Source organism: Carlito syrichta, unplaced genomic scaffold (genome assembly GCF_000164805.1).
Source record: "Carlito syrichta isolate Samal-C Ts95f unplaced genomic scaffold, Tarsius_syrichta-2.0.1 Scaffold152793, whole genome shotgun sequence".
NCBI lineage: Eukaryota > Metazoa > Chordata > Mammalia > Primates > Tarsiidae > Carlito > Carlito syrichta.
Window position 1 is genome coordinate 121600 of NW_007096889.1, and position 126792 is coordinate 248391.

At 36.4% G+C, this 126792-nt stretch overlaps 3 protein-coding genes and 1 pseudogene across 6 annotated transcripts in view; 3 read left to right on the forward strand and 1 right to left on the reverse strand.

Moving 5' to 3' along the window:
- The window catches only part of NADK2 (NAD kinase 2, mitochondrial), a 49509-nt gene extending 29821 nt beyond the window's left edge, over window positions 1–19688 (forward strand). For 2 of the 4 annotated variants that reach the window (XM_021708858.1, XM_008050580.1), the window contains exons 8-13: window positions 627–692; window positions 2004–2099; window positions 10930–10985; window positions 11213–11266; window positions 13573–13696; window positions 17579–18058. In XM_021708858.1, the coding sequence (XP_021564533.1) occupies window positions 627–692; window positions 2004–2099; window positions 10930–10985; window positions 11213–11266; window positions 13573–13696; window positions 17579–17717 (535 nt within the window). In that variant the 3' untranslated portion in view covers window positions 17718–18058. Of the gene's footprint in view, window positions 1–626; window positions 693–2003; window positions 2100–10929; window positions 10986–11212; window positions 11267–13572; window positions 13697–17578 lie in introns of all 4 variants that reach the window. The other 2 variants (XM_021708859.1, XM_008050581.2) reach the window with 2 other exon arrangements.
- Window positions 19689–24786: 5098 nt separating this feature from the next.
- On the reverse strand, window positions 24787–58169 carry SKP2 (S-phase kinase associated protein 2). The gene is made up of 10 exons (XM_008050582.2): window positions 57885–58169; window positions 57100–57371; window positions 44375–44486; window positions 41137–41280; window positions 39696–39830; window positions 37727–37825; window positions 36538–36668; window positions 30800–30851; window positions 30528–30635; window positions 24787–25620 (listed from the first exon to the last, which is right to left on the reverse strand). The coding sequence occupies exons 1-10, from the start codon at window positions 57926–57928 to the stop codon at window positions 25407–25409; spliced, it is 1311 nt and encodes a 436-aa protein (XP_008048773.1). The 5' UTR covers window positions 57929–58169; the 3' UTR covers window positions 24787–25406.
- A 17-nt stretch (window positions 58170–58186) lies between these two features.
- Window positions 58187–107184, forward strand: LMBRD2 (LMBR1 domain containing 2). The gene is made up of 18 exons (XM_021708852.1): window positions 58187–58608; window positions 66667–66896; window positions 67257–67354; window positions 68915–69010; window positions 71624–71791; window positions 72795–73005; window positions 79735–79809; window positions 80993–81106; window positions 81491–81674; window positions 86059–86240; window positions 86809–86942; window positions 88651–88756; window positions 90099–90196; window positions 94292–94395; window positions 95535–95581; window positions 97214–97319; window positions 103097–103223; window positions 104454–107184. The coding sequence occupies exons 2-18, from the start codon at window positions 66723–66725 to the stop codon at window positions 104512–104514; spliced, it is 2085 nt and encodes a 694-aa protein (XP_021564527.1). The 5' UTR covers window positions 58187–58608; window positions 66667–66722; the 3' UTR covers window positions 104515–107184.
- On the forward strand, window positions 99339–100564 carry LOC103251988 (annotated as a pseudogene).
- Window positions 107185–126792: the final 19608 nt, after the last annotated feature.

Here is a 126792-nt window from a genome sequence, read left to right on the forward strand (position 1 = left end):
CAGTGAAGTCTCACGAGAGGATTTTTAGATTGAATGCTTTTATTTCCTGTGGCAGTAGTGACCTAGTTGGTTTATCTCCTAAATAAGATTTAAAGCTGCTTCTTTTTGTGCTCTTTGATGTCTCACCTGGTATCTATACTAAGATAAGGACTGCAGTGGATTTGCTTTTGATGCTATTGAAAATGATTTGACTACTAGAGGTAGTCGAACTTTTTTTTTTAAAGGATAATTAGATATAGACACTTAGGTAGAAAGGAAATTCACATTTATTGGATGCCTGCAATGTGTCACGCACAGTGTATGTTGTATATGTTATCTCATTTAATGCTCATAGCCATCCTATGAGAAAGGTAGTTATATGGATTAGTGAAAACATGGGATTTGGAGAGTTCAAATAACTTGACCCACATCCTATAATTAGTTAGCATCAGTACTATAATACAAACCCAGTATTTCTGATTCTAGATCCTGTATTGAGGCTTTACTATGCTAGCTCTGAAAACTTAAGTGCTTTACTTGGAAAATATGGAGTGCAGCAATATTATTCCTGCCTCGTTTATAATGTTCTTAGATTTAAGAACATTTTAAAAGCCCAATTTTCTTTTCTTCTATTTGTTCTAACCTAGAATATCTTATTCTTGGGCTGTAGCAGTGGACAATTTAAGAAGAAGTATACCCACTCTAAAGGGACTGTGAGTTTTATTGCTGCCTTAAAAAAAATAATTTCCCTGAGGCAAACATTCTATGAATTGACTAATCTTGATAAACTTGCATGTGAGAATGACACTAAATTTGCTTATTATTTTGGGCTCAGTATCTCTCATCTGACTATACTTGTCTTCCTCTTTACTTCTGCTTCTCTTCTACCCAACCCCGCTTGCTTACCTCTAATCTCTTGTTTTTACTCGATTCTGGCGTAGTTAGCAGCCATATCTATGAATTGGGTTGGCTTGTCTGTACATAATAGACTCCTAATGTGCATTTTCTAGGAAGACATAACAGAGCTATGAAACAGATTAAATGTGAATATTAGGCCTGCTATCTCTTTTATTTTTGTAAAGAACGTGAACTGTGGGGAAAAAAACGAAAAGGAGGAGTTGAATCATGTAAAACCTTTGCAAATTAAGAGCTTGCAGGAAAAATGGAAAGGGTTAGAATGACAGATAAATTATCCATAGAGTGTTAGTGTTTGCAAGCATGTCTAATAATTGTCATTATTTTGGAAAGCTACATTATTTGCTGGAGAAAAAAATCCAGTGTTGATCAGTGACACTATTATTTTAAGATAGAGTTTATAAAGTAGCTTTTTACATTTCAAAAGGTATCTGAATAGTTACAAGTTACACATTCAGGGAATTAAAGAATAGTGTCATTTTTGCTGGTGTCAGAAAACCCATTTGATTTCATATTTATGAAATAGTCTAAGAAATGTAAATACAGTTCTAGTTTTATTTTTGTCCACTAATTCAGTATTGGTTGAGAATTTTCTTTACAGCTTTGTTTTCTAATCTCTTAGTTTACTATCAATTCAAAGGTATATTAGCATAGAGTTATATGCTAAGAAATTAGAGTTCAGAAGTATTGGTAACTTGAATAATTAGATAGATTTAGATATATCAAGAACTAGCTACCAAGAATGAAACTAACTTAAAAATGGTATTTTATTTTTTTGAATTCTGAAATGAGGCTCTGTATGTGTTAGATTTCATAAGAGCAATAGCAGCAGTGCTAGCTAATAATTTGCAACAAGTCCTTGTTTGAAATATTAAAGTATTGAAATAGAAAGGAGCATATAGAAAGGCATGGAGACATGTAGAATTTTTTTTTCTTCTTTTTTCCCACTTAGTTTTGGAATTAGTATCATGATGTGTGTGCCTACTAAATCAGATATCTCTTGGTCAAGCTGACTTACTTAGATTTCATTAGTTCTAAAGAAGACTGTGTTTGTCTTATTTACCGTGAATCATCAGCTTAGCAAACAGTTTTATATTCTTAATTCACAGGGCCTCCTACTATGAGATTTCAGTTGATGATGGTCCATGGGAAAAACAGAAGAGTTCAGGGCTCAATTTGTGTACTGGAACAGGATCAAAGGCCTGGTGAGTAACTTGGAATGTTGCTTCTCAACTTTTGTGAAATATTTTAAGTAATGTAATTTCCTTAGTATCTCATATTGGCACATCTAAGGCCTCTACAACACGACAGGTAGCCTGGTGTTACGTAGCTCAGCCTAGTTTCTGTGTCACTCATCGATTGGGTGCAGTAGCCCTTCCTTGACTTCAGGATTACAGCTGCAGCCTGAGTTTGGTCATTATTTGGTCATTATTGAGCACTAGGTTTGTCAAGAAATAAAATGAGAAGTGGCTTTGGGACTATAAGTTTCTTAAAAGTGAAAAATATTTTAAATAATAATTAAAAATAAATGAATACAAAGTACAATACAAAAAATAGACTTGAGTGTGTGGTGGCTTATACGTATAAACCCAGCACTTTGGGAGGCCCAAGAGTTTAAGACCAGCTTAGGCAAAATAGCAAGATCTTGTCTCTGCAAAAAATTTAAAATTAGCCAGATGTGGTGGCATGTGCCTGTAGTCCCAGCTACTTGGGAGGCTGAGGTGGAAGGATCGCTTGAGCCCAGGAATTTGAGGCTGGGGTGAGCCAGGATTGTGCCACTGGACTCCACCCTGAGTGACAGAGTGAGACCCTGATGTAAAGAAAAAAAAAAGGCATTAAAAAATATGCATTGAAGGCCTAACAGAATATAACCTGGGGCATTTTGTACTTTTTAGTACGTACAGATGCCTCTCAAACATACCTTCTCTCTTGAGTACAAACTTACATTCTATAATTTCCTACTAGATTGGATGTTAGTAGCATTTCAAATTCAGCACATTTAAAACTGAATTGTCTTCAGTTTTTCTTGCTGTGTTCTCTCTGTTGCTTACAACCATCACTATTTGCCTATACTCCGTACTTTAAAGGGAAAAAAAAAACATTGTTTCTTAAAACCTTGCTCTTACATTTGGAGTTTTCATTCTTCATTCTCCCTTGTTTGTATACATCCCAGTCTCTAAATCTTGTTAATTGTACCTCTAAGTCTTTGCCTATTTTTCAGTTTCTACTGCTGCTTATTTGGTCCAACTCTGCATCTTTTTGAATAGTCTTTGTGCTTTACTTTTTATTCTTCAGGCTGCCATGCACACTATACCAACAGAGTAATATTTTGAAAATGTAGATAAATCTGACTGTATTTCTTCTCTGCTTTAAACTTTCCTTTAAACTTTCCCCTCTGTTCAGTTTGCTTAGTTTGTCATTTAAAGACCTTTAAAATATGACCTTAGTTACCTTGTTGGCTTTATTCTTACTTTACCCTTTCTACTACCCATCAGCATACTAGAAGCACCATAGCTACTTGTAATTCTCAGCACACTCCTTGTTCTTGCTTGGTTTTTTGTTTTTGCTCAATGCAACTTCTTCCTGCGTTAGAATGCCTGAACATGTTCTACTTTTTATCCACTAGCTGAAAAATCGAGTCTTCAAATGTTATTCTCTTTAGCAAATCTTTATTAACACTCACTTCCTCTCATGAGTACAATGAATTCATCTCTTTTGTGTCCATTCTCAGCACTTTTTCTCATGGAACAATTATAGCACTTACCACATTATTAGTTATCTAATATGCTAATACCCAGATAGTTTGTGCATCTTTAGGGATTTGGGATGGTAACTAGAAGTTGTTTTTTTTTTTCCTGCTTAATTTTTTGTGTGCATAGCAAAGTACCTAATACATATTCACTCAAATATTTCTTGAGAAATTACTACACGCTCACAAATATAGTGCTTATCAAACTGTAATTTTAAATTTGGATAGTTTAAAGTTTTATTTCCTCCCTGTCCATGGATTTTTAAACTTTTTATGGTGAAAAAATTTAAATATGTACAAGATTAGACAAATAGCATAATAAATCCTCACATCTCCATTAGCCAGTTTCAGTAGTTATCAGCTCATGCCCATTCTTGTTACCTCTGCACCACCATGTATCTACTTTTGTCCTTTTTGTCCTATGTTATTCTGAAAAAATTTTCAGGCGTCGTATGTATCATATCATTTGTAAGTATTCAATAACTATACTTTTGTTTTATATTTTATTTTAAAGATGTGGGCTACAATTCAGGATTAGGTATATAAGTGGTCATTCTACAGATAAGGTTTGGGCCTCCCTTTGGGTCCCCACTTTGCCTAGTTTGAGATCAGATACCCTTATTGATGTTGTGTTCACCCCAAACCCCAGCAGTATCCTGCTACTGCCAATCCTTTTTTATAGTATTATGGTAAATGTTCAGGGTCTGCTTATGAGTGAGAATATGTGTTACTCTGTTGTTTGTTTCTGTGATAGATGACTGAGTATTATAGACTTTAAATCCATCCAAGTTGCTGCAAAGTCCATATGTTTGTCCTTCTTTATAGCTGTATAATAATGTATATGTACCACATTTTTTGGCTATGTAATAATGTATATGTACCACATTTTTTTAATACTGTCCAGTTTCGATGGGCAGCAAGATTGGTTCCATGTTTATGCTATTGTAACTAGTGCTGCAATAAACATGTGTGTGCAGGTATCTTTTTTGTAGGATGATTTGAATTCCTCTGGGTATATTACCAGTAGGGGAGTTGCTGGGTTATATGAAAGATCAATTTCTTGTTCTTTTAGAAATCGCCACTCTGTTTTCCATAGAAGTTGAACTAGTTTTCATTCTCACCAGCAGTGTAGAAGTGTTCCCTTTTCTCTACATCCTTGCCAGCGTCTGTTATTGTTTGTTTTATTACTCATGGCCATCTTACTGGGGTTAGGTGGTGTCTCAGTGTGGTTTTGATTTGCATTTCTCTGCTGAGCCCTTTTTCATGTGTCTTTTGGCGGCCTGTGTATCTTCTTTAGAGAGTCTCTGTTCATGTTTTTGCCCACTTTTTAATGGGGCTGTTTGTTTTTTTCTTTCAGCATGTTTGAGTTCCTTGTAGATCCTGGATGTTAGACCTTTATTAGATATACAGTTGGCAAATATTTTTTCCTATTCTGTGGGCTGTCTTCCTGCACTCTTGATGGCTTCTTTCACTTTGCAGAGGCTTTTCAGTTTAATGAGGTCCCACTTGTCTATCTTATTATGGACATCTGGGATTTTGATCAGGAATTGGTTGCCTACTCCGATTTCTATAAGAGTGTCTCCTATGTTTTCTAAGGTTCTTATAGTTTGAGGTTTTATGTTTAGGTCTTTGATCCATTTAGAGTTGATTTTTGTGTGTGGTGATAGGTGGGGATCCAGTTTCAATCTTCTGTATGTGGTCAGCCAGTTTTCCCAGAACCGTTTACTGAATAGGTTCTCCTCTCCCCAGTGGTTGATGGTAGAGGCTTTGTCGAAGATGAGTTGGTTGAGAAATTGAGGTTTTGCTTCTGGAATCTCTGTACTGTTCCATTGGTCCATATGCCTGTTCTTGTAACAATACCGGGCTGATTTGATCATAAGTAAAGTTTAAAGTCTGGAAGTGTGATACCTCCTGCTTTTTTTTGCTAAGGATTATTTTGGCTATTTGTGGTCGTTTTGTTTCCATATGAATTTCTGTATTGTCATTTTCAGGTCTGAGAATCATGATATTGGTAATTTAATGGGTATTGCATTGAATCTGTAGATTGCCTTTGGTAGGATGGACATCTGAACAATGTTGAGTCTTTCTGTCCATGAACGTGGAATATTTTTCCATTTGTTTGTGTCTTCTTGGATTTCTTTGAGCAGTGTTTTGTAGTTCTCATTGTAAAGGTTCACTTCTCTGGTTAGGAAGATGCCAAGGTATTTTATTTTTCTGTGGCTGTTGTGAATGAGATAGTACTTTTTATTTGATCCTTTGTTGATTTGTTGTTGGTGTATAAGAATGCAACTGTCTTTTGCACATTTATTTTGTACCCTGAGACTTTGCTAACATCTTTTATCAGTGCAAAGAGGTTTTTGACAGATTCTCTTAGATTTTCGAGGTATAGGATCATATCGTCAGCAAAGGGAGGGATAACTTTCTCTTTTCCTATTTGGATACCCCTGATTTCATTCTCTTGTCTAATTGCTGTAGCTAGGACTTCCAACACAACGTTGAACAGGAGGGGTAAGAATGGGCAGCCTTGTCTTATTCTAGTTTTCAGGGAAAATGCTTCCAGTTTCTGTCCATTAAGTCCATTTAGAAATTTGCTGACTGAGGGTTTATCATAGAACTATATCTGTTTTTTTTTTGAGTTGGAGTCTCACTCCTTCGCCCAGGCTGGAGTACAGTGGCACGCATGCTCACGGCCACTCCAGCATCGACCTGCTGGGCTCTGGTGATCCTTCCACCTCAGCCTTCTGAGCAGCCGGAACTACAGACGTGCGCTACCACTCCCGACTATTTTTTATTCTAGTGTAGAGACGAGGTCTCGCCAAGTTGTCCGGGCTGGTCTCAAACCATCGGGTTCAGGCAATCCACTTACCTCGGCCTCCCAAAGTGCTAGGATTACAGGCTGAGCCACCGAGCCCGGCCAGAACTATATCTTTTAAAAAAATTGTAATCTTAGCCAAATAAATAATCTTCTACAAAAAATGAGCAAAGTTTAAAAGATAGGTTAATATCTTATTTTCCTAAAGGCCAGAGAGAGAGAGAGGGACTACCTTTCTAAGAAGACTTTTCCAATAATTATTTGAAAAAATAAATTTAATTATAATATACTATAAAATTATTTTGTAACCATCTCATAGATTAAGTTGGAAACATTACAGCTAACAGCTTCCATTTATCATGATAGCATCTTTCCTACTGAACATAGCATGCTACTTGTTGAAAACTGGAGCGAGAATTAGAAAAAGAATAACTTCCCAGATTCTTTTCCTTTTCTTTAGCTAGTATTCTCATCCATAAAAATGGCCAAACTGGCATAACTGAAAAGATTATTGACCTGGGAGTTAAGAGACCTAGCTAACCACTAACTAGCTTTGCAGCTATGTACAGGTTTCCTTACCTGCAAAATGAAGAAAATGGAACTAATAAAATAATGAGATTACTTTATCTTCTGACTTTCTCTTTCTCTGTAATTGTATTTTATGCATTATAATACTTGCTTCAGCTAGTTATTTAGCCCTGCTACTTTGTGCTGTGCTAGGTATTTTTTATACATTAACTCTAATCCTTATAGAAATCCTGAAAGTAGTAGTATTCTCATTTCACAAAGAAAGAAGTTGAAGGTTAGTAAGGATAAATATTTAGGCCAAGGTCACATAAGGTCACATAAGGGTCAGAACTAGGATATAAGCACAAATGTGCTTGACTCCAAAACCAGTGTCCTTTTCACTGTCGTTACTACTTGTACTTCTACATAAGGAAGGTTAATTTTAAATGGAGAGGGAGAGTGGTTCAGATCTGTCTATAGAGGTCATACAATTGAAAGACAGAGTCACTAGGTTGTATTGATGAAATATCATGATAAACTCGCTAATTTTAGTGAACTAGTGCTTGTGCTAAAGGCTCCTGTCTTGAAGGGATATAATTTTGATAGTTTGATATTTAAGTTTCATAAAGAATAGCAGTTACTGTAATGCTTTTAAAGCATTCACTGCCTCCCACATGCATCCTACAGGTGAATTCTGTGTTAATGTTGCCTTTGAATGAGTATAGCTTGGGTCATACTCTATGTCAGCCTTCTCTGTTTTGCTTATTAAAGTCTCCTACTATTGCCTATGCTCTAGTATGGAATGTTCTCTCATCCACTGTATCCTATCCCTGCCATCTTGGTTACTCAGTCTCTTCTTTTACTCAACCCTATGCAACTTGCTTGCCTCTTACATGTTCTGTCCTTCCCTCTCTGATTATTGATGCTTCTTTTGCAATGATTGCTTTTCCTTTTTTCTTCAAAAAATGCTGGGAGAGAAGAGAAGCCTAGGAGCCAGAGGGCCTGGGAGAAAGCTATACATTTCTATACATGAACAATTTTCCTTTTGTCACCCTACCATCTCTGAACTTTTTTTTGTTCCAAGCTAATTATCTTGCTTAGATTCTCACAAATACTCTGGAGATAGGTGATTTTATTTTCATTAGTAGCATATAAGAAGTCTTTAAGGTAACCAGCTTGCCCAAAGCCATGTGACTAATAACTGACAGTCAGAATTTACATTCTAGACTTAACTTTAAACTGTAGACGTCTGAGGAATCACCAGGATGGAAAAATTATGATAGCATATTTCTTTTTCTCTTCTTTTAATTCTTGATACAGAGGAGAGAAAAGTTTTGTAGTTTTGTATGACATTCTCAGTCTTGTTGTTGAATATGAAATGTAGAAGTGTATGACTTAGAGTAAGCTAGTTGTTATAACAGGTAAATCCCCAGTTTAAGTGTCTTAAACACAATATAAGTTTATTTCTTGTTCTTGTAAAGTCTCAAGTAGGTGCTCCTAATTGGCAGGTGGCTCTCCTCCAAGTGGTTAGTCGGGGAGCCAGGATCCTCCATCATGTGGCTCTATCATCCTCTAAACATAGTTTCTAGGGTTGCTGTGCCACAGAACAAGGAAGGGCATGGGGGTCCCCATGGGAGGGTGTGATCCAGCCTTGGAATTGTTGTCCATCGTGTGCCTTGCAAGTGTTGTCCATCGTGTCCACTCTGATTCGTTTAGTTAGAACTCAGTCATATGGCTACCTGACAAGAGGGGCTAGAAGATACAATCTGTGTGTTCAAGGGAAAAAAAATCAGTTTGCGGAATAGCTATCTCATCTTTGTATTTTCAAAAATTCTTCTACAGGAGATAGGATATAGGGGTTGTATTACATGGCAAGTGCCTCTGGATTGTCCCATTATTTTATCTCAGTTCTCTGTCCAGTGGGGAATGTGATTTACTCCACACACTAGAAGAAGCACTATAAAGTGGAATCACCGTATGTTTCAACTGTTTTTTTCTTAGAAATGTTCCCAGTCCTCCTCCTCAATACATTCTGCCCTATGAGACTGAATTAAAGATTAGGAAGTGTTTTTAGGAGATAGTTTTAGTAGCTGATGAAGATATGATATCAGTTAAACTTCCAATTTGGTTGTCTTTAGTAGAGGTTATGTCTGATTTCAAATGGGAACTCTTGAAATAGTGAAGGTTGTAGACCTAAGAAAAAAGGTGCTAGCTAACTCCTGCTTGGGCATATTGTTGTAGAATGTAAACTACTTCTAACGGTAGAGTGACTTGGTTGAGATCTAGGTTATAACTACAGAAAATTAACCTTAATCTAACCCCAATTCAGAGGACTTCATTTGGGTTGATTTGTGGTTTCTTTAATAAGTCATAGTTCTAGGAATATTAGAGCAAGTTCTGTTATCGTAGGTTGTCTTTACTGTAAGGATATATTAATCACTAAAATCTTTTGCCCTTTAACTACATATTTTAATTCAGTAAAGTTCAAATAAGCATAGTTCATTTCGTATGATTTTTATATTTAAAATAAGGAGAATTACAAACCAATCCATGGCGGATATTGTGAATGTTCAGAGGAATCAGAATATAACTGACATATGTGCCTTGCTCTTGACATTCAATGTTGAGTTCTTGCTGTGAGCCGGTAGTTTCCTGAGTGCCTTATGTTTTATAGTGTATGACAGTAATACTAATGAGACAGGTATTGCAAACCTCATACTATACAATAAGAAAGTCAGGAAAAATAAAGTCTTTTACTTTATACCACATAGTAAGTATGAACAAAGGTTAGAGGTAGGAATGAGATTGATGTGGTTGGAATATGAACTCAGGGCAGATAATAGTGAAAAATGGAGTAGGCAAGGGCCAGGTTTTAGATTTTTTAGCAAAGGGGTTTGGTTTGTGAATGAGCTTAACATTTTAATGTAAAGTTTTATGTATCTGTATTGTCTTAAAATAATGTTCAAATTGTTTTTGCATTTCTTCAGATATGAAGGGTACAGGTATAGAAGGTTTAGGGAGCATCTTTTACTCTCCTCTCTTAGAAAGTTAAGAGCCAAGGATTTAGGTTTAGAGTTGTGTTGACTCCTTATGTTATTCCTACTTACTGGGATTATCTATTGAGGTTCATGTATGAAGAGTTAGGAGGTAGTAGAAGAATTCTAAATTACCTGAAAGAATTAAAAAAACCGGCCAAAAAAACCTTTTCTTAGTGACCTTTATAGATTCCAGGGCTGAGCTATTTTAAAATTATACATGCTTGTATTAATGTTTGTTTTTAATTGGTTAAGCAAGGTATCATACGTGTAAAATATTTCTCACTTTCAAATAAATTGTTCTATAATTTAAAGAAATACTTATATATGGTAAAAAGTAAAAGGTTATACAGTGAAAAGCTAGTCTCCCTTTATGTCATATCTCTAGTACTAGTCCCTGGACTCACCTGCTGTGTATAGTTTTGCTTTTGTTTTTAATAAAACAGGGAAATAATATTTGCATTATATAATGCCATTTTGTGTTTTAACTTAATATTTTGGCTATCCTTTCCTATCAGCAGATACAGTTCTGTTATTTTTCATATGATGAATAGCTCTAATATTTACTTAGCCAGCTTCCCATAGATATATATTTGAGTTGTTTTGCTATTTTAAACAATGCTTCAGTAAATATTTTTGTATATATCTGCATTATATATGAAAGTATATTTTAGGATAAATTACTAGATTGAAGTATATGTTCATTTTAATTTGGTAGTACATAATTGTTCTCCAACTGCATATTCCCATCAGTGAATGAGAACATTTCTTCACATCCATACCAATATATTATCAGTTTTAAACTATGTTCATGTATAACCTTTTACAATAATTTCTAAGAGTTCTTTATATATTAAGTACATTGTTCCTTTTTCATTTTTAGCATTTTTTGAAATTAAAACAAGAAAGGATTATGTGGTTTTTGTTTTTAGGTCCTTCAATATTAACAGGGTTGCAACTCAGGCTGTGGAAGATGTTTTAAATATTGGTGAGTACCAAAACAGTTATTACAGTAGTCCCCCCTTATCCACAGGGCTTATGTTCCCAGACCCCCCCCCAGTGGTACCTGCAACCTTGGATATTACCAAACCCTATGGAAAGTGAAATGGTAGATACGGGGACACTATTGTTTATAATATGATATATAATGTTTGTTATTTTATATTAGGTATTATATAAAATATTTAATCAAGATACTTTTTCCTCTTTCAATAGCAAAACGACAAGGAAATTTGAATCTTCCACTGGACAAAGAGTTGGTAGAGAAAGGTTAGTGACAAATTATATTAATCACAGTTTAATTTAATTCTGTATCTGTTTTGAGAATTATATTATGAAGTATAGTTGTTTAATTAGCAAAGCAAAATACATTATTTTACTTAAACATGCACTTAATATAATATCTCTTTAAATGTATTTAAACAGTATAAAGTTTAAAGTTGGATTTTTATATTGTGATTTTTGTCACCCATGAAATATAACTCTTACGTCAAAGGATAGCTATATACATGTCCTGGAGGATAGGAAAATATAGAAAAATCCTTATCTTGCAAATGGGAAATGCACACCTAAATGTAGTGTGCCATTAATGTTCTCTGAAAGAGATGGAATTTGCTATGTGCTTATCTTCCCATTCACTCAAACATTCCCTTTAACATTCTCCTCTCTAGTTTTGTTGGGTTATCTCGGGATTCCTTTAAGAGAAATAACACTGTTGGAGAAATGTGAAGAACTGGGTTCCATTCCCAGATCAGCCAGATAGCTTTACAACTGTGGGCAAGACTATGATCCTCTACTCTTCTACTTCTGCAGTTATGAAAAGAGGGAGTTGAAGTACATCATTTAGCTGATACTTAAGGAGTTCTTCAAATGTGTTCTTTAAATTTTTTTTTTTAATTTAAATTCTTAAACTGAAAAACACTTCATTCAATTTGCATATCAAATTGTAACACACTAAAGTCTATTCATATTCATCTACCTGGATCATTTTTGTACAGACCTCAAGCCTTTCTTGCTATATCTAATTGTACTAAATTTCAAGGTAAATTGTTTAGAAACAAACAAACAAACATGTTTATAGTTGCATCTACCTACCTATGTAAGGATTTTCTCACTATATACAACCAAAACAAAGTATAGCCACAACACAAAGTGGATGTTGATACATAAAGACTACACAAACACTTGAATTTGAGTTATCAGAACAGCCTCATTCTTATTGGTTGCCTTTAAAATGAGTTATCAATACATTTGAACCTGATAAAGTAGGTTAAGTGTCAGTTTATTTTATCTTTATTGTATATTGGGTTGCCACATAAGACTTTCTGTGTTGAGAGATTGCCTCTAAAATAGTTTGAAAATAGGACTAAAATCTCTGAACTCTGTTTCACCTTTCTGAAATGATTCTGTTCTCCTCTCAGTTTGAGACCTAAAAGATTGTTTTTAATCATGGTTTATAAGTGAACATCAGTATTAAATCTGAATCAAAAAATAATTAGGCACATGTAGTAATTGAATCTTAATTATGTAATTTAACTTAAAATATATATAAAACAACTGAAATTGATGTCAGATATATAAGGGTATATATAAACTATAGTGATTGATTTTTCTCTTAGTAAACACACCAGAGCTTTACTGAATAAACATTATTTCTTTGAAGATTTTCTTATCTTCAGTAGTAATAGTGAATGCCAGTGGTGCAATCACTGTTACAGATATTTCTGAAACTGTCCTTTTGAAGTTTCCTTCAGCTAGAATGTTTTTTGTGATATTTTCCCACAATGACAAATATTTATTTTTGTGGGTAAAATGAGATTTTTTAAAAGAACCAATAATTCAAATGAAACTTTCATAAATAAGGTAGATTATTTGGTAGTCTCATTATTTTTTAAAAAGTGGTACTCAATTAAACTTTCTTTCACATCTGATTTCTTCGTACAGTTTTCTTTTACCAATTTGTACTTTGTGTGCCAACTCTCATGTGCCTGTTGATTAAAGAGAAAGTGTCAGAGATTTCTAAAAATGTCTTGAGTAATGGTAGTTTTCAAGCATATTGCCTGTTATTGTTCGAGACTGCATTTTATATCAAGACTGTTAATTTATAATTATAGTATGAACTTTTTGACATGGTATTTTAGAAATTATTTGGCAGGGGAATACGGCAGCTCAAGTTGTTTTCTTGAGTGCATCTAACTAGTTTCTCTCTTTTAATTACTAGCTTTGTACTTAGTGTGTTTTTTTTTTTCTTTTTTTCCCAACTGTGTACCTATTTCTATTATATTGCAGGTGATGTATCTTTTTTGGGGGGGAGAGGTGGCTAATCATGGACTCTGATTCTTATTTGAAAGGTTTTTTTTTTTTTTTTTTTTTGCTCCCAAACAGACCTTTGGAACAGAATTGCTTTTCAACTGGAGACAATATCCATTTCTCACTTCTCAAAAGTGACCATCTTTTATTGAATGAGCTAATGCTGGTTTTTTCTTTATAGTAACAAGATAGTATCTATTTTTGTTTCTCACTTCTCAAAAGTGGCCATCTTTTATAATGAACTAATACTAGTTTTTTCTTTATAGTAACAAATGAATATAATGAGTCACTACTCTACAGTCCAGAAGAACCAAAAATACTTTTCAGTATTCGAGAACCAATAGCAAACAGAGTTTTCTCAAGCAGTCGTCAGCGTTGTTTCTCCTCAAAGTAAGCATCTTAGATCTGGTTTGTGACTTTTTTCATCCCTTTCATTATAACACATACTTGGTGTTAAGAGTATTTTATTTTGAGACAGACACAGACAAATACCTCATGATCTCACTCACGTGCAATCTAAAAAAGTTGACCTCATGGAAGTAGAGAGTCGGACACTGGTTACCCGAAGCTGGGGAGAGTAGGAGGTCTGGAGAAATGAAGAAAGGTTGGCCAATGGGTACTGGGTACAAAGTTACAGTTAGGAGAAATCAATTCTGGTATACTGTTGCACAGTAGGGTGACTGTCTTAACAATAACTGTTGTATATTTCAAAATAGCTAGAAGAGAGGATTTTGAATATTCTCACCACAAACAAACATTTGCAGTGATGGATTTGCTAATTATCCTGCTTGGTCATTATACAATGTATACATGTATCAAAACATCACATTGAACTCCATAAATATGTACAAATATATCAATTTAAAATAAAACAAAAAAGAAAAGTATTTCATTTCATTAAATTTGATCACTCATACTTAATCTAGCAGGAAAAGTAGATCTGTGCAACAATGTATCATGCTAACCTTTCTTAAATGATATTTGCTTTAACTGTATTGTGCCAATTTAGGGAAGTAAAACTTAAGTGAATAGTAGGGGTATAGTTATTTAATTAGGTGAGGTTGATTTGTTGATTTTAAAAAATGTATCAAGACACAATAAGATCAAATTTATCATTTTACAATAAGCTGACTGAATAGAAAGCACCTTGTTTTTTCATAAGCTGTGGAATGTAAGCAGAATAAACAATCATATAAAATTTAACTTATACAGCAATAAACCTTTAGAGTAAGATTCATTTCTTACAGCTTTTCCCTAAAAATGACCCCCCTCAACACACACATCTGTTGAATTTGCTTCATTTTTTTTTGAGGGGATATACAGCAATGAATATAATTTCTTATTTTGTAAAGATTGCCCAGTTTTCCAAACTGACAAAAACACCTACTATAATTGTGAGAAAATGTCATCTTATCTTATGATAAGCAAAAAATAGTTTAATGACAAATTGCTGCCTATAATGTATATATTTTCTTTTCATGAATATATAGTTGATTTTATTTTTTTAGTTAAGACACTAGTAAGGAAACTCATCTTAAAATTCACTTTTATCATTTGAGTTAATTTTGACTAATTAGAAAATCTTTACTCAGTTTGGGTGAGATTACAAAAACTCCTTGAAAGATATATACTTTTTATATTTAAATTTTTGTAATATTAGTAGAATAGCTTAGTGGCTTTGGCAGTTGGAAAAGATTTCTTAAAAATGTCATAAAAGCACTTTAATAACAAAAGATTGATAAACTAAACTACACTAGAATTAAGAACTGTTAATAATCAAAAGACATTATTATGAAAACAAGGCAGAGTGAGAGAGATTTGCAGGACTTTTATCTAGCTGTGGATTCATAGCCAGAATATACTATAGTATATAAAAATTCCTACAAATCATTAAGAAAAAGGCAGGCAATCCAATAGAAAAATGGCCAAAAGTCTTAGATATTTCACGAGAGAGGATATCAGATGACCAACAAGCGTATGAAAAATGGTCTCAATCTTACTGTTCATCTGGGAAATGTAAATTCATACTCTATAATATGATCTGGATACTCCCACAAGAATGCCTGAAATATCAATTGTTGGAAAGGAGGAGGCATAACTGCAACTGTCATACAGTACTGTTAGGAATAAATAACTTGGAAAATTGTTTGATAATTACCTACCAAGTCTGAACATAGAATATACAGTTACCCCTAATTCTCCCAGGTATATCGCCAACAGAAATGCATATACCAATAGAAATGTGTACACCAATGTTCTCATTCATAAGTGGGACCTGAACATTAATCACATTAATACAAAGGAGAGATTGGCAGTCCCTGGGCACTGCTTTGAGGGGAGGGGAAGGCACTTAACAACACAAAGGGTACCTGGTCCTATACCAGGGGAAGTAAAGGCCAGTTGGAGGTCCCAACTTCACCTACCTGCAGACTACTTGTGTGGTTAATCCTTACTTGTGCCTCACATCTTTATAATAAAATAAAATTTAATTTAAAAAGTGTGTGTACCAAAAGACATATTCAAGAATATTCATAGTAGCACTACTCCCCATAGCCAGTAACCCAAATGTCCTGAACAGTAGAAGAGATAAGTACATTTTGGTGTTTACATACCGTGGAAGTGTTTTCATACAATGGAAGTGTTTTTATACAGCTTTGAAAATGAACACAATAATACTGCTGCTGCTACTACATGTAATAGTATGAATGAATTTCACAAACATATCATTGAGCAAAGGAAGCTGGCCACCAATGAACATACTGTATTCTTCCATTTATATAAAGTTCAAGAACAGACAAAGCTATTACTACTATGTTGATAGAAATTAGGATGGTGGGTATGCTTGAGAAAGGAGTAGGGATGGATAACAACTGGGAGAGGGCAGTGAAGGAGTGTCTCACAAGCCAGGTAACAATTGATTCCTGATTTGGGTGATAATTACACAAGTACATTTGTTAAGCTATACCTTAGTAATTTGTGTCGCTTCTGTATATGTGTTATACTAAAGTAAGAATTTTACCTGAATAGTTGACACTTTTGCTCAATACTTAAAATAGCTGTAATATTAATAACAACATTCAGTCATATCAGAACAGCCTAGGAATTCCATCAGGTCTGCACTTGTTTACTGTTAAATGCTTGAGTGATTGGTGCTATCTAGAACATTTAAATTTTGAGACCTTGATAATGTATCCATATACAAGGGGGCCCCAAAAAACCTGGAATTTATTTATCAAACATTGTATATTCTTACATATTTAGACTTCAGTCACCTTCAAATTACTCTCCGTTTGATGCAATCGAGATGCTTTTTCCATTGCTCAAAGTTTTTGAACTTGTCAGTTTTGATGCCTTTCAATGGTACTGCCGTTTTTTGTTTCAGCTCTTTCACATTGGCAAAACCTTTCCATCTGAGGACTTCGGATAAACAAGAAAAAAAGTCAGTTGGGGCAAGATAGGGTGAATAGGGACGGTGGGGCACAAAGTCGTGCCATTTTTGGTCAAAAACTGCTGAATACTCAGCGCAGTGTGGATAGGTACGTTGTCATGGTAGAACCACCGGTCACCTGTTTGCCACAACTTGGGATGTTTCTTCTGCAAATTGTGATACAACCTTCTCAAAACTGGTTGATGATTTGATCCAGAGGAACAAAATCTGAGTATATTGAAAGGGGCCTGTCCTCCAAAAGATAATTCTGGTTCTTTTTGGATCCCCCCTGGTATTTACATAGTCATTCATTCACTCATACTGAAGAATAACTTGATTTTTTTTTTTTTTTGAGTCAGCGTCTCACTCTGTCGCCCAGGCTGGAGTGTTAGTGGCATGCTCATGGCCATCGCAGCCTTGACCTGCTGGACTCGGGTGATCCTTCCACCTCAGCCTTCCAAGTAGCTGGAACTACAGGCATATACCACCAAGCCCAGCTAATTTTTTGATTTATTGTAGAGACGAAGTCTTGCCAAGTTACCTGGGCTGGTCTTGAACCCCTGGGCAACCCCCTCACCTTGGCTTCCCAGAGTGCTGGGATTATAGATGTGAGCCACAACACCCGACAATAACTTGAGTTTTAAAATCAAGGCCAAATGATCTGTTAGTTTAGATAAAAATTTAGGTTTTTAAAAAATTAGTCTGCCATTAGGAAGGAAATTGCAATCATAGTGGGTATGCTTGAGAAAGGAGTAGGGATGGATAACAACTGGGAGAGGGCAGTTGTTATCCATTTAGGGTTAAGAAAATGATTAATATTTAACAAGATATTTCCTTCTGCTTAGGGTTTGTGTTCGTTCACGTTGTTGGGATGCCTGTATGGTTGTTGATGGAGGAACTTCTTTTGAGTTTAATGATGGTGCAATTGCTTCAATGATGATCAATAAAGAAGATGAGCTTCGAACTGTACTTCTAGAACAATGAAGGATTTCCTCAGATGACAAATGTTGATTACTGGGAAAAATATTTTTACTGCAGGAAACAGACTACCCAGTCATAAAGCTACATTTTTTGGTTATTGTTGAGACTGGTTGCCCCTGGCTTAAAGATGACAACAAAGAAAGTGAGATTTGTATTATTCTTCTGTTGGATTCTGATAGAAAAAAAGTTTACTGTGTAAGAAAATGGATGAACTAAATTGATAAGGATTGATACAGTGAAATTTCAGTATTGCTTAAAATTGGTAACCAAGCGTGCTGATGCCTTTTTAAATTTAAAAATCGAAGCCTAAATAAAGGATTAAATATTTAGGATTTGAAATTTAACTGTACAAGTGTTTTTTCCTTCCCTTTCTTCCTAATGTTGTGGAATTATCAGATCAAATACATATCATTTGATGAGTACATATTTTTTATAGTACTTAAAAATCAAGATTTTAAAAAAGTTTTGTGATGTTGGAAAATTTTTGATAAATTCTGACACTAACCTAATTAAAATAGGTAAATGTGTTTTTATATGTGCTAAGAATTTTCTAATTTTAGAACCTAATGTTTTGACTATTGATTTTAAAATGTCAAAACAATCATTTAAAAATTATAGATGTTTTCATTTGACTCATTTTGGTTAATTTCAAAATTCTGGGCAAAATGTATATATCAGAACAAAATCATGTTATAAATGCATTAATTTTCAAATAATTTTTCAGGTCAATTTTTAAAAAATGATTTGAGTCTAATAGGTTTCTTTCATCTTTAAAGGCTCTAATATGGATTCGAGGACTAAAAGAATGAACTGATTAGACATTTTCTATTAGGAGTTTGGTAAAACCTTATAAAAATTTTTTTAGTAGTAGTATTATCAGAAAGAAAATGGATTATTTAGTAAATTTATAAAACACAATAGCTTTGGAATTGCCTTACTTAGTGTTGTGGTGGTTTTCACTGCTTATATACCAATGTTTACATGATAGCTTTGTGGGATGTTATGGCTTTTCTTTTTCCCCATTATGAGAATTCCTTTATTTTTGGAGGAAATTATTTTTATCTAATTCTTGATCTACTTATACTAAGTAATCCTGGAATTTTTGCAAAAGCTCCTGTTGTTGCAAAATGAAACAGTTGGTATTCTCATGACATTTATTTAAAATCGTGTTTTTTTCACTTGCTGGTGAAAATATTTGTTCAATCATTGACAAATATTTATTGAACACTGAACTCAGTGCCATGTATTACTATGTCAGGTGCTGGATATATGTTGATGAATGAAACAGATTATTCTTACAGAATTTGAGTCATGAGTGTAGTAGTAAATTCTGTGAAAGCTAGGATAGTCAAATTGAAGGCTTTTAGTTTTGCCAATATTTAACATGCTGCTCTTATAAAATTTTTAGAATGTTAGTATAAAAAAAGGTAATCTAGGTTTTGATGTATATACAGAAGAATCTGTTTTTCTTAGGAGAGTCTGCATAGACACTCATAGCAAAGAATGTATATGATGCATCAGATAGAAATAAAGTATGTTTTTTCCCAGAGCTGGATCCAGTTTCTGGTTTGATTTTTTAAAAATGACATATGTAAGGTATCACTTTATAAAGAAACAAAATTTTACACCATAGAGACTACTCTAACAGGTTTAAAATACCTTTTTGAGAAAAAAATGCCAACTACATCTTTAATCTCAAGAAAATCTAATTGCCCAAATAGGTATGTTAATATGTAATATATTAATAGATAACCTGCTTGCAAAATTATTTATAAGCCATATTTTAAAAGGTTTTGAGAATAATGTGCTCCATTTGCGATGTAACTTCTAGTATTTCTGCTCTGTGGTAGGGATTTATTTGTAAGAAATGAGAGGCAAAGGATGTTAGAATAGCAAAAATGTTTTTAATGAATGAGTTAACCTTTAACGACAGCTATATGTGAATAAAGTTAAATCATTTTTATCTCTTTTAAACTTCATTTCTTATTTCCTTAACTCTCATGAAGTATTTGAAAACCAGGTTTTTCTAAAATGTTATGTTTTAAAAGTCTTTCTCAACTCTACTGTGTATTATTCTGTGCCCTGCTGACTTCATTTACTGCTACATTTGACACATAATTTGTTACTTAGTCAGAGGTGCTTACCTGGTAAGTATAGATTCTTCAGATAATTTTGACTTAATGTTTTCGATGTTCTGTATTTCTGTATATAGCACCAGTACATAAAATCATATTACATGTTTTACTAAATGAATAGCTTTCATGTACAAAAAATATGCACTGATTTCACTTTCTAAGAAAGCAGATAGAGACAGTGAACACAAATTTTTTATTGCAAAGTATTCACTTGAGTTGAAAAACTTGTCAGATGTAAGTTTAGGGATATATATTGCTCAAATGTGAGAATAATATAAATTTAGAGCTTAAATCACTTAAAAATTAATTCCATTGTACCAATATAATGTGCATCCTTATACTTAAGGGTAGATAGTCTCTACCAAGATAGCTGTGCAAAAAAGATCCCAGGGATAATGTAATACCTAAGTAATAAAATGAAAACGTGTGTGTGTGTGTGTGTGTGTGTGTAGTGGTGGCAGTGGCAGGGACTAAGAATAAAATGCATTTGCTGAGCTATTGACCTAACGAATAATAGTTCAATTTTATTTTTTCAAATGCAGCTTATTCTTGACTCTAACATTAAAAATATTCATGAAGATATCAATGACTTGTGGGCCAATATAAGTGGTAACTGAAGTTCCAAAAGAAGAGGACAAAGAAGGGATGACAGAAGAAATTTTGGAAAATGTGTTGAAATTCGAATGTGATGAAAACTGTAAACCCACAGAATCAAGGAGCTCAACAAACCCCAAGCAGAATAACCAGAAACAAAAATAAATGTTAAAACATATCATAATCAAGTTGCTGAAAACCAGTACTATAGGGAAAAAAAAATGTACAAGAATAGCCAGAAGAAAAATACATTATTTAGAATAACAAAGATAAGAAGTTAGCAGACATCTAACCAGAAAGTATGTAAGCCAGAAGACTGGCAACAACTTTGAAGTACAGAAAGAAGGAAGGGAGGGACAAGGGAGGAAGAGAGAGAGAGAGAGAGACCCAAATCCTGGTATCCTAAACCCAGCAAAAATATATTTTTTTTAGAATAAAAAGTTAAAGAGTTTCAGACAAACAAAAATATTCATGAAGGATTAGGGTATAAGTGAGAAGGCTTACTAAATTTTCTACATTAAGAAAGGTATGAAGAGTTTTTGTGTTTTTTTCCACCTATGGATTTTAAAACACATTAAAAAAAAAATCACTAAGGAGGAGCCAAAGAGATAAAAACAAATATTTTAAGTGTTAATTTGAATGCTTTAAATAGTGGTTTTAATGCTCAAAATTGCAATTTATATTTTTGGTATTTGAGAAATAGAAAAATATCAGCATCTTAATATTTAGAGTCACTAAAACATAAAAATAACTCAAGCATTGAAGCAAAAAATAAAATCCATAACGTGAGTTTAGTACAGACTTTTAGGAATTTGATTTGTATCTTGAAGTGTTGGTCTTTTGGTAGAGAGACTTTTTGACTTCTGGGATATTTGCTAGCTGGGAAAGAAGAGTGGTAAGAACGAGAAGTTGCCTTTGTGGTTGCTCCAGGGACAGGGTACTCAGTTGACCAAGGGGTTTCCTTCTAGGTTGCGCAGACCCTTGACTACTTGCCTTTCTTTATATGCCCTGCATTTTCCCCTGGGCTGTTCACTCACAGAACCCTCCACATTGTAGATGGCTAACAAATGTTGACTTGCAATTGTGTTCACCAGGATAGAAGGCACACAAGCATTTTATCCAGAAATAAAGTTTTGCCCTTGGCCAGTGTCCCTCCTGTCTCTGGAACTTGGGGACAAAAGTGTAGGAAGAGGAATCAAGGGCCTGAGAGAGTGATAGCAGTGAAAGTGAAAATGAAAGAGGAGACAATGTTATGTCTCTTAATGGTAGAACATAATACTACTTGTCAATTATCTCCTTGCTAAAAAAAAAGCTTGATGACATAATCCCCGAGAACAGTTTCTCAATGCTAGCACCAGTGACATATTAGACCAGAAAATTATTTGTTGTGTGGGGATGTCCTCTGAGAATGGCTAGCAGCATCCTTAACCTCCATTGGCTACATGTCAGTAGCCTCTCTTGACAACCCCAAATATCCTCAGATGTTACCAAATGTCTCCTGAGGGATAAAAGTCACACTTTGTCTAGAGCTTTTTGCTGCTAGATCTAACTACTACTTTATGGAAATAGGGAACATATTAACCTGTTAAGCATCACCCCAGGGATGACATCAGCAAAATCTAGAATGTAGAACACAGGACAAATGACCTACTTTTTTCATTAAGTAAATGGCAAAGAAAAAAGGAGAGACCTAAAGATTAAGATTTAGAGACCAGGTGTGTGGTGGTGGCAGCGGCTCATGCTTGTAATCCCAGGACTTTGAGAGGCTGAGGCAGGAAGATCACTTAAGCCTAGGAGTTCGAGACTAGCTTAGGCAACACAGATAACCCTCACCTCTACAAAAAACCAAATTAGTTGGGCACGGTGGCATGTGCCTATAGTCCCAGCTTCTTGGGAGGCTGAGGGAGAAGGATCGCTTGAGCCCAGGAGGTTGAGGCTGCGGTAAGCTGTGATTGTGCCACTACACTTCAGCCTGGTTGACACTGAGACCCTCATTCAAAAATAAAAATAAAGAATTAGAGAGTGTCAACCAAATGCAATGTGTGGACCATGTTTTGAACCTGGATCAACACAAACCCATGTAAGAAAATACTTGAGATGACAGGGATTTTTCAACACTATCCTGACATTTAATAATTCAGGATTAATTCAGGAGAAACCCTATTTTTTTTTAAGTGTACACTAAAATATGAAATTATAGGTCTGGCCTTTGCTTCAAAGTAGGTAGCACGGGAGAGGGGGGTAATGGTTGAATTCATGGATAAAGTGAAATTGGCCAGAAGTTAGTGATTGTTGTAACTGATGATGGGTATGTCATATTCTCTACTTTTTTGCATATATGACATTTTTTATCATTAAAAACCAAAAAGGAAGCATAGTAGTGAAACTGTAAAATGGCAGTACCCAACCTTTTTGGCATCAGGGTCCATCGGTTTGGTAGAAGACAATTTTTCCACTGACCAGAGGCTGGGGATGGTTTCAGGATGACTCAAGTGCATTACATTTATTGTGCAGATCACCAGACATTAGATTCTTATAAGAAGCACACAACCTAGATCCCTTGCCTGCACAGCTCACAATAGAGCACGCACTCCCATGAGAATTTAATGTTGCTGCTGATCTGATAGGAGGCAGAGTTCAGGCAGTAATGTGAACGAAGGAGAGCAGTCTGTAGATAGATGAAGCTTTAATATGGGCTTGCCTGCCACTCCCCTCCTGTTGTACCTCCCAGTTCCTAACAGGCAATGGACCCCAGGAGTTGATGACCCCTGATGTAAAAGAATAACAAAACTAGATGATATTCAGGAATCATTACACTACCATTTGAATGGATGGTTCAAAAGGAATTGAACTACTCAAAGACCTCTGGGGATAAGGCGAACTATTCAAATAGTTTCTGAATAACAGTAAAATACACAGTGTAGGCTAATCAAGTCTGTATTTTAAAAGTCCTATACTAGTTGGCTTTTGATAGTGCTTGAATTTAAGTGGTTTATAAATGTTATTACTTTTAGAAGCGCTCTAAAGTTAATAAGCCTGTACTTAGCACCTTTTCAAAAAGCATTATAAGCTATCATTTTTAAAAAATTGAGAACAAGCATTTGAAGTGCATGAGTCAAAAAGGACCACTTTAGGGCTCTGTTTTGAAGGGTCTTATTCTGAGGCCTCCAGGCCAAATGGCATACCATACTAAATGCTAATTTTAACTACAATTCTTGAGACAAAAGGAATACAACTTAGCTTAAGTACTCATTTTTATAAAAATGTGTTTTATTTTGAAACAAGTCTATAAAAGTAGAAATCACATACAAAAATACAGATTACTTTGACATGTTGGCAAAATAGCTTATGGCTGGACATGAGTTTCGAAATTCTATATGTTTGAGGGCATCTGGAAGTCAGAGTCCAACCAGATTCTAACACCAGCCCTTGTCACTAATCTGTAAACAATAATTTCAAGTAGTATTTAGCACTAGGTAACTGAAGCATAATCATTTTCTCTGTAACACTACTTCAAAATGTTCCGCCTTAGGTCTGAGCAGAGAAGGGCACACTTCATAGGATTGTTTCTAATGTGGAACATTTTTTCATTAAAAACAGCTAATGTTAAAGAAACTGAGTTTTGGCTTTTTTCTGGTTGCATTTTGAATATATAAAGATATCATCCATTTAAACTAGATTTTTTGTGATTTTTAAAACCCAGAATTAATATTTTTGCTTCTATGACCCAGTTTTTGTTTAAAAAAAAAAATCACTGATGCTATCAAAGGTTCAACAGCTGAATCTTAACTCTTACATAGGTGCAAGTAGTGCTTACTGTTGAAACTGCATGAACACATACCTGATTCCTGTGTGTATTTCTGATTTAAGGAAACATGCAGTTCCTCTTGAGAAACTTTAGGTCCCATAACTTAATATAATAGATAGTTTCAAACAATTATTGTGAGAGACCATTACAAAAAAAGACAATTTAAAATACTTGATTCCAGAGTAACATAAAAATAATCTCAAGAACCTCAGCACTAAAGGAAAACAGCAGGCAACCTCAGTTCAGAATTCTTCCATCCAACTTTTCAAGAATAAAGACTGGGTTAATGCCATCTTTCTAAAACAAAGAAGTAATTTTAAAAGCTAAAGAATCCATGTTAACATAATTTGATTATAAAGTTAGAAAACCACGATTATATTTCCTCAACTAATTTAGAATTCTGGAAATATAGTACCTTAATGAACATTAAAGGATACTTCAAGTTAGCCTGTCAGAAAATTGTCTCTTGAGCCTTCAAATCCTATACCAGCTCTATACCTCTGGCTTTAAAAGAACCGTTTTTAAAAAATTTAGGTTTTAAGGTGAATTACATGGAACAATTTGTTTCTATCATCCTAATTTCAAATCTAAAGACAAAATTAAAATGCAGGGTTTTATTCTTTTCCTACCCCAGAAGAGATTGCCTCAAATGCTACTACCTTATGATTCTCCTCCTGTTCAGCTCAAATACAAATAGCTTATTGTTCTTCCAAGCTATGTCTTATTAAGTAATACTATAAAATTAAATAGATAAAAGTTAACTACATAGGCTATAAAGATTGTTTGCTGGTGGTAATTTTTAAGCTTGATTCTGAATAGACTTCATAAGAAGGGCACTTGGAAGAAGTGGCTCAAACTTTGCTCTTTAAGGTATTTGAAATTATAGTCTCATTCTCCTAGAATTTCAAAAGGCCTACAACTTTGGCTCGTATCGGCACAGCAGTGAAAAAAGCTTTTATAGTCATTTTAAACAAATCAACACTTCATAGTTTTCCCTCTCAAATGGTTCCCTAATATACTTGTGGAATGAAGGCAAAGGGAAAAACAGGAATAAAACTAGTCAAGTGCTCCGGCAATTGGGCTTCTTGCCTATTTTCCCTGTTCCAAAAAAAAAAAAAAAAAAAAAAGAGGAAACACCATCCTGCAATAAATACTTCATAGACAACTGGGCTTTTGCAGTGTCAGTCGGCATTTGATGCCCCATATTTCCTGGTTCTGTTTGTTGCCAATAGTTGGCCTGGCAATGGTGGTGAAATGGGAGCAATTAATCTGAAGATGAGGAAGGGCTTCCTTTAACAGTTCAAGGGTACCATCTGGCACAATTCCAAAAACTTGTAGTGTTTTTAGTGTTGGAATTTCTCCAAGTTCACTGGAAAGGAAGAAAGAGACTTTCAGAGTAGTAGCATCTATGGAATCATTTGACTAGAATTATAACCCAATTTTTACAATTTGCATCATATTCTATAAAATGCAATCTGAAAACATAATTTGTAGTAAATTACTTGATAAAATAGCAAGTTAAACTGGAAACATAGACCATATAGCTTGAGTACCATGGCCTTAAGAAACATACCAGTGCTTTTTATTGAATAAGGCTCCTAATAACCTGAGAAACCCTGAGGTTTATTTAAAATCCAACCATATTTGCTTCTGTTCTCCATTCTTAATTTATACAGTGATCTGAAAGAGGTTTTTGTGTTGTGAGAAGAAACTAGCAAGTCAGTGATGGTAAAAGTAAATGTTTTACTGGAGCATCCATTGGCATCACCACAGGTTACGTGCAGTTTAAGGATATGGACTTGACCTTTATTTGAACCAGGCTCCACCTCTCACAAGGAGATATCAGCAGGGTTGATGAATTTCTTAATAATGGTTCATAGTCAACAGGTTCATTATATGTGACTTCCCTAAGATATTTTAGATAAGGTTATGTAGTTGGTTACAAATGGAGAAAATGGGTGATCAATTACACCTTTATAAAAGGTAATAGCCATCTTACTTCTCTACATGCTACCTTTTTTTTTTTTTTCCATAGATAAGCCTTTTATTCCTTTTAGGAAATTCAAATTTTGTGAAATACAAGTCTTTCAACAGTGAAAAAAGGGAGTCTATTTCTCCAAAGTAAACACTATTTCATGTTGGTAATACATCTTTCTTCTTAACCCAGATCTATGTACCTAAAAATTCAACTCTCTGATCTGTATTTACTCCAGGTTGGGACACACAGTACAAAGTCTCAGGAAAAAGAACATTTATTTTGGAATTTCAACAAAATCCTACTACAGATCAATGAACACACATCAATGACCTAGAGTTAGAACCATCCTTTATATTTATATTTTCACATTGTCAATAATTACTTAAACTTGTCTTATAATAACTGTCACCTGGCCTCCGACCTTTCTTCCTTCTAGCATATTTTATATACCAATATCCAAGGCAGCCTCCTAAAGCCTAGCTCAGATCATGTCATTCATCTCCAAAACCTCTGATGTTTCCCTTGTATTTATAGAAGTCGGGCAGTTCAGCTAGCCTTAAGACCGTCCATGCTTAATCTGCTCTTCCAGTCTTCCCACCACCTCTCTCAATGTATTTGTTCTACATTCCACAAGGTGTCTGAAACACCACAGATGTTTAATATATGTTAGATGTTAATACAAGGTGAAATGTAACTTAGAAAATAAAAGCACTATCCAAATAAAATAAATACGCTTGTTCATAAGAAGACAGTAAGATCTGGAGATATAACAGATCAAAAGAAAATCAGGAAGAACAAATTGCTGTCATTTTTAAAGAAGAATGGTTTCTGAAATGTAGAAACTGGGGTATAAAAGAAAGGTCACAATACATAGATGTTTATACTTATCACTTAAGATGAAGCAATTTTGCTCCAACTTTGAATCCCTCTTATGTGAAATTTGAGAAACGTTGTCATAACTGAGAATTCTGGTTCTGGTATATCCAAATTAGCCAAATTGTGAGCCATTCTGCAGTGGATAATATTTAAAAGAAGAAACTGTAGGTGGGAGTAAGAAAAGGAATGGCAGATGGCACAGGAGGAAATGTTTTTGTGACAGCATTGGGAAAGCTATTTGGTGAGGAGAGAAATTAAGACCAGACTCTCAGAACACACTTGGGTGTTATCTGTGAGAAGGGAGTTGTGTAAGAGGGGAGGATGGATGAAGGACCACCTCCCAAGTCAAAAAACTAGGAAGCCTCTAAAAATCTGAGGAGATAAAAATGTCTCTTGGCTGAGCCGGGCTCGGTGGCTCAGCCTGTAATCCCGCGTCTTGGGAGGCTGAGGTGAGTGGATTGCCTGAGCCCGCGGGTTCAAGACCCACCTGGGCAACTTGGCGAGACCTCATCTCTACAATAAATCAAAAATTAGCCGGGCTGGTAGCACGTGCCTGTAGTTCCAGCTACTTGGAAGGCTGAGGCGGAAGGATCGCCGCAGCCCAGCAGGTCAAGGCTGTGGTGGCCGGGAGCGGCCACTGCACTCCAGTCTGGGCGACAGAGTGAGACTCCAACTCAAAAAAACAAAAACAAAAACAAAAAAATGTCTCTTGGTATGTGTTATTACCAACAACACAGAACAAAGAATTTGTAAGCATATTTTAAAAACTACAATGGGAGACACTGAAGAGCCAATTAAGGGATAGTAATGAATAGTTTAAGAGTCATTATTTCTAATTTAAGAATTGTAAAATGACATCAATAACGTCTTGTGACTCTTTGTTTTAGTAAAGAAAATATAAACTTTCACAGGTTTACTCCTTACCTTATCTGCATAACCCTGTTTTCCTTATAAAATCTTAAATGCCTCAACTACAAATTCTCCTACCACAGGAGTTTTTAGTCTTACCTAATCTCAGATCAGTTTACTGTCTCCAGCTTGGGTTTCTTACTTGAATGAGAAATAGGGAATAATTAGAATAAAGTTTAGATATAGGGAACAAGACCAATTAGAGAGAATAAATACAACAGGAATAGGTCCTGAGGAAGAAAAATCTAGTTTTCCAGTATTTTAAAAACATTATCATAGAAAAAAGATATTCAAATTTTATTTTTCCACTTCTAAGATAAGAATGAAATTATCTTAAATTCTTTAGCGTTAAATGCTCTCTGGAAATTATTATTGAAGTATTCTGAAATTTTTGACTCTCAAATACATCAACTGCTAGAATGAATGGAATTAGAGTCATTCTAAATCTCATGTTATCTTGAGAAACTTTTAAGGATAGGGTACAAAAAACTCAAAGGATTCACAATATAAACCAGTGTCCTATTTACATAATGCCTAAAGAAACATACCCTTTTACCTTAAAGTTCAAGGACAGTATCTCTCTTCTTGTTCTCACTCTATTCTGGTGGTCTAACTTAGCTCCTGATGCCCCCATTTCTCTTATTTCATGATAAGATTTAGACAAGAAACAATAGTGCATGCAGAGAAGGTTCATACCTAGGTCTTTAACTTCAGGGTCCATGTTCTTAATTATCAATTCACACTGCCTGCAGGTATTACTATGCAATTATTATTATCCCACTGGATAAAAATATTAAAATGTAAGGGCTCACAGCCTTCCCCTATTCCTCTACTTGAGAAAAAGTATTTGGGTTATTACCTGCTTAGCTTCTTTCTGCAGAGAAGGAACAAAAGCAAGACACATGGATAGATTCTCTTGAGAAAAGCAGGCAGAAAAGAATTATCACCACATTCCCCAGGGGGATGCACAAGCAAAGAATCAGGACCCCAAATCGCAAGGACAGGAAAGAATGGATGACAGAGAAACCTTTTTGGGTAGATGCCAGAGGCTCCTAGGAGTTCTGGATGCTAGAAAATAGAGAGGGCAGGAATTTTAATGAGTTCCATGTATATGAATTTAAACCCCAACATTTGAAAGCCATGGAAGTAAACAATGGCATCCTATTTTAGTGGTGCTTTTCCAAATAAGTCCTAGCTCAGGCTCTGAGCCCCAAGATTAATGGAATGATTAATTAAAACACATAATTAACAGACTTCCTAATTCTTCTAGTTAACCTTGTGTAGCTGAAGTATGTGATTTACTTATTAATTCTTGAAACTAACATACAAAATCCCAACCATTATTTTGAGGACTAAAATTCTTTATTCAAATTTACCACCCTTCTTGGTAGGAACCTGAAGTTGAACTACCTTTATTTGTATTAATGAGCTAAGTAAATGAGTTCAGTTGCCATATTCAAGGCATGCTGACTATAGTAAGAAAGAGCACCTGACCAACTCTAAGATACTGACCTCTTGTGGTTTTTAATAAAATTGCTACACATTTACATTTGACATTAGGAAGACTTTTCTGGGCCTTTGGGATGAAATAAAGGAAACCTTTTAAAAATAAAGAGATGATATTATTACCAGGATGAGTTGGGTATAGCGCTTCCTAGAAGAAAGATGAACTAGATTGCTTTATTCTTTGCACTCCCTTGATCCTGTGGAAGTTGCTGAGCAGGTAAAATTAGCCCTCGTAGGAACCACCAGATTAGATACAGACGATTTTGCATCTGTCCAGGAGACCTAGGATCTAGACTCGCCATTAGGTTGAGTGAGTTACTTCATTTTTTTGAATGTTACTCTCCCCCATGTCCAAAAAGCATATCATACTCTTACAATATATATCACCTCCATGCTTTTATTCTTCCTATTCCTTGACCATCCAGGACATATATTACTAGAAGACAGAACTTTTCCTCTAAGCCCAGATGAAGGCTTTTGGAATCAACTGGAATGGATTTGAAAAATTAGGGGGAAAAAAAAAGACACCAACCCATATTTGGTCTGCCTTCTCAATTATACTGAGTTCCCTAGAGGAAAAGGCTATCATCTACTTCTTTTCCAAGTCCTCCACAGATATGAATATGGTATGCTAGTAATTAAAACTGCTTACAGCTGGGCAACCCCTTCGGGTCCCCTTCCACTGTGGAAGCTTTTCTGTCCTGTCAATAAATCCTGCTTTCTCACCAAAAAAAAAAAAAAAAATTGCTTACAGCTAAGTAATGAATGTTTAGTGAATGATTCCAGTCATTCACTGGACCAGACATTGTCACTTTACCAATGTCACTTTACCAGACATTTTAAAGTAAAACACTCTCTCTGCCTTGGCTTTTCTATCTTGCTAGTCTTTCCTAGCCAGTCTGTGGTATATTAATATTAATGTTTCAGTTTCAAATGGATTTTTAACACCAAGTGGCATCTTGTTTGGTCTCTGCCCTCTATTAGCTTTAAAAATAAAACATACTTACAGTAAGGTTTCAGGTATTATATCATAGCATCGACTGAGTGATAGGTGTTGGAGGTAGTTGAGCTGGTAAAATTCTGGAAAGCAGTCATTCTTTAGCATGACACTATCACTGTAATAGAGCAGAAGAAAAGTTATTCAAAACCACCCATCGCGCCTAGACAAGGGAGACAGAAATCGCCTACTGCCTTCAACATTAAGATCCTTTAACTATTCCAGGAGAAATAAAGATTTCTCAAATTTTTATCGAAAATAAGCAAAAAAAAAAAAAAATACCTTAAGTCTAGGTGGACAAGATTGGGGCATCTTCTAACTAAGGTAGAGACATCTAGAAAAAACAAAAAAGCAAACATGATGGTCACTATTCAATGAGGAAGAAGACAAGGATATTTGCTATCACTATCATTTAACATTGCGCTGGAAGTTTGGGAAATGCAATTAGAGTCACATACTGCTAGAAAGAAAAAAAAAGATCATCTTGGCATATAAAATCGTCTACTCCCAAAGCCCAAGTATCACCTGAAAAACTACTGAAAATGTTAAGAGAACTTTGTAAAATTATTGGTTAACATCAATCCTTAGCTTATCTATGTACTAGCAATAACTGGATGGCTAAATAATGGGAAAAAAATCCTATTCACAATAGCGAAAAGCAAAACCAAACACCAGCGTATATAAACAATCAATATATTATAAAGAAGGGGAGGCTGAGGTGAGTGGATTGCCTGAGCCCGCGGGTTCGAGACCCACCTGGGCAGCGAGACCTCATCTTTACAATAAATCAAAAATCAGCCGGGCATGGTAGCGCATGCTTGTAATTCCGGCTACTTGGAAGGCTGAGGTGGAAGGATTGCTGGAGCCCAGCAGTTTGAGGCTGCAGTGGCCGGGAGTGGCCACTGCACTCCAGTCTGGGCGACCGAGTGAGACTCCAACTCAAAAAAAAAAGATGTTACTTCCAATCAATGAAGAAAATCAAAGATTATTAAAAAGAAATATTGCTACCACAACTGGAAAAAATTATTTCTCCAATTCAAATAATATATCCAAATAAATTCCACATAATATGTTTCAAATTAAAAAATATTACTTAATTGAATCTTAGGATAAATAAGGTATTTCTAAATCTAAAAAAAAAAAACATAGAGGGAACACATTTACTTAAATTTATACTACAAAAAATGTATAAAACTCTACCATGTTAAAACAAAACAGTTTAAAAAGTATCAAAAAACTGGTAATACATGTTTTCAACATACATTAAGCAGTTAATAGTCTTACTATATAAAAAGATAATAGAAAATAGGCAAAGAGCCAGGCTTGGTGGCTCAGCCTGTAATCCCATACCTTTGGGAGGCTGAGGTGAGTGGATTGCCTGAGCCCGCGGGTTCGAGACCCGCCTGGGCAGCGAGACCTCATCTCTACAATAAATCAAAAAATCAGCGGGGCATGGTAGCGCATGCCTGTAATTCCGGCTACTTGGAAGGCTGAGGCGGTAGGATCGCTGGAGCCCAGCAGGTCGAGGCTGCAGTGGCCGGGAGCAGCCACTGCACTCCAGTCTGGGCAACACAGTAAGACTCCAACTCAAAAAAAAAAAAAAAGAAAAGAAAATAGGCAAAGAACATGAACAGATCTAATTTGCAAAATACAGAGATAATAAAATGGAACCAGAAATATTAATACCAAATATAATTAGAAATTTTGCTTTTTAGCCATCAAATGAAAAATACATATATTTTAAAGTAGGTCCCCCTTACACAATAAGTGGATATGAGTTATATGCACAGACTTTCAAGAGGCTAAACAGGACTTTTTGATTATGAATCGATTTTTAAAAAAAAATTCAGAAAATTACATGCTTTGCTCTTTGGTCCAGTAATCCAACTTTCAGAAAAATAGAGATGTGCTCATATTAAGGCAGCAATAGTTATAATAGCTCCTCCAATTGGTTTATAATATATTAGCCTCATCCATTCCTTGGAAAACAATGTTGGTCATTGTTACTAAAGACCTTTTCGGATAACATTTCAAGACATGAAAAAAATCCTAGGAGATACTGTATAGTAAACAAAAATTATAGACCATGCATTATAATTTCAACTTAGTAAAACACAAACACATGCATTCACATTTACACACAATAGCATATACAGGAAAAAAAAGAAAAAGGTTGGAAAAAGTACACCAAAACGTTAACTGCAGTTATTAAGAGCAGTGGGATTAAGTATAACTTTTCGAAATTTGAAAAGAAATCTCACGAGCTACTTTGTAATCAGAAAATGAATAAACGTTATTTATTTAAAACGACAGGCAAATTTCATTGACATTTGGGATTTCTTCCTTCTCACAGCTATCTTTGGCTGCTCTTCTCCTCTAAATTCTGGACTTGCATTTTCAACTGCCTCCTCAACATACCCACTTGGATATGTGATAGGCATCCAAATTTATGTCTAAAACCAAATACTCAATATCTCCCCTAAATTTGCTCCTTCTCTAAAGCCTTTCCCACCTCAGCAAGTGATAACTTCACGAACCAGTTCCTTTGGCCAAAACCCTTGCAATCATACTTGACTGTTTTTCTCACATCCCACACCCAATCTGTTACCAAATTCTGTGATGTTGGCTTCCAAAATGTGCCCCAAATCTGATAACTTCTTACCACCCTTAAATGTTACCACCCTAGTCTGCTAACTGGTATCCCTGCTTCATTATACCCATTCCCCCCTTAGTCTTTTCTCAACAAAGCACTAGGATGAGTCTTTTAAAATTACATGAGATCATATCATTGCTCTACTCAAAATACTCCAATAACTTCCCGTCTCAGAAAAATTCCAATGCTTTTGCCTTGGCTTAGAGAGCCTTTGGCTGTATCATCTCTTCTCATGTCCTCCTTGTTTCCTCTCACACACAGGTTCCCTTATCAAGGCCTCTGCACTTGCTGATCCTTATATGGGTTCCTTCCTCACGCCAACTGTCTCTGCCCAAGTTTTACCTCCTCAGAGAGGAACCTCTCTGTCTAACACTAGTCCCTTTCTGCTACATTCTACATACTTACTCTGCTTTATTTCACTTCCTTTCAATAACTTAGGAATTTTGTTGATCTGGCTCCCCGACTAGAGAGTAAGCTTCACAAGGGTGACTTTCTCTGTTTTGCTCAAAGCTACATCTCCTGAATATGGAACAGAGTCTCATGCATTGTAGGTGCTCAATAAACATCTGTTTAATGGACGACCAAAAAATGAAGAAAGCACACAACAAAATTTTGATTGGTCAATCATTTAGTCAGCCAACTAGCCACAACAAAATCTGAGACAACTTTATTTTGACACCATTAGAAAAAGAACTGCATGTTGGGGAATAAAATTGGTTAGTCTTCTTCTCTGGCCCTCATTGAAGCCCCATCCTCCATTGGTGAGAGGGGTTAGTTAACAGTAGTCACTGCCAAGATTCCCTCTTCACTGCCCCCGTCGTTTCACCACAAACAGCAGATATGCCTGAGCTAGAAGGGATCTTAGAAACTATGTAATACCACCTGTCACTTCAGAGGAGAAGTGATTTCAGCTTTAGAAATCGAGGTCAAATCCAGACCAAAAAACTAGGTCTTCTAGGAACTCATTCAGTGCCTTGTCCATTATCCCCCAAGGATAGTAATGGGTGGGGGCAGTAATAATAACAGTCAATAGTAACTAAACTCTCACTATGTGCCAAGAAGTGTTTCATGTGCCGTGCATATATCAACTCATTTATTATTTACTATAACTCTAACACATAGGTTCTACTTTTTTATATTCTATTGATTAGAGAGTTGAGGAAAGAGAACTTAAGAAACTTGCTCAAGGCTACCCAGTAAATGGCAGAATGGTATTAGAACACAGGCAGTCTGGCATCAGTATACGAGTTAAAAACAAATCTGTATTATCTTATATGTAATGAAATAATATGTACTATTATGAATGACATAAAAACCTTTTGATTCTTATTGTATAATTTAAAAAACTAACATTCCAATTTATACAGTCTCTTTGCCCTTGCCCTGAATGTGTCTAGCGAGCAAGATTTTATTACCTACTATTTCTGCCAGAACTCAGTAGACAGGTTATCTGTTCTCCTTCTCAGAGGGACAAAGAGAACAGTCTTAAGCCAAACTGGGACAAAATTAGTAGCAGTTTGCCTACAGCAGTTTTTCAACCTTGTACCCAGAGCCTCCATTCATTTCAGAAAAACTTTCAACAAAGTTGTGGGAGATCCAGATTTGGGAAAAAATGTAAACAGGGCACTGCCTTTCCTTCCCTTGCAGATCAAGAGTGGTGGGGTCCAAGAGTGATGGAAGTTGACAAAGAGTATGCTCATGAGTAGAAGTTTAAACTCCTCAGAAGGCAATTTGGCAAAAACTATACAAAGCTTGAGAATGGCACTCAATCCTTGATTCCACAACTCCACTTTTTAGAATCCATCCTTAGAAATCACTGAAAGATGTGTCTCTTTAGAAAACGAAAAAACTGAAAATATTCTAACTGTCCATTAGAAGGAAATAAACGATATCAATTATTATTGATTTAATGTAAATTATTCCATATCTATTTGATGGACTATCACATAGCCACTAGTGATGTAGACACTGAAAATGGGGTTATCTAGAAAAAAGAAAGTATTTACGAAGTATTCAAAGTATTTAATACACTATGTTCCACACTACAAAACATTTTAGAACAGGAAAAAGATGTTAGATTACTGGTGAGTTGTGCCCCTTTGTGTTTCTCTATATTTTACATATTCTTGAGAATGACTATTCAAAACTATACTCAGATTAAAGGGGAAAAATGTCAAACAGAAATACTGGGAGGGGAGAGTGCTAAGAAATAAAGATATGATGGGTACTTTCACAGATTTCTAAAGAAAATGTTCTTCTTGTCTGAAAATGCAAGCATTTGGAATAGCAGCATTCCAAATTTGAGTCCTTGCACAGGCAAAAGACGCTTATACCGACTCACTCATGAAAGTCTAGCTATTATTTTTCTATTTTGATATAACACACTTACCAGAAAATACTTCATGTTGTGAAGTAGTTTTTAAAGATGTATTCTGTAAATGTTTGATTCAAATCTTTTTCAGCATAACAAAAACTATAATAAACAAAATTCACTCAAATGAGCTAGTCCAGTTGTGATGATATTGAGATATGGTTGGTGTGCATTTCTAATTTAACTAGGTTTTATGCAGCTCAGAAACTGAATGATAGCCTGAGACGGCAAGGTGAAGCCATTAAAAAACCTTGCCATTTGCAATTACTTATCTTGCAAACCAAGACTTTTCTCAATATTAAACAAACAAAATAAAGCATGACTGAATGTTAAGGTTTATAAAGACTGCAACTGTTACCTACTGCTCCTGACTTCAAATGCCTGTGTTCATCTAAACAACCTCACTGCCCTCTTAGAATTAAAAAGTAAATATAAATATGATCTTATTGACAGTGTATTTACAACAGAGTTTTTCAACCTTGGTGCTACTAAACTTTGGATGAGATTACTTTCTGTGTGCTATTCTGCTGTCCTATACATTGTCTAGCAGCATTCCTGGTTTCTGCCCACTGGAGGCCAGAAGCACCCTTGCACCTGTAACAATCAAAAATGTCTCCAGACATTGTCTAATATCCTGTTGTGGGCAAAATTCCCTCCAACTGAGAAATACTACTTAGTCAAATATTGCATTTATCTATTTTTATGCTGGGGTTTTACCTAATAATTTAGTTGAATAAAAGAAGTTCTTCTGGTTAAAAATAAATTGTTTTCAAGTAAAAGGGTTTCTACTGCTAGATCCTGGATTCAGATGTTAACTCTAGCTCACCAGCTGTTTACTTAACCCTTCTAATCAGTAGCTACCTCATCTGAAAAAGAATAACACATGCACTGGATTAAATGAGACAACTTATGTAGAAGAGTATTCAGAAGAAGTTCTACACATCCAATCCATTATTGTTGTTAAAGCCTCAGTGTCTCAGGCTCAGAAGTTCTAACCTGATTTCTGGAGATTCTTCCGGTAGCCACTAAGATTCAGCTGGGTAATGGTCTCTGATATATGTGCGACAGCCACTTGCACATGCTTTTCAGTGAAGTCAAAACACCAAGAGAGGTTCAGCTCATCCAGTCTGCAAAAATGAGAGGTAATAAAAAGGTACAAAACCGTCACACAGGAATGAGTTTGCTCCAAGCTGCAAATAAAGAAAACACAAACCCCTTTATTCCTTACCATTTTTTGCACAGGACACCCACTTTTCTAGCAGGAGCTACCTTTGCTCACCTGCACCTGTCCCGTTTGCCCCCGAAAGTTGCCAAGGGATCAGAGCAAAGGCCTTGGTAAATGCTGCCTTCTTCTGGAAATGGAAGGGAGCACATTCTTGATGGTTCAAATGTCATTCCACCACTGAAGGTAGAAATTCTAGCCTTTGTGTTTTCTTTCTCAAACCACCAACAACCAAACACACTGAACAATCATTCAAGACGTTATAAAAAACTGATGGATTGCACTGGAGATTTCTAATAAAGAGATGCTGACATTGCAAAGCCACTTCATCTTATTGTGTCTCTGCTAACTGAGTAAATGAGGGTTTCAGAGATCATGTCTAATGATTAAATCCTAGTCTCTACTTCCTGGCACTGCTGACTAAGGCACAAATGCTGTACCACAGAGACCAAGGAATATTTAAAAACAAAAACAAAAACTGCATACACACAGTACTGAGTATTCTATATACCATGTATTGCTTCACTTAGTAATATCTGTACCTTTATACACTTTATGTGCTGACATTATTATAAGAAATGTTGATGGAAATTTACAATGCACCAAATTTGATCAAAAATTGTAAGTTAGGTACAAATACCACAGAAGAAAAAAACTGAACTGTATGGTCAGATGTAAACAGGTTTCTTTCAACCATACTACTGATAAGCATTACCACACTTTTCTTATTTTAATTGCAACAAATGAACAAAAAAAGGAATCAGTATACAGTATCCCCTGAAAATCAATTTGGCTCCTGAGTTTAGACAGAAAGTTTGGAGAGCAACGGCTATTGCATTATTTAAATCAAGAGCCTGGAGAGTTAGGAATAGCTCAAAAAGTTTATCCATTTCTATTCAGACATGAGGGATAGTTGGCATGTTTGATACAAGAGTCTATAATCAAGTCTCAAGCCTTTCCTACCTGAAACAGCTACTTAGCAAAGTCTTCAGAGCAGATTCAGAGAATCCAGAACACCCACAAAGGTTTAGTCGCACTAAATTTGAGTTCTGCGCAAGATTACTGGAAAAAGAGAAAAATGCCAGAGACATAAGACCAATAAGATGCTCTTATTCCTCAAAAAACATTTGAATGAAATTAGGTGAGTGTAGTTAAGTGCACAAAGCTTCAAGGCAGAAGTGAGTTTAAAATTCACATATCACTCTGTCTCTGAGACATCAAGCAGGGTGCTTTCTTTGCCTTAGGTTACTGATGTGTGAAATGGTATTATCAATACTTTCTTGATTGAGTTATTAAGACTAAATGATATAATGTAATAAAGGACTTAACACAGAGTAAATACACAAGAATCATCAATTAAGATACTTTGTCAACTAAAAAATGGCAATGGAGTAAACATTTATCCATTTCACCATAATTGGAATTAGTTTGTAGATGAACACTCCCAAATGCCTTGCATTACTGAAATTTAGTGATTAACAGTAAGAATCCTAGACTATTATATTGCCAGGTTTAAATCTTTGTTTGGTCCCCTACTAACTGTGTGACCTTGGACAAGATTTTCAGCCTGTGTCTCAGTTTCCACAATTATAAAAAGGAAACAATATGAACATACTTCATAAGGTTGCTGTCAGAATTAAATGAGAATACATAAAAAAACTTACTATCTGGCACATAATAAGTGCTCAAAAAATGTTAGCTGCTATTATTATCATGTTATACTAGGTTTAATCCTTTCTCATCTGAATGAAAATACCATATCCTAACTACTCCATTTTCTTCCATGTCTGGTTGACCCCCCGTGGTACCTAATGAGTTAATTTGCTAAATTTCAACTCTGACATGCTTCTTCCCTTCTTTTTTTTTTTGAATTGGAGTCTCACTCTGTCGCCCAGATTGGAGTGCAGTGGCCGCTCCCGACCACCACAGCCTCAACCTGCTGGGCTCCGGCGATCCTTCCGCCTCAGCCTTCCAAGTAACTGGAACTACAGGCGGACACTACCACGCCCGGCTAATTTTTTAATTTATTGTAGAGATGAGGTCTCGCCAAGTTGCGCAGGCAGGTCTCGAAACCCTGGGCTCAGTCAATTCACTCACCTCAGCCTCCCAAAGCGCGGCGTTACAGGCTGAGCCACCGAGCCCGGCCTCCTTCCCTTCTTAAGGCCAATCTCTCCACCTCGTGTCCCTTTTCATAGCTTACCAGAGAGTCCAGACTTCTTACCGTGTGGCACAGAGGCCCATTATAATCTGGTCCCTGACTCGCCTCACCTCCTGTCACTCCCTACCCTAAGTCCTATGCTCCAGCAACTTCAAACTACTTAAGAGTTTAGAACTACACAGGCAGTTTTACTTAGACTGCTTCCTTTGTCCTATCACCTAGGGATCTCCTTCATGAATATCTTCAATATTCAGTTTAAGAGTCACTTCCTCTGAGAAGGCAGTCCTTCCTAAATTTAATAATTAGATCTCCTGGTGTGTGTTTTGTTACATAATCACCAATGCATTTGATAAACACGCACATGGTAATTATCTGTCTCTCTCATGAATGAGTCAGGGACCAAGCATGATTATCTTTGTATCTCTAGAACCTAGCAAAAGGCCTGGCATAAAGTCAGCATTCAAGCTTTTGTTGCTTTGATGAATCCTGAAAAGTACTGTAGAAGCTGGTCCACTCTACTAGATTATTTTTTGTGTCCATCTGGATATGGCTAACATGTTCCAGTTCTATATAGGGAACAAAATTCACACACATAAAAACAATTGCCGGCCAGGCATTTATAATCTCAGTATTTTGGAAGGCTGAGGCAGGAGGATTGCTTAAGGCCAGGAGTTCGAGACTAACCTGCATAACACAGTGAGACTCTGTCTCTACAAAAATATTAAAACAAAACAAAACCAATTGCCTTTGTGACAAACTCTGGCTGCCACTCACTTGACAATGGAATCCGAAAGTCGCAGGCCTTCCAGACTGAGATTCTGCAACTTGGAGCACTGAGACAGAATGTCATGGAGGGTAGACACATCTATAACTGAGTTTGACAGGTCCATGTGCTGTACACGAAAAGCACTAAACACAGAAGAAAAAAAAGAGGCTCCGTAGGGTGGCTCTCACAGGTATATCCAGACCAAATCAGACCCCATCTTCTTCCCAAATGAGCAGCCAATCACAAACAAGACCCTAAATACATATCTCAAGCATTAACTATAGTTTTGACTATTAAAATTTACTACTAGTTTATTCCCATCCTCATTCATTTTAAAATTCAAGAGGATTTTTGCCAAGTACTGATATTGCTGTGAATATAGCCTTAGAAAATTAATGAGTGGGCATCACAAGAATGAGCTGGATGTGGGCGACAAGGAGATTAAGCCTATATAATGACTCCTGGTTTCTCATGGCAGTGAGTGGGTGAGCGGCAGTGGTATTTACTAATACAGGAAGGAGAGTGGAAGAGCAAGTCTTAAAGGGAGGCCAAGTTCAACTTTAGATATGCTAATGTTGAAGTACTTGGAAGAAATTCAGGTGCAAAAATTTTTAAGCAATTAGAATTTGGGTGGAGCTAAAGATAAGAAATGGAGAGTCCTGGGCATAAATGAGGGTATACAGGACACAGCTTGACTAAGAACAGCAAGTGGATTTAGAAGAGAAGGATGCTGGGAACAGACACCAGAGTGAACAAAGGAAATTTCACTTGTGAAGGAGAATGAGGAGGAACAGCCTTCTCACAGAAGGAGCAGGATAAAAAGCAGCAAGAGAGATGATTCTGACTATCAGAAGAAAGGGAAAAGTACTAGAGTCAAGAGATACGTTTTGTCCTTCGCTCTGCTATCTTTGGCTTGTTTTTTGGTGTAGGATCTACTTATTCTACTCAAGTATGAGACAGCACCAAAACCCAGCATTACAAAATTATCAGTAACAGATAAATATTTTTCAAAATATCCTACAAGAGAAACAAAATCAGGACATTGCTTTTCAGGTTGCAAATTTGTCCACGATAGGATCAGAAACTCCAAGCTACAAATCTGAAGAGAGTCCTCACGTTTTTTTATTTATCAGTCATGGACACTGTGGGACACACGATCGCCATCTGCTGAGGACTGGACTTGAGAAGCTAAATGTGCAACTTTAACCATAGGAAGAGTCCAGCAGCATCCCTGAGTTAAATGAGAATGGTGTCATTGAAACCTGTTTCATGTTTCATTGAAACATGTTTCAATGCAAAGGCCACAAAGCAAAATATGCAATTAACAACCCCACACTGCACAGATGACCTATGACAGGTTGTAAGACTGGCTAAAGAAAAAAAAGGAGTTTGATCTGTTTCTACTTCAAAATCTAGATATAGTCTTTTCCAGAGGTTTTTCTTTTTTACCTGAAATGTTCAACCAATGGTTGGTCCACAAATGATCGTGGGCAGCGGAAGGCAATCACCCCTAGAGACAGCAAACGACCAATCACCTCTGGTTGCAGATTTTTACCTGTGAGGTCTAAGGTTTGCCACAGAGATTCATCAAACCTAGAAAAGAGGAGGTGCTTGATTTGGTTAGTTGGTCACATTGAATGTTGGAGGCCGGCCCTCAACAATGTTACTTATAAGGACACAACTGCTGAATCCCCTTGAAGTAAATTGTGAAGGAACCTTCAGTTTTAAGCTGACTATACAGTGAGCTACAATCTTTTTAAGGCACTATGACTATTCCTTGATCATATCAGAGACAAGTTTCCATCTTTCTTTTTCTACATATTTCCAACTGAGATGGTTCAATGCTAACATTAGCACTGTCATGAATCTAGAACCAGAGAATAATATTCTAGCATTCAATCCAGTTTGACAAGCTTAAAAATGGTCATTCAAATTGTTTAACTGATTATTACTAGGTAAGTCAGTTCAAAAATTCTTAAAAGATCCCACTTGCTTTTAAGCACAGACAGGTTATCACAATTAATGGAACATGTAAATATTACTAAAGGAAGAAAAGTCAGCACTATTTTATTATGAGATATGGCTGTCATAGATACCTACTAGGTATCTAGCATAGTTCAGCTGTGCTTTATAATACTTTTTAAACTTAAAATACATACATGCATGTGTGTATGTGTCTACAGTATATATACCTGTATTATATATGTATATGTGTGTGTGTGTGTGTGTGTGTGTGTGTGTGTGTGTATGAACTACTGTGAAAGGAAAAGGGAAAAATATTAGATTATGGATAGTGTTTCTAAAGCAAAAGGGAGATTCCAAAAATGTACTCAATAGCACAATAAGGGAGTTTTAATATCTACAGTTGAAAAGAAAAATTTTTTTAAAGAATCCATGAAATACAAGCACATGAAGGAACATTATAAATGCTTGGTTGTACTAGAATTTTCTTTTTTTAATAGTGCTTGAAATAAGTGGAAATGATTAAAAATGGTCATTCAACCATTTAAAATGAATGACCATTTTAATGACCATTTGTCATAAGGAAATTGTCAGTGTGATTTGACCCCTATTATTAAAGATATCCTTAAGAGAGTGAAATGCTTTTGTATCTTTGTCTTGCCCAGAATAAAATCCACTTTGGCCTCTAAGGAATTGACACCAGATCAGCACTGCTTAGGTTGTCTCAATCTCAAGTCTGATGTTTCTTCTTGAAAGGAGGTAAACTATAGCTTAACCAGCATTTTATAACAACCTGGGAAGTTGTGGAACGTTCATTCTCTTCCCAAGTAACATACATCTTCAGGATGAAGAATACATTATAGAAAGATGAATTTAGGAGCTACCTAAACACTAAGCCAAATATAACTGGACGTGGTGTTACAGTTGAGGCTGAGGAGTTAGCTAGACCTTAGACTCTTGCTTTACACATCTCTCAACCTACTGTTCCTGACCTTGTACTTTCCTCGTCTCTAAAACTGTGTTGATGAAAACACCATAATTTAGGGTCATAAAATTAAATTTAGGGTCACAGGATTAAATTGCAAGCACTATGCCTGGTACTTAGTAAGTGCTTAATAAATGTCAGTTGTTACTTTTATGACAACTGAGCTGAGGATTAATGGACTTTGGGAGAGATACAGGTCAAAGGATGCAAACAACAGATATGAAGAATGAACAACTCTCAAGGTGTAATGCACAACATGAAATCTATAGTTAATAACATTGTAGTGCATTCCGAATTTTAGTTAAGAGAGTAGATTTTAGGTGTTTTTGCCACAAAAAAAATGGATACCCGTGTGAGATAATTGATGTGAATTTGCTTGATTAGAGTAACCATTTCAGTTATGTGTATCAAAACATGTTTGCACCTTAAATATATAAAATAGAATGTAAAAATAGTCTTAGCCGGGCTCGGTGGCTCAGCTTGTAATCCCGCGCCTTTGGGAGGCTGAGGTGAGTGGATTGCCTGAGTCCGCGGGTTCGAGACCCGCCTGGGCAGTGAGACCTCATCTCTACAAAAATTCAGTCGGGCGTGGTAGCACATGCCTGTAATTCCGGCTACTCGGAAGGCTGAGGCAGAAGGATCGCCGGAGCCCAGCAGGTTGAGGCTGCAGTGGCCAGGAGCAGCCACTGCACTCCAGTCTGGGCGACAGAGTGAGACTCCAACTCAAAAAAAAAAAAAAAAATAGTCTTAATAGACTCTGCATGGAGAGGACAAATATATAGCTAGTGGAAAATCAAGATGGAGTTCCTTGGGTGGGCGTAAGTGAAACTCATTTGCCACTTGTACTAGCATTCCAGGTGTACAAAATCTCTCTGCAGCTCTTCTAAGTAAACAGCCCACTCCTGTAAATACCAGCACACCCTTAAAGGCAGGAGGTGCCTGCTGTCTCACAGAGGGAATGCCAGATATGTGGAAGAGAAGACAGACAGTTGACCTTTAAACACAAAGCAAAGAATGACCAGGGGGTAAGATGGGGAGGGGGAGGAGTGAAGATGGTAAAAGTTCCAGCTGAAAATCTGACTTTTTCTTGCCTCGGGTTTGTTACTGCCTTCCCAGCTCACCAAGACTTTCTACCTTTCATACCTGAAAAGTGTTGCCAAAAACTAGGCAAAAACAACATGGTTGTCCTGTGCTGAACATGTTCGTGAGTCAGGCACTGCACTGCCATCTTTACATTTTATCCTCACAACTGCCCTGTACAGGAAATATCATTATCCCTGTTTACATATGGGGAAACCGAGGCATTGAAGTGTCAGGTGACTTGCTCAGATCATACATGGAGGGTTCGCACTTGTGTTTAATGCCAGAGCCCATGTTCTCTCTGCTCACGATGCTCACTGCCCAGCTCACTGGCATTGGTGTGAGAAACAGCTGTCCGCGTGCACCACCAGAACTCCCTTAGGTCTTAATATACAGCCTGACCCAGAGTCAGCATCCAATCAATACATGCTAAACTGAATACAGGGTCAAAGGGGCTTCCAGAACTGGTTATGTTTACCTCTGCCAGGAGATTCCTCTTCTACTATGAGAACACTCATTATTAATAAAAATATGAAGATGCCTAGTTTGCTTTGTGCTGCTCTATTTTCCTTGGTTTTTTGTTTCACCAGACCAAAATGAATAAATGACCTTCCCCTTATCTTCCTCCCTACATATGCCCAAGAGGTGAAAAATACTTACGCTAGGCGATACCACCTCTTACAAACACCAGAGACCTTTAGCAGATCAGGGAGGCACAGACAGGAAAATATTCCCAAGAGTAGCTCATCTGGAAGGGAGTCCCATGAAACACCTTTGAGGGGGGGAAAAAATGTTTGCTCATCACCATCTTGTTCCCTATCAAGGCTACTGAGTATTCTCAAGCATTTAAAGGATATATAGCACTTACCTTACAGGGGGAATTTAACATTAAACTACTCACCCTCACAATCATTTTTCTGTTCAACCCACTGTCATCTGTGTACCCTTAAGAGAGCACCACATTTCTCAGCAAATGAGAAAACCAAGAATACTATTTTTATCCCTCTTCCCATCAGCTCCAACCAACCAATCGGAGGCAAGGACAACATGGACAGGGTGCGGAGCAAGTCCCTACCCTCTCAAGTGTCATATAACAATGTCTAGACACTGTGATGCTTCTGGTCTCTAAGGAAGACAATGGCATGAACAAAGGTCACTGTAGCCTCAAGCTCTTGGGCTCAAGTGATTCTCCCACCTGAGCCTCCCGAGTGGCTGAGACTATAAACGCATGCCACCATGCCCAGCTAAAATTCTTTTCTTCCTTTTTGATTTGGAGTCTCACTCTGTTGCCCAGGCTGGAGTGCAGTGGCAAGCTCATGGTCACCCCTGTGTCGACCTGCTGGGCTCTGGCGATCCTTCCGCCTCAGCCTTCCAAGTAGCTGGAACCACAGGTGCGAGCTACCACGTCCAGCTAATTTTTGATTTATTGTAGTGATAAGTTCTCGTCAAGTTGCCCAGACTGGTCTCGAACCCGCGGGCTCAGGCAATCCACTTGCCTCGGCCTCCCAAAGTGCTGAGATTACAGGCTGAGCCACTGAGCCGGCCTAAAATTCCTTAAAAAAAAATTTCTTTTGGGGCAGGGGACTGGGTGTGGTGGCTCAAGCCTATAATCCCAGTGCTTTGGGAGGCCAAGGTAAGAGGATTGCCTGAGCCCACGGGTTCGAGAACAGTCTGGGCAACTTGGCAAGACCTTGTCTCTACAATAAATCAAAAATTAGCCAGGCTTGGTAGCACGCGCCTGTGGTTCCGGCTAATTGGAAGGCTGAGTTGGAAGGATCGCCTAAGCCCAGGAGGTCGATGCTGGGTTGGCCATGAGCATGCCACTGCACTCCAGCCTGGGCGATGGAGTGAGACTCCAACTCAAAAAAATATATATATTTTTTGTAGACACAGAGTCTGGCTATGTTACCCAGGCTGGTCTCAAATTCTTGGCCTTAAGCTATTCTCCCACCTCGGCCTCTCAAAGTACTAGGTTTATAGGTGTGAGCCATGGTGCCTGGCCTCATTTCTTAATTTAACAAATATTTATTGAGCTTCCAATACAGTGCCAGGTATAATTTTAGATGTTGGGGAAACAGCAGTAAACTAGACAAACAAAACACTTTACCTTCGTAGAGCCTACATTCTAGTGAGGGGGAACAGACAATCACATATGTTAAAAAAAAAAAAGTAAATTGCCAGGCTCGGTGGCTCAGCCTGTAATCCCACGCCTTTGGGAGGCTGAAGTGAGTGGATTGCCTGAGCCCGCGGGTTCGAGACCCGCCTGGGCAGCAAGACCTCATCTCTACAATAAATCAAAAAATCAGCCGGGCGTGGTAGCACATGCCTGTAATTTCGGCTACTTGGAAAGCTGAGGCGGAAGGATCGCCGGAGCCCAGTAGGTCGAGGTTGCGGTGGCTGGGAGCGGCCACTGCACTGCAGTCTGGGCGACAGAGTGAGACTCCAACTCAAAAAAAAAAAGTAAATTATACGATTAGTGCTATGCAGAAAAATTAGGCAGGGTAAGAAGAGAATGGAGAGTCAGAAATAGGTGTCATAAGTTTGAACACAGTGGTCACAGGGAAGGCCTTACTCAGACAGCTATCATTGAGCAAAGGTTTGAACAAAGTGAGGGAGTGAGCCCTGTGAATATCTGGGTGTGTTCTGGGTGCAAGGAACAGCATGTCTGTTTTGAGGCACAGCAAGAAGGCCAGTGTAGAGGAGCAGAGTAAGCAAGGGGGTGTTGCTGGTAAGATGAAATCAGAGAGGTGAGAGCGGCTAGGTCATGCAGGCTTACTGTGTCATGACATAGCCTTTGGTTTTGACTCTGAATTTGGTGAGGAATCAGCAGAGGGTCCTGAGCATAGGAATGAAAGATGGTTAGATGAGTTCAATAACTTTGCCTTCCTAATTTCTTGACCTCTGACTGATCTTCTATGCCAATTCTAGTGTTGTCTCTTCCCTCTCTCTCACTTAAAAGGCACCTGTATTTCCTGACCACGTACACTGTACCAGGCCCTGTTTAGGCAGGTTTGAGGACACAATAAAGACTACTGAGGAGGGTGACAAACAGTCACAGCTGCTGCCCTGGGCAGTCTTTCTAAACAATCATGCTTTCCCTCAATCAGAACCCTGCAATAGTGCCCCTAAATATTTAGCCTAAAGATCACATTGCTTAGCACATAGTTCAAAGAGTTCATGTCAGGGCCAAACTCGTTTTTCCAGGTTAGTTATCTAAAAATGTGCTCTAGTCATTTGGATCTGCTTGCAATTCTTAGAACGAGCCATTCCGTGTTAGATCTCCATGCCTCAGCACATACTGTGCCCTCCCCTGACTGCTATTCACTTAAAAACAAATGGCTATTAAAGCCCCAATTCCTATGGAAGGTCTCCCACGACATCACCAGGAACAGGCCACTTTCATCAATGACTTACTCATCTGTCTAAATCCCCACTAGACTATAAGCTCTTAAAAACAGGAATACTATTTTTTTTTAACAATCTTTTTATTTCCAGGAACTAGCACAAAGTCTAATTCATTCATATATTCATTAAATATGTACTAAACACTGAAGTCTGTTCTAGCACCTTGCTAAGGATAGACAGCTAAACAAGTCTTGGGCCTGACCCTTATTCTGCTCAGAGTTTGAGAGATGCAAATAAACAAGAAATTCCAATAACTATCATGATGGGCTACAACAGGATTCAGGGTACTGTATAGCACATGGGAATGGGGCAGAGGTCAGGGAAGCCTTCCTGGAGAAAGTGGTCTCTAATGAAGAATAAGTAGGAGATACACAGCTGCTCAATTAATGTTTGTCTCCCTCTGTATAGGGGACAATATTAAAGGATTGACTGAGACCTTGAAACTTAAGGGTAGAGAGATAAAGGCAGATCCTCAGTGCTGGCTGTGGACAGCAACCTGGGAGGCAGTTGGAGTTTATAATGTGTAGCAACCATTTTGTCATTGACACAAAGTTCCTCCAAAGTCAACGGGGTGGGGGGTGAGGATAGAGGTTCTCAAACCAGGCTCCTGCCCTGCTCTCTGATTTGGAAGAAATGCTAAAAGACAGGCTTTCTCAAGTTTTTTTCTCCTATTAATTTAGACCTTACGTATCTAGATGAGATTCTAGTTTTTTCCCCCATTAATCCAACTCTTGTAGACCTTACATATCTAGATCAGATTCTAGTATTTGATTTGGCAAAAAAAATTACATACTTAGCTAATTTGAATCTAAAATATTGAGATTTTTACTTTGATCCATTAAAAACCATCCTGACACCAGGTGCTTAGCCTCCCAACAAGTTTGAGAAATATTGGACTGAGAAAGAAGCATGGCTTTGATGGAATCTTGGCTGTGTTGCCCCAAGTCTGTGAACTTGGGCAAGTTTACTTAATTCCTCTGGGTCTCAGTTTCTTGATGAGTTCAATAACTGTCTTCCTAATCTCTTGACCTCTGACTGATGTACACCAATTCCAGTGATATCCTCTCCCCTCACTCCCACTTAAAAGGCACCGGTATCAGTATTTCCTGAGCAAGTACACTGTACCAGGCCCTGTTTAGGCAGGAATGGGAATAAAAAGATTCATCTTGTAAAGTTGTTCAGGGAATAATAAATGATGCATATGATTAAATAACACAGCAGAGTCAAACTCTCTCTTTCTCACTTCTATTCCTCTCCTTTCCCGATTTAGTGTGCACATTTTCTTTTTGTAACAATCTTTTCTTTTCAATTCTACTCTGAATTTTCACCTATGCCAAGGTACACATGGTAAGATTTAACAAAATCCTATATCTGTCCTCTGTTTAAGCTTGGGTTCCCCAGAAGCAGATCCTAAGGATCTGACTTTAAGTAGTTTATTTGGAAAGTGATGCCAGAAAGCACTGAGAAGAGTGAAGAGAGGCGTGAAAGGAAAGGTATGCTAATAAGCAGATTAGTGCTATGAGCAACTAGAGCTCAACTCTTCTGGGAACTCCAGCAAGACCATCTAGACCTGTCCCAGACCTGTCCCATCCAAGAGCATGGGTGCTGGGGTATTAATCTACCAATTGCTGTCAGCCTCAACATTAACTTCCTAGCATTCCTGCTCAGAGAAAGCACTCAAGCCTAGAGTTACATCTACATGCAGGCAAAAGCTTTGGCATGTAAGGGAATGGTGAGCTTCAAGGGGTTATCTATGGGGCACTGACAGTGTCCACAAAAACTGGTTGAAGAAAGGAAATTAGAAAAGCTTGTTATGAAGTACAAAGCAGAAGAAATAAATCAACAAACTTGGTGCTTCCTACTTTATCGGGAAGACGTAAGAAATCAGGAACAGATCAGGTGCAGTGGCTCATACCTATAATCCCAGCACTTTGGGAGGCTGAGGTGAGAGGATTGCCTGAGTCCATGGGTTCGAGACCAGCCTGGGCAACTTGGCAAGACCTCATCTCTACAATAAATCAAATATTTAGCTGGGTGTGGTGGTGCATGCCTATACTTCCAGCTACTTGGAAGGCTGAGATGGAAGGATCACCTGAGCTGGTTGAGGCTGTGGTGCCTGTGAGCCTGGGTGACAGAATGAGACTCCAACTCAAAAAAAAAAAAAAAAAATCAGGAACAATTAGAAGAACAATAGGAGATAGACAAAGTGCTAGGAGGAAAATGTGGCACACTGATGAATGCAGAAGCCAGCGGACCTCGGCAACAAGGAACTGCACGACAAGCCCAGAGTTAGGAAGGCTTCATGCTGCAACTGCTATCTTCACCTGCCCCTCTCCTACACATCCTTCAGATTTCCGCTTCAATGGCACTTGCTCAGAGCAGCATTCTCACCCAAGATACTACACAACCCCCATGCCTGGATTTGTACATCCAGTACCTAAATCAATGCCTGGCATATCATAGAACTCAATGAATATTTGCTAAATGTATTATACTACCTTTTACTCCCCTTCAGGCAAACGGTGAGTCTGCTACTTCTCTAATTAGTGTGACTGGCTAACTCTTATTAACCAATTAACTGCTACAGACCCAGTGCCTAGGAGAGTGTGCACTGAATATTAGAAAATAATCAACTGATATTTCACAAAGGAATGACTGACCCCTCTCTCCCCACCCCCAGAGAAGAATGAAAGCTTTATTTTATACACAGGCAATACAGTTGGTCTGAGGACCAGTTTCCTCATTTTTAAAATGACATGGATGGCTTATAACTCCACTTTCAGCAAATCTCTTGTGAGTACCTAACGAATGCACTAGTGCTGGGAGCTGGGTGTAAGCCACAGACCTTCCTGATGACCTCACTGGGAGACAAACTAATAAACAAATATGTAACCTAACAATTAAAACTGTCATTTACTGGAAGCCCTAAAACGTCTCAGAAATTCATCAAAGCACACCAACTCTAATCTTTTCAGCAACACCTTCATACTAAGTATTATTATTCCCATTTTATTGATGGGAAAATTTGCCTTAGTGGAGTTAAATAATTCCACCAAGGCAATAATTAATTTTTTTTTCTTTTTTAGATTTTTTTCAAGAAAAATCACCTGAGTTAGTAATTGTTAGGTTAAAGATCTTGGTGGAACCTCCAAAAATGTTAGGTTAAAATATATCTCCCAGTAGGGCCTCTAAAATGTTAGGTTAGACCCACCCAGGTAGGGTCCAATCTGGTGCCACATGAAAGGTGCAAAGAATTGCATAGAAGTTAGATTGGAAAATATAGCTTATTTAGAAAGTAAACTAGAGAGAGAGAAGAGAGAAGGAGATTCACCTCCCCAAGGCAGGGGAGGGGGCCAAAGCTTAGGAAACATGGTGGCAGTCATAGCTCAAGGAGCACATGGCTTCACCAGAGTCTAATAAAGCAATGGCCAATATCAACTATTAAATGGCAGAACCAAGAGGCAAAACATGGGCCTGTTCTGTCTGCTTCCAAACTCCCTTGCCCCAAAGTAAAGGTGCAGAGTCACAAGTAATAGCCTACCAGGTGACAGAGGCACTGCAGGTGGTGGCTACAAAGGAATGCAAAGAAATAGCATAGCACTGTCAGCAAATGGAGGGGTTGAAGCTGAAGACACATGCCCAGAGCACCCCAGTAATATTTTCTATCAATATACCAGGAGTCTTTGGGATAACGGGGCTGGGGCTTTGGGAGAAGATGCAACTATGACAAAAGGGACAAGGTCATACAACCAGTAAGTGGCAGAAGGGAATTCAAACCCAGGTCTCTTTCAGTCTTAGCATGCTCTAAGATTCTAAGTCCTCCTCTGTTTTAAGTACTTGATTGATTATTCTGCAAGTTTAAAAAATGTGAGAATTAAACCTGACATGCTGTGGATTAATCAGGGTTAGGGAGTAAGAAGTGGAGAGGAGATGACAAAATAAAGACACTGAAAGGTATCAGTGGATTCACTACCAAGTGGAAGGAGCAATGGCCAAGAAAATGCACAGCCTCTGCTAGCAGCCATGTACCCAGGGCTTCATTCAGTTGACCACAGGATGACACTGCTTCTTGAGTACCTAGGTGGGGGTGCCACAGCCTGAAATGGGCTGCTGTCCCAGCAGATGGGGCAGAAGTTTGTCTCCAGTAGCTGCTTAGTAACAGGCATGCAGACTGTGATATGCTTAATCTAATTTTCCTTACCATATTTAATTCTCAAAACATCAGCCATCTGTTTCCTGGATTCCTGACTACACTACTGCCTGGTCTGTTTGCCAAAAGTAGAAGGGAAAACCCAGAGGTCTTTTTCTCCACTTGCCTCTGCTAAAGCCACCAGGGCTGCACACCAGCCCCACACTAAGGGAAATAATTATCAGCCCAAGGCCTCCAGCCTCCAATGGCATGGGTAGCAGTTAAACAGGGGCAGGAACAGGCGAAAGTTGGCATGATGAGCAAACCTGCTAGAATCATCCTCACCCACCACCATTTCCAATTATTCCCCAAGTGCAAACCCAGCTTCCCACTTTTGTAACCTCATCACCTCCCATGCTTCCCAAACTCCTGGAGAATTTTCTATGCATTAGATCTTTGCAGTGTAGGTAACTCATCTTATTTGACATATTTATTTCTCTCTACACTCACTAGATTCATGTTGAAAAATTCAAAGTAATTCTACTCATAACCAAAAGTTTGATTTTTAAAATGGCTCCTCTCTTTAAGAACAGATCATCAAATTATTCTGCGACAGAAGCAAGCACATAGGCCCTGGTACTTACACCTACTGTTTTTTGTTTTTAAGGGTGTTGATCACCTCACAGTTGCTTTTGCTAGCTTATTTTAAGTAACAATACCCCATGCTTCCTTTTTAGGGAACTGCACACAGACTTTTCCATCCCAGATGTGTTCTCCTTCCTCTTCCCACAAACTACAAAGAGAAAATATGAGACCATGCTAGCTTTGGGTATTTTTGTTTTGGGTAGGTGGACAAAACTGAAAAAAGCAAAACACAGCAAAACTAAACATGGGTTCCCAATGTACCCCTCAGCCCACAACCCTTTCTTTCTTTCTTTTTTTTTTTTTGAGTTGGAGGCTCACTCTGTCATCCAGGCTGGAGTGCAGTGGCACACTCATCTCACCACCCCAGTGTCAACCTATTGGGCTCAGGTCATCCTTCTGTCTCGGCCTTCCGAGTAGCTGGAACTACAGGCATGTGCTACCATGCCCGGCTAATTTTTAATTTATTGTAGATACGCACTCTCACCAAGTTGCCCAGCCTAATCTCGAACCTGTGTGCTCAGGCAATCCATTAGCCTCAGCCTCCTAAAGTACTGGGATTACAGGCTGAGTCACCGAGCCTGGTAAACCCTTAATTTCTATGAAAAGACTTGCTCAACCCTGGGGTGTGGGAAGAGTAACAAATGAACAATGGCAATTGGGATTTGGGAAATAAAGCACAGTGTATAAACTCTATGAGGGCAGAGTCTTTTGTTTGTTAAGGTTCAGTGCTGTAATCCCAATCTCTAGAATGATGCTCAAGAAATATTTGTTTAAAAAAATGAATGAATGAAAGGAAGCTATAGAACAAGAAAGATGACTGGGAAAGATCGCATAAAGGCTCTTCGAGAGTTGAGATTTGAGAACTATAGGCTGAGACTCATTAATGAGTTATGAAGTCAACTTAATGAGTTTGGCTAGTATTTTTTTTTTTCTTTTCTAAGAATGGTTTAGAACAGAACGGAAAATATCTTAGTAAGGGGAAATATAGTTCTGTAAAATGTTTGTTTCAGATACACACCCAGGACTGCAATGTAAAATGTATTTCCTACTTGTAAAAAAAAAAAAAAAAAGTTTGTGTATGCCACATCTTTCAAATAAAATATATATTAAAGAAAAAATTGGGGTGGCTCATGCCTATAATCCCAGCACTTTGGGAGGCCGAGGTGAGAGGACTGCCTGAACCTACAGGTATGAGACCAGCCTGGGCAATTTGGTGAGACCTCATCTCTACAATAAATCAAAAAATTAGCTGGGTGTGGTGGTGTGTGACTGTAGTTTCAACTACTTGGAAGGCTGAGGCAGAAGGATCACCTGGGCCCAGCAGGTTGAGGCTGCAGTGGCTGTCAACGTGCCACTGCACTCTAGCCTAGGCAATAGAGTGAGATACCAACTCAAAATGAAACAAAGTTTTGGGAGAAAAATGTTTGTCTGTGAGTGCTAAAACACAGTTTTTCAAGCCAGGACTTCTTGGATCAGAATCTCAGGAATTTTGCACTTCAAAAAAGCTCCCTTGGGGATTCTGATATGCTCTAAACTTGAGTCTCTCCAGTCTGAGAATCATTGAGGGGTTTGGAATTTCAAGCATTTGACAACCATGGAAGAGCTGGTCAACCAATTAGTTCAACTCCGTTTCATGGCCATCACCTGTTTAAAGGGGGCAAGCATTTCATGATCATAAATAAAAGGCGATTATTCTCTTTTACCTATTACTAACCTCACTGCTGGCTAGTTTCCTCCCAACTCCTTCCATACACTCACCCCAAGGGCCAATCAGACTTGTTTTGGTACAGGCTGGCCACATAGCTTTATCTTCCGAAACAAACAGTTGACAAGGATTTAGCTGCCAGATGTGAGGCTGCACTGGGGCCTGCAGAGAAGATGGCTTAGCAAAGAACCAACAAAAACTTACAGCCCAGAGCCAGTCATCAGATATCTATGTACAGCAGGTGTGGCCTGTTCTACCCGAATCCTGGCATAGCTATTAGCCACCTGTCCTGACAACTGCAGACAAAACTCCCTGGAATGATGATCTAGCTCCATTGGAGGCCCAGGCTCCCGAAGGCACACTGGGACTTGTGCACACCTGCTGTCCCTCATCCTGCATCACTGAGTTTTCTCTTCTCCCTCCACACTAATCTATATTGTGTGTAAGCCCATGCACATTGCTTTCCCTCTGTACCCCTCTCGAGTAATAACAAACACAAAACCAGTTTTTTCTCTCTCACTTCAGATATATATTTTTGAAGTCAGTGTTAACAATCTACACATTGATTAGACCGTTTTCGGATCTTTCTCATTTCTGCTAAGTGGAAGGAGTACTATCTTCCATATCCACCTGAGGGGGAATCACTATGGGAGCCATTCCGCCTCTGGAAAGCTCTGAGTCATCACTTTTGCATAAGGGGCTCCCTTCCTCTGGTCTTCTACAGTACTGACTGCCTGAGACAGCCATTTGCTGCTAGTCTGTTAGTCTCCATGTATTTGCTTTGTGTGAGCTGTTTTTTATTTTATATTGTCTTTTCTACTCAACTTTCAAATTCCTAGGAGACAGCAACCACCCCTTAAACTTGTCTTGTCCCCACAATGCCTTGCTTCAAAAAAATGTATTTTTTGGTCAGGTGCAGTGGCTCATGCCTGTAATCCCAGCACTTAGGGAAGCTGAGCCAGGAGGATCCCTTGAGCCTAGAAGTTTGAGACCAGCCTGGGCAACACAGTGAGACCTCTTCTCCAAAAAAATAAATAATAAAAAAAAATTAGCCGGGTACGGTGGTGCGTGCCTATAGCCTCAGTTACTGGGAAGGTATCACCTGAGCCCAGAAAGCCGCAGTAAGCTGTGATTGTGCCACTATTCTCCAGCCTGGTGGACAGAGTGAGAACCCAAATTAAAAAAAAAAAAAGTCTTTGTAATTTATACCTGTATAAGTGACTGTGGACGGGCAGACAGCAATCATATTTCATGTCAAAAGCTATTGGTGCTGGGCAAGTTAGTCAAAATCTGTTCATTTTAGCAGGAAGTATCTCTCACTACATCTGGTTAGTCAAGCACCAAATTGGTAGGGTTACATTTCAGACACCAAAATACCAGTGAGCATTACATTTTGAAGAAAAAAAACTATACCAACAGGGTCAGACTAACAATATTAAGGAAAAAAATCAAAGTCAACTAACCTCTCAAATGGGTATCAGAAATTTTATCAACACTATTAAGGAAAAAAACAAAGTCAACTAGCCTCTCAAATGGGCATCATAAATTTTATCAACCATCGATTAGGTTTATTTATTGAGTGTTATGTGCCTGTGGCATGCTAAGAGCTTTATGGCACTCTCCTTTAATCTTCACAACAACCTATGATATGAGTATTATTACAGAACTCCATTTCACAGATACAGAAAGTCACAGAAGGCTCATATAATTTCACAAGGTTGGTAAGCAGCAGAATAAGGATTCAAATCCAGATCTGACTTCAGTACAATCCTCTCCTGCCTCTCTAATTAATCCAAGTCCTGATGTGGATATCCAGACCATAACTTGGATAAGGTTCTTTCCTCAAGCAAGGGCCAAAAACAAAGTAACAACTAGCCAACCTATCAACTCTCCTGCATAGGAAGTCAGATGGGAGAATGTAGGAGTACACTTATTTATCTTGGCTCTGCAAGATTTCATCTTTATTTCTTTAATCCATCTCTTCTCCATCATCACCATACCCAATTTCAGTTTAGATGATCACTTCAACAACTGTCTAAATTCTGTTGACTTTAATGTCAGAATATATTTAGAATCTAATCACTATTTATCACTCCTCCTACACCTTTTAACAGGTCTCCAGACTTCTACTTTTGATTCCCTGAAGTATAGTTTCAACACATCAGTGTGTCCTTTTAAAAGTTAAATCAGGTCACATCACAACTCTGCTTGACACTATCTCCAGCCTGATCTCCCCCAACTCTCCCCTTTGCTCATTCCACTCTTGGAATATGACTTCCTTGTTCCTTGAACAAACGTCATACTTCTGCACCAGGGTCTCTGAACTGGCTGTTCCTTCTGCTTGGGGACCTTTTCTCCAATTTACAGTTGATTCTTTTATGTTTTTGCTTAAAGGTCACTGTTCAGTTGAGGTTTTCCTTCAATACCTGGTTTAAAAGTACAATCTATCTTTCTACTCCAAGTTTTACACTTGGCTTACTCTATTTTTGTTCTTAGCCATAGTAGTTATTACCTTCTAAAATATAGAATGGATGCTTCACGAGGGTAAGAATGTTTATGTTTTGCTCATTGCTATATCCCTAGCACCTAGAACAATGCCTAACATTGTTCAGCACACAATGTTCAGCAAACATTTGCTGTATTACTGTTATGACTTATTGGTAAAAACTGATAACCCCTTGTCATAACCCTATGATTTTGGGAGCTCCAGGGTTCTCATCTGCTCTGGTAGGCACTCATTCACCTGCTTGAAAAAACAAGGCATGGGGTGCTATTAAGAGGGAATGTTCTACATTTCAGTTAATTCACTCTAGTTCTGGGGGATGATCTGGGGAGAAGTCTGGCATTAGGAGTGCATTCCAAGAGTTCAGGCAAGAGAAGATAAGAGCTTGAGAAATAGTTGCTAGACAAGAGGGAAAGATGGGATGACTGATTGGATGTTGGGAAATGGTAGGAATCTGACTGACTCTCAGGTTTTTGGGGTTGGGTAACTGAACAGTGCCAGAAGTAATGGAGACAGAACATACCAGGAGAAGTTCATTTGAAAGAGGACCTGGGGAGATAGATTTCCTTCACTTAGTTGAACATTCACTTTAGCAGTCCATTGATAAATAACTAAAGTAATTAAGGCAAAAAGCTCACTCAGGGGTACAAAGTGGCAGGTTATACACAGAAAGAATACGACAAGATCACTGTTTGTGTTTCCATTTATCAGTGGCATTGAGTTGGCCTTAGAGCAGGGCAGATTCCCTTTCAAGGAAAAAGGCGGGAATGTCTCCTGGGTTAAAATTTTCAAGTTGATTGTGTACCAGAAGATATATACCTACCAAGACTCTTGTATACTTCAATGACTTGTCCCATTTTATTTTCATTTTAAGTGAAAAATAACTTAAGAATTAGGCAATTTTAAAAGGTAGCCACAGTAAAGATCCCTGAAAAACGGTTTACCAACGAAAACAGTACAATCTTGACATAACTTATAGTTTTACCCTCATACCTTACCTGGAAAGTTCTCTCGATTTAGCTTAGGCCTGCGGATGATCACAAAGTCTTTGTCATTCCCTTTGCTCTTCAGCCGTTTCCTTGGAGGGCTCTGCGGGTGGCCCAGGTTTGAGAGCAGTTCCTGGGGGATGTTCTCACTGTCCACTTCCTCTTTCTCCAAGGCAGAGACCCCCATGCCTGACAGTAGTTCAGAAGTCTTGCTGGAATCCCATCCCCACGTGAAGCTGGTGGTAACGTTGCTACTCTGGTCTGGAATCTCCTGGAGGTGCTTCCTGCAGAATTGCACAATACCCCCATTCCTTTCGAAAGCACATCCCTAAATAAGTCCAAGGTAGGCATAAAAGAAACTGCAATTTATGCACGTAGGAAACCTTCACAGCAGCTAAAAGAATTGCATTTTTACGTGCCCGCGGCGAGTTACCAAGAATGAAAGAGGAAATGACAGAACAAATCGAAAAGGCTTTTTGATTTACGATCACGAAGGAGGCTTCAAGAATTTCTTCCAGTGGAGGGAACAGACAAGGAAAGAGGGAGGGCAACCATACAGTGATTTAAAACGGTAGCAGGAAAGCCTAATTAGGGAAGCCAAGTAAAACCGCATGCTGATCCCCGCACTAACCCATCCATCCATCCATCCATCCATCCATCCACACTCTCCCCAAGAAGTGGCTAAGCAACCATTCGCAGAACAACATTAGAACAATATTAGCAAGTATTTTAATATTCACGGCCTAAAAGAATGAAGAGGGTCCATTCATCTCTGCCCCTTTTTGCAATCGGTTTACCTGTGCATGGCGTCCGCAAGTTCGGAGGTTTTAAATGCGTGCATTAATTGCAGAGCTGCCCGCCTCCCGGATTCCCGCTTTGGCGCGCGGCGGCTCCGGGGGAGCACTCGATCCTCTATCAGCAATACCCGCGCACTCTAGCAACGTTCCATCCCCGCCGCGCGCGCAGGGCTCTTCTGCTCGCTTTCCTTCGCGGCCGCCGTCTGCGGCCCCCACAGCCTGCTGGGAATTGTAGTTTGCGCCCTGTCTCGTGGTCGCACCGGCTCGCCACGACTTCCTTCCTTTGCAGCATTGCCCGCCTCCGAGGCACCCACAACCCCCTGCGGGCGCGGGGCGGGCAGGCCCACGGGGTAGGCGGGGAGCCGGAAGCGGGCGGGGCTCTCGCTGACTGGGAAATGTCAGCCGCTTGACTGTGGACGGCTGTTTCTTTCCCCAGAGCCCGCAGGCCTTCTGGTGACCGCCACCGCCGTCGCCTCGGAGCGTGGGTCCCGGGCGCTGGGCGGCTGTGGCGGACGCCGCGTTTTCCCGGGTCCTTTCAGACGCTGTCTGGCGAGATCGGACGGCGAGACCGAGAGGGGAGCGCGTGAGGCGCTTTGGAGTCTGGGGTCCGGGGCCGAGCTCTGGCGGAGGAGAGGGGCCCCGGGAGACCCCGAGCGGCGGCCGCCGCCGCGGGGCCCACATCCTTGGCCGCTGAGTGGAGGCAGTAGCCGAGTCTGCCGGCCAGGTGAGAGGCTGCGAGCCGCGGGCGTCACACCTGCTCGTCCCTTTGCCTGGAAGCCTCCTCCACCACTGGGGAGAGGGCGGCCCTTAGGGTTGGATCTTGGACCGGATCCTTTCCTCATCTGTAAAATAGGCACGACGACAACGACGTACATCTCTCAGGGTTGGAGGGAGGGTCAAACCAAATCGAAAACGGTTTGTAAACTGGAGCGCAGTTCGAAAGAGAGAAGGTGGCTTGATTTGGGGGTAGCCGGAGACCCGGGCGGTCCCCGTGAGCGCCGGGAAGCCTGCGCATCCCCTCGCAGCCTTGATAAGTCCATGAATGAGAATGGGAGTAGAAAAGAAGGGGCAGTAGCCAGCATGCGAATAGGTAGAGGAGAACGCATGAGAAAAGAGCGTGTTATTCCTAATAGCTAGCATGGGAATAGCTAAGGGGACTGTATCTGGCAAAGGGCTTTCTTTACCCGTGCGACGCCGCGGGCCACCAGCAAAGCCCTTTGGTTGCTTGCTGTCGCTCAGTTGGCTACGTCCGTTTGCGTTGCCGCCTAAAAGCGAGCTGCTGTCTGCCTCTCTGTGCTGAAAAGAGTGTGGGGGCTTTTGGAGTAGCGAGCGTGACCTCGTCCAGGTAGGATGACCGTGCGAAATTCATTGTGCAAGCGATTCTACAACTGCGACCCGGGAAGGAGGAGGGAAGGGGACGGATTCCAACCCTAATAAAAGTGAAGAGGATGTGAAAAGTTCAGAAAGAAGCAGGCCAGCTTCATCACATGCGAGGATATTCCGTGGATATTCCGTGATGTTCTATAGCATATCCTCGTATTTCTTTGAAAATACGATTCGCTCTCTAGTGAAATTAATCCTCCCTTGCTCAGGTGGGCGCTTGCCTCAAGCTTTGTTCTTAGCTGGAGAAGTACCTGAGTGTTGACAGAGGAAGGCGTTCATGAACCTTTAGTTTGTTTCTGAAAGGAGGTGAGATTGGTATAAAGGATCTGTGGTGAAGAATACTAGCCTGAGTGTCAACAGTTCATTAAACAAATGTTATATGGAAAATATTTTAAAAAGCAATATCCGGATTTTTTTCTCAACAAATGTTTTCTGTATGTTACTTTGCCTTCATTTGAATCTGCATCCCTTCCCTGAAGATTTTGCAGCTTGTTAGGAAAAATATTAACACATAATAACATACTTTCCTTTAGGTAAATGAACAAGACAGAGAGAGCTTGTAAGCTCATGGAGGAGAAAGAATAAACAAAAAATATTTAAGATACCATGATGAGAATAAGCAGTTTTAAGATATAAAATAACTGGGAGAGTCCACTTCAGATATAGATCACATAGACAGGAAGGTCTGATAGATGGGATGATTCTAAATTTAAAGATGATAAATATCCTTGTTCAGTCTTGGGTTTAGCTAGGAGTTCCTTCAGATGTAGAATACTTGCAATATCTGAATTAGTGGACATGAGATCCTCTCTAGGACTTCAGGGAGAACTTGTCAACTTTGAAAATGAGTCTGTTTGCCCAGGTAACAGAAATACTTCAGCTTCCTCATGGGAAAATTTTTTTGCATCCCTTGTAATCATGGTTATTGGCATAATATAATAAAAATAAAAGTGTGAATTAGTGCATTTGATTCTTTTTGATATAAAGAATTTTTCCCATTAGAAACTTGAGATTGCTGGCTGCATAGAGGTTGTTGTCTCTTAAAGAACTGCACTATGATTGCTACTGATGGATTTTATTTTTCTGATTAATCTTAATAGCTTAATTGTACTCAACACATTCCACGTTTTATTTTAATTAGAGAGATATTCCATATTTCCAGAACTAGAATTACTAGATCAGTATCCAGGACAATAATTGCATTTTTAAAAAAACTGATAATGACATTAGGGCAAGTCATTTCTAGTACTCTTTGGAAGCTTCAGATAGAATACGAAGTAACTTTGTAAACTGGGAAAGTTTATTATACAACATGAGATACTTGGGAGAGGCAAGAGTAATGTCATTTATGCAGAGTCAAAACCACAAATAATCAATATTATCAGGGCACAGGAAGAGCCAAGAAGGACTGGCAATCTTTATTGACTACATTATGCACTACTTGCATGCTGTATGTATAGTCAGTAGTATGCCATTTTTGGAAATCAAATGTGACAGATTCTATTTAAATAGAAGAGTGATACGCTTTTTTCTTAGTTCCATCAAAACATGAAATAAATCCTAAAATTCCTTTAGTTTTTGTCTTATGTTAGTTTAGGAGAACAAAAAGCTGAGAGCAATTACATAGCAAGAAGTTTCTATCTGCATATCAGATTTCAAGAGGATCCTTTTCATTGGATTAATTTTAAAGTAGATCTTTAATTCTTTGCAGTTTAATGAACTGTAATAGATTGGGGCCAGAACAGAAGGGTTCTAATTGCTCTGTTTTCTACATTGTTGACTAGAGGCATAAAGTAATTAAATAAAGTAATTGCAGTATTATCTGTGAATTGAGTTCTGTTTTACACACGACTTTCTTAGCACTCTATGTAGATATAGCTAAAAGAATAATAGGAGACTGTTTCTAATTTGTTCCCTGTGATGGCTGAACAAAATAAATAATTTAAACAAGTTAAATTGCATTAAGAAAGCATATCTGAGCCGGGCTCGGTGGCTCAGCCTGTAATCCGGCGCCTTTGGGAGGCTGAGGTGAACGGATTGCCTGAGCCCGCGGGTTCGAGACCCGCCTGGGCAGCAAGACCTCATCTCTACAATAAATCAAAAAATCAGCTGGGCGTGGTAGCGCGCGCCTGTCATTCCGGCTACTCGGAAGGTGGAGGCGGGAGGATCGCCGGAGCCCAGCAGGTCGAGGCTGCGGTGGCCGGGAGCGGCCACTGCACTCCAGTCTGGGCGACAGAGCGAGACTCCAACTCAAAAAAAAAAAAAAAAAAAAAAAGAAAGCATATCTGGATTGGAGAAGTCATGTTGTTATGATCCAAGCTCTATTGTCAGGATGCTTCTCTTGGAATCCCAGCTTTTCCACTCATGAGCTCTGTCAACTTTGGCAAATTACATATCCTCTCTGTGCTATTTTTTCCTGGTAAGCAAGGAAACTAGCTGTCCTTTCTTACTGGGTTGTGAGGTCTAATTTGATAAATCATGGAGGATACTAGCACAATACTTGGAATTTAGTAAATGTACACTAGATGTTGGATATTCTTTTTTAAAGATTATTTTGTTCTTAGGAAGATAAGAATTATTCTTTATCAAGAAAAGCCTTGCAGTTTCTATACCTGAAGTCTTTAAGAATTCATTAAAATTTCAATTATCTTGCTCTCTCTCTCTCAAAATTAGGGATTTTTCAAATTGCATAATTATTCTAACTTCTGAAGTCTCCAATCAAAGGGTGTTTAGCTTGAAGAACTATTATCGGCTATAAAGAACTCAGGATATAGTACTCCAAGTTAGTAACATTAACATCTTATTATGAAACCATTATAAAGGAATTTAAACCTAATATTGAATAATTATTTTGATGGTTGGGAAAAAAATTGAATTTTAAATGTTTAAAACTTTCAGAACCAGTATTTTGAAGGGTACAATATGCCCACATATTGGGCACTAAAATTTGACAGAATGAATTGGCATTTTGATTTTGAGCAAAATCAATTTTGCTGCTGTGGTGCTAATGTCAACCTATGATAGCTTAAAGTTCCCTTTTCATTTCTGGTCACGTGGAACTAAATTTTGGTTTGCTTCCAAATTTTAGTATCATCTTCTCTTTCTCTTTCCTTGTCATCATCATCTTCTCTTTCTTCTTCTCCTTTTCCCCTAAACCTTGCAACTCCTCACTTGAATTTTGGTACAAGTTTAAAGATATGGACTTTAAAACTATTATTTTCTCATCGCAGGTTAGGAAAACGCCAATTTTTATCTCCAGTTTCATGGGATCACTAGTCCTAACCTGTTTCATAGCAGGTTCAGCTTGAACAGAAGTAGATGGTGTGGTAAACAGAATAATAGACCGCTAAGAATGTCTCTGGAAACAGTGAAATAATTAGATTATCCAGGTAGGCCCAATATAGTCAGATCAGCCCTGAAAAACAGAGAGAGATTTCAAGCACAAGAAGGATTTGACAAGCCATTGCTGCCTCTAAGATCTACAGGACTCACCACCGCCCCCAAAAGAAAAATAACTATGTGAGGAGATGGATATGTTATTTACTTGACTATAGTAATTATTTCACTGTATATGTACAGTATATCAAATATCACTGTTCTGCACCTTAAGTGTATATACTTAAAAAAAAGACATATAAGGCCACATGCAAAGACTAGAGAGAAGCCTCTATAGCTAAGGTTTAATGCCAGCTGGCAGCTTGCTAGGAAACAGGGATGTCAGTCCTTATAACCATAAAGAACTGAGTTTTGGCAACAGCCTGAATAAGCTTAGAAATAGATTCTTTCCCGGGGGGAATGCAAACCTACTGACACCTTTATGTTAATCTTGTGAAACCCTAAACAGAGAATTCAGTTGAGTCTTGCTGTGTTGGAACTTCTGACCCACAGAAACTATAAGACAATAAATGGGTGTTGTTTAAGATAATAAAGTTTGCTGTAATTTATTGTGGTAATGATAGGAGACTAAGACACTGCGTATGAGAAGATATGTATCCAAATCATTTATTATTAGAATAAAGAATCCATAATTCTGTTTATTAATCTATGGCTCTTTAAAGTATTGAGTATGAATCAGACTAAAAAATGGACAGCCATAGTCAAAAATATTAATAGTGATAAGTTTATAAATGATTTTATTATTTGCTTATGCCCATAACATTACCACCTGTGATTGATGTTTTAATATATTTCATTGTTATCTTATTTTTTATGCATATTAGGTAAAAATGTGTGTCTAGTTTTTCAGTTAGTGTTAGAATAATTTTCTAGTCTTATTAAATAATCTTAACAAACATTTCTTGTACTATAGTAATATTCTATCATTTGCCTCTGCCATATTAGCATTTCGTTGGTAATCTCTAATATCTAGTTGTTTTTTCCTGATTATCATATTCCTTGTACTGGACAATTTCAGGTGAATAAATATTTAAATCAAATTATAAAGGGATTTTTCAGGTAATAATTTTTATATTTTAACTCACATTGAATAGTTTTTTTTTTTTTGAAGCTGGATCTTGAACTTGATAACAGTTATCATCAACACATTCTATATTGAGCTTTCAGCTAATACCTAATCTATACTCGACTTAAAAATAAGATTTGATTTACTTACTGTTGTGGTATAAATTTTTTTATAGAATATGAAATTTGAAATTCTGAGTAGTATTTGGTAATGTGCAGAGTTTTAAACCTTTGAGTTGTAATAAGTACTTGTGAAGTCAATTTACCATAACAATGTTTTGCATTGCTTTTGAAGTCAGCAGTAATAGAAAAATGATGTATATACTACAGTAATGTTTTTATTCATTCAGCAAATATTTTTTGATATTACTGTATGCCAGGCACTACATTAGAGCCTTGGGATATAGTACTGAATAATATAGTCAAGTCTCTGCTTTTCTGGAGTCTATGTGGAAAGACGGGAGGTGCAGGGAGACAATTAATAAATATAAAGTATGTGCATTATATCAGATGGATAAGTGTGTCAAAAATATAGCAGGACAGCCATAAAGAAGGACAAATATATGGATTTTGAAGCAACTTGGATGGATTTGGAGTCAATCATACTCAGTGATTTATCACAGAAACATAGAACTGAGTTCCATATGATCTCACTCATAAACTGACCTTGAACAATTACAATGCTATAAGAAAGTGATTGGCAGTAGTGGGAAACTGTGTGTAGGGGGGGATTGGCAGTTAAGGGAAACTGCTAGGGGATGGAGGGGCATACCTCATCAACAAGGGAACCTGCATGATCAATGTTTATATACCTAACCCTGAAATGTACCCCACATCTTTATAATAAAAATTTTTTAAAAAACAAAAAATATAGCAGGATAAGAGGATAGAGAGTGATAAAGAGGTTCAATTTTAGATATTTAAGAAAAATGAAATATTGATGGTTGAAATGTACAGAGGAATGGAAATAAAATACTTCAACAATATAAAGAAATAGTGAAGAAAATAGTCTATTAAATGTGATTTTTGTTTGTGATATTTCATATAGGTGTATTTTCTATATAAATTTAAATTTGCCCTGTTAAAGTACTCAGACTTTCTTTTTTTTTATAGTTAGTTTTGGTTAGAGATGGTTGTTGAAGTATTTTATTAATTTTCCCTTATTTTATTTTGTTGGGTTTCATCACAATCTTGATTCGTTATGTTAAGATATCTTTCCAGCTGGGCTCAGTGGTTTGGTTCACCCCTATAATCTCAGCACTTTGAGAGAGGATCACTTAAGGCCAGAAGTTTGAAACCAGCATGAACAACATAGCGATACCCTATATTTAAAGAAAGATATCACTTCTTTCAAATATTGTAGTTTATAGATAAAAATGCCTAATATTGATTTTACAAAGGCAAAAAGTAAATATTGCCTTCAATTAGTAAAGATAAATTATTTTATTTAAGAGCTGAAATATCAAATTAAGTTTTTAAATAAGAATTTAGAGATTTTAAATCTCTGTACTCTAAGTTTTTTAATTAAAGAGTAGAGAGGTATCAGATAAACCATTTGGTGATATCTCTATTAGCATTTATAATTAAGAATATTTTCAAACATATGACTTTGTTTAATAATTATTGATAAAATTTCCACATATAAAATAGGTAAAGTAACTTTAAACAATATAAGACTTATGTAGGTAAATGGGAAGTGATAAGTATATTTTGTGAAGGTGTAAATGAATAAACATTTTAAGTAGGAAAGTTGAGTTGTTAGGCAAAATTGGTATGAGAGAAAATACTATTTCAGACAAAGGAAAAGTTACTTTCGTGTGTGTGTGTGTGTGTGTGTGTGTGTGTGTGTGTGTGTGTGTGTTGGTGTCTCACTTTGTCACCCAGGATTGAGTGCAGTGGCATGCTTATGACCACCGCAGCCCTGACCTGGACCTGCTGGGCTCAGGTGATCCTTCCACCTCAGACTTCCAAGTAGCCGGAACTACAGGTGCACGCTACCACTACTGGCTAATTTTTTTATTTATTGTAGAGACAAGGTCTCGCCAAGTTGCCCAGGCTGGTCTCCAACCCCTGAGCTCAGGCATTCCTCTCGCCTCGGCCTCCCAAAGTACTGGGATTACAGGCTTGAGTCACCACACCTGGCCGGAAAAGTTACTTTCTATAGTCTCTGCCTGTCTCTCTTACCTCTGTTTTAGAATATTAATTTATGGGGTTTGGTTGATATTAGGAAAATTTATTTTACCAAGTTTCTAATTTCCTGGGATATAGTCAATAGCTTATTTGTATAAAATATTCTATTAGGGCTTATAATATTAAGAAACAAACTCCAAATGACACTGTATTGAAACAGTTCACATCTAGTATTATGAATTTCTTAATGTGTGATTTTTTTTTTTTTTTGAGTTGAAGTCTCACTCTGTCACCCAGACTGGAGTACAGGGGCACACTCCCGGCCACCATGGCCTTGGCACACTGGGCTCCGGTGATCCTTCCACCTCAGCCTTCCAAGTAGCCGGAATTACAGGCACGCTCTGACATGCCCAGTTAATTTTTTTTTGATTTATTGCAGAGATGAGTTCTTGCCAAGTTGCCCAGGCGGGTCTTGAACCCACGGGCTCAGGCAAACCACTCACCTCGGCCTCCCAAAGCGCTGGGATTACAGGCTGAGCTACCGAGAATGTGTGATATTTTAAGAACTAGTATAATTTTTATGAAATTACATTTTTGAAAATACAATGTATGTGAAATTTTTAAAATGTGCTTTAAAAATAAAATATAAGTACCTAAGGATAAGAAATATGCTTTTTATCTTTTTTATAGTCCAGTATGAAGCATGACATTTTCCCAAAGACTTTATTAACACGTTTATAAATATTTAGGAAATTTCCAAATAGTCATTTCCTGTATTAATGCTGCATTTTTATTTTTCAGTTTACAGATATGGTCCAGTCCTATACGTGAATAACTTTTGTTAGTAAGAGTGGACATTCAATAATGAGTGGTGCAGCTTTGGGACTCGAGATTGTTTTTGTCTTTTTTCTGGCGTTATTTCTACTTCATCGATATGGAGACTTTAAGAAACAGCATAGACTTGTAATTGTTGGAACACTGCTTGCTTGGTATCTCTGCTTTCTTATTGTCTTCATACTGCCTCTGGATGTTAGTACGGTAAGCAGACAAAACCGATTTTCACAGTTTAAATGATAGTTGTAATCATATAGCATGTTTGAGACAATGTCACTTTTTTTTTTTTTTTTTTTGAAAAAGCAGAATTTATTGAGGACAGAAAAGCTCCCATAGTGGGAGGGGACCCGAGAGGGTTACCTGACAATGCCATTTCTTAAGACAGTAACTTATATAAGATTATATTTGTATTTTGAATTTGAATGTTATTTTAGGTATTTGATCATTAAAAAGCATAGCCAGAAAGGTCAGTTTGGGTGGATAGGTTTAGAAATTTCAATATCCCTTGTACTTGATAACCTTTTGTTTCTTATTTTTAAACCATGCATACATTCATTGCTTTAGACAATATACAACCGGTGCAAACATGCTGCTGCAAATTCAAGCCCTCCTGAGAATAGCAACATTTCAGGAATGTATGCAACTGCTAACCCTGTTCCAAGGTATTTACTTTTTTAAAAAATGTAAATATTGTAGGGGGTAAATTGTTTAAAAATGGTCAGTTTTTACCATTCAGATTTTATATTTATAAAAGTTATCTTAGTTCTCTACTGATCCTCTCTCCATCTCTATTCTTTGCTACTAGGCTTTTTATTACATTTTTATATTCTGTTTAAATCTACTTTAAAATATTTATTGGTGCACAAGGCCTTTCAGCAGATGATAGTGAAAAACTTGAAGATGATCTACTTTTTCAGTTCTGGTTCTTTACTAAGTATGTGGCTTCCAAAACCTATTTTTCCTATCTGTCTCAGATCTAAAAAATGGGGAGTACATTTTCTCTTTTGCCTAAGTTATAAGGTTATAATAAAGGACAAGGAGGTTGCTCTGTACTTATGGTATGCCTTTTATAATGTGCATCCTTTGAAAGCATTATAGTTTTATATAACAAATGAATCAAGTGCAAATTGTCAAAATGTTATATTGAATTCTTACCCAACTTCCAAGTAAAAAGGAATAGATGTTGACTATAGATTTTACCAATGCTTTAAGTGTTATTTGCATGGTTTTTAATGCATATTTTTAAAAAATCTAACTTGAGTAAAGGTAAATTTAAAATGTAGATTTTATTTCCCTTTGAAACACCATTAAAAAACTGGGTAAAGATCTACTGCAATTATGGATTGTTGGAAGTTCTTGGATTAAGGGATATGATCAGAGACTCATCGTGTCTTCAGAAAAGTCAAACAGATTAGTGTAGATGCTGGTATACATTTCTATAGAAGCTCTAGTGTAGTAGTTACTGATTTAATTGGCATCCCATTTTTTAGGAATTAATCACCTAATGTATTCCTTTCTCCAAACCTTACCCCCTACATAAAAAAAAAAGTAATAAATGGGATGAGCCTGTATTTTATTTATTTATTTTTTTTGAGTTGAAGTCTCACTCTGTCGCCCAGACGAGTGCAGTGGCCGCTCCCGGCCACCGCAGCCTCGACCTGCTGGGCTCCGGCGATCCTTCTGCCTCAGCCTTCCGAATAGCTGGAACTACAGGCACGTGATACCACGCCCAGCTAATTTTTTTGATTTATTGTAGAGTTGAGGTCTCGCCAAGTTGCCCAGGCGGGTCTCGAAACCGCGGGCTCTGGCAATTCACTCATCTCGGCCTCCCAAAGCGCGGGATTACAGGCTGAGCCACCGAGCCTGGCTGAACGTGTATTTTAAAGGTAATCATTTGAAATCTGATTTCATGATACATTTGTTTTTAAAGACTATTGTATTTTTATCTTATTAGCTGAACATTAAGTCCTCTTTTTAACTAATAACTAAAAGTACACTGAAAATTGAAAACATAAGTAGCATTTCTCTAGGAAAAACTATTTTATTGCCTTTGCATGTGTTTTTTAGTTTGATAGGCGGCTTTGAATTTTAAGTTTTCCATGAAATTTTGTGAGTTGGAGTCAGTAATTGAAAATCTGAATAAATGAATTTTGCCACATGCAAATTATATAATTCAAGTCATTATTTTTATGATGAACTGACTTTAAACTTTAATTTAATAGACAACATCCGTGTTTCAAGCCATGGAGTTATATTCCCGATGGAATTATGCCAATTTTCTGGAGGGTAGTATATTGGACATCACAATTTTTAACATGGTAAGTAGCAGTGAGGGATAATCTTAAACATTTTGCTAAAGTAAAAAATAAATGTGATTTTTTTTTTAGTGAATCTTCATATTTTGGAATTTACTTATATGTCACCTATTTTTATCTTAACTATGTATCCTCTCCCTTTCTGCCACCTCAAATTTGTCTCATCTTTAAAAAAAATAGAAAAAATAAACAAAAATAGAAAACTGAAACAAAAAGTTTTCCTTGTCACTGTTTTCCTCCAGTTACTGCCTTCTCTCTCAACCTTCATTCCAGTCTTCTTCCAGCCCCATTATTACATGAAACTGCTCTTTCTAAGGTCATCATTATCTTAACTCTGGTTTTCCTTCTATCTGCTTAGCCCAACCTTCTGAATTTCCTTTATGATCTTCATTTCTGTGGCCCATTTTATAAATGTTGGTTTTCCTGGAATCCCATCTTTGGTCATCTTGTTTAACTCCCTGCATGGCTGTAATTTTTGCCATGGTTTCCTTGACCAATAATTAATTCGAAATTTTTCTTTCTACCCATTATAGCTTTGTCTTTCTGCTTTGCTCCAGACTCATACTTACCCACTGTGTACTGAGCATCTCTTAGATATTCTTCTAACAGTTAAACTCTAAGGCTAGCGATAGTAAATGTTGCAAGAGAAAAATCACACAGCAGAATAGAGTAGTGCTCCTGTGACTTCATATTTATTAAACTCAACTAGGCCCTCAACATTGCCAGACTTTCCTTCTTTATTTCTTTGGTTTGCTTCCTCTCCATTCTCTACAACAAATATTTCCAGTCACTTCAAACTTCTGCTGTCCCCTTTATGACTCTTTCCTACTCTTTAAAAACAAAAGACAAAACAAAAAATTTTTACTCTTAGCAGATGACTTAACTTTGTAGCCAACAGTGAAAACAGAAGTCATCAGATGGTAGCTCTTCCAGTTTCTCATGAGCAAATCTACCTATCTACACATCTATTTTTCCTTCCCCTCCAAGGATAGAAGAATCACTCTTGTTAAAACTAATCCCTCTTCCTGAAATATGAATCCATCCCCTTCAGCTCTCACTGCATACTTACAGCTTCTGATTTCAAAGCATACACAGTTTTTTCATCCTTTTTTTTTTAACTTCTCCTGCTTAGACTTAATTTCTCAGCATTATCCTTTAAAAAAAAAAAGAAACAAAGTTTTTCAGCTCAAATCCATTTCCGGCCTCTGCCTCATTGATCTCATCACAACTAAATTTTCTTAGAGATTTTTTTAAAAATTGAAGTATAAATTTTTACCAAGAAGTACACAGATTTTTAGTTTGACTTTGGCCAGAATGAATACATTTGTACAACGACACTCAGATGACAATAGGGAACATAAATGCCCTCAGAGGTCTTCCTTATACTCTGTCCTCTAATCTTCTTCAACTCCATGAATAGTAATCATGAATCTGACTTCATCACCACAGATTAGTTTTTGCCTGTTTGTGAACATTATAAGCATGAAGTTATACTCTATAAACTTTTTCATATCTCTCGTTGCTCACGTGTTTGAGAGGTTCATGTATACTGTGTTGTATATATCAGAATTCTGTTTTCTCATCTCGGTAAAACACTCTATTTTATATATACCCCATGGTTTATCCTATCCAGCCAAACTTCTTAAATGATTTTTCTATATTTGATTCTCTATTTGGTCATTGTTTACTGATTCCTCAACCTGTAGTACTCTGTTTTTTACTTCCACTCTTCCACTCATACATACTATTCCTTAATTTACTTCACCTCCTGGCAGCATTTCATCCTATTGTTTTCTTTCTCCACTTGCAAATACTTTCTTCTAGTTTCTAATCTACACATTCCTTGGATTTCTTCCTTGCCCCTCTACTGTTCTCTCAGTCTCTTCTGCTGGCTCCTTCTCTTGTTTCTCTACCTTTTCACAAAATTTGATGTTTCTCAAAGTTCTTTTTCAGTTTTTTCCTTCACGTTCTACATACTCATGCTTCCAGGCCTCATCTACTGTTGTTATTTCAGTACCATTGATACAGTGATGACTCCAGAATCTATCTATATTTCTAGTCCTCTCTCCTGATCTCTGAAGCTAGGTAACCAACTACTTCCTGTACAGCTCCTCTTGGATATCTCCTAGGTACTACTTCAAAGTCAGTATGTTGACAACCAGTCTATTCCTTCCTGCTTTTTACTACCACCACCACCCTTACCCCTTTTAGCTAGATCCATTTTTGTTCCCTTTCAATTTATTCTCCATGCTGAAGACTTATCAAACTAAATTTTGATTGAAAATGTTTCTTATTCTTTGAATGCAGTCTAGATTTTTTTCATAAAGACTTTAAAGGCCTTTTTAGTCACTCACACTGTTGCACTGTCTGCTGGGTCATTGTGACCTCCCTTGTTCCCAGTAATGTATCTTACTCTCTCCTGCCTTAGAGCTTTTGCTTTCCCTAAAATTTAATATTACAAAACACTCTATTATAGTTTATTCAATATTAATAATTATCCATAATCATATTTATTAGTGAGGAGAATAAAATTGTAATTCATGTATATCTGGAATTTTGAGGTTATACAGACATATCAATTGTTTTTTAATCATAGATTTTTTTTCATTCATCTAGGATTCTCTTACCTTTTATGCAGTCATATGCAAGATCAGGAGGGTTTTCTATCACTGGAAAAATCAAAACTGCACTGATTGAGAATGCAATCTATTATGGCACCTATTTGCTGATTTTTGGAGCATTTTTAATTTATGTAGCTGTAAATCCACATTTGCATTTAGAATGGTAAGAAAAGTAGTCTTCTTAATATTGCTTCTTAAAATATGTTTGCATTTTAAAAAAATTCATGTTTACCTCATAATGCAAGTAAACAGGCATATTATTGAGAAACATATCATTTTATAGATTTCCCAAAAAGAATATCTGAGTAATCCATATTACTAAGAAATATGCAATGATATCTTTAAATATAGATTTTTAGACAAAGGTTTAATGCTTTTTCTAGTAGTTATATATTAAAAGTAATAATCCTTATGATTTTTTTGATAGAATTTCAAATTTTATGTATGATAAAATAACTGGTTCCATTTTTTCACTGAAACTTGTGAATTTTTGTTGTTGTTGTTGTTCTGATTATAGTTTGGAGGTATAGTTCATTTTAATGTTATCCTAGATTTAGGTATTTTAATAAATTAAAATCTATTTTGTACTTGTGATCTGTAATATACAGATGTAGGTCTGTATATTACAGATCACAAGTACAAAATAGATTTCGTACTTGTCTTGTGAAGATGTAGGTCTGAAAATTTAGGAATAGAGCAGCAGTGATAGGCCTCACTGGTGCATTCCTGAGGTTTATGTAGGTTAGCTTCCACACAAGTTAGTTAAAAAATTTTTCAGGCTTCTTTTGTTTAATGTTGAATAGGAAAACACCTAATGAAGAATGTTTTCTTTGGGAAAATATATACATGTGTTTGCCATGAATTATTCCAGATTCTAATTTTAACTGTAATCGAAACAGTGTTTCTTGTGTTAAAGTCTATTTCTGCTGTTACATTCTACCTTTCTATTAAAATATGCAGATTTTCTGTTGTTACTAAAAGAGTAGCTGAGGATTTGAAGGTTTAGTGTTTTCATATAAAATATTAGTCATCATTTAGAATAGTTGTTTTCTGAAAAATCATTTAATACTAGTTTTATTTTCCATTCTTTTTTTTTTTCTCTTTTATGTTTTCCATTCTTATAGGAAAATGTATTACAGCTATCTGCATGTGTTTCTCTTTCTTAGGAACCAGCTTCAGACAATTGGGATAGCTGCTGCAAATACATGGGGTCTATTTCTTCTTGTATTGTTGTTGGGGTATGGCTTGGTAGAAATTCCTCGGTCATACTGGAATGGAGCAAAAAGGGGTTACCTACTTATGAAAACGTATTTTAAGGCTGCCAAACTGATGACAGAGAAAGCAGATGCAGAAGAGAATTTAGAGGATGTCATGGAAGTAAGCGAGTTTAAATCTTACAAGCAATAGTCATGTGATGTGGGCATTTCCTTTTAGTTACTTTTAGTTTTTTGTTGCTGTTGTTAGCACATTGATGGGATTCAGACTGCAGATTTGGTGGTGTGCATTCATTCAGGATGTCTCATCCAGGTTGACTTTTTAGTAGCTCAGCTTCATGAAGTATCATATCCATCTTCTAGTTGGCAAAGATTTATGAAAAATATAACCAATAGTGCAGGACTATGTGTGTCGTGTTAGGGCAACTTTTAATAGTACCCCTTTTGATTCTCAAAAGTCTCCTATATTAAATGATAAATTATATGGTTACTCTAATATAGTAGACTTGAAAAGAGTGACCAGAGGGAGCTTTTTCCTGAAAGTTTAACTCAGGGCCATCCCACCAAGCCTGGAAACCTCTTTAGAGAATAATTTGAATGGGAGTTTGTATCAGTAAGTTTTGTTTTCTATCTATAATCTTGATAAGGCACTTCCACTTGTAAAATGCAGATAACTTGAACCAACTTCACAAACTTGTTGAAAGTATAATTTTCAATAATATACATAAAAATATACAAAATGTTATACAATTTTTCTATGTTAAGTAATAATTTTGTTATGAGTTTCAAGTGATAGGCTTGTAGTCACCTTACATTTTTGCTCTCCATGGGAAAATATGCCACTCTGATGATGATACTCCCCAAATTAAAACCTCCTGTTGAAGGCTTTTCATTCATGTTGGAGTAAACACCAGAATGCTTTAACATGGCCTACAGAAAAATAATTTGGCCCATGTTTAGCCTTATCCCAAGCCTCTGTCTTCTGCACATTGGTCAATTATGATTTCAAATTTGCTAATGATGAAATAACAAATAGTTAGACTTAATATTTGTTTAATAGTCAACTTTGGTTCCTCAAACTTAGTAATGGTAAAGATTATAGCAAATAATTACATAGACTTACTGCTTGCTTAAGACTTTTTAAGTACTATACATATATTACTATATTTCATTCTCACAACTTTATTAGAGGTTTTATTTATCCCACTTTGCAAATGAAGAAAATGAGGCACAGAAAAATTAGGCAACTTTCCCATGTCCCCATGGCTAGTAGGTGATAGAGCCAGGCAGTCTAACTTTAATTTATGCTTTAACAAGGACTGATAAACATTTTTGTAAAGAATCACATAGTTAATATTTTAGACTTTGTGTGCCATCTTGTTTCTGTTGCAACTACTCTGTCACTGTAGCATGAAAGCAGTCATAGCCGGGAAATAAATAAATGAATAATAAATTTGATTTGTTCCAATATCAGAGCAGGTGGTGGGCTGGTTTTGATCTGGTTTGATGACCTTTATTCTTAATCGTTGCATTCATTGCCTCTCTTTTCTGTCTTTGAGCATGCTGTTTTCAAACTCTTAGGATGCTCTTTTTGCCATTCTCTTCAGCTAATTCTTCATTTTTAGATCTTAACATAAGTGAGAATTCTTCAGAGAAGTCTTCTGTATTAACTTCTTAAGACTGTCATAACAAAACTGTCACAGACCACATGGATTAAACATAGAAGTTTGTTGACTCACAGTTCTGGAGGCTAAAAGTCCAAGACCAAGGCGTTGGCAGGGTTGGTTCTTTCTAAAGGCTGTAGGGAAAATCTGTCCCATACCTCTCTCCTATCTTTTGGTTGTTTGCTGGCAATCTTTGGCATTCTTTGGTTTGTAGATCTCTGCCTTCATCTTCATGCAGTATTCTCCCTGTGTGTCTATCTGTATCCAAATTTTCTCTTTTTATAAGGACGCCAGTCGTTTTGGAGTAGGGCCTGTATTAGTTTGTCTTGCATTGCTATAAAGAAATACCTGGCACTGGGTAATTTATAAAGGAAAGCGGCTTATTTTGGCATGTGGTTCTGTATGCACCAATATCTGCTGGGCTTCTGGTGAGGCTTCAGGAAGGTGTTGAGAGAGCAGGCATGTCACATGGTAAGAGCAGAAGCAAGAGAGAAGAAGAGGTGGTGCCAGGATCTTTTAAACAGTTTTCACGTGAACTAATAGAGAACTTATTCATTACTGTGAAGGGCATCAAGCAATTCATGAGGAATCCACCCCATTATCCAATTACTTCCCACTAGGCCCCATCTCTATCATTGGGGATCACATTTCACCATGAGATGTGGACGGGACAATAATCTGAACCAAATCAGGGCTCGTCCCACTCTAGTGTAACCTCATCTTAACTAATTACATTTGCAACAACCCTATTCCATATAAGATCCTATGTTGAAGTACTGGAAGTTAGGGCTTCAACATATGATTTTTAAGGGGGACACAAATCAACCCAGAATATTTTTCCTAGTCCTCTAGACCCCCAGACACTTATCAACTATTTTTTAAGTGAACAAATATTTGAACAAATGAATATATTCTGTAATTAGAAAATTTTATGTTGGCTTTTCAGTATTTATTTTCTACAGAATTTAAGAACTGTGGCAGGAAACATTGATTCAAAATGTAGGAGTAAATCTTTAAATAGTATTCTATTACATTTCCTCAGTCCTGTGATGAATGTTATTATATCTTTTAAAGGAAGATAGATAATTTATGTATGGTAATTTTTACAATATTTGATACGTTTTAAAGTTGGAATTTTTTAAAATTAAAATATCTGAAAATTATACTTTGATAAGACACTTATATTTGATAAAAGAAGATAATTTAAATTTGATAGTATTTGCTCCAAAAGTTGATATTAAATTCAATTTTTTCAGGTTTGAGGAATTTAAATTTCATCAGTTTTTTCAACATTCCTGCAACAAATATAAACCCAGCTATTAATTGGGTTCTGGATTTTTCTAGGAGGAAGTTTCAATGTCTGAATAAAATAGAGTGAGTTTGCTGTTATTGCTCTTGTTAAATAGGAGTCCTCTACTTAGGATAAGAAGTAGAAAACTAAGGACTGACATTGGTGATATGTCTATTTTAGTATAGTATTTACAGGCTTAAGGTATGGGAGATTTGTTAAAAATTAGATAAGAGGCCACTCTTTTCTTAATGGGTGCCTTGGAGATAGCAGTAGGTTCACATAGATAGCAGGAGAACTCTGACCCTACCCTCACCAAAAACAGTGCATGGTTTCTCAGTATGGATTTTTTTGACCATGTTTATTTCTCAAGGTATTTTGAGATTCTTTCTGCTTTTAGGAATATGCAAAAATGTATAAGCTACAGGAGAAGATTTATTCTTCGTTTAACAAATACTTACTATCCTTCTGTCATGATAAATGCTATGCAGAATTGGCCATTAGGATACTAACTATCTAGTGTAGAAAATTGTACAAATTTGGACAAAAGCAGTCTCTTACATATGTGGTAAATGTGATGTGAATGGTAGAACCAAATGCACTAGTTATGGAGAGGTTTCACTTCTAGTAGGGATCAGAGTAGATGAAATAAGACCTAAGCGTTGAAGGATGAGTAGAATTTTGATAGCTGTTAGCATTCTGGTCACATGTCAGAAAAATTTAAAACCAAATTAATTTGAGCATAAGAATTATATTGGAAAGATAAAAATTATAGCAAGGTGTTGAATGCCATACTGAAAAGTCCAAACTGTATTTGAAAACAGTGAGGAAACATTGGCACTTTGCAAGCAGGAGGCAGACCTGATCCTGTATGTAGTTTAGGATGATCAGTGTGATGGAGGTGCACAGAATGTACTGTAGAAAGAAACCATGGAACAAGAATATGAATAATTTAGTTTGTGAGAAAACTTAAAATACATTGGTTCTGACTATGTCGTTTAACATCACAAAGTTCAATTACTTTTTCGTGGTAATTATTTTTTCAGCTATTCATATAATCCTCCAAATGCAGTTTTATGAAAACCAGTTTGGTATTTTTATGATTATGTTTCTTTCTGAAATGAATATATGCCTTTGTGTGTCTAGTGCTTTTCTTTGAAGGATTACTAGACTTACAAGCCATGTAAAACCATTCAAAATATATTTGCTAGACGGCATAAATTGTCACTTTTCCCTTTTGTCATTTTTCTAGATAGGGATTTTTGAAAGGAGAAACAGCTACTTATTTCCATTAGAAACTGCTTATTAACCTGCCTTCATGGATGTTGTCTGACCTGCATAAAAAAGATTGATTAGGCACCATAATGACAGAGCTTGAAGTTTTGTTATTTTCAGCAACACATTCTAACCAATTGAGCTAACTGGCCTGTTGATGTTGTTTTGTATGAAGAAAACAAACTGATATTTAAAATGTTTTCTGCATTTTGTTAAAATTACAAAGATTTCTGACCAGGCATGGTAATCCCACTGCTTTGGAAGGCCAAGGTATGAGGACCCCTTAAGACTGGGAATTCAGGATCGGCTTGGGCAACATAATGAGACTCTAGACATCATCTCTATAAATTAAAAGAAAAAAAAAAACTGGATGTGGTAGCATGCACCTGTAGTCTCAGCTACTTGGGAGTCTGAGGTGGGAGGATCATTTAGCCCAGGAGGTCAAGCTGCAATGAGCTATGATGACACCACTGCATTTCAGCCTAGGTAACAGAACAAAACCCTGTCTCTAAAATAAAGTAATAAAATTGGACTTTTGAAGAAAGCTTAAACTTATAACATGTGTAGCAAATGTTAACAATGAACTATTTCAGTGTTTTGTTTAATATGGCTAAATAATTTTAAAAGAAATATAATATCTCATAAGTAATATATGATATAGTTCATAGTCAAAGTAGGATAAATTTGTGCTAAGTCAACAAATTTTAAGGCGGCATAGTAATGGAAAATAGTGATGTAATGATGCTTCCCAAGGTGACCTTTTAAAAACTCAAGTCTAATCTTGTCACTATCATGTGTAGGCCTCACACAATGACCTCAAAATAAGCTGTTAAGGCCATATAGGAGCACTGTGATCTTGCTTTTCAGCCTAATGCAGTGCTACATGGACTGGCCTTTTGCCCTCCATCTCCAGAACCCTGTAGTGACACCGAACTTCTTTCAGTTCCTTAAACCACCTTGCTCACTTTGGCTTTGAAGCCTTTTATGTGCTATCTGTCTGGAATATTCTGACCCTCTTTTTGGTTGATTGACTCCTACACATTTTGTTTCATCTCATGTTAAATAATCTGTTAATCAGAAAGTCTCCCACTCTAGATTATACCTTCTCAAAGCATCACATACTTTAGTAGTAGTTTCCACACCATTTCTGTTTGATTTATATCTCTTTTCCTCATTAAGCTAAATTCCTTGACAGGAGTGTACAGATTATTCATAGAGTGTGCATATTTTAAATTTTGATAGATTTTGAGAAATTACTCTCAAATATTCTATATCTCTCTTTACTATGTATAGGAGGACCTTTTCTGCTACAATCTTACCTTATTATGCGATACTGATTTTTCTTTTTTTTTTTTTTGAGTTGGAGTCTCACTCTGTCGCCCAGACTGGAGTTCAGTGGCCGCTCCCGGCCACCACAGCCTCGACCTGCTGGGCTCCGGCAATCCTTCCGCCTCAGCCTTCCAAGTAGCCTGAATTACAGGCATGCGCTACCACACCCGGCTGATTTTTTGATTTATTGTAGAAATGAGGTCTTGCTGCCCAGGCGGGTCTCGAACCCGCAGGTTCAGGCAATCCACTCACCTTAGCCTCCCAAAGGCGCGGGATTATAGGCTGAGCCACCGAGTTCGGCTGATACTGACTTTTCAAAAAAATTTTTCATTTTTAAAAATTGTAACTGTTTTTAGTGAGCTTGAATATCTTTTTAGAAATCAATTGGCAATTGTATCTCTTTAGTATTCTCATTTTTCTGTTGATTTGTAAGAACTCTTCACATATTATCTTTATTATATCAATTATAAATATTTTTTCAGTTACCTATGTGCCAGTTGGTTTCTCTGCTTCCAGCTTTGTATCCCTTTAAGTCTTTCTCTATGGTCGGAATGTTCTTTTTAATATCCTGGTCAGTTCTCTCATGTTTCCCAGGCTGTGAACATACTGTTTAATCTGCCTAGAACAATGGTTTCAACTTTTAAAAAATTTCATGAATATTATAGAATGTTGTGACTTCTTAGGAACTACTAGTTCTAAAGATTATTTCTTCTAACCTTTTTATACTAATTAATTGTTCATTTAATTATTTCATCGCCAGGTTGAAATTTTAGTCCTAGGCTGACTATTCCATGTCTTCTCTCCCTATCCTCCAGTATAGATTATGGTGGCCTTACACCTGGTATAGTGCTAGCATATAGTGTGCTCTTAATAAACAAGTATGGAATCAATCAATCATGACAACTATGACCACTCTTCTATTGGAAAGGAGCTGGCACTTTATAACATTTGTAGCCTTTTCTACTTCTGCTGGTTTCTTCACTTATTTTAGATAATGAGATAATTATTCTTGATGAGAAGAATAAAGCCCTCCTTTTAGGAACACAAAATTTGTCTGATTCTCTGTGAACTTGTTTTATAATGCTTATTCATCTTTGTGTACCAAATAATGAGGGAATGAATCTAGAAAGTAAGAAAAAACTTGAGGTTATAGATACAGGTATTCAATGACCTTGTAGTTTTTCTTCTGTTCTTAAGAGCTTTTATTGATGTAACGCAAAGTAATTTGGGTGGAAATTGAACTTGTGAGAATATATATAGTACCTACTGCATTCTCATTTGGAATATGTGACCTCTAGAAATGGAAATATTTTTATTTATCTTACTGTTTTTATAGGAGGTTCGTAAAGTGAACGAAAGCATCAAGTATAACCATCCATTGAGAAAATGTGTTGATACAATACTTAAAAAGGTAAATAAATTATCTTATGTGCTTTCTTTTGAAGTATAAATTTATATAACAAAAGCATCAGAAAAGTATGAAAATAGCCTATGGTTGCAGTCTTCTAAACTCTTTTTTATGGAAATATTAACCAAAAATAAGTAGCCATTTGTACATAGGGCTTTCTATTTTGTTAGTACAAGCTTAACATTAATTATTGGCAGTATTTTCCATTGAATTATGGTGATGGAGGTGATGTTGACTAATATATAATGATTTCCCTGACACAGTGATGGAGGTAAACTTTTAAAATGCTGGTGTGTATAGTCACTAAAGCCATATCTCCTAAAAAAAAAAATAAATAAAACCAGGACCTCTGCCACTTTTTGAGACTTATTCAGACAGGCTAGTAATAGTATGGCAGATGACTCCAAATCATGCATTTGTTTCTCTGTACTATGCCTTTCAAAAATTAAATATCTTGGCTGGGCTCAGTGGCTCACCCCGTAATTCCAGCACTTTGGGAGCTGAAGTAAGAGGATTACTTGAACCTAAGAGTTCAAGATTAGCCTTGGCAACATAGTGAGATCTTGTGTCTATAAAAATTCAAAAAAGTAAGCTGGCTGTAGTGGCATGCACCTGTAGTCCCAGATACTCGGGAGGCTGAAGTGGGAGGATAGCCTGAGCCCAGAAGGTTGAGGCTTCAGAGAGCCATGAGTGTGCCACTGTACTCCAGCCTGGGCAACAGAGTGAGACCCTGACTCAAAACAAAACAAAACAAAACAAAAAATTCAACATCTTGGTTTTGTCATACTTATTTTTCATTATTTGGCTAGCAAAATAATTGACAGTTTCATTAGGGCCTACTTAGATTTACCCTTTCAAATACTAGTTGCTTCTGTTGTTGTCTCCTACCTCTATCCATATCTATATCTGAGCATATCTGAGAATACAGATTAACATCTGAATTATATCTGATATATAGATTAATATCAGATTTATATCTGCGAATAAAGGTTGATATTAATAAAGATAAGAAGAAACTCAATATATATTTTAAAAATTTTAAAGAAAACCCCAGCTAATAAAAGTTTAACTAGAGATGCCAATAAAGAGAAAAAAATTTTTGAGAAAATTAGAAATTCCCAAGAATAAAAGATTTTTAATAAAAATATTTTTTTATCTTTTTACAAAATCTGCTTGTTCCTTTTAGTGCCCTATAGAATACCAGGAAAAAATGGGTAGAAACATGGATGACTATGAAGATTTTGATGAAAAGCGTAATACCTACCCAAGTGAAAAAAGTCTGGTAAAACTGCATAAACAGGTAACTTTATTAAATTATAGCTATTTTACTTACTAATTATTTTAGTTAAGTTTATAATCATTGCTCGCAAAAAAATTTTTAGTGAACATGTATCTAAAATTTCTTTTGGTCTTGTCCTTAACATTATTTTTGAAATGTTTTAACTTCATGTTTCTCAACAGGAATACTTTTGGCATTTGGAGAGAGAGAGAGTTATTCACTGAGCATAACTGTTACATTATATAAAATTGTTATAACATTTTAAAACATTAATATCCTTGGCCTGATTCAGTAAATGCCACTAGCACTTCCTTGTTGTGACAACGAAAACATGCTCCCTAGTGGGGAGCTGAACCACTGTTGGATCAGAACACTGCCAAGCCTACCCCTATTCTCTTTTTTTAGGTGATTTATTCAGTTCAGAGGCACCGTCGAACTCAAGTACAATGGCAAATTCTTTTAGAACAAGCATTTTACCTAGAAGATGTAGCAAAAAATGAAACTAGTGCTACTCATCAGTTTGTTCATACCTTTCAGTCGCCAGAGCCAGAAAATCGATTTATCCAATACTTTTATAATCCTACATTTGGTATGTAATTTGATATAAATTTCAAAGTTTCATGATGAAAATTTTTCTGCAGGAAAAAAGTATATATTTTCACCATTGTAGATTTGATTATTATTTCTATTATTTGATTTATACCATGTGATAATATTAAGTATCTGATAAACTTTTCCTAAAATAATTATTTTATTTATTTATGATATAACATATACTTCATCAGTTTCCACTGTTGCTTCACAAATAATCAAAATTTTGAGCCGGGGTCGGTGGCTCAGCCTGTAATCCCGCGCCTTTGGGAGGCTGAGGTGAGTGGATTGCCTGAGCCCGCGAGTTCGAGACCCGCCTGGGCAGGTGAGACCTCATCTCTACAATAAATCAAAAAATTAGCCAGCCGTGGTAATGTGCGCCTGTAGTTCCAGCTACTTGGAAGGCTGAGGCGGAAGGATCGCCAGAGCCCAGCAGGTCGAGGCTGCAGTGGCCGGGAGCGGCCACTACACTCCAGTCTGGGCAACAGAGTGAGACTCCAACTCAAAAAAAAAAAAAATTTGTGCAAAAACATATGTAATACATTAAACATATTTTATATGATACATAATATATACAATCATGCATAATGACTGGGATTTGTTCTGAGAAATGTATTGTCAGGCAATTTCATAATTGTGCAAACATCAAAGAGTACTTACACACATCTATGCTATATAGTATGGCTTATTGCTTAGGCTACAAACCTGTACAGCAAGTTACTTCACTGAATACTATAGGCAGTTGTAACACAATGCTAAGTATTTGTGTATCTAAAAATAGAAAAGCTAAAGTAAAAAAAAATTTTTTTTTTGAGTTGGAGTCTCACTCTGTCGCCCAGAATGGAGTGCAGTGGCCGCTCCCGGCCACCGCAGCCTTGACCTGCTGGACTCCGGAGATCCTTCCGCCTCAACCTTCCAAGTAGCTGGAACTACAGGTGTGTGCTACCATGCACGACTAATTTTTTTGATTTATTGTAGAGATGAGGTCTCGCCAAGTTGCCCAGGTGGGTCTCGAACCCGCGGGCTCAGGCAATCCACTCACCTCAGCCTCCCAAGGCGCGGGATTACAGGCTCAGCCACCGAGCCTGGCTAAAAAATATTATAATCATACAGGACCAGTCCTTATGTGGTCTGTCATTGACCAAAGTGTTGTTATATACCTAAGATAATTATAATCTTAAGTAATTTTACAACACAAGCTTGGATCTTTTCTTCAGTCTTGACATACTACTAAAATATTCCCCTAAGAAGTCCTCTTTGACTATTTGCATTTATTAGTCTAATTACAAAACTTATATTCTGTAGTCATTATTTTTTCTCCTTTGTGATTATTTATGGCATGCCTTTCAAATGTTATCAGATTTAATATGAAGAAATTTATTGTGAATACCAAAGTGTCACAGTATTAAAACTTCTATTTACCTTATTTACTCAAGCAGTTATATTCACTTGATTCTCATTTGCATGTTTTATCTTAAATATGAAGGTTGTATTGCCATAACAATATCTCATAAAAGTTCTTTTAAAAATCCTTTCTAATTAAATGAAGAAGTGATGCAGTATCTGTTTTCATTCATTCAACAAATATTTGAGCACATAAGTACTATATATTGTTGGGTACTTAGTATGTATCAATTAAAAAGACTTCTTGCTTTTGTGGAGTGAGAAAAACAGATAGTGACCACATAAAGGTATAAATTAAGTTGCTGAATAGCTAGTTAGTTAAAGAAATTGAAATTTAGGGCAGAAATCTGGACTGCACATATAAATTAGGGCACTATCAACGTATAGTAAGCCATGGATCAGGATAAAATAAGTAAAGAACTGATTGAGTTAGAGAAGAGAGAAAGTCTGAGGATAATATTAAGTATCTGATAAACTTTTCCTAAAATTATTTTATTTATTTATGATATAACATATAGGACTAAGCCTGAGGAACTCCAGAATTTAGAGTTTAGGCTAATGAGGAGGAAATAGCAGAAACAACTAGAAAAGGAGTGGCCAGTGAGATAGGAGGAAAACCAGGACAGTGAATTGTTTTGAGGAGAAGGGTGTATGTAAAGTATATTTTCAATCTATGTAAAGTTGCTGCACATAGATTGCAGCAACTTGGATGAATTTAGAGTCTATCATACTCAGTGATCTATCACAGAAACAAAGAACAGAGTACCATATGTTCTCACTCTTAAGTGGACCTTGAACAACTATCATAATACTATAAGGAAAGGATTGGCAGTAGCGGAAAATGCTGTGTGGGGGGTGGTGGGATTGGCAGTTGAGGGAAACTGCCAGGGGAGGGTGGGGCATACCTCATCAACAAGAGTACCTGCATAATTAACGTTTGTATACCTAACCTGAATTGTACCCCACATCTTTAAAAATTTTTTTAAAAGTTGCACATAGATAAGTATTATAAATACTAAGACCTAACCATTGGATTTTAGAGACATGTGGTGGGGAGAGGGTAAAAAGAAAGCTAGATTGGAGTTTAAAAGAAAGGGCAATCAGAGACAGTAAGTACAGAAAACTCTCAAAATGTTTTCCTTATAAAAGGGAACAGAAAAAAGGGGTCATAGCTGTAGCTGACAGGGGATTGGAGGCATGGTCATGAGGCATTATGGCATGCAATTTGGGAATGATATAATAGAGAAAATTTGGTGAGATAGTAGAGAATTTCTAGGACAATATTCATGTGTAGTAGAGGTGAGATAGGAAATAGTGAACAACGAAAAGATGGCTTTGCATTAGGAGATGGAGCACAGACATAACTAAGTAGGTGGTAGAAACTTGGGGAAGTTCTCTTCTGTTTCCTTCTATTTTCTCAGTGAAATGCTGAGACTAGGTATAGGGGAGGAGATTTTAGATATTTATTTTAGATATTTGAGGATGGAAAAGAAGGTGCAAAATAATGCCTGGGAGAGTAGGCATGGAAGAAGACAGGGGAATTATAGTAGGCTAGCTAGATGGTACTGAGGGCCCACGTGAAGGTAGTGATTAAGAATTCAAAGTGAGACCAGTTAGCAAAGTCATGTGTGTCTTCCTCCTGCCATGTGCAGCTACATGGGTGCAGGCTCAGAGTGGCTAGGGAGTTTGATCTAACCAGGGTGTAACTAAGCAAGTACAGTGAAGCAAGAGGAAGCAAAGGAAGCAGGATACCACAGGATGACTGTTGTTAAAGATTGTGGAATCTGAGCCTCGTAAGGAAGTAAATAAGGACATCACAGTGTTAAGCAACAATAAAATAAAAATGTGGTAGGATAAATTGATTGTCAATCAAAGTAGGGTTAATCACTGGAGCTGAAATACTGCTACTAGATGAAGGTATTGTTTGGAGACAAGGATGCTGTACTGAGATCATATGGAAGAGCTGGGGATATTGGTAATAAAAGATTTAGGCATGACTATGGCAATGAGTGATTGAGGTAGGGTGGAAGACAAGATCATTAGAGGAAAGGAGATCAAAGAAGTAAGAGATCAGGGTATTGAAAGGAGGATGGATCACTTAGTGGATATTGTAATTATGCTGAGAGTAGGATTGAAAAGAATTACAGTGAGCCAGGAGCTTGCTTCTTCAATGAATGAAGTAAAAATACAGGTTTTTCCATTTATTGAGCTTTCTTTTTTTAAAAAAAAGCTTTTATTCCCCTAAATTTAAACCAAACAAAACTAGTATAGTACAAAGTATTCCTATATACCCTTCACTCATGCTCTCCAAATATTAACATTTTACCATATTCATTTGAAGTCTGAAAAGTAAGGAAAAATATAGATAAAGATAAAGGAAATGAATTTGACAAAATGTTAACATTTTGCCTCTTTGCCCCTAGGTGTTTGTATTTTCCAAATTTAAAGGTATTTTCTTACATAGCCAAGTATAACTATCAAAATCAGGAAATTAATGTTCATACCATATTCTTATTTACAGAGCTTCAGATTTCACTAATTATCTCAATAATATACTTTGTAAAAAATCCTAGATTATGCATTACATTCAGTTGTCATGTCTCCTTAGTCTTCTCTAATCTTAAACAATTTCTCAGTCTTTGGTTTTATAACGTAGATGATTTTGGAGGGTATAGGCCAGTTTTTTGTTGAATGCCCCTGAATATGAGTTTGGTGTTTCCCAAGTTCTGCATTTTTGGCAGGAATACCACAGCAGGAATGTCGTGTTCTCAGCATGTCATAGAAGGAGATACATGATACCAGTATTTCCCATTGCTGGTGATCCTTTGGTTAGGGTGGTATCTGCCTGGTTCTTTCACTGGAAAAATTTGCTATTTTTTTCTTTGTAATTATCTTGTTGGTAGATATTTTGAAACAATGTAAATACCTTGTTATTCCTTTATAGTTTTCCTAATTATTTTTTTTCTTTTATCTTCCAGAATGGTACTGGGAATGTCTTTTGCGACCATGGTTTTACAGAATACTTGCTGTGGTTTTGTCCGTCTTCTCTGTGATTGTTGTGTGGTCAGAATGCACATTCTTTAGCACTACTCCTGTCTTGTCCCTCTTTGCAGTCTTCATACAGCTAGCAGAAAAAACATACAATTATATTTATATTGAGGTCAGTTTATTTTATATCTGTCATAAGTACTGTAAATGTCAGTTCATGGTATGATCCTTACCTGTTGTATCTATCTCTATATATTACTTCTAGCAATAATGAAAGCAGTGAAATTTCCCACAGTGTCATTATTCATACTTCCAAAATTAGGCTTCATCAATTTGCCCAGACTATAAAAAACTAAGAACTGTATTTGAGGAGAAATGAAAGACTGCAAGATAGTACAAAATTCTTTATGAGAATACTTTGGTCTTCTTTATACCAGTGAAGCTACATACAGGCTTACTTAGAAATGAGGAGTCGCCAAGGAAATGGGAGAACAGGCTCACTTTGGGAGTAGATTTGAAACTTATGGATCTAGGATGTTAACTGTTTGAAATGTAGATTTTTTTTTATAATTTCATTTTTTTTAAGTAATTCTCTATTACTATTAATTTTAGTAATTCTATTATGTTTAAGTTTTTGACCATCAATAAATGTTAGCTGGAAATGTAGAATAATGCTTGGGATAGCTAAGTGTTAGTTTAAGGTCCATTAGTTTTAAATTGCTTTATTTTTGTTTTTCCAGATTGCTTGCTTCCTTTCCATCTTCTTCCTAAGTATCTGTGTTTATTCTACTGTATTCAGAATTCGTGTATTTAACTATTATTATTTGGCTTCACATCACCAGACTGATGCTTATAGCCTTCTTTTCAGTGGCATGTAAGTAGAAGTGTGCTAAGCAACAAGGGAAATGTCTCCTTTGCATGTATTCTTATGAATTCTTTATGAGAATACTTTGGTCTTCTTTATACCATGTCTTGTTTAGCAGTGCTCCATTAGCACCTACATTTCTGTGAGCTAATTGATTAGATTTAAATATTAAATAGATATTTGTCAATTGCTGGCTAAATTTTGCTTGCAATTTAAGTTGAAATAGGTATTCCAGGTTTGGTTAGGAGGCAGAAAAAACATACATTATAGGTAGTGAACTTGGATTTACTATCTAGAGAGTCAGTAAATACTTAAGTAAACAGTAGGAACAATAGAGAGTTTAGAGACTAAGTCAGACCCAAACAGTATTCTGAGATGCAGTGGCCTGTAACTAAATTGAGGAGGACTAAGATAGTCAACAAGAACAATTTTTCCTTGGGCTAGGTTGCACAATCTATTACTTGCCCTTATTGTTAAATCAGTCCTATTAAGTATAAGGGCTAGACTTAGAGAAACCTTACAGAAGAGTTGATATTAAAAGCACCTTTAAGCATCTTTTTTTTTTTCCCCAAATAATTGTGAACTCACAGGAAGTGGCAAGCATAGTATAAAAAGTCCTATGTAACCTTCACCAAGTTTCCCCCAGTGGTGACATATAATATCACCATATCAAAATATGGTGTTGTTAATATCAAAACCAGGAAATTACATTGGAACATTATCATTGAGTACATTACACACTTTATTTGGTTCTCATCATTTTTTATCCTTCATTCATTCCTGTGTGTGTGTGTGTGTGTGTGTGTGTATGTGTGTGTAGATTCTTGTAATTACCACCGTCGTCAAAATTCAGAACACTTCTATCACCACAAAAGAACTTTCTCATATTAAGTCTTTTTTTTTTTTTTTTTTTTTTTGAGTTGGAGTCTTGCTCCGTCTCCCAGGCTAGAGGGCAGTGGCATGCTTACAGCCATCCTAGTGTTGACTTGCTGAGCTCAGGTGATCCTTCCGCCTCAGCCTTTCAAGTAACCGGAACTACAGGCGAGTGCTACCATGCCTGGCTAATTTTTTGATTTGTTGTAGAGATGAGGTCTCACCAAGTTGCCCAGGCTGTTCTCGAACCTGTGGATTCAGGCAGTTCCCTCACTTCAGCCTCCCAAAGTGCTGGGATTACAGGCTTGAGCCATCATGCCTGGCCTATTAAATCTTTTTATTTATACCCTTCTTCATTCTCCACAGCCCCAATTCTCCAACTCTGTAGTTTTGTAAGTTACTCTTCTTAGTTGGACAAACTGAACAATTCTTTATCCTTGTACTTGTCAAGATGAAATTTTTTGATACAACTTTAGATCTTTTATGTACTGAGTACAATTCACCTTGAAGATATTACTGTCCTTGTCCCTGTCAGATGGATTTCACAGATGGTAAAGTTGAAGGAAATACAAAGGTACTCCACAAATTTGGGAATAAAGCAGTGCCAGAAAACACCAAAGCAGGCAGTTTGAGACTGTAGTTTTGCCATGTAGGTGTTGATGTCTTTAAGGGAGATGCGATTAATATGTATATAGAATGTTTCCCAAGTAAGGGCAAGTTACATTAAGAAACAAAGAATGCAAAATATATATTATACAAATAGATGAAAATATTAGGTATAGTTATCTGAAGTGTTCTTAATACATCACAACATAATATAAATTATGCTGTATATTTACTGCAGGTTATTTTGCCGTTTGACTCCTCCTTTATGTCTTAATTTCTTGGGTTTGACCCATATGGATTCATCCATCTCTCACCAAAATACTCAGCCAACTGCTTATACATCTGTAAGTATGGTCAGACAACAGAGTTCTTTAAACTAATTATCTATATGAGATGTTATTGTGAAATTTCTTTTAATACTGGCAGAAAAATTCTGTAGTATTATTGGTAAAATTTTCTCTTAAAGATTAGCTTTGTATAATATGTAAAATCACTGGATAAAAGTGATTTTGTTTCTTTTATTATGGACAAATGTTTTTTGGTTCATATAAATTGTCTAGCTGGGCAGTATTAAAAGACCTGATCTATAATAATATCACCTTGTATTTTATAGACTTAACATATATAATTTTTTGTAATTTTAGTACATTTACTTAAGCTGAACTCTAGAACAAATGAAACTAGCAGACATTTACAGAACGTTCTACCCTCAAACTGCAGAATATACATTCCTTTTGCACATGGAACATTTTCTGAGACAGATCATATGATAAGCCACAAAACAAGTCTCAATAAATTAAAAAAAATCAAAATCATACCAAGTATCTTCTCAGACCACAGTGGGATAAAGCTAGAATTAAATTCCAAGATAAACTCTAAAGCCATACAAATACGTGTAAATTAAGCAATCTGCTTCTGAGTAATCTTTGAGTCAACAATGAAATCAAAATGGAAATTGTAAAATGTAAAATTGTGAAATGAATACCAACAACACAAGTTATCAAAATCTCTGGCATATAGCACAAGCAGTGCTAAGAGAACAATGTATACTGCTAAATGCCTACATAAAAAAGACAGATTTCACAATGGCAACCCAACATCACGCCTCAGGGAACTAGAAAAACAAGAACAAACCAAACCCAGAGCTAGTAGAAGAAATAACAGAGAGCTAAACAAAATGAAACGAATACAATATAAAGGATCAATGAAATGAAAAGTTGAAGTAACTCAGGAATGAAAAATCAAATACCACATGTTCTCACTTATAAATGGGAGCTAAGCTATGGGTTCCACAAAGGAATATAGAATGGTATAATGGATACTGGAGACTCAAAGTGGGGGAGTGAGAGGGGAATGAGGGATGAAAAATGACCCACTGGGTAAAATGTACACTATTCCAGTGATAGGTACACTAAAAAAAAAAAAAAAGAAAGAAAAGAAAAGAAAAAGAAAAAGCAAAGCAAAGCAATGCAGACTTTACCACTATACAATTTATCCATGTAACCAAAAATCACTTTTACCCCTTAAAAAATAAAATAAAATAAATTAGTCCATTTAGTGCTTTGTTTCTACTTTTTTGAATAGGTCAAATGTGTTGATATAACTGCTTATGGGCAAATTTTCTAGTGGTGGAAAGGAATGAAAAATATAGAACTATGCTGATTTAATTTTTTTCTTGCTCTTCAGATTATGGGTTCCATGAAAGTTTTATCCTTTATTGCAGATGGATTCTATATATATTATCCTATGTTGGTAGTAATTCTCTGCATTGCTACTTATTTTAGGTAAGAAACTTAACATTAGTTTTCCTTATACCCATAATTAGATATGGTTATTCTTTCTCCATAAAGCTCTTCTAAATATTTATTGATTGGGTTTCAGTTGTTTTATTGTAACTTTGGAGGAGCTGGGGATAGACAGTTTGAAGAGACTGCTTGAGTGATCAGGTCAGGTTATCTCTCTAATAATTTTAAAGAAGAGAGGTAGAATTATAAGTAATTATAAATAATAAGTAATATCATTCTACTTAGACTACAAAGTGATAGTATTCATTACAGAATATTAATTCTAAGTCCTGGCCTTTGACAGTGACTACTAGCATGGCTTGGAAAACACCCTTATGTCCAACTTCTTTCTAATGACATTAGTTAGTCATAGGACTTTATTTATATTTATTGCTGGATTTCTAGATGCTTCATCCATGGCCAACACATAGGGTCAGGTGAGGAGCAATTGTAATCAAGGACTATATTTATTGTACATAATCATAGGGGAAATTTTCCCCTGGTTTTGGAAAGTACATAGGCTGCTCTTTTTATGGAAGGAAGAAGGGTAAAATCATGACAGGGGTGAGATTCAAAATGAGTTAAAGGATAAGTGTGCTTGGCTTCTAGCACTCTTTTCCATACTTTTACATGTCAAGTGTCCTCATCCTGCCCTCTTTCACTTTATACGTGCTTCATGACTCACCAAAGTATCACCTTTTCAGAAACATTTAAAAAATGTTATTCACTTTTCTAACAAGAATAAGTTTCATCTATCTCCTTTTCCTTTAAGTCTTCTAATACTGCTATATAGTTGTTATAAATAATATGCACTAATATTAGGGTAATGAGTAAACAGATATTGTTTCAAATACATTTTCTATTGAATTTCAAAAGTATTTTACCTTCTCATAAGTAAAATAACTAAAAGATTATAACATCAAATAATACCATTAATATGAACTGATAGCAAATCTTATATTTTGAGTGATTTCTTTAAGGTAGAAGGACAGTAATAGATCTATGGTGGGAAAATGATGTATTAAAAGAAGAAACGAATCATATTTTGTCCTAAACTAAGTTTCGATTATATGCTTATTCATTTGAAAAGTTTATAAAGCTATTAATGGAACAGTAACAACTTGTGATAATGATGTCTTTTCATGTTAGCAGTTTTATTGGCAAGATTAGCACTTTCTCCTACCTTATTAGATGGTTATAGGATCAAGTAATAGAGTGGTAGGGCAATGCTTTGTCAGCTGTAAAATATTAAATTTAAGGAATAAAAGGAAAATTGTTAAAAGTAGCTATTATAGGATTTTTTTAGGGATAATTAGGATAAACTTTGAGTGCCATTTTATCTTTAAGGAAAAAAAGGTTATATTTTTTAATTTTCAAATTATCTCATAAAAATAGATATTCTATTATAGAAAATATATAAAACAATGCCTTACTGACATTTCAATGAGACTTAACTTTATAGATTCATTTTCATTTGAAATGCAGCTTTAGTCTGATTTCTACTCTGTTAATAGCATTGCCATATCCAGAGTTAATATTCAAAATTATCTGCTTAGAGAGCATAAGGTTGTTTCCTGACACTTTAGACAAAGTTAAAATCTTCCCAGAGACAATGATCTAGTTCATGACTTTTCATCCTACAGTATAATATTCCTATAAGGATATAAAAACAGTAAAAGAATGTTTAAAGTCACAGAATCAACACGATCATCTATCGGAAACCCCAATTTTTTTTTTTTTAAGCAAATATATGGTGGTATCATAGAGGGGGAAGCCTGCTCCCAAATTTACTCAATGATGACTCATATAAAATATTTCTTTTATATTGAAACAAGTAGATATATTATGAATTAGCCAGATATTTACACTTTTTTTTTGAGTTAGAGTCTCACTTTATCACCCAAGCTGGAGTACAGTGGCATACTTATGGCCACACCAGCGTCAACCTACTGGGCTCAGGTGATCCTTTCACCTCAACCTTCTAAGTTGCTGGAACTACATGCGTGCGCTACCATGCCTGACTTAATTTTTTTAATATATATATATTTATTGTAGAGATGAGGTCTCAACAAGTTGCCTAGGCTGAACCCCAGGGCTCAGGCAGTCCTCTCACCTTGGCCTCCCAAAGTGCTGGGATTGCAGGCTAAGCCACCACACCTGGCTATACATTTTTAATGTAAAATGGAGATTATCACTTTTTAAATTGTTTCCTTGTTTTCCTCTTCTCACATACATAATTCTTCACTCCTTTCACCTTCTCCCTTTGCCTTCTCTCACGTAGAAGTACATAATTGAAAATGTTTGAGAACTAATTAATAAAAAGAGCTACTTGGTTTTTATTTTGTCTTAGATTGAAATTCTAGCTCTGTGATTTAATAAGTGAAATCTTTCAAAGTATTTAACCTATTGGGCCTGTTTGCTTACCTATAAAGTGATATTTATCTCTTAGCATTATAGTAAGAATTAAATAAGAGGGCATCTATAAGTTGTCTGGATCTTAACAGATATGAACTCTTCCTATTCACCTATTGCTTCCTCCCTTGTGCTTCATATTTTCAGAATACTCTTGTCCTGTAGAACAGTCAGACTTAAAGTAAATAGTAAATAAGATATAAGATAATTGCCCCCAGATAAGATATAGTAATCATATTACAGAGCATAATAGTTATATTATATTTAAATAGAGTTATAAATAGTTACATTTAAATAGAGTTGACTAGTTCTCAGAGAAAAAGTAGAATATGAAAACAGATTTGCATAATTAAGACTTTCTAAACCAGAACATTCTACACTTGAAAATATTGGTTGTATATGTATATTATAGTATTAAAACCTGTTACTTGGATATAAGAATGAATTACTCTTATATTATGATTATCATTTAGCATCCTGGCATTACTGTTTTCTTAAGGCACGATGATGATCTGATTTAATTTACTTTTTTTTTTTTTTTTTTTTGAGTTGGTGTCTCACTCTTATTGCCCAGGCTGAAGTGCAGTGGCATGCTCACGGCCACCGCAGCCTCGACCTGCTGGATTTAGGTGATCCTTCTGCCTCAGCCTTCCAAATAGCTGGAACTACAGACACATGCCACCACACCTGGCTAGTTTTTTTGTCATTTACTGTAGAGATGAGGTCTCACCAAGTTGCCCAGGCTGGTCTTGAACCCCCAGGCTCAAGCAGTCCTCTTGCCTCAGCCTCCCAAAATGCTGGGATTGCAGGGTGAGCCACCATGCCCGGCCTAATTTACTTTCATAAGTAATCTGGGTATTGTGGATACCCTAGTCATCGAAGTGCTAGGTATAAGCTTCTTAGAAAGGAAAATAAGGCCAGACGCAGTGGCTAAAGCCTGCGATCCCAGCACTTTGGGAGGCTGAGGCGAAGGGATTGCCTAAGCTCAGGGGTTCAGGACCAGCCTGAGCAACATGGCGAGACCTTGTCTCTCTAGTGAATCCAAAAATTAACCAGGTGTGGTGGTACTTGCCTGTGGTAGCAGCTACTTGGAAGGCTGAGGCGGAAGGATCACCTGAGCCCCCCTGAGCCCAGCAGGTTGAGGCTGCACTAGCCATGAGCATGTCATTGCACTCCAGCCTGGGCGACAGAGTGAGACTCCAATTAAAAAAGAAAAAAGATCCAGGCTCGGTGGCTCAGCCTGTAATCCCACACCTTGGGAGGCTGAGTTGAGTGGATTGCTTGAGCCCGAGGGTTCGAGACTCGCCTGGGCAACTTGGCGAGACCTCATCTCTACAATAAATAAAAAAATTAGCCGGGCGTGGTAGCGTGCGCCTGTAGTTCCAGCTACTTGGAAGGCTGAGGTGGAAGGATCGCTGGAGCCCAGCAGGTCGAGGCTGTGGTGGCCGGGAGTGTGCCACTGCACTCCAGTCTGGGCGACAGAGTGAGACTCCAACTCAAAAAAAAAAAAAGAAAGGGAAATAGTAGCACTTCTTCAAAACAACAGATGTGTCTATATATAACTGTATGATAACAGATAATGAAGCATAGGCTTCCTTGGGACTGACAATACTAAAGAACAATTTATATAAATAGTTCTGATGTGAAATAATGCTTTTCTTTTTGAAAATCTACTTTTATTAGTTTGGGAACCCGTTGTTTGAATCTGCTTGGTTTCCAGCAGTTTATGGGAGATAATGATATGACATCAGATTTAGTTGATGAAGGAAAGGAATTAATCAGACGAGGTAAGATTTGTCTTTTAAATTAAATAAAGGGAAAATGCAAAGTACTGAGACTCAAAATACAAAATTAGTGTTTCCATAATTTGTAAATTTTTAATCTATCTTAAGAAATTATAAATTAATGCAATTTTAGCTAAAAACCTACATGCAACCTTCTTAGCAAAAATAATTTGACAACATAAATAATTGTTTTATCTGTCTTTAAGAATTTCAGAAGCATAAATTATTAGTATGTCTGCAACTAAATAATACCCTTATATGGTCTTGGAGACTTTTTCATATTTGTCTTGAAATATATTCATCAAGTTCTATATAACTGTAAAACTCATTTAAAAAATCATCTATTTGATACTGCATGGAAAATCTTTCAAACCAATGCTGTTTTTGTTTTAGAATGTGATAATTATTAATAGTCTGTTAGAATGCATGGCACTCTACTAGAATCAAATCACAAAACTGAGTGTATTAAATTTACTGATATCCAAGTGATGGTAGGATGGAGGGGGGAAAGCTTGACTTTGGGGATGTTGGTTCTCAAGCATTCTTTCTACCTGGGTCTGGGGCTTTTGTATGATCATAGCTGAATGTAAGCCAAGATATACTGTGCCTTTAAAATAATCTAGTATAGCCTTTACATGCTTTTCTATTAGACCTCATATGGCACTGCACATCCAGTCCTGCATAAGATTTTTAAGAATAAGACTGATAAATTAGAAGAAATTTAGAGAAGAACAGCCAGAATTATGAGTCTGTAGAGCATACTATATGGGGGGGACAACAAAAAATTCTGTCTATATCCTGAAGAGAGTAAAAGGAAAAAGACTCTTATACAGTCAGAAAAGAAGTATAAACTTAACTTAGAAGATAGGACTGAAACAGAATAGAAATTTCAGAGAAAAAAATTTCAGATCTTTGTGAGAAAGAACTCTTTTCTTCACTAAAGTTATTTGAACAGATTCTACAGGGCCATCTCCAACTGAAATTAAGAAGGTATTCCCTAATGGGTGATCTCAGATCCTTTCCAACAATAACCTATAAAATTGTAGTAATTTAAAGGAAATATTGGTTATAGCCTGATATTTTTGTTATTTTATCTGATTAAACTATATTTTACTAAATTTAGACTATTTTTCTGTTTCTAGAAAAGAGAAAAAGGCAAAGGCAAGAAGAAGGTGAAAATCGAAGAAGAGTAAGTACAGTGTTTATTAATTTGCTGTATCCTAAAGATTAATGTGAAATATCTTAAGGATCTTATTGATTTGAAATAATCAGCTAATGACAGAAAAACAGTGGGAAAGTGGTATAGGATATATTTTTAAAGAAAAGGAATTTTAATTCTTTCATAAATACATGCTAGGTGTTCTTTCAGACCTATTCTAAAAGTTTCTAGGAATAAATAGGTTCATTTGTGTCCAGCGTTTCAGCAGCTTCTTGCCTAAGGTAGATGCTTAATAAATATTTGCTGAATGAATGAATAAATTCATGCAGTCTTTCTATTAAAGTGATTTTGATTACTTTAAAATTGTTATTTTTTGTAAAGTAATAATTGTACTCCTTAGTTTTTCTTCAGGCCTCCATTTTCTGAGGCAAACTAACCTCCTCAAGAATGAAAAGGCAAAAAATGAGAAAAATTTATTCACAGTTACAACAAATTTTTAACACCTGGGTATAGGTACTGGTGAAGTAAAGTCTAGCAGAAGACTTGATAGTTGTCTTTGTGTATCTTAGTATATGTTATGTAAAAGGGAGACCTGTTCTTTATTTCAGAAGGCATAACTAGAACCAAAGAGTAGACGTTACTGGAAACAGATTTTTCATCTCTGTTAATTTCTAACTTCTACAGTTTCCCAAATTTCAGTAGACTGCTCAGACATGGAAAATTACATGTCATCTAGTCAGACAGCCAAAAAAGAATCTAGAATGAATGTTTTAGAATGAGACCCTGCACTGCATGGAAGGTTGCATCAGGTGACCTCTAGTGTCCTTTCAAGTCTAAGAATTTAACGAGTAGAACTCCAGTCCATCTGTTTTTCACTGCATTTAAGATAACTCATGATGCCATGTCACAGTCTAATTATGTTTGTATATAATTTTAATTTTGCTTGTTGACTTTTTAGCGCTCTAATAATTGTAGTTTGAGTGGAAGAAAATTTTGTTAACATTAATCATCATGAGTTCTCATAATTTTGACATAGTCAATGTAAGCTTGTTATAGTTGTAATATTGTTTTACATTTTAGATAAAAGAATTTATCATAGTCATAGTTAGCAAAAATGTAAATATCTTAATTTTTTTTTTTTAGTCAGATTTTTACTTTGTCACTGAGGCTGGAGTGCAGTGGCATGCTCACTGCCACTGCAGCCCTGACCTGCTGGGCTCAGGTGATCCTTCCGCCTCAGCCTTCCAAGTAGCTACAACCACAGGCATGTACCACCACGACTGGCTGATTTTTTATTTTATTTTATTTTTTTATTGTAGAGACGAGGTCTTGCCATGTTGCCCAGGCTGTTCTCGAGCCCCTGAGCTCAGGCAGTTCTCTCACCTCTGCCTCCCAAAGTGCTGGGATTACAGTTGTAAGCCCCTGTGCCTGGCTTGTGTCTTTATTTTTAAAAGTTAAAGTTTATAAAGACTGTGTCTTTATAATCATGTAAAGATAAAAACTTTGACCTATGATGCTTTTAAAGGTACTGTGATAATTATACTGACTAATGAATTTCTGATGTAGAAGAATTAAATTATATTACTCAGCATATATAATCTGTTCACATTGATGAATTATTTTCTGGTCTTTTGTTATATATTCATTTGTTTTCTTTTCTAGGAATGGAAAGAACGCTACGGACACAATAGAGAAGATTCCACTAGAAACAGAAATATTCACACTGACCCCAAAGAGTCAAACTTCTCGGATATTAGTACCAACCGGTGTAAGTCATTTATTTCCTAGTTCACTTGGAAATTTTTATCTTATGCTTGCTTGCATGGAGACTGAGAGGATACTCATCCAGGAATGCCTTTGTAAAACTGTAAATGCGCATCTGCAATGACTTTTTTCCTCAGTATATAGAAGGAAGGAGAGACTCAAATGCCTTCTGGTAGGGAAAGGATGTGTGACATCAAATGAACAGTTGTAAGTATACTAACCTAAATAATTTAAGCACTTATCCCAAGTATGTTCTAAGCAGGTATTTATTTCTACAATTTACCTTGATTTTTAAAAAACTTTTCTCTTAGTATATACAGCTAATTCAGTCATTTTTATAGTAATTTATTGACTAACCCATATATTTCAGGCATATTCCAAGTATACGGTGATACAAACAAAGAAGGTAAATTTCTTGTTCTCATGATGTTCATAATTAGGTGAGGGACTGATACCAGGCAGAAACCATCTGCCATCAGGAAAGATTAGGGGACCTTCCCATATCACTGACCCTGCATTGACATGAGGCAGACGCTATTTGTCCCTAGGGAGCTTTCAAGAAACCTGTTTTTGCCTAGGACCTTGCACTTAGTAAAAGGAAGAGGTCATTTGGGAGAGATGTTAGATTACTGCAAGATTCCCACCTCTGAGGCTTTGGTGCAGAGGGGCCTGCTTATGACTGAGGATGGAACAGGAAAACTGAGCACCCAACTACAAGTTTTAGACTGAGAGCCAAGCAACAGTAGTCTACTGTTGGAGGGATAGTAGAAGCTTGCAGAGACTACTGAAATCTGAGGGTGGAAAAAGAATACTGAGAGAAACCATCTGACACTTGAGGCCCTGCTAAGCACAAAGTAATGATAGTTCATCGCTAGAGAAATGTGAAGTCTGGGGGGACTTACAGGATCTAAAGCAACAACAAAATCCAATTGTAGATCAACTGTAGATTAGATTGATTCAGTCCTTCAACATTGATGATCTAATAAAAGAGATGTGCCTATTCTGGTAAGACTATTATTTATCTCCAGCTCTTCTTTTTTTTTGACATATAATATTTGTCTTTTAATGAAAAATTATGAGATGCACAAGAAAGTAAGAGAATATGAACCATTTTCAAAACATAAAATAGTCAACACACCAGAGCTAGAGAAGGCTCAAATATTGGAATTATCAGACAGTGCAGGACTTTAAAATACCCAATAAGTATTTTAAGAGATCTAATGGAAAGCTTGGACAACAGATGGGGGGAGAATTTCACCAGAGAGATAGAAACTATACAAAATAGCTAGATGGAAATGTTAAAAATATTTTAATGATGCACTATTTATATATTGTAGACTTGTCATGAGATCTATGATAGAAGGATGCTCACCGAATGCTGAATGAACTCATCTTGGAGATTGGAAAGAGTTCTGTCTTGGGAAAGGACTTTTATAATAAAGAAATATTTCTGTAACCAATAAATATTTAGCTGGGTATTTAGGAACGAATAGTACTTAGCCAGGTAAAGGGTGTTTTAAACAGAAGGAAGAGTGAGTGCAGGACACTGTAGCATGAGAGAACCTTTGAAGAAATGTGTGTTTTTCTCTGCAACTAGAGCCTAAGCATGAGAAGGCTGATAAGAAGGGAGGCCTCAGAGATAGTTGGAGAGCAGGCATTGTCATGCTCAAAAGTTTGGATTTCTGTCCTTCCTGAAGGTAAGATTTCAATCTGGGAAGAATCATGATGAGATTTTTGGTTTAGATAAGGCAGTAATCCTGGAGATGAAAATGACTTATTTGAAGATGTTTGTGGTATAATAAATAAGAGAAGCCTGATGTTTTAGTTAAAGATAGGAATTAGAGAGGATTCTGTAAAGGGATTTGGATGCTTGCTTACCACAGAGTGGCAGTTTACAGAATTGAAAGATCTGGGTGAGTTCCAGTTCCCCCAGCCCCCCTCCTGCTACGGAGTCCCAGCCAGGCGGGCAGAGGCAGGGCAGGCCTCTGCTCTGCTAAGCTATCCCTCATACTTCATCAATTGAATGAAAGCTCCACAAGGATGGTGGCAGCTGGGGCCAAGGTGCAAGAAGAGTAGGGAATGTTATCTTGTAAAACAGAAAAGATGGCTGGATTCTACAAATACTTGGAAACATTTGCAGAATCTCAGATTCCCATTACTGTTTCAGCAATTCTGCAATGACAATCATAGTTATTTATCTCAGGTAAAGAAAAGCAAAGCAGTAACTTCAAAAGACAACAAAACTTTGAAACCTGCCATTACTGAGTACCTTATAAAGAAGGCTGAAGACAGGATAGCTCTACAGAGGTGGCAAAATGAACTCAATGGAAAAAAGAATCATAAAGGAATGATATTTATTGAAAACACTAATTAGCTGGGCATGCTAGTGTGTGCCTGTAGTTTCAGCTACGTGGAAGGCTAAAGTAGAAGGATCGCCAGAGCCCCACAGCTCGATGCTGGAGTGGCCTTGAGTATGCCACTGCCCTACAGCCTGGGCAACAGAGTGAGATTCCAACTCAAAAAAACAAAAAGAAAATATTATTGATTAGAGGGTCCATATTCAAACTTCTACTACATTAAGGAATACAAACCAGCTCTGTTGGTTGTTCATGCACAGATTGCATCTTTGAAAAATGTTGTGCTGTTGAAGCTGGAGTTCTTTTGGCTTATAATAAAACCAAACATATTAAATCTCAGCTGCTACCTGCATCTATGAATGCAACTCAAGGTATCAATGTGGACCTGATTATCCAAGTAGGATTGTATTAAAAAAGCACACAGTTCTCGCTTTTCAACTTTTGAAATAGTAATGGCTATGACTGGAGTATAAAAACCCTTGTGAAGATTAAAAGAATGAGTTTTGTTATGAAATATGTTGGAGAGAGAATCACAAGTGAAGAAGATGAGAAATGGGGGCAGTTATGTGACAGCAAAGTAATTACATATATTTTTGATTTGGACTATGAATTTGATGAATTGATATAGAAATGTGTCTCATTTTGTGAATTACAGTTGTGACCTGAATCTTAAAGTGTTCAGTATTTTCATTGATAACCCAGATATCCATTTTCCCTGAATAACATTGTTTCCCATAAGAACCACAAATGCTGGAGAAGAGATAATTTTTGAATGTTGAATGAAAGGTTCTGGAGATGTATCTTTAGATTCTATTGACCACAGCCAGTCAAAAAGGGGGTCAGAACTGTATGTCAAGGTGGAGCTGTATCTTGCAGAGGTTACCTCAACTGAATTTTCTGGACGTAGAACTGATAATTGTAGAGTTTTTTCCTTTAATGTGAACATTAAAAAAATAAGTACTGGGGACTCTTCATATCAAGATTCTACCTATGTTAATTTACAATTCATGTTTTAAGACATTTGCCAAATGCATTGCCAGTGCTTCTGAAGAGAAGGTCACTGGTCACATAGACTGATATGCAGTCTACGTATATAGTGCTTAGAAACCAAACATGAAAGGCAGGCTATTTACAGCTCAGCATATGCATACTTAAGAAGTCCGCGTGAATAGAGAAATACCTCCTTTAGAGTTTGAAAAGTGTTGAACTGATACTGTAACAATTGCTGAGAGAGCAAACATTCAACTTCCCATATATCTCAGTTCCTAGAAATAGAGTTAATTGTATTTAGGCAGATCTACAAGTTCTGTTTTTGTTACTATATTGTCATTTCTGTTTAATACTCACTGCACTTATATTTGAGACATATAAGTGTTACTGAGTTTTATACTCCATTTTCTACTTTTTCATGAGAACATTGGCTTTGTAATGATTGAAATTTAAGGTATAAAATGAATTGTAAAAAACTTTAATTTCAACTTGATTTAATATTTTGTTGTAATCTAGACCATTATGAGGGCATATTTCTGAACCTATAATTCTTAAATTTTTTAATCCTCTGGAGGAAAAGTCTCAAAAAAGCTCTCTAAAAGTTCAGAATGACTGGCCATTATGCTTCTCTGAAAGGACAGGACAGTTAGACCAGGAGAATTTTTTGGCGTACCAAACATAAGAAATGGAGCACTTTAAGGGTTCCTCATAGTGACATGAATTAGGAGATCCATGTTGAGTACCTCTCATCTCAACAGTAAAACATGATATCTGAGAGCAGCTGTACCTAATGATAATGTAATTGTACATTAACATTACATCCTTTCAATTTTAGGCAGTTTTAACGTTTTATTTCCACCAAATTTAATTATTTTTGTATTTTCTGCAGGGTCATTATACAGAGTGTTCTATATTTTGATCTGATACTTGTTATATAAATGAATTTTTTAGATGTGATAAAACTAAATTTGGTCAAAGTGTGTCCCTGAATTATGAGATCCTTTATTAGTTGACCTAGGAGGACTGAAATGGAATATATTAGTTGTTTTGTTGTTGTTTTTCCTTGCAGAGTATAAAACCTCAATCAGGAAAAATTCTGTTTTTATCTCTTTCTGATTCTGGGATTTCCAATTATGATGTCCAACAAGAAGATAAATGCAGCAAATAAATCTAAGTTTCAGTATTCCTAATTAAGTTCTACCTTAGCTCATTGCTCTAAGCTTCAATGGCCTAACATAAGCTTGGGTAAATTTGAACTACTTCAAGAATGCAGCACTTCAAACATCTTCTTTATTCTTAATCTCTTTTCGGGGAATGGCTATACTTTATGATTCATTATATTACTATCACATGACTTTGCTGTTTCATAATGTAGGATAAATTGTTTACATGTTTGGAGCTTTGAGTTTATCTGTTAATAAAAACTTGCAGAATGTGTCAAGAAAAAAATGTGCTTTTTAATGGCCAAAAAAAAAAAAAGATCTGGCAATATGGGAGAATGCTTACAAGAAAAGGAGGCACAGAGTCTTAGGATGAAGAGTTAGAGAGAACCTGGCATGTGGTGGGCAATTGCTATTAGCTGAATGAGTGAAAGAAAAGATGAAGAAGCTTGCATTTAGAACAGATGACAAAGATATAAATATGATAGAATTGGCTTGCCTTAAGTTTTCAAAAAGAACTTATTGTAAAGCTGTGTTAAAGCTACTTGTACTGCTCAAAACACTGTGAAAATTTAGTTTGTTTATAAAGAAATCATCCATGTAGGGAAGGGCGAGTTAGTTTTGTAGATCTGTGCTGACTGGTATGATAACCAGCAGCCTCATGTGGAAGTTGAACAACTGCAACATGTCTGGTTTCCCATGTGGAAATGATAATATTTTGCTTATTGGGTTGAATTAAATATATTAAATTAATTTTACTTGTTTCTTTTTACTCTTCAATGTAGTTACTAGAAATTTTCAAATTAAATATTGGATTTGCATTTCATTTCTATTGGCCAGTGTGGCCCCATACTCTTGCCTCATGGGAAAAAGACTCAGGCCTTTCTTGAGACTCAGGCCTTAAAGTCCTAGCCAAGAAATGAGGTTTACTGTGAAATCAACTGAAACCTTATTTGATAATGAACAATTCATGGTCATGGTACCATAGTTAAATATTAATTCTGAGTTATAGTAGTTAAGTATTTGCATTGTATCTGCTTCTGAACTTAAGGTAGCTACAAGACTAGAGAACTTTTCCTTGCTATTTCTTATTATGCTGTTATAATTTTAATCTGATTTTAAGGAACCCTGTAGTTATCTTTTCTTATGTTATTTGTCTTCACAATAAAAATTCAGATTCCTTATCATGATTTTTCTTTTTGTAAGTCCATAGACTGTGTCCCATAAATTAAAAGGCAATAGGAAAGTAAACTTTTTTCTTTTCTTTGAACCAGCATCCAAATATACAAGGGCTAATAATAGGACTGAAAGGGACCGAATAGAACTTCTCCAAGATGCAGAACCTTTGGATTTTAATGCAGAAACATTTACTGATGATCCTCTCGAATCTGAATCAGGAAGGTAAGTTCTGGCTGTGACATTTTGGCTCTAGCATTCCTCTGAAATTTTAATAGCACATTGACTTGATAAAGTTGAAAACAAGTAATAAATAAAGGTAAACAAGTGATAAGTAAAGGAAAATGCTCATCTTTACTACTAATAAAAAATATATTAAGTAATTTTTGATACTTTTTATACCTTCTAATGCTTTTTAGATTTTAAAAATTATGTCATCCCGTTCTGACATTGATGTCTTCATATAATACTAGTGGTATTATAAATAAAAAGAATTATCATAAAAGTTTTTTTTTTTTTTTGAGTTCGAGTCTCACTCTGTTGCCCAGACTGGAGTGCATTGGCCACTCCCGGCCACCGCAGCCTCGACCTGCTGGGCTCCGAAGATCCTTCCACCTCAGCCTTCCAAGTAGCTGGAACTACAGGCGCGTGCTACCACTCCCGGCTAATTTTTTGAATTATTGTAGAGACGAGGTCTCGCCAAGTTGCCTAGGCAGTTCTCGATCCCGCAGGCTTAGGCAATCCACTCACCTCAGCCTCCCAAAGCACGGGATTACAGGCTGAGCCACCAAGTATTACCTATAACAGTATTTATATACCTATATCTGACTATCCCATTTGTGAAATTTGTTATATTTTGTAACAGCTGCATAGCTATATGTCTGGGTGTCAGACATTATTCTTAACACTTTAACAACAATATTTTATTGTTTGGTTGCAGACCCAATTGGATTTAAATCCAGAGAGGCTCAGTAAATTGCCTAGAGTTACACAGATTGTAAATAGCAAGTCAGAGATTCAAAACCCCAGTACTCTGGCTACAGAGTCTATGCTTTTAGCCAGTATGCTGTAAGGAAATAATGAAACAAAAGCAAAATATTATATGCATGAAGTTGTTTACTATAGTGTTGCCTATAAATAGCAAAAAACCCTTGAATATTTTATTTATGTGCAACAATTGAGAGTGGTTATTTAGTTGATTAACCTCCTAAATGTGTCTTATATCCCCTCCTTTCTTTTTACATCCCTCTCTCTGTCATGCATATATTCTAGGCTCTAAAATAATTGCTGGTTGATTTATAAAGTCCTTTCGAATAATATTTTTGGAGGGTAAGTTTCTGCATTCAGCTAGTGCTTATAAATTACATAGCCACTTCCATTTAAAGTGTTCTTGTTTTTCTCTCCTCATTTATTATTTTTGATGCTTCATGTTTTTTCTTTATGTTCGTCTTTTAGGTATCAGGCTGGTGGACGATATCTCTCAATGTCTCGCAGCCAAATATTTGATGATGTTTAAAGTCTGAAAAAAATTATGGAACAACTAACCAAGGTCAACAGTCTTTATGGACATCTGTGCACCCTAGAATTTCCTCTGTTCTCTCAGTCAAAAGTGTCAAGATAACAAAAAGATACTGACAATTAATTATATCTTAGTATAATAATTGATTGTTTATTGAATTAGAGTATCATCTTTTTTAGTAAGAGTTATTACATATCATTTCCTAAGCATCTGCCTTAGAGGTACAGCTATAGTGGAAGGATTTAACTCATAATAAAGAGCAGTATGTGCTGAGAATATGTAGTTTGGTTTGTTTCAGATTAAATTTTTTTCAGAAGGATTATTTTAAAGATTGAAGGAAGCCATAAGTCATCCCAAATGATATTATACAGTTTTATTATTGTGATTTACTTTTTTGTTATCTCTAAAAAATATATCCAACATGTATTTCCCAAAAAAAAGTAAGTGAATGGAGACCTCATATAATAACCATATTCATAAAACTCATGTCTTAAAACAAGGCTTACTTACCAGATAAAACTGAATGTAAAAAGTGCTTTTTCAAATCTGTTGGCAAATTAGTGGGGTTTTTGCATGTGTAATTAGGATTATACTTCAACTGATAAGTGTTAGTGTCTTTAGCATGTGTATATAATCAGGTGATATATTATTCCTTCAGGCTTTGTAGTAACTGGATTTTTAAAATGTTTTTGGTATTGCTTTATAAAAGGTTTCATTTCAGAAAGCAATATTAAGTGTTATCACTTAGCATGTTGATTTAAATGTTGATCATGCCCATGTAAGGATAAGTCCTAAGCTTTATTGGCAAATAGTTGTGGAATTTTTTAGTAGCCAAAAAATACCACGAATTCTCTAATATTTAAATATGTATGCTTTTTGAGAAACAAAAATTGGTCTTTCAAAAGTAAAAAGTGAATCCATTTACTATTGTTACTGTCTCATAAATTGTGGTTTATAGAAGACTACATTAGAATGAAAATACATAATAATAACTTGGTTAAACATGCTTATTTTAAATTGATTGTTTTAACCTTTGTGTTTAAGCCAAAGTTTGTATTATATTTTAAAGCACCAATGTTTATTGCAAAGTGAACACAGTTGAGCACAGCATGCTTGCAGAGAGTTTCTTACATCCCTGAAATATTTGCAACTCTTAAAAAATCCATACTGCATTGAGAAACTGTACTTGAGCTTGCCCGGTACAGTCTCAGTTTAACACCTGTTATCCTGTGTAGTTATTACTAGTACTCACTTTCACTCTCAAGTATCCCTGTTTGAAGATAAATAATATGGTCCTTCTAACAATATGATTATATGCTATTTGAAGTGTAAACTTTCCCTGAGCCATCAATTAAAAATTTTTATTTTCCTCTTTAATGAGTGTTACCATGTAAATTTTAAAAAGACAAAGTCCTATGAGGGTACTGAAAGGAATAGTGCATCATCTTAATTGTCTTATATTTTAATCTTTGGGTTTTTATGATCTGAGATTAGATCCCCTTTAAAATAATTAAAATGAATTTACTTGCAAAGGAGGGTAATATAGACTGCTCATTTGAGGGGACACACACAGTCTTTTACTGTGAAGTCTGGTCAGAGAGCAATAGACCAGGAGCAGATATAATTTAATACTATTTGTAATTTCATGACTAACTCATTGAGTTACTTTGGGAAAATCATATAACCTTTTGGTGCCTCAATTTCTTCATTTGCAGAATGAAGATGATACTTGCTATTTACCTCAAAGCTATTGTGAGGGAGTTGAGTTCATATTTATGTACTGGAATTTAGAAAGACAAAATATGTTGTTATTTATGCTGTTTTTCCTAGGGAAGCTAGAAGATATTGACTGGGGAAATTATCATCCCAGAAAGAGAAATGATTTTTTGTTAATATGAAGAAACTTATAAGTCCCCAGAGCAAAAACTCTTTTTGGACTAACTCATCACAATGTCCTGTGAAAATAGTGTTGTTTTATTTAGTCTTTGGGCTTACCTTAGAATACTTTTTTAGCATAATGTTTCTCATTAGATTTTGTCATGAAATTCAGATGCTGTTGTTGAAGTACAGGCAGAAAAAAGAGAAGAAATTACCTAGTTACTTTTATTACTAACTTTCCTAATTGTCCTAAGATAAATTGATGGGAATGTTACCACTTTCCTTTATTACTAAATTTTGTATGGTTATAATAATTGATGTATTAATATAGCATATATGTATATACACACACTTTACAAACAAACAATATATTCCTTTATGACTTTAGAGTTATTTTAAAAATAACATTTGGTTCTTTTGGTGATTTAGAATGTTCAATTTTTTAAACAGAATTTGTCTTATAGGATTTTGTATACAATCATATGGAAATGTTATTTTGTTGGGTAAACTTGAGTTTGGAAGGCAGTGATTTAACCCTTGAAGACTGATTTCATTGATGGGGAGCTAAGTTAATATTTACTAAACTGCCTTGTATATAACATTGTAGTAGGTACAAAAATTTTTCTGTTTTGAGAAGCTTAGTAAAATATATTCATATCTACTACAAAATATTACTACTAAATTCATATACTTTACATGCAAAGTACATTTCTTGAGGAATTATTTCTGGCAATTATTTTTTGATGTCTTTATTACATGGTAATAAATATCTGTTTAAAATTTTCTAAATTACATTTTGAAATTGTTATTAGATCAGAATATTCCCTAAGCTAGTAATTCAGAATAACCATTGCAGAAAGTAATCATAATTTATTAATTTCATGAATCACCTCTAAGTTGCTAATTAACTTTTTTACTACATAAATAACTTGTTATTATCAATAGAACATTTTTGCAAAATACATAAGAAATAAAGTATAAGTTTAATTGTTAAAATTTGCTCTCTTATCAGATGCATACCAGGGCTTTAAAATAATTTCATTACACAAGGCCCTCATTTCACAAAAATGGTAAGAACTAAATCAAAACATATAAGGGTTTTCCCTTATAAAGAATAGATCTGAGAACTTGACAATCCAAACATTAAGCAAACAAAAAAATGCTGATAGTTGATTTGGTTTTGGACTCTACTATTTAATTAGATTATCAGTTCTGAAATATAGGGTGGATAGGGAAGTCAGTGTGTGTGGTTTTTAAAATAATGTTTTAGCATATTAATGAGGAAATTTAATGTATTTTCAGTAACCTCTTTTTTAAAATAGTTTTAATAGATTTAGGAAATGGTCTTGATGGTGTACTGATCACCATATTAAAGGAAAAACATACTCTGCATATTATAATTCACACTGTTCAGTAAGGAAGTTTTATACTTGTGATTTGAGTGGACTATACATGCAAATCACAAGGATAAGTATATTTGCACTAAGTGACAAAACATATCCCAAAAAAAAATCTTATCATACTTAAATCTCTGACGTGAGTAGTGCATAGGATTGAATTCTAAATGTTAAGAAATAAATAGATGTAGGGTTTTATCTTTCTTTTCTTATTTTTTTTCTCACTCCTTTATGCCTTTCTTCCTTTCTGAGGCCTCTCTTTATAGTATGACTTTTAATGTGCTGACAGATTTTTCTTCTGTTTGTTTTGTGTACACAGTTGTTTTTGAAGAGCAGTACACTCTAAAGGAATTATTTCCAGCTACAAACATCACTACTTGAAATAGCAATATTGTACTTAAAGTAGTCAAACAGATTTTGCTAGACAATTAAGCAACATCTGAATAAAAATGTGAAGTTGGAAGACCTGCGTTTTCTCCTTTCCCAGCTCTTGGAGACCAGATTCTCACAGCCATTTCTCCTAGCAGAGCAGGCACTAGTCCCACCCTGTTTTCCTTTCCATTTCAGTGGGTACATGTCCTCATCTCTAATTTCTTTCATGCTTAGCCTGTTTAATTAAATTTTTATTTCCATTTTCAAAAGATTTCTCCAGCAAGGCTGATTGGGGCCTTGCTGTAATCTTTAAATTTGTTATTAAAGCCAATCTATTGGCATGTTCCTATTTTCATCGATATTCTAAAATATATTTGTTTTTACACATTCCTTTGGGAAAATTAACTTTTTTTTCACTGAACATCTTTTTTTGTGTGTGGTTATCTTGATATCGTTTTGTAAAAGAATTTTTACAAAAGTGTGAGAGAGTAGAAAGAATGGATTACTACGGCAGACATATGTAAGGTCAAGTCATAATTTATTAAACTTTACAATACCATTTAAAGTTGATATTGACATAAATCCTATCAACCTGCTCCTTTAGAGATGTATGTCTCAAAATAATGCTGGCTAACATCTTCCCTGCTTAGTATACCAAGTTGTAGGGGAGAGACTGTGTATTTATTTTTTTAAAACCAATCCAATGGATTTGTTTTTGTCCATATTTTGAAAACGACTTGAAGGATTTTTCACAGTTTGAATGGTAGAGACATGTGGACTTGTCTTTTAAATTACTATAATCTAATATATATTTATAAATAACACTGAAAAATGCAAAAGAGTTCTAATATTGATGTTGTTACTTCATGGTATTTAATTTTTATAAATGTTTTTGTAAGTAACTAATTGTAATATTGCTTTTAAATAGTTTAAAAATCTTTCTCAAATAAATTCTGCCCAGACCTATTTCCTTAGGACAGTATTCCAAAGCTCAGTCTGAATTTGAAGTACTCCTACATCTCCTTGGTATTTTTTATGTGTACCAATTCCCAAGAAAGTGTACCAAAAGCCTAATTCCTGCATTGCATTATAAAGTACTTGTTATTTTGCCTTTATCTAATTGAATTGATTAGGTGAAATAGAAGATTAATCTTTTCAAATGTGCATATGATCATAATTTTTCAAAATGTTAACTATGGTCATTTTTGGTGCATGATGCCAAATCTATCTTTAATCAGCTATTACAACCTGATATGTAATGATAATTGTTTTCCTATCTGTTCAGTGAGTTGTGAATTTAACTATTTTTCTCAGTAGATTCTCACTACATTTTCAAATATGTATTTGGAAAAAGCTACAAAGTACTACCTATAAGTAAGTTAGCATCTTTGGCCTTAGCTACACAATAAGTTCTCTCAGTTTGGTTTTGACAAACTTTTTGATTTGCAGTCCCTTTGTCGTATTTTAATTTATTGTGATGTAATGAATTTTTTAAATTGTTTATTTGATTTGCTGTTAAAATATAGGCAATTATGTAGCTTTGCATGAAATAAAATACATTTTTACAAATTATAAGAATTTTGCTGATTATTTATATATTTTACTTTTTAAGTACAGTTAAGCAGTCTTTGTTCATTGTAAATTTATTGGCATAAATTACAGAAGAAATATTTTAAAATAATTAAACAGATATACTTTAGGTTCCACATTACTCTTTCTTATTTGTCTAAGTTAAAACAAAAGTAATCATATATGTATTGAAGCATACTTATCTCATAAGTATGTACAATTATGTATCAGATAAAAATTAAACTTATTTAAACAAAATAAAGAAGGATAATAAACTCATTATAAAACGTTAGAAAATTAGATCAGAAACCCATGAAATTGAAAATGGGAGAACAGTTGAGAAAATCAGCAAAATAAAAATCTGGCTCTTGAAAAGACTGATAAATTTGATAAAACTCTACCACACTAGTTAAGAAAAAAGAGTAGCTTGCTTTCCTATATACCAAAAATAAACAATTGGAATTTGAAATTAAAAACACATACTATTTACATTAGTCCCAACTAATTCAATAAGACAAAAGGAAATAAAAAGCAAACAGGTTAGGAAGGAAGAAATAAAAGTGTCTTTGTTCACTGGCGACATGATTTTCTCTGTGGAAAGTCAAAAAAAATTGACAAAAATTGACTTCTGGAACTAATAATAATAGCAAGGTTGCATGACACAAGGTTAATATGCAAAAGTCTATAACTTTTTCATATAGTAGCAATATCTACATTAGTATCCCCAAAAATGAAATAGATAAAAATATAAGAAAATTTGTTCAAGATCTATATGAGGAAAACTGCAAACTTCTGATGAAAGAAATCAACTAAATAAATGCAGAGAGAGTCCATGTTCATGGATAGGAAAACTCAATATCACAAAGATAGTCCTTTCCCAACTTGATCTACAGATTCAATGCAATCTCATTTAAAATCTCAGCAAATTATTTTATGGATATTGACAAACTTATTCTAAAGCTTATTTATAGAGGCAACAGACCCAGAAGAGCCAACACAATATTGAAAGGTCAAAGCCAGAGGACTAACACTACTCAACTTCAAGTCTGACTATAAAACTATAAGTTAAGGCTTTGTGGTATTGGTGAAATAATAGATCCATGGATCAAAATAGTGCAGAAATAGACCCATATAAATATAGTCAGTTGATCTTTGAGAAAGGAACAAAGGTAATTCAATGGAGAAAAGATAGTCTTTCAAACATAGGGCTGGAACATCCACATACAAAGAAGTGAGTAAAAACACTAACTTTCACAAAAATCAACTCCAATTTGATCGTAGATTTAAAAGTAAAACACAAAACCATAAGAATTCTAGAAGATAACATAAGAGAAAATCTAGGTGATCTTGGGTTTGGCAATGAGTTTTTAGATACAACACCAAAATCACAATCCATGGAAGGAAAATTGAAAGTTGGAATTCATTAAAATTAAGACTTTTGCTCTTTAAAAGACACTGTTAGGATAAAAAGGCATGCCACAGACTATAAGGAAAAGTCTTGGGAAAAGCGTCTGATAAAGGACTTGTATCAAAAAAAATGAAGATCTGAACAGGCAGTTCACAATGTATACAAATGGTATATGAAAACGTGCTTAAGGAACTATGTCACTAAGGAATTGCAAATTAAAACAATAAAATATCACTATACACTGATTAGATGCTAAAATCCAAAACAACACCAAATGCTGGCAAGGATGTTGCGACAGATAATTCATTCATTACTAGCCACTTTGGAGGACTGAAAGTTTCTTCCAAAGCTAATGTACTCTAGCCATATGATTCAGCAGTCATGCTGTAAGCTATTTGCCCAAATAAGTTGAAAACTTATGTCCTTACAAAAACCTGCACACAAATGTTTATAGCAGTTATAGTCATAATTGCCCCAAAGTGGAAGCAACTAAGATGTCCTTCAGTAGGTGAATAAATAAGCAAACTGTGTTATATCCAAGGAATGATATTTGGCATTAAAAAGAAATGAACTATCAAGCCATAAAAAGACATGAAAATCTTAATGCATATTACTAAATCAAAGAAGCCTGGTATGATTTCAACTATATGACCATCTGGAAAAGGTGAAATGATGAGCACAATAAAAAATCAGTTCTCGTTATGATGCAGTAGGAGAGGAGGGATAAATAGGTGGAGCTCGAGATATTTAGGCTAATGAAAATTATTCTGTATGATACTATAATGGTGGAGACATGATATACATTTTTTAAATCCTATAAAACTATGGATACAAACTGTACAAAGCATGAACCTTAATGTAAACTAAGTGCTTTAATAATGTATCAATATTGGTTCATTGATTGCAACAAATATAATACACTGATGCAAAATGCTAATAGCAGGGAAAAGAGTGGAGTGCTCTCTGAGGTTTTTGCTCAATTTTTTTTTTTTTTTTTTGCAAAACTAAGGCTCTAAAAAATAGTCTTAATTTTTTTTTAAGAAGGAATTTTAGTGATATCGAAATCCAATATAAGGAAACCAGACTACTAACTTCCATACATTCCCTTTTGCATCTCCTCTTTGAGAATAGTATAAGAAATATGTAAAGTTAGTCATAATTGCTAGACACTTAAGCCACAGAATTCTAGGGAAAAAAATTTTGGCTGAGGTTGGGGGCATGGGGTAGACAGGCTTCATGGTTCAGAAAGCCCTATGGCTGAAGTGGGAAATGTAAAGAGAAAACTACCATTTGATCTTTGCCTAGCTTTCAAAAGAACATTGCTTTCTTGTCTTCGAGAAGTAAGAATGAAGTTATTTGCAAGTGAAAATCACCAACAGAAATTCCTGGAAATAGATGTACTTTCTAACACACACTTAAATAGCTAAAGGTACTATGTGGCCTAATTAACCAAAAAGGACTCTAAGAAATTTTGGGGGAAAACCCAAACCAAACAAACAAAAAGCCTACACTCTTTATTCACACTCTGGTTGTTTTCTGACCAGGACAAAAGAAGAAATTTTGGGAGTCTGTCAATCTATTTGACATATAATCTCCTGCTAAGGAAAAATATAACTCTTTTTTACTGGTGATAGCCAAAGTGTAGCAGATGTATATCAACATCTAATAGTACCTTAGTACTCTGAAGTCTAAGGACTGTGAAAACAATGTGAATAGGCTAGGTTTTTCTAGAACACGGGGAAAGTCTAAGTCATCTATACATCTCTAGAACCTAATAATGCCTTGTGTGAGGTCTATGCTGACTGGAGGAGGGTTAAAACTTTAAAGGTGAGCACAGAAATTATAATAGAAAATATGGGAAAAGACATGTTTAGTCATCTATCTATCTATATACATATATATCCCCTTTTAAAATAAAAACTATATGCTATACATTTTATATCCTGTAAAGACAATGTTTTTAGATTTACAAGGGAATTTGATCTTTTCATTTATTTTTATTTTGTATTTTTATTTATCTATTTTTTATTTTGAAGATGTGGGGTACAATTCAGGGTTAGGTATACAAATGTTCATTATGCAGGTACCCTTGTTGATGAGGTGTGTCCCCACTCCCCTGGCAGTTTCCAAATTACTGCCAATCCCTTTCTTAAAGTAGTATGATAATTGTTCAAGGTCCGCTTATGAGTGAGAACATGTGGTACTCAGTTCTTTGTTTCTGTGATAGAACACTCAGTATCATAGCCTCTAAGTCCTCAAATTTCAGCAAAGTTTATAATTTTGTCCTTCTTTATGGCTGTGTAATATTCTGTTGTGTATATGTAACACATTTTTTTTTTTTATCCAGTTCACTTTTGATGGGCAGCATGTTCCATGTTTTTGCTATTGTGAATAATGCTGCAATAAACATGCATGTGCAGGTATCTTTTTCATAGAGTGATTTGAGTTCTTCTGGGTATATTCCCAGTAGGGGGATTGCGTGGTTGTATGGAAGGTCAATTTTTAGATCTTTTAAAAATCAACAAACTGTTTTCCACAGATTGTTTTCACTATTTGTGGTCATTTATGTTTCCATATGAATTCCTGTATTGTTGTTTCCAGGTCTGAGAAGAATGCTGCTGGTAATTTAATGGGTATTGCATTAAATCTGTAGATTGTCTTGCTTAGGATGGACATCTTAACAATGCTGATTCTTCCAATCCATGAGCATGGAATATCTTTCCATTTGTTTATGTTATCTTTGATTTCTTTGAGCAGTGTTTTGTACTTTTCACTGTAAAGGTCTTTGACTTCTCTGATTAGGAAGATGCCAAAGTATTTCAAATTTTTTGTGGCTATTGTGAATGGGATTGTGTTTTCTATTTGGGTGTTTTTTTTATTGTTAGTGTATAGGAATGCAACTGTCTTTTGCATATTATTTTATACCCTGAGACTTTGCCAAAGTCCTTTATCAGTGCAAGGAGTTCTTTGGTTTTCAATGTATAAAATCATGTCTGCAAAAGGGATAACTTAACTTCTCTTTTCCTATTTGGATACCCTGATTTCCTTCTCTTGTTTGATTACTCTAGCTAGGACTTCCAATACTATGTTGAACAAGAGGGGTGAGAATGGGCATCCTTGTCTTATTCTGGTTTTCAGGGGAAAGGGTTCCAATTTCTGTCTGTTTAGCAGTATGCTGGCTATGGGTTTCTCATAGATGGCTCTTACTATTTGTGGTATGTTCCATCTATGCCTAGATGTTCGAGGGTTTTTATCAAGAAGGGGTGCTGGATTTTACTGAAAGATTTTTCTGCCTCTAATGATATCATCATGTAGTTTTTGTTTTTACAACTGTTGATGTATTTAATAATGTTTCTGGTCTTGCAAATGTTGAACCAGCCCTGCGTCTCAGAGATGAAGCCTACTTGGTCATGTTGAGAATTTTTACATCTATGTCCATCAAAGATATTGGCCTGTAGCTCTCTTATTTGTTGAACCTTTACCCATTTTGGGTACCAATGTGATGTTAGCTTCGTAAAATGATTTGGGGAGAGTTCTATCTTTCTCGATTGCCTGGAATACTTTCAGTAGGATTGGTATCAGCCCCTCTTTGTATGTTTTGTAGAATTTTATGGGGCATCCCCTTTGGGTCCCCTTCCACTGTGAGCTTTTCTGTCCTCTCAATATATCCTGCTTTCTCACAAAAAAAAAAAAAGAATTTTTCTGGAAAGCCATCTGGTCCAGGTTTTTTTTTTTTTTTTTTGTAGGTAGTTTTCTTATGACACAGTCAATTTCCTGGGTTGTTATTGGTCTATTCAGGGTCTCAATTTCTTCTTGTTTTAACCTGAAGAGGTTGTGTGATGTCAGAAAGTCCTCCATTTCATTTAGGTTTTCAAGTTTGTTTCCACACAAGTATACATAGTAATCTCTGATAATCTTTTGTATTTCTTCAGGGTCAGCTGTGCCTTGATCCTTCACATTTCTGATTGTGTTTACTTGGGCTTTTTATCTCTTTTTCTTGGTCAGTCTAGCTAGGGGCTCATCAATCTTGTTTATCCTTTCAAAGAACCAGTTTTTTGTTTTGTTGATTTTTTGTATTATATTTTTTCTTCTATGTCCTGAATTTGAGCTTTTATTTTGGTGATCTGGATTCTTCTGCTGAAGTTAGGGTTTTGGTGGTCTTGCTTTTCCAGCTTTCTTAGGTGATTTGTTAGGTTGTCAACTTGTGATCTTTCCATTTTCTTCATGTGTGTTCATAGAGATATAAATTCCCCTCTTAGTACTGTTTTCATGGCATCCCAGAGATTTTGGTAAGATGTTTCTACATCTTCATTTGTTTCCAGTAGTCTTCTAATTTCTGTTTTGATTTCCATGTTGACTCAGGAGCTGTTAATTATTATGCTGTTTAGTGTTCATATCTTTGTGGGTTTTCGAGGAACTTTGTTAGTGCTGATATTTTTATTTTTATTCTACTGTGGTCTGAGAAGGTGCATGGCAGTATTTCAATTTTAGGAAATTTGTTTATGCTTGATTTATGGCCAAGGATGTGGTTGATCTTAGAGTATGTTCCATGTGGTGATAGGTAGAATGTATATTACATGGTTGTTGGGTTGAGGTTCTATAGGTATCCATTAAGTCCATTTGGTCAAGTGTCACTTGAGGTTTCAGATCTCCTTGTTGATTTTTTGAATTGATTATCTGTCTAGGGGTGTGAGTGGGGTATTTAAGTCCCCAGCTGTAATAGTGTTAGAGTCATTATCTTTTTTAGTTTATTTAGAAGCTGCTTTATGAAAGTTGGTGCTCCTACATTAGGTGCATATAGATTTAGGATGGATTTTTTGTGTTGATGGATTGAACCTTTTATCATTTTGTAGTGACTTTCCATATCTTTTTAAATTTTTGATAGCTTAAAGGATATTTTGTCTGATACTAAGATCACAACTCCTGCTTTCTTTTGCGTTCCATTCACCTGAAAATTTGTTTTCCATCTTCTGACCTTAAGTATGTGAGTGTCATTTCTGTTGATATGAGTCTTTTTAAGACAACATAATTTTGCATCATGATATTTTTTCCAATTTGCCATTCTATGTTTTTTCAGTGGTGCATTTAGTCCATTCACATTCAGGCTGATTATTGAGATGTGAGAGTTTATCCCTGCCATGAGGTTCTTATAGAGTTTATTGTTGTTGTTACTGTTTTGTTGTCTTTCTTTTGATTTTTGAGTGGATTTATGTGTGTCTTCAATCTTTTTCCTGCATTCTTGAGACTGGCATTGTTATCCTGTTTTTTCTTTCTTCTATGTTTAATACTTTCTTAAGTGTTTCTTGTAGAGCTGGTCTGGAGGCAGCATAAACTCTTAGGGATTGAATGTCTGGGATTTTAATTCTCTACCACTGATGAAACTTAGCTTTTCTGGATAGGTAATTCTTTATTGGAATTGCTTATCTCTGAGAACTTTGGGAATTGGACTCCGGTCTCTCCTAGCCTGAAGTGTTTTGGAGATAAGTCTGCTGCTATTCTAGTAGGTCTTTCCCAGTAGGTAGTCTGACCTTTCTTTCTTGCTGCCTTTAGGATTTTTTCTCTTATACCTACTTTGAGTAAGTGAATCACTATGTGTCTAAGAGTTGGTCTTCTCATTTGTTGTCTTGTAGGGGTTTTCTGACTCTCTTGTGTTTGAATGATCACATCTCTGATGAGATGAAGGAAGTTTTCTTGGATAATATCATGCAATGTTTGTTCCAGGGTGCTCTCTGTCTCTCTGTTTGCCTCAGGCATTCCAATTAATCTTAGGTTTGGTCTCTTGATATAATTGCTCATCTCTTGGAATCTTTGTTCTGTCTTTTAAGCTTCTTTTCTATGTTTTTAATAGTTTGGGTTAGTTCCATATTTTGCTCCTCAAGCTCTGATATTCTTTCTTCTGCTTGGTTAATTCTGCTTTTCATGCTTATCAGTTTGTTATTTATTTCATTTACTGTATACTTTATTGTTGTTATCTCAGTTATCAACTCCTTTGTTCTTTTTTGTTGTCTCTCCTCATTTTTATTTATCCTTCCTATTAATATCTTGATATCTGGGTTTGTGGTCATTCTGAGGGCTCTTCATTGTCTGAGTTCTGAAGTCTGCATTCTCAATTGTTCTCCCAGGGGCCTGTATGAGACCCATATTCTTCCTTTGATTTTTATTCATTTGTGTAGGTTTTCCTCCTCCTCTTTTATTTTATTTTATTTTTTTACCTCTTCTTTAATTCTATTTTTCAGTGATGGGGGATAGTTTTTGCTTCTGTTTTCTCAGTCCCCCATTCTTATGTAGATCCTTTGAATCTGTTCAGTTTTGAAACTGGACTGGAGATGGGGGGTTGTGCTTTTTTCAGTTTTGAGATTTAATTAAGGGGAGAGTTGTAATTCATAAGCTATCTGCAGATCCCAGTATCTGCTGACTAGTGTGTGGGCCCCCTGGAACCCACTTCCTACTGCCTAACAATCTACCCATGCAATGAGGGTGTATGTTTGCCCCTGAAAGCAAAATGAGATAAGAAAAAGGAAAAGAATGGAGAAAGGAAGGAAGAAGACAAAAGAAAGGTAGACAGAAGAAGAAGAGGGAAAACAGAGGCATACCAACTAATGAATAAATAGACAAAGACAGAAAAAAAAACAAAAGCATACAAACAAAATTCCTGTTATGTACTCACCCTCAAAAATACCCTTATATAAACAGAAAATCTAAAAAAAAATCTAAATAACAGAATAACAGAATCAAAGCAAGTACAAAAATATAAACAAAAACAGAAAGAAAGTGAGAAGAAAAAAACAAAAACTAAAACATAAAACAATCAAACAAACAAAGATCTTGCTCTGTGGCCATTTCTATAACTTCTGGTCCCTTTTGGCTGCTGCCACCATGTTAAGAAGCAGCTCCAGTCTTTAGCCCATCCCCTTTGCTCTCAGTGTAGGCTGATAGGGTTGTTCTCAGCATGGGTCAGATGCCCCATAGACTACTGTGGGAGGAAGATGGATCAGATCTGGACTTATCTGACTCATCTGCTGCTGTCCCTGCTGTCAAGTCTCCCACTCAGATTTGATGTGTCTGTGTCTGTTCTAGTATGGGGGAGGGGTGTCTGTCTCTCCGAGTTTGATGAGGGAATAGCCTCTGGGTGCCAGGTTAGAGGCTGGCCAGAGCTGGATTTCTTCCTGGTTCCAGGACAGGGAATATGGCACCAGTCAGCATCTCCTCACTGGTGGCAGGGTTCAGTTCCAGATTTCTATGCCCTGCTTTCTCCACAGTTCCTGGGGCTCATACTGGTCTGCTGCTTCAGGTGATGGCATGGACCAGGTTCCAGGTAGTGAGGAGCACTCTTCTCTGTTGCCTCCTTTCAAGAGAGCAACAAAAATGGCAGACAATGCTGCACACTGGGGCCTCTAATCTCAGGGCAGTGGTGGGTTGCAGTCACCTCCAAAGGAAAGCCCTGGGTACATGAACTTGAATCTCCCCTCAGATGGACTCTCACCCACTCGCACATGCCACCCATGCAGAGAGTCTTTACGGACATTTGCTTTTGTGGAGACTCTCACACTCCAACCTGTTCCATCACCATCTTGTCTCCTCTCCTGGAATTTGATCTTTAAAGTTCATTCTAAGTCAGGCATAGTGGTTCACACCTGTATCCCAGCACTTTGGGAGGTGGAGGCTAGAGAATTTTCTGAACCCAGGGGATTAAGACCAGCCTGGGAAACTTGGCAAGATCTCATCTCTAGAACAAATTCAGAAAATTAGCCAGGTGTGGTGCGATTCCAGCTACTTGGGAGGCTGAGACAGAAGGATCACCTGAGTCAAGTGGGTCAAGGCTGTGGTGGCCGTGAGTGTGCTGCTGCACTCCAACCTGAATGACAGAGTGAGACTCTGACTCAAAAAAAAAGAAATAAAAATTAAAAAATAAAGTTCATTCTAATCAAGATGTTTACTGAAACATTTATTTTCAAAATAAATTTGAAGACTGTAGGCAAATTTTATAAATGTTTTTGGCTTAAAGTAGCATGGACCACAGGTATTGTTTGAAATAGTTCATAATTGATTACAGAATTGTTTGGTTGATGTTAATTCCGTGTGTTTTCAACTACCAAATAATTTAGTGTTTAATTCTGGGTCAGGGTTTTTGTAAGAATTGCAAGAAGTAAAACTTTCCTTTTACAAACTAATAGGTTCTGTAGATGAAACATCAATTCTATCAAAACATGTATCTTCAGAGATCTTAACTCTGGGCAATTTCACTCCTGTACCTTGTTAATAAAAATAACTGAATAGATCATAAGTCTATAGATATGTTTTAAAGCTCCACTGTTTTGTATCACCTACATCCAGGCAGGAAGGACCAAAATAATATCTTCTAAACTGATTTAAGCCTGGGTTTGCTGGACTTTGTTTATTTGAGTTGGAATCTCACCCTGTTGCCCAGGTTGGAGTGCAGTGGCATGCTCATAGCCACCAAAGCCTCAACCTGCTGGGCTCTGGAGATCCTTCTGCCTCAGTCTTCCAAGTAGTTGGATCCACAGGCATGTACCACCACTCCCAGCTAATTTTTTGATTTTTATTGTAAAGATGAGGTCTCACCAAGTTTCCCAGGCTGTTTTTGAACCCATGGGCTCAGGTAATCCTCTCACCTCAGCCTCCCAAAGTGCTGGAATTATAGGCATGAGCCACCGCACCCAGACTTGTTGGACTTTAATAGGGCCTTTCTCAAACTATGCCTGAACATACACTCAACTCTGTAGAATAAGCTACAAAGAAGAACAGATATTACTAATGCTTTGGGGTGTATGTATATATATATATATAATATACTTATGTATATATAAATATACGGGGGGGTGCCAAAAATGTTTACATATTTTAAGAGATGTTATCTATGTATTGCTTTTTGAAGTCGAATTTAATTTGCTCAACCATCCTTCCACCATTTTCTTTGACTCTTCCTGCCTCTCACATGGTAACCATAGCATTCATTTGATTAACTCCATCTTCTGAGCAAACTTCATACTTAAAATGTGTATACTATTTTTTGGCATCTACATGTGGATGGTTAACACTGAGATTGAACTATACCATACTTCCATATCTTCTGGCTGACTAGTCTATTGGCCCAGTCTGGTCAGGGTTTTACTTCTGAGAAGCCAAGCAAGAACTGGCTCTAACAATGGGATTGGAGAAGACCTTTTCTTCTTTTTCACCCCTGTCATTTCGAAGGATAATGAACTTAAAGCCTTTTGCCCCTTTTAAAATTTTTGTTTTATGTTTTATTCCCAGGCTGGAATGCAGTGGTGACATCATAGCTCACTGCAGCCTCGAACTCCTGGACTCAAGTGATCTTCCCCCCTCACCTCTCAAGTGGCTAGGACTGTAGGTGTGCACCACCATGCTCAGTTAATATTTTAATTTTTTGTAGAGACTGGGTCTCACTATATTGCCAAGGCTAGTCTTGAACTCCTGCCCTCAAACAATTCTTCCTTCTCAGTCTCCAAAGTGCTGGGATACCTGGTTTGCCTTTGTATGCTTTCTTGCTGGACTTAGGAACTCAAGCTATTATACCTTGCTTGTTGGAAACAGGAGGAAAAAGGATTAATGCCCTAACAATCACTCTAATTAGGGGAATATCTCCCTACTACAGCTGAATGGTCCTACAGGTCACTGACTCTTACTTCTGGCCAGCCTGTCTCATTCTTACGGTGTGAAGCACAGCCCCAATGACTCACAAGATCTTTCCTTGGTTGGTTGATTATTTCCTGACTGTGCTCCCATAGCTGATATGTAGGCTTTCCCTTGATGATGGCTTAGCTGGTTTCCTTTTCTCTCTATGAGGTATTGAAAGTGATGTGGTCCTTTACTGGCTTTCTTTATTTTCTTCCTCTACCCACACATCTCTCCATTCCTAAGATGAGGAAATCCACATGTTTCAATGAAGTTATCTGTATATTCTTTGAACTTCAAAAATGGTTCTCAGCTACCAAAAGATTAAACACTTGTGGCCTGCATTAAGTGTCTATGATCCCTGGATACCAAAGTTATAGAATTCAAAAAGTAAGGAAGGAGCAGTCTTTACTGTTTACTTCTGATTTAGACATTCAGTTTTCCTTATACAGAAGACACTCCTCCATGGCCCTGGAATATAGAGCTATTTCAGTTAAATTTCTGCTTATATATTGAGGATATGCTTGCATTAAGTACCTTAAGCTTAGAGTACCTCAAAAACAGAAAACTATGCCAGGTATTTTACCAGAGAGGATTTAATAGAGGTGATTGATTACATACATATTGGCGTGCTGAAAGAGCATAGCTGGAGCTATGCAGCAACCTAGAGAGAATATCTGCAGATAGCAGTCACCTCTACAGTTAGGAAAACAAAAGAGAAGAGGCTGAAGCTCTTAGAGAAGAGGCTGTAGAGCTTGAAGGAGAAATCTTATGGAACTGATGCTCAGACATCTGTGTTGGGGGCATTGCCAGACTACTGCTGGTAGCTCTGAGGCAATGCAATGAGACTGGTTCTGGGAGAGCTAAAAGGAGCTGGAGGCTGAAGCAAAATGCCGCTGCTGGAGCAATGCTGAAGGAATTTCAAGAAACAAGAAGGAAGTTCCTTCTCCTCACTTCTTACCTTCCAGTTTCCCTCTGTTAGGCAGAACCTAACAGGCAGTCAGAGGCAAATAATCCTAAGAAATGTAGTTTGCAGAGTCCCAGGCTTAGCACCACATGACAGAATACAGAAAGGGGAATTCATAGCTGAGAGATGATAGGTAAGTAAAAAATACATGTAGGAATTATATTGGCTCATTTTTTTTTTTGGCAAGGCTCCCAATTTACCAAGGACCTTGGTGTCTAAATGTTTGAAAGGATAGATTATGATGACAAACGTAGAGGCTGAAGCTTTCTTCAATAACTTTCTGACTCATCCTACCTATCTTGTCAAAGCCTTCTAGTCACGTGCACTTGTGAAGATAAACATTTTGCCAGACCAACGGTATTTGGAAATGCCTGGGTCCAGTGTTCAGCTATAGCCTAAATCCAAACAATGTGAGAATTTCTCAGGCTGGGCCACCTGAAAAATCACATGATTAATCTTGCTGCCCTATATTTGCCAAAGAATATTGGTTCTTTACAACTTTACATCTGTGAAATTATGATTATTGTGGGCATCATCTCCTGAGGTCCTGAACAAGGACAGAGAAGATTGCCCAGAAGCTGCAAAAAGTACAGGTCTATGTATATATTAATTCCCCAAAAGTAGATAGTACTACACAAATGTTTGTCTATTTGTTCTGCTTTTCAGGGCCTGGCCAAGAGTCCTAAGTAGGACATTTTCTAAAAGATTTATCTTCTAAATGGAATTACATTACTTAAAATTAAATATTAAGTTAAAAACTACTTTGTTTAATGTGAACACTAGTGCACCAAATGATTCTGATTCTACAAAAATTAGTATTATTTTGCCTTGTATTAGTATTTAAATTTATATAAACACTTGTTGGCCCAAAAAGAATGACTCCAAAGTATATGGTCAAAGAATAGATGAGGGAAATCATATCTTTATGAAAGTATTTTAACTAAATGGAAAAAATGAAAAATTTTGCAACCCTAGTGAACCAGTAGGCCTATACATTAAGCATCGGTAGCTGCTAAAATCATAAAAAGAAAAAAACAGACACTATGTGCCTTCTCTAATGAAAGAACACACCACCACCAAAGCGAGTGAACCTGCCTGAGTCCGCTTAAGCTTCTGGTTCCAGTTACTAACTTGCGAATTAAAAAAAAAAAACATGTTGAGCTGCACCGAGTATGCACACAACAAAATCCATGCTATGAGAAACTCTACAGATAAATGCTCTGGGTTTTTTTGTTTTGTTTTTGCTTTTGTTTATTTTTAAGTTGGAGTCTCACTTTGTCACCCAGGCTGGAGTGCAGGGGCACCCTCATGGCCATCCCAGCATCGACCTGTTGGGCTCCAGCGATCCTTCCGACTCTGCCTTCCAAGTGCCAGAACTACAGGCATGTGCTACCATGCCTGGTTAATTTTTGATTTATTGTAGAGATGAGATCTCACCAAGTTGCCCAGGCTGGTCTCAAACCCGTGGGCTCAGGCATTCCATTCGCCTCAGTCTCCCAAAGTGCTGGGATTACAGGCTGAGCCACTGAGCCCAGCCAATGCACTGGTATTTTCAATAGGTAAATTATAAGGTAAATAAATGGTTGGAGGTAGAATTTGTAGATTAAAATAGACTTACAACATTTTTAAGTGAACAAGACTAACATACAGTGTGTCAGGGTGCATGCTTGAGAAGTGCTATGATAAGGAATATTGATCAATTTAAAAAATATAACCTGTATTCCTTAGATAAATACAACTTTCCCAATGAGACCCACCCCAACTACCTTATTTAATTTAAAGTTTGAAATTTCAACATCAACTGCACCCACTACAACCTACTCCCTGTTGCCCCAGCAATCCCAAAGCTCTTAATTGGTCTCTAATTTTGTATTGTATTTCTACGCACTTTTAACTTCTAGCATACAATATATTTTATTCATTATGTCTACTGCCTATTGTTTGTATCCCCCTCAAGAACATAAACTTCATGAGGGAAGGGATATTTTCCTGTTTCTCTTCACCAATGTATTTCAAGTCTCTAGAATAGCACCTGGCATACAGGATGTTGAATGAATGCATCAGTGTAAAACAGTCTCTGAACAGAAACAGAGAAGATCGACTCATCAGGAATTAGAGGAAAAGTAAGTCTATCCACATATTAATTGCCCACATGCAGACAATGCTATAAAACCACACAGACATGTATTGTTCTGCTTTTTGTTGTCCAGGGTCTAGAAAATGTCTACTTCTCATTCTGCAGAGCAATATGTGGACTGGGTGATCCTGTGGAAGTTAGGAGATCAAAGCCAAGTCAGCTTTGTAAGCAGAAATTATCAAAGTAGAGAGGCTTCACCATGGATGACTGGAAAGGGAAGAATTATACGATAATCTCAGTGGGTAAGGGAAATCATTGAAATATTTAAACAAAATTCTTTATGAAATAACAACTCACAAATTTGGAATACAGAGAAATGTTTTTTGTTTATTAAATGATATTATTGGAGTGATTAAGTGCTCAGAAATCTTATTTTCTCTTCTTCCTGAGCACGCAAACTACATTCACAGACTCTTTTGCATCTCGTGGAATCATGTGACTAGTTCTAACCAATGTCATGCAAAGGGAAATTAATGTGTCTCATATCCTATGATATATTATAAAAACTCTTAAAAATCAATATGATAGGAATGGCCACACCTGTAAACCCAGTGCTTTGGAAGGCCTAGGTGGGAGGATCACTTGAGGACAGCAGTTGAGACCAGTCTGGGAAACATAGCAAGACCTTGCCTCTAAAAAAACAAAAATAAAAAGTAAAAATAAATTGGCCAGGTGTGGTAGCACACACCTGCAGTCCCAGGTACTTAGGAGCCTGAGGCAGGAGGATCGTTTGAGTCCAGGAATTCAAGTCTGCAGTGAGTTATGATGGCACCACTGTGCTCCAGCTTGGGCAACGGAGTGAGACCCTGTCTCTTAAAAAAAAAAAAGTATGGTGAAAACAAACTAACAGAAAAGTAGGCAAGATACTTGAACAGGCACTATACAAAAGAGGATACTCCAATATGTATATGTTAGCTTTCATTAGAATTATTGAAAAGCAAATTAAAACAACAAAATATATCAACACACCCATCAGAATGGCTAAATTAAAAAAAAAGATAAAAATAAGTTGACCTAAAAAGAAGAGGCCAAGGCACAAAATGTAATTTAAAGAGTTTACTTGAGCCAGTGGAGACAGCGGCTCAGAAGACTCAGACCCAAATAATCTTGGATGTAAGCTCCTTTTGGCCTTTGTTACAAGCAGGTTTTTAAAGGCAAAAAAGGGAGTTGGCTGATACAAAGTTGTTTGTCAAGAATTCTCATTGGTTTATAGAAATAGCTTTAGATCAGTGATTGGCTATACATTGTCACGCTATAGGGTGTGTGGGTTATAGTGTCTGTGGCAGCATTATCAGGTTAATTTATAGTTTCTTGTGACAATAGCAAGTAGTTTCCAGAAATGAATACATAGCTAAAAGTGAAGAGTAGGACATGATTGCTGTCTCATTTTAATGTCTCTCTGGGCCTGATGATTTAAAAGAACTCACATTCCTTAGATTCTTTTCTTTTCTCATAAGTATTGGCAAGAATGTGAAGAAATGGAACACTGGGACTATAAATTGGTACAATGCAACCACCCTAAAAATAATATCTACTAAATTTGAAGTAAGCATACCCAGTAACTTCACTATGAGATGTGTGCATGAATATGTACATACACACACACACACACACACACACACACACACACACACATTCCACATAAATTTGTGTATTTACACCAAAGCACCAAAAGACATTTAAAACAATGTTTCTAGTGGCATTATTTACAATAACCCCAGTCATGAATAATTCATTCAACAGAATGAATTTATCCAACAGAATGCATGCATGAATAACTAAGTGAAAATGAACTAATTACAGCTACACAACATGGATGAAACTCACCAACATAATGTGAATCCAAAGAAGCAAGTATGAAAAATTAATATAATATGACAAGTATGAAAAATTAATATATGATTCTATTGATATCAAATTCAAAACCAGGCAAAACTGTAGAGTTAAAAGATGTATGCTTTGTGGTAAAACCATTAAAAAAAAATCAAGCATGAGATGACCATACATGTCAGGCTATTGTTTACCTTTCAGGAGGATGAAGGGATTAGTGAAGGGGATGATGCATGAGAGAAGCTTCTGGATTGCTGGCTATGTTTTATTTCTTGGCTTAGGTGGTGGTTTTACAGGTGTTCACTTTTTAATGAATTGCAGAGTAGTGCATATTTGTACGTGTGTTTTGTTCTATGTACATTTTATTTCATAATAAAAAGTTTATATATATAGACTTTTTAGAGAGAGAGAGGGAAATTATATTACACAACCCATCATAAAAATTGGGAGTGGAGGAAATGGTGTTACAGTGTTTTAAGACTGTGGTAATATCCAGGAGGAAGGTAAAGATATTGCTTAACTTTAGACTTTGAGAAATTAAGGCTATATGTTATAATCTCTTTGGCATTCATTAAAATAACAGAAATTTTAGGTTCAAGAGGTACATGTGCAGGTTTGATACATGGGTATATTATGTGATGGTGAGGTTTGGGCTTCTAGATTGAGCCTGCACCCAAATGGTGAGCATGGTTCCCAAGTGATAGATTTTCAACCCTTGCCACTTTCTCTTCCTTCTTCCCACCCTTTAGGAGTTCCTAAAAACTATTTTTCCCATCCTTATTCCTGTGGGTACCTAGTGTTTAGCAACCACCTATTAAGTGAGAACAGGAGGTATTTGGTTTTCAGTTTCTGTACTACTTCACTTAGAATAATGGCCTCCAGCTGCATCCACATTGTTGCAAAGAACAGGTTTCATGCTTTTGTATGTATATGTATCACATTTTCTTTAGGATTTAGCTTTAAATGGAGGAAAGATGGAATGGTTAAAAAATCTAATCAGCCGGGCTCGGTGGCTCAGCCTGTAATCCCGCGCCTTTGGGAGGCTGAGGTGAGTGGATTG

What these genes read in the sequence shown, in the direction of transcription:
- SKP2 (XM_008050582.2), bottom strand. Translation starts at nt 57,928, where the DNA reads ATGCACGCATTTAAAACCTCCGAACTTGCGGACGCCATGCACAG. An exon ending in GAAGAATCTCCAGAAATCAG is followed by an intron (nt 30,852 to 36,537) that starts GTTAGAACTTCT and finishes TGTTTTTTCTAG; the next exon opens with ATGTCTCTACCTTAGTTAGA. An exon ending in ATAATACCTGAAACCTTACT is followed by an intron (nt 25,621 to 30,527) that starts GTAAGTATGTTT and finishes CTTCCTTTCCAG; the next exon opens with TGAACTTGGAGAAATTCCAA.
- LMBRD2 (XM_021708852.1), top strand. Translation starts at nt 66,723, where the DNA reads ATGAGTGGTGCAGCTTTGGGACTCGAGATTGTTTTTGTCTTTTTTCTG. An exon ending in ACATCACAATTTTTAACATG is followed by an intron (nt 69,011 to 71,623) that starts GTAAGTAGCAGT and finishes TCATTCATCTAG; the next exon opens with GATTCTCTTACCTTTTATGC. An exon ending in TGGTAAAACTGCATAAACAG is followed by an intron (nt 81,107 to 81,490) that starts GTAACTTTATTA and finishes CTCTTTTTTTAG; the next exon opens with GTGATTTATTCAGTTCAGAG.